This window comes from Scophthalmus maximus, chromosome 7 (genome assembly GCF_022379125.1).
Source record: "Scophthalmus maximus strain ysfricsl-2021 chromosome 7, ASM2237912v1, whole genome shotgun sequence".
Taxonomy (NCBI): Eukaryota; Metazoa; Chordata; class Actinopteri; order Pleuronectiformes; family Scophthalmidae; genus Scophthalmus; species Scophthalmus maximus.
Window position 1 is genome coordinate 20,321,091 of NC_061521.1, and position 141,832 is coordinate 20,462,922.

At 43.9% G+C, this 141,832-nt stretch overlaps 10 protein-coding genes across 16 annotated transcripts in view; 6 read left to right on the forward strand and 4 right to left on the reverse strand.

Annotated features, from left to right (window-relative positions):
- si:ch73-62b13.1 (Carbohydrate sulfotransferase 1-like) overlaps window positions 1–6,073 on the reverse strand; it is a 6,775-nt gene extending 702 nt beyond the window's left edge. Inside the window, exons 1-3 of the mRNA XM_035643606.2 lie at window positions 5,515–6,073; window positions 2,002–2,173; window positions 1–1,170 (exon numbers count right to left, since the gene is read on the reverse strand). The exon at window positions 1–1,170 is cut by the window's left edge and continues 702 nt beyond it. Coding sequence (XP_035499499.2) covers window positions 41–1,170; window positions 2,002–2,173; window positions 5,515–5,517 — 1,305 coding nt within the window. The 5' untranslated portion in view covers window positions 5,518–6,073 and the 3' untranslated portion in view covers window positions 1–40. The remainder of the gene's footprint in view (window positions 1,171–2,001; window positions 2,174–5,514) is intronic.
- A 9,471-nt stretch (window positions 6,074–15,544) lies between these two features.
- LOC118315609 lies at window positions 15,545–19,666 on the reverse strand. Its single transcript, XM_035643031.2, has 2 exons — window positions 19,534–19,666; window positions 15,545–18,655 (listed from the first exon to the last, which is right to left on the reverse strand). The coding sequence occupies exon 2, from the start codon at window positions 18,526–18,528 to the stop codon at window positions 16,888–16,890; it is 1,641 nt and encodes a 546-aa protein (XP_035498924.2). The 5' UTR covers window positions 18,529–18,655; window positions 19,534–19,666; the 3' UTR covers window positions 15,545–16,887.
- A 1,832-nt stretch (window positions 19,667–21,498) lies between these two features.
- On the forward strand, window positions 21,499–25,607 carry mterf2 (mitochondrial transcription termination factor 2). The gene is made up of 2 exons (XM_035643032.2): window positions 21,499–21,547; window positions 22,918–25,607. Exon 2 carries the CDS (start codon window positions 22,951–22,953, stop codon window positions 24,076–24,078), a length of 1,128 nt encoding a protein of 375 aa, XP_035498925.1. The 5' UTR covers window positions 21,499–21,547; window positions 22,918–22,950; the 3' UTR covers window positions 24,079–25,607.
- A 2,270-nt stretch (window positions 25,608–27,877) lies between these two features.
- Window positions 27,878–31,959, reverse strand: zgc:153031. The gene is made up of 6 exons (XM_035643404.2): window positions 31,796–31,959; window positions 31,203–31,252; window positions 30,735–30,840; window positions 29,545–29,671; window positions 28,902–29,017; window positions 27,878–28,479 (listed from the first exon to the last, which is right to left on the reverse strand). Exons 1-6 carry the CDS (start codon window positions 31,900–31,902, stop codon window positions 28,389–28,391), a joined length of 597 nt encoding a protein of 198 aa, XP_035499297.1. The 5' UTR covers window positions 31,903–31,959; the 3' UTR covers window positions 27,878–28,388.
- A 1,699-nt stretch (window positions 31,960–33,658) lies between these two features.
- On the reverse strand, window positions 33,659–43,090 carry cry1b (cryptochrome circadian regulator 1b). 2 transcript variants are annotated; one of them, XM_035642477.2, is made up of 11 exons: window positions 42,867–43,090; window positions 39,980–40,088; window positions 39,226–39,368; window positions 38,613–38,797; window positions 38,449–38,537; window positions 37,947–38,087; window positions 37,319–37,630; window positions 37,013–37,164; window positions 36,339–36,541; window positions 35,591–35,728; window positions 33,659–35,129 (listed from the first exon to the last, which is right to left on the reverse strand). In XM_035642477.2, the coding sequence occupies exons 1-11, from the start codon at window positions 42,884–42,886 to the stop codon at window positions 35,047–35,049; spliced, it is 1,575 nt and encodes a 524-aa protein (XP_035498370.2). In that variant the 5' UTR covers window positions 42,887–43,090; the 3' UTR covers window positions 33,659–35,046. The 2 variants fall into 2 exon arrangements, with proteins under 2 accessions (XP_035498370.2, XP_035498369.2); XM_035642476.2 differs by having other exon boundaries at window positions 42,189–43,090.
- A 1,059-nt stretch (window positions 43,091–44,149) lies between these two features.
- On the forward strand, window positions 44,150–108,797 carry btbd11b (BTB (POZ) domain containing 11b). 4 transcript variants are annotated; one of them, XM_047333235.1, is made up of 18 exons: window positions 44,260–44,279; window positions 84,936–85,040; window positions 87,266–87,421; window positions 94,445–94,649; window positions 97,945–98,097; window positions 98,365–98,530; window positions 99,268–99,357; window positions 100,706–100,807; window positions 102,053–102,146; window positions 102,423–102,558; window positions 103,763–103,983; window positions 104,096–104,274; window positions 105,682–105,787; window positions 106,131–106,233; window positions 106,744–106,825; window positions 106,939–107,007; window positions 107,190–107,303; window positions 107,399–108,797. In XM_047333235.1, the coding sequence occupies exons 4-18, from the start codon at window positions 94,465–94,467 to the stop codon at window positions 107,606–107,608; spliced, it is 2,010 nt and encodes a 669-aa protein (XP_047189191.1). In that variant the 5' UTR covers window positions 44,260–44,279; window positions 84,936–85,040; window positions 87,266–87,421; window positions 94,445–94,464; the 3' UTR covers window positions 107,609–108,797. The 4 variants fall into 4 exon arrangements, with proteins under 4 accessions (XP_035498368.1, XP_047189191.1, XP_035498366.1 ...); XM_035642475.2 differs by lacking the exon at window positions 84,936–85,040 and having other exon boundaries at window positions 44,150–44,279; XM_035642473.2 differs by lacking the exons at window positions 44,260–44,279; window positions 84,936–85,040 and adding an exon at window positions 48,506–49,577.
- Window positions 108,798–109,793: 996 nt separating this feature from the next.
- Window positions 109,794–117,016, forward strand: mlc1 (modulator of VRAC current 1). Of its 3 annotated transcripts, none has more exons than XM_035642479.2 (12): window positions 109,794–109,889; window positions 112,716–113,026; window positions 113,470–113,559; window positions 113,741–113,794; window positions 113,920–114,021; window positions 114,115–114,216; window positions 114,541–114,612; window positions 114,717–114,833; window positions 114,946–115,002; window positions 115,414–115,536; window positions 115,656–115,817; window positions 116,116–117,016. In XM_035642479.2, exons 2-12 carry the CDS (start codon window positions 112,784–112,786, stop codon window positions 116,191–116,193), a joined length of 1,200 nt encoding a protein of 399 aa, XP_035498372.1. In that variant the 5' UTR covers window positions 109,794–109,889; window positions 112,716–112,783; the 3' UTR covers window positions 116,194–117,016. The 3 variants fall into 3 exon arrangements, with proteins under 3 accessions (XP_035498372.1, XP_035498373.1, XP_035498371.1); XM_035642480.2 differs by lacking the exon at window positions 109,794–109,889 and adding an exon at window positions 112,058–112,388 and having other exon boundaries at window positions 116,119–117,016; XM_035642478.2 differs by lacking the exon at window positions 109,794–109,889 and adding an exon at window positions 112,059–112,388.
- Window positions 117,017–121,236: 4,220 nt separating this feature from the next.
- panx2 (pannexin 2) lies at window positions 121,237–126,470 on the forward strand. Its single transcript, XM_035643450.2, has 5 exons — window positions 121,237–121,723; window positions 122,637–123,751; window positions 123,908–124,043; window positions 124,460–124,645; window positions 124,773–126,470. The coding sequence occupies exons 1-5, from the start codon at window positions 121,495–121,497 to the stop codon at window positions 125,090–125,092; spliced, it is 1,986 nt and encodes a 661-aa protein (XP_035499343.1). The 5' UTR covers window positions 121,237–121,494; the 3' UTR covers window positions 125,093–126,470.
- A 1,200-nt stretch (window positions 126,471–127,670) lies between these two features.
- On the forward strand, window positions 127,671–135,050 carry trabd (TraB domain containing). The gene is made up of 10 exons (XM_035641770.2): window positions 127,671–127,782; window positions 128,400–128,437; window positions 128,822–128,873; window positions 129,538–129,704; window positions 130,046–130,186; window positions 130,575–130,685; window positions 130,762–130,901; window positions 131,893–132,065; window positions 132,639–132,735; window positions 132,869–135,050. The coding sequence occupies exons 1-10, from the start codon at window positions 127,701–127,703 to the stop codon at window positions 133,038–133,040; spliced, it is 1,173 nt and encodes a 390-aa protein (XP_035497663.1). The 5' UTR covers window positions 127,671–127,700; the 3' UTR covers window positions 133,041–135,050.
- A 437-nt stretch (window positions 135,051–135,487) lies between these two features.
- selenoo1 (selenoprotein O1) lies at window positions 135,488–141,260 on the forward strand. Its single transcript, XM_035641769.2, has 9 exons — window positions 135,488–136,376; window positions 136,575–136,778; window positions 136,882–137,059; window positions 137,418–137,548; window positions 137,717–137,991; window positions 138,099–138,267; window positions 138,979–139,164; window positions 139,402–139,558; window positions 139,783–141,260. Exons 1-9 carry the CDS (start codon window positions 135,823–135,825, stop codon window positions 140,011–140,013), a joined length of 2,085 nt encoding a protein of 694 aa, XP_035497662.1. The 5' UTR covers window positions 135,488–135,822; the 3' UTR covers window positions 140,014–141,260.
- Window positions 141,261–141,832: the final 572 nt, after the last annotated feature.

Here is a 141,832-nt window from a genome sequence, read left to right on the forward strand (position 1 = left end):
ATATCAGCAAAATTTCTGTAGAAACCTTGAACCAAGTCTATCAAGATGTGACTGGTTGAAAGGTCCTGTGTTCCACCAAACTATGGGACAGGTTCCGGAGCTCGGCCGCGGAGTGAACCTGCTTGTATCCGAGCAGCGCCAGAGTGTCATTACACAGATTTTGCACAGTTCTCACGATGTCGAAGCTGAGCCGGAGCCTCCAGCTCTCTGCTGTCGCCCGGGAGTCCCTGGTGGTGGAGTATCTGTAGCTCCACTCGGACAGAGACGACGCGTTACTGTTGGTGTTCTTCGCGATCCACGTCTGCACCCTGTCCTCCATCTCCAGCCCCGCGAACCTGTAGATCTCAGTGGCCTTGTCCTTTGGCTTGGACGCCAGGTCCTCATACCGCACCAGGAGGTAGCGTCCCCGTAGCCACGCCGGCCTCTGCAGGCCTGTCTCTGCGGAGGCCGCCATGTCCTTACAGGTGCTGGTGATCTGCGACAGGTCCACGTAGCGAGGTTGCCGTCCGGTTGCGTTCCATATTTTCCAAGCGCGGAACTGATCTGAGAACGCCATCATGCGCGAGGCAAGAATGGCCCTGGGGTCCCTCACCAGGTGGATGATCTTAAGGTCCAGGCGTGGATCTTCGGTGAGGGTCCGCAGGTCCCCCACTTCAGGCACCCGCACAGTCTTGATGGCTATGTGTCCTCTCGACAGACATGACACCGAAGCTGAAGTGAGGTTTAGGGAGCCGCACTTTTTAGAACACCAGCTTTCATCAGGTGGATCGGAGGCCGCCACATCCCCTCCTTCCGAGCACACGGGAGGGGAACAGAGGGCGTGGCTCGAGCTTCGGCGGAAGAAGGAGCTCGTGGTGTGGTCCTGGGGCTCTGGGCGGATGTAGTTCTCCATGAAGTGAAGGTCGCACGTGTACAGATTGAGGAGGAGGTCCCTGTAGGCTCCCAGCAGGGCCCGGCGGTCCAGGGTGCGACGCAGCCTGCTGCTGGAGTTCGTGAAGGCCTGCTGGACGTGGTAGAGCGGCTCAAACACGTAGAAGATCCCCGGGTGCTGGTTGAGGAGCTGCCCGGTGAAGGAGGAGCCGCTGCGCGTGGTGGCGAACAGCAGGATGTGCTTCCGAGGCGACTCCCCGGGTGTCCAACCGTCGTCGCACAAGCCTCTCCACCTGGAGTCTTGAAGAAAGGAAAGGAAAGTCACATATTTCTTACATTAATGATCAGGTGCTGGTTTATATCTGGAGCGAGGATCAAAATGAACTCCTTCACTAACGCCTTCATGTAAGATATTACACAATCTGTTTTATCTGTTCTCCAAGTTTTGACCTCTGACAAAAGAAGAGTTATTTCAGCTCATAAAAGTGAATGTAAGTCAGTTTCTTTTTTTTATCATGACTTCAGGAGAAAGTAAACTTCTGAATTAAGTCTATAGAATGTAAATAATTCAGAGGGTAAACATACGTGAGGTAGTCGCTCGTCTGCTGTTGGTTATCAAGGTTTTTTTTTAATGAAATGCAGGATCTCTAAATATAGTGCAAATAGCTAACGTGTAATTACTGCTGATGAGGAGTTGATTGCAAAGGGGAGGCTGCTTTTGTACACACGGGCGCGGCGCCGGCAAAGCTGCCGATGTGCTACGAGGGAGGGGATTAACGGAGATAAATTGGGGGATAATTGTAAAAACGGATCACACATATTTCATTTCTCTGTCCTTCCCACTTCTTGGGAATTCCCCTCATTTAATGATCAATCAAAACTGCCCAACTAGGGCATCAGTATTACTAATATTACCAATCAAGTGTCGAGTGTGTGTGTGTATATGCCCTCTGCCGGTGCTGAAGAATGAAATTCTGTGGCAATACAAGTGCATTTTTCATTATTCATACACATCTGTGCATTCAACATGAGCAAACGTTTATCCAGGTACGTACACATCTATACACGCTTCGTGCTTCTCTTGTTGCGAGGCAGTACAGTAGATGGGACAGTCTGGCCTTTGACGCGTACCTCTGTGATGTCTGGTCTGGCAGCGGTCCGCCCCCTGACAGGGTCCGGACAGCGAGTCCCTCAGGGTGCGGATGGCCGTGTACTGGACCCCCAGAGACGCGCACACCAGCAGCAGCACCGTCTTCCAGGAGCACTCCATCCTGCTCCCACCTCTGGCTCTACATCCTTCACGCTGACGCCGCCGGGAAGGCACAGAGACACACACGATGAGACTTTCATTTTGATTCATACAAGTGCAGTTTCCACTCATTTATACCTGCAGCCCAATACTGAGGCCCAGTGAGGAGCTCCTACTGGAGCAGTTAGGTTTTTTTTTTTGCTTAAGTCAGCTGTCAACAGCTGAAAGTAAAGTATGTGTCATTGACTTTTTCTGTCCACATCCGGCAACTATGTCCTTTAATTGGTGCTGCAGCATTTTTTCTAGTGAAGTAAAATTGTAATTTGAGTGAATAAAGGAAACTGTTCAACATTTTTCTAGGCTAAGTTGCCAATTTGCTTTGCAGCTGAGAGTTAGATGAAAACATTGATACGACTCTGATCTCAGCAAATCTGAAGCTACAGCTCAGCTTAGCATTGTCAACTAAAGGCAAGGCAGCTATGGCTCTACATCACAGAATCACAGAAAAAAGTAGTCTTGTTTTTTCGCCCATACACACAGGGGGTTGTGTATATATTTAAGCTAAAAGCAAAGCTGCACTTTCATGAGAATACAGATTCCAGTAAAAAGGTTGAAACCCCTTTGCAAGGGAGAGTGAACACCATTTGACATTTCTGCTATAAGGAGCTTAAACGCTTTGAATAAAGAGTTTAAAAGGTTCGGGATGTGTTTCCTAAAGCAGCCAGAGTATTATTCTGCAACTCGACGGACAGACCTTTAGTGGGGAAACGGCAGCAGTCATGTCCCTCTATACTGTAGCGCCACTACTCAGGATACAGTTGCGTAAGTGCATTTCATTTTTGCCTCTTTTTTTTTTTTTTTTTCTCCTTCTTCTGGGTAATTAGCCTGTAAGCCCAGCAGAGAGCGATAAATATAGCTGTCTTCACATGAAGTTTTCTTTTTGTGCACTTCTGAGTTCTTTGCCATTGGGCATGAAAGAGCAAAAAGGGAATAGGGATTTTTAAAATGGATGTAGAAAAAAAAAAAAAAAAAGAATGGTGCTGCCATCCATTTGCCCTAAATATGCGCCAAAACTGATGGCGGGTAATCACATGAGATCGCTGGGAGCCGACCGTCTCCCTGTCGCTCAGAGTGGCCGCGCCGAGGCAATCACCATCAAAACCGCAGGTAAAATACATCGCATTACTGACAAAAATAAATATTGCCTTCCTGAGTGCGTCCTCATCCCCTCGCTGTCACCGTGCCTCTCTCCAGTCTGCCTCTTGTTCATTAATGATGTTTGTGTGTCCCTGGCAGACTCATATCCTCGAGGAGAGTATCACACTGAGCTGAGATCAGCTTTTGATGTTCAATTAATCACAAAAGAGTAACAACAAAAAAATAGAGAAGACATTTACTCCATGGGTGAGGCGGGGGGAGGGGGGGGGGGGGGGGGACAGGAGTCGAGCCGACATCATGAGCAATTCTGTTTGAATTTGTGGTTGGAAACACCGATCACATAATGAACTCATGGGGGGGGGGGACACAACGAAAACTTTGCGTCTTAGACAGGTGGTTTCAGGAGGAATGACAGGAACGAGGACGCCGCACTATTTGTATGTTGGTTAGGAGCCACTTTAAAGAGCAGCTTGATTTGTTAAGTCTTTCTGTTGAAGGGCAGGAGAGACAAAAGACAAGGCAGAGAAATATACACACGAGTGACAGCAGATAATAAGAAACTTTGACCGAGCTTCTTGCCATCTCTGACACTTATGGGAGAAGGGAAAAAAATCGGTCAATTTGACCGTCCCTGCCGTCCGAGCCCTGCATGCACTGCACAGCTGGCTGACCAAGGCGCGTCCCACGATTCCTCAGCCACAGGTTTTGTTTTCCTTTTCCAGTCATGATCCGGGCTCAGCGCTCCTCTGTCTGCCATACACACACGGCTGCCCTCTTGAGAATGAGGACAGATGCTTCAATGGATTAAACCAATTTGATTTGCAAGTCCTCCTTTGTCTCGAGGCTCTTAAGTCCTCCGGCACTGGGACTCACGCCGGGGAATAATACACATCCTCTCAACAACAGCTGGAAAAGGGATGGCCTCAGCTTTTGGATCCCTCGTACTATAGCAGAACTCGGAGGGGATAAAAGCCTCAGAGGCAAGACTGAGCAAAGATCACACTGTGCGGTGCATGCTCCTCTGGAAAGGTTTGAGTTGTGAATTCAGCGAGCACAGGCATGGCAGCTGCTGAGATAAGAACGGCCATACCGGCAAAAGTATTGGAGATAATGACATTTTGCGCGTGGTGCAGGAGAGGCAATCGCCTCTGTGGAAAAGAAAGGCAACAAATGAAGTTAGAAGTTAGTGATGAGAGTGGGACTGAGGGATTTGGGATGGGAGTGACTGAGGGATGTGACAGGGCCAAGGATTTTTCTATTAAGGCCCCGCGGTGTGTTCACGGATCCTCCGAGTGCAGTTGTTTATTGGAAAAGGCCTGATGATCAATCCAGGAAAACAAAGGGTTGAGCAACGCCAGGAGTCTCGCTTCTTTGCTCTGCTCTCTGTCTCTAACCATCGTCTCCCTTTTCTCACACACACACACACACACACACACACGCACACACACACACACACACACACACACACACACACACACACACACACACACACACACACACACACAGCGAGCAGAGGAGCTGCATCTAACCCCGGGCTACAGGGGATCTCCTGTGATGGGAGAGAAGATGAATCTTGTCCTACATGATTCCTCCAGGACACACACACACACAGAGAAAAGCAAATAGGGTCAACGCTTCATCCCATCCGATCTTGTCCATTGAGAATATATTGACTCTACCTTGTTCTGACTGTTTGGCACCAATTTGGCACCAATTCAACACACACACACACACACACACACACACACACACAGTGAGTGGTGCATGCTGTTAATGTCTCAAATGAAAGTAGTAATGCAAAGTTTAGTGATGATGAAATGAATGTACATATGATAATGAGGGGTGTATGATCATGGAGAGCTGTAACTTCTCAGTGGTGATTAACAGCACACATTTTGCGCCTGAAATCATTGATCGGATACTGTCTTAGATTCCACCCCAAACCATTTCTTTATAATTTGAGGAACAACTGTTGTATGCACCACGGCGAAACGGAGTCGATGTGCAGGTAAAGTGCAGCACGGGTGGTGCGACGGGAGGGGATCAGGAAGACGCCGCAGATTCTCTCCAAGTCGCTGGAAGTCATCGGCACATGCACTGATCTTCTCCTGCTCGCATCCTCACCGGAGGGAGACCGTCGCGATGCCACCGGCAGCTCCTCCGTTAGATAACAGTTCGGCTGCGCGCTCGCTGCGCGCAAAACGCACCAACAGACGGAAAAGAAAATCTTGCCTTACCATGAACGCACTCGATCAGATAGGATCCCTCCCCAGTCCTCGGCCCTGCTGCATTTGTAAAAGTTTGTGTCTCTGTGGCGGTGAGGAGGAGGAGGACGAGGACGAGGAGGAGGAGGGATCAGCTGCTGCTGCCGCCGCCGGTACCCAACACCGGAGTGGATTCAGTCAGAGCTGGAGATGCGCCATGGATGGAGAGAGGCGAGAGGCTGAGTGAGTGAGGAGGAGGAGGAGGAGGAGACAAGTGTCAGCCCCCCGGAGACCACACAGGCTCCTGGAGCCCGGTCTCCAGATTGGATGCGAGATTGCCTCGCCACGTGCATTAGGGCTTCGATGTCGGGGGGGGGGGGGGTTGAAATAAAAGGGCAGTAAATAAACTCGAACGTACATTTGAACCCTCCTCTAACTGTGACCATCAGTTATTTCATGTGCTCGCTCGCATGACGTGAGAGGAGCAGAGGATGTCCCATGTTTCATGCTGGCAGGTTTCATCAGCCTCGGCCCGGGCATCAACAATCATCCCAGCATCCCACCATGAAGACACGGAGTGTCAGTCCTCCTCCTCCTCCTCCTCTGTCAATATCCCTGCAGGGGATCCTCAATATACCTTCAAATTACGGTGGCCCTGAGGTGCAAATCAAAAACACCGCGCCGAAAGTCTGGTAAAGTTGGAAAGATATGGACACATTCTGACTTTCCGGTTCAATAACTTGTAAACGAAACGTTCTATAAACACAGGCGTGGCCTATTTCCCAATCAGAGCTGTGTACACAATGAGCTACAGTAACATTTTCATCCAAGTGACTCGAACTCCGGGGTGGGGGGGGTAACATGTGTCTCTATGTGCCCAGGGACCGTCTGCAAAGTGCAACGCCGACAAGACAAGCTCCCAAACTAATCAATATGTTCACTGTTCTTAACTGTAGTGTTACCGAAATCACACCAGACAAAGGTGAACTTGCCATGGTCACACTACAGCTCGTGTTTTGCACAAGAAATGCTTTTAGATAATTTTGGTGAATTTCTATTTGAAATCATTTTTAATAACCTCGCTACTGTACAGTGCAGAGTCACCAAAATCACCTCACACAAAGATGAACTTCCCATGGTCACACTGCAGCTCGTATTTTGGACAAAGAGTGCTGCAGCCTGATTATGGTGACTCTGCACTGTACAGTAGTGAGGTTATTACTTTTTTTCTTTTGGCGTTGTGTTTTTTTTCGCGCTGAGTTTAGTCTTTCGGTCGTGTGTTTACTCTTCGGCGTTGTGATTCGCACTTCAGGGCCACCGTATCAAATGGAGCACTGTCCGCACACCACAACCACACGCTGGTCCCATGAGTATCACAGTGACCTCTATATGCCTCCGGTCATTCCAGTGAGGATGACTGCTATCACCACCGACTTGCGGCTGACTCTCCGGCGTGGAGGGATGGGTGCCATATCTTCTGCTCCCTCAGGGGTAACCGTGGGGTCAGATTTAGCCACTGACGGCTCCATTACTCTTGGGAATGGGAACGGAATTTATCTCCCACCCCCCTCCTCCTGTGGCAGAGTCACGCTGGCTAAAGTGTGTCTTCACTGAGATCCACAGAGAGATTGGTGAAATAATGTGACTGCAGCCTCTCAGATCCAACTCGTATGATTCCTGCTGTTGGATTGAGTTGTCAAAGCATCACAAGCCTTAACCTTCGGAGTGGGATTAGTTGTTCCAGCTTCTCCCCCTATTCTAACGTGTATTTGAACCTCTCAAGGCAGTATAGGCTATAACCGAATACACCAAAGGCAGGAAGAAATGTCTCATTAATAGGAACGGGAGGGGGCCGAGGCACATTACCCCACGAAGGTACAATGAGGTGCCAAGAACTCCCGGTGAGCGGTACAAGAGTGTCCATGTCTTTCACACCTCTTTGCGCTGATCCCTCCGTTCTGCCCGCCTATATAGCATCGATTTCCCCGGCTCTGGGGAGCCGAACGCCCCCACGCCTTCTTGAGCTTGGAAACAGGCAATAAGAAAAAGTAGACATTTTCTGTTGGCGTAAGCCGAGTCCTCCACGGGGCCTGCCTGTTCAGCTCTATACCCACACTTGTTCCATCGTCACCACGCACAAAATCAAAATGTGTGTTAGAGATTCAGAGTGCCTTTGTTTTTTCCCCCAGAACCACCAGGCTCTGAACAAATGGCTCATCGCTCTGCACTCTTTCTTCCCCATAGCACTGTGGTGCACCCCGTATCTGATCCACTCCTCTGAAACAGCCTCGTCTCCTTACACCACACCGACTGTTGTTTTTCTTCTGTACCTGGGCTTGCTTTACAACTTCTACACCTTCTACTTCCTAAAGACGCAATCCTTCAGTCAGCTCGTCACAAGGGAAAGCGCGTCTCACTAAAGTTATCTAAGGGAGGATTTTTGCCTGTGGAGGAAGCCAGTGTTTCTATATACACTGCGTCTCATTTGAGGGAGCGAGAAAAAAAGAAAAAAAAGCAGCTTCTTTTATTCAGCCCTCCCTTTGCTATAAGTGCAATAAGCAGGTGAAGAGAAAATCAAATTTCACCCACTAGTATGCCAGGAGAGACTGCTAAATTTAATTTCTCCAAGCAACCACGCCGGCACATTTTCTCTATTGCTCAACGCCGGCAACTTTCGTTAGAACTTCTCATTGTCACTCCGACGGTTATAGCACCGTTCACACTTATTAAATATTAAAGCGAGAGTTTTGACAGTTTGGGGAAATGTGCTCATTTGCTTTCTTGCACAGGGTTATGCGAGGAGATTGATAGCAATCTCGTGTCAAGCTATAGAGGAAGGAGACGGATATAGCATAGTGAAAAGACTGGAAACGGGGGAAACAGCTTCTCTGGCTCTGTCCTGAGAAGTGACAACATCTGAATGCAAAAGCAAATTTGTGTGGATTAGACTTCTTGATTCTCTAAAGTCTGTGTTTAATCATCCCAAACAACCAAATATAAGTTACCAACTGTACAGATGTTAGCTGTAAGGAAGTTAGTGACCATACGGTTGAAACCGCTGTTCTCTCAGTAATTTTTGCATAGTCCCTCTCCTCTTTCCCTCTCGACTCTTGAAACAAAAGATAATTCAGAAAACAGAAGGAAAAAAAGGAAGGGAGAAGAAAAATGAATGCAAAACAACAAACTCATCCCGTCACATTCAGATGATTAATCTCAGAAGTTTAATTTAAGTTCAGTGGACTGTGACGAAGTGGGTGAGATCTCTGTACTCGTCGAGGGACATCATATTATTTTCTACATGTGTTCATTTCGCTATAATTTAGCATTGCTAATTATAGTAACGTTGCTTCACTCACTATGCCAGGGTTTGTGTGTGTTAGCATTATGTTACAGTTCACATCAAAGCATAACCTAAGTTAAAACAAACACACAGGAGCCAGAAGTTAATTCCAGTTATCTTTATCAAGTTGCAGGTTTGAAAATTGTTTGTTTCTCGGTCCATACTTACAATTGTTTGTTCCTTTGTTCAGAGCCACCATGCAGGTGAATTGCTTGGGAGAGAGGCCCCGCCCAGAATTTCCTGGTTTTTATATGGTGTTGTCGATGTCATCGCCCACATCATGGGTTAAACCAACTGGTGGGGGGTTTCTTTTCAGTCAAAATGCTTAGTTTGATAGTTTATTGTTTGTTGGTAGAATCTGTTGAGATGTGTACATTTCAGATAGTGAGCTAGAAATGTGATGAGCTTGGGAACTGAGCTAAATGATCATTTCTATTTCCTGGTGTTACGTTCACTGTGTGTTTCATCCCTCAGTAAATACTGGTACAGGCTGAAGGAGTGGAGCTGTTGATTGAACACCCTATATATTCAGAAGCATCTTTTATTGTTGATTCTCGAGGAGAAAGAACAAGGTGAGGCCGTGCTGCTGTGCCTGTTGTTTGAGATTTCATGAGTTAATTTCGCAAGATTTATTTTCTTTGATTTTGACTAAGTTACACGGGTAATTGAGAGCACTGTAAAATAATAAACATTCACCTTGAAGAGTCAACATGTCTGCTGAGTCTGCCTCTGCCATCTGAGCCGAACTGCCTTACATCGACTCTGTACATCTTTTGCAACTAGCCTATAAGCATCAACAATGATCAACCAAAGCTGATTAAAAATCCGGCCTGAAGAAATTTAAGGCAGAATCGAAAAGGAGATCTAAACAAAAACACCCTCTGTCGCGTTCAGATGATTAAAATCAGAAGTTTAATTCATACATAAACTGCACTGTAAAAATATAATGTGTATTATGGGAGGCAATTTTATGGACTGTTTTTTTTTTTTTTTTTTTTTTACAGATTAAAGAACCACGATATGACATGTTCATTAGGAAGATTATGAGGCTCTGGTTGTTACATTTTGTTCCCTCCGAACAGAGCCAGACCTGGCGTTTCATCATGATTCCACTGTTCATGCTAAGCTAAGCTAATGGCTTATTTCCCCTTGATGTTTCCTGACTGTTAATGGGGGGGTTATGATTGAATTCAACGACGCTGACCCCAATCAGACTTAGTGTCCGAGTCGATTTGATTGCTTGTTACCCAGAAGCCCAGTGACTCCCGACCCGACTCGCCTCGATCATCTCTCTGCTGATGGATGCGTCTCACCCACGTGGCCGTTTTCTATGAGATCTCCAAATCAAAAAGAAGGAGCGGACCATTTTCATAAACCAAAGCTTTCAGCTAACATTTGCTGAGCCGCGGTGTTGTCGCCCTGCTGTGTCAATTTCGCGAGGCTTCATTTTTGTCAAATTTTTCGGCAGGAGGACAGGTTGCAAAGCGGAGGTGCTCCACTGCCGGTTGAAAAAAAAAAAAGAAAAAAAAAAGAGTAGAGATCCGTTGAGTGACACACAGGATGATGAGAGGAAGGAAGAATGTGGGACACGAAAAAAGAGGAGAGAGGGAGATTACAGCGAAGAGGAGGAGAGGAAGAGCGAGAAAGTTTACACAGCCCGTCTGTGCAGCAGAGGTGCGGCTGACTGTGCTGGCTCACGTTCATGACGCACGGCTGTCTGATTGTTTTTGAACGAGAGATCTCTTGAATATAGATGGTCTCATTTTCACTCTCCCGTCTACTGAGATCTCGCCTTTTTTTTCTTTTTGATTTCGGCTTTAATCTAACAGTATCTGCACACGAGTGAACACGTCGGCTCTGTTGTTGTGTCGGGGAACCCTGCTGTGTGCAAAAAATAGATAATCTGCTTCTGAGCAAAAACTGGTAATTATCTGTTATTTACGCGTGGGTTGCTCGGCACAATGAGATAATAAAACTTCTGCCTGGATTTAGTTTTCTCCCAGCAGCCATCGAAACTTTTGACAGAGGACTCTGTTTGCTTCTCACATACCACTAGAGCCGGTTACATGACTAAGAGCTTTCCAGTCTCGCCGGTTGATGGTAAAAATGTTCCCTCATGATGCATCACGCCAGACAACTAAAAAGGTAGATAATCTAATTTCTGCTTGTAAACATCACAAAACGAACGCAGGGGCCTTAGAACAGAATGGATGTTTGTGACGACCTTCTGCTCTGCAACAGATTCATCTCGCAGGGGAGTTGAAGTTTTACAATCTGACACGAGGGGGGGGCCTCACACCCACTAAGATCCTCGGCTCTGGACTTCAAATCGAATCTGCCGAAAGCCTGCGAGACTTCCAGAGGAAAGCCGGCTTTTATTGAGGGCGTTTGATTGGCCACAGTCTCGCTTGGATTGGCCCCTCTGAAAATAACAGACGTAAATTCCGACGTGGCTGTGATCCGACCAGACGTTCGCCACAAAGTCGGGGTATAGCGAACAGACTGCTACTGTGTATCAGAAAAAGGAAAGCCCCAAGTGGCTCGTCTCTAAGATTTCTTTTCTTTCTTTTTTTTTTTTTTTTTTGCTGTTGTCGTTTCAGACCCGGAGGCCTCCGTCTGCAACTGTTCCTCCCTGGCACCTTCACTGCGAAACCATCAGCCGTGCTCTCTGGTGCATAATTGGTGCCATTAGCACGACACGCTCAGACACCGTGGCCACACAGCGTCAGCAGCGACGTACTCTGCTCCCACTCGCTTTCCCTCTCTCTCTCTTTCAGTCCTTCCTGCTCTTTATCCCCGCCAACTGTTTCGCACTCACGGGGCTCACGGCCATCACATTTGTGGGAGTAATAGGCCTGGCAAATTACAGTAGAGCGGGGCCTCAGCCGGCCCGGCCCCGCAACCGCCGGGCGGGCACGACGCGCTGCTTCTACAGAACGCGGCCTCCTGGTCCCAGACGGAAAGAGATGTCCACGGTAGGCGGAGGAGGGGAACCATGCAGGGACATCCACTATTTGTGGGTTTTTGATTGTCGCATGGGCGAGGGAATTGTACCGTAGCGCGTGTCTGCGTGTCTGTGTGAGAGACCGGGAAAACTGGCGATAATCTTCGAATTGAAAGTCTGCTCACACGGTGTGTTCCGCAAAACAGCCCGGGTGAACCCTTGAGTCACAACTTGTCTGAGCACAATTTCCTGGCTGATTTCATTGATTATTTCCCCCAACTTAAGTTCTGCCCTGCTGCCCGCGACGACGGCACCGCTTTGCTTAAACTTTGACACACACGTGCAGCACAGACCCGAGAGTGACATGCACTTGCGGCGCCAACGCGTCCCTCCCACACACACACAGATGGTCTGAGAGACGCCTCGACAATTAAGCAGATCCATTTTAAAGCCTCTCACTGTAATAAGCCGAAACAAGCGCGCTGCCGAAGCTCGGTGTTCTCTGAGGCGCACCGATTGCTCTGCGCTCTGCTGGGCCCCCCCGGGGGCCGCCGGGGCCGTGACCGAGCCCTTTCTTAATTACACATGAGAGTAACAGCTGCTCCTCTTCCACATCTGTGTCTCCGTCAATCAAACCCGTGAAGGGGCGTCGGCTAAGTAAAGCCGACGCCCCTTCAGCGTCGGCTTTACCTCCCTTTCTTCTTTTTCACTCATCTGATTCATCTTTGCTTTGAAAGTAGAAACAAATATTTGTTAATATCCCTGATTTTGTATCAGGTTTTCAGCTACGCTCTGATATTTAGTCTGACTGCTTTCCCTCCTCCGACAGACATTGGTCACCTCATCCGTAGAGTATTCATGATCATGAATGTCAAAATAAAGTTATTTTTTAAAAAATAGCATGATCTTGTGGACAGAAGGCCTAATTTCCTCCTCTGATGTGTAGCTTTCGTGGTTAGTTAATATCTCAATTCTTCCAATATGATGCTTTTTATAAAACTGATTTTTTTTTGTCCATGTATTTTTTAACACTTTGGATGCATTTTGAATCTGAGGTTACGGAAACAATGCAGCAAGAGGGGAAATCAAGAAATAAAAAGAAATTTTAAAGAAATAATACAAAATGAACAGATAACAACATCAAAAGCTAAACAATTGGTTCAGGGCTTTTATCTTCTTTATCTCCAGTTCATCCGTTGGCTGCAGACGCCATGTCAGATATTGGCCCCAGATCAATTTTAAAAACAAAGATGGAATATGATTTAGAGATTTATACATATACCAGCCGAGCAAACATTTCCTAACGGAAGCCATATTTTTCGTCTTCGGACGAAGACTGGCGCTGTCCATAAATATTTATCAGCGCTCCAAAAGGATAAGTGTGTGGGAAGTGATAGAATCTGGCAGCTGAGAATATTGCTGAAACACAACATCTCCAGATTGTTTTACAAGATGCAAAGCTCCGAGAATCAACAGTGCTACTTAGTGGCCTCCGCATCACCAAACACCTCTTAAGATGCATTTTGTGCTCTTTTTGTTGTTGTTGTTCATTGTATGAAAATGCGGAGGACTACAAAGCATGAGAAGTAAATGATGAATACGAACTGATCTATTTCAAGCAGTAATACAGAAAATGGACACAATAGTGTTGAGTTCCCATGAGGCTGGTTCACCACATTTAAAAGCTACTGTATGTTTTCCCAGTTTGAGAGATGATATGAGTTTTCTTCATTTGGACGTGAAGCTCAGCTTGGTGATGTTGAAGCTCAAGAGCGTTAAATCGGATCCTGAGTGCAGAAAATCTTTTATTTAGTAAATAAGCAATGGAAAAAGAATCACCTCACATCCTCTCATTAATATTGCAGCAAGAGTGTAGCAGCAACAATAGAAGTAATGTGGTTTATTCAAAATAATGGACTGGTAAAGTCGTCATTTCAAACTTTTCACCAGTTTTAGTCTGCTCTTTTTTTTTTTTTTAATTCCGAGGGAAAAAACAACTCTGAATAGATAAATGAATACACATTGCTTCTTCCACACCGGTGCCATGTTACTTGTTGAATACATCTCTGAACTTCTCTGCCCCCTTTTCCACTCCCGGGTCCTCTGACAAGCTGCTTCTTGCTCATCCTTGGTCGAAGACCCACGGGTTTTCTCAGGATTTTGACTTTATTTCCTCTTTGTTTTTAATAATTGCACTTTGTTCAATGTCACCATCCAGGAGGTAAAACAACAAGCACTGAAATTATGAGTGTGTCCCGTATAAAAGTCTGGATTTAGACTAAACATCTTAGATCAAAATCATTTTATATACCCTCCCAAAGTGCATCATATGCAAGATTTATTATTCATGGTTTGATGAATAAATACCTCACGGCTTCATAATTTAAAATGTTATGTACATATATTACTGCAAACTAAATATATTGATCAGTTCAACAACCTGCAGCTATAAATGAGACAAACAGCAGCTGTGCAGCATGAGCCGCCCAAAACTCCTCCTGTGCACCTTGACGTTGATTCTACAAGTCTCTCTCTATAGGAGGGATGGAAAAACATTCTTCCCAAAGATATCAGTAGATATTTTTTTTCTGTTTTGATGTTGAGGTTGGAGAGAACACGTCGTACACGTCCGCCCAAAATCTCCCAGAGGTTTTTAAGATGGTTTTTAAAGTTGATATCTGTTGACTGGAAAGGCTGTGGTTTGTCATCCACATCATTGTCATTGTCGACTCATGCCCTGTGGTTATGGGGGGCATTGTCATCCTGATCGCAGCAGGACGGACATGTTTCATCTCAGAATTATAATTGTGCATTGATTTGCAGTGACTCTTCCCTCTGAGGAGGACAAGTGGACCCGAACCGTGCATAGCAAAAATGACCCTCACTCATATCACGTCCCCATTCATATCAAATCCCACTGGATGCCCTCAACTGTAAGGGTCAAGGATTCAGCACTGTACTGCCTGGTGTGCGCCGCATCATGCACTCACCCACTTGAGTCGCCAGAGCAGAGTGAAGGATGACTCATCCGACCGTTTCCCTGCAGCCCCTGCCACAATATCCCATCTCCGTGTGGTTGTCGACCGACCGTTCTTGCTGACACGGTCTGATCACGCCTTGCATTGACGTTCTCAGTCGACTGAGGAAGAGCTGCTCTGTTTTTCATGTGACGCTAATGCACGAGCGTCACAGTCATTAAATGTGTGCTGCGGACCACGATGTTCGACCCCATAGATCCAAATGCAGATGTCACTGTTCCTGTTGAAACACTGGCCATTGGCCTGGTCTTTGTGACTGCGGCCACTCGTACTCTCTTCTCTTAAAGTCACTCAGATCTTTTCTTTCTTGTCTGAATCAACTGGGCCTGCTCTGCGTTTTTATTCATGCAGCAGAGTACGCTTGGATGTTAACTCCGCACTTATACCATGCTTAAATTTCTCATCCGTCGGTATGTGAAAAACTGTTGTGCACTTTCTTCCTATGAGAATAGCACAAGCAGGACACATGGGTTTGTTCATGTTTGATGTGCAGTGTGGTCGGCTAGGTGGGGGAGAATCTGAGCCAGCTTTCCTCGCCCTGTTGTGACAGAAGAACGGTTTGAGTGGCCTCCCAGTTGATAACTGAACAACCTGTTCACCGCTGCAAACTGTCTCTTAACACCTTGAGTAAATGGATAACAGTGGCAAGAATGTAAGAATAAAAACGTGTCTTCTCCTGAAGACGTTCTTACGGCTGCACAAATCAAATTCAGATTACATGATAATGAGCCATTTTCCAGATTCTGGTTTAAAAATATTTATTCAGATTCGTGTGAGCTTGTTACAAAAGAGACTTGAAGCAGCGCCTCAGTCTCCCCGAGTGTGACACCAACGACACCCGGACACAGTGGTGGCTGCTCATATTTTGTGAAAACATAAGACTGCACACCCCTCACACAGTCAGCCAGTTAGCAACGCATATAATCACTTCATACACTGTATCCCATTTTGTGTTTTGCAAACACAAACTGCGATATGGGATCAATATCTTCACTCTGCGGCGGACTGCTGCTTAACTTGCTCAGTACGCAGCCACAGCAGATATTGATTTCCGTGTAGTTAATGTGTGTAGTGTTGGATGAGATAGCTTAAGGTATAGAGAGCATGCACAACAGAGATGTCAGACACTTAAACATGTGCATTTGTCGTGTGCAGTGTTTATTTGTTCAGTCTGTCTTTCATTGTCAGAATGCACATTGCATGCAGCCTTTTGGAATTATCAAAATAGAAGTGACAGCTTGAGTTCTTACCATTGATTTTCTCTTTGGCTTTTCATATATCTATATATATATCTATATATATATAGATAGATATATATATATATATATAGATATATTTTATTTTTTTTGTACATTTGGAAAATGTGGTAGCTAAAGAGCCAGATATTTCTACCAGGAAAGTGTGAAGACCAAAAAGGAGCAATTATTAAATTTGCCGTTTACAGTATCTGGTGCACAGAAACATGACACAGAAACATAAACATTCCTCTGAACAAAGTTTTCGGAGCCGTGCCAATAACATTAACATGAACCGTCTCTCTGCAGTTGCCCCTCGTTACTTCCATGTGCTGCACAGCACAATGGGATGGCAGCGGAGCTTTGGGTACTTTCTGGCAGTGTCGCTCAGCCTTATTGGCACCGAACAATCTGTTGACAGCAGAGAAACCCGACAGGTTTCTTTAGTCATCACTCACTGACACACCACAGCCATACCATCAGATAAGTCCGAGACATTGTGTACATGGCTCGCACTGAAGGACACGACATCGTCCATTTAAAAACGGAAGAGACACTTTGTGGAAGGACAGCAATGGGGAATGTGGACGACTTTCAGTCACAGGCTAAAAATGGAAAAGTGAAAGCAAAAACAACATTTTAATAGTTTCCACTCCAGCATTAGTCATTAGCACCTAAGATTAAGAGAAGGAAGGCAGCATAAGCACAAAAGTTAAAGTAGAAATACGACCATTTCATATGCGCTAACTGGGGAAAACAGTTGGACAGAGACATGATTTGTGGACATGTTTCGTGGCACAGTTAATGTCAATTGGATGTAAAACGCTGAAGCTACTTCGGGAAAAGCTGTTAAGCACCACATTCATCACTGGTTAACCCCTGGGTACAACGGGGATCCTCATTCAGGTTAATGCCCTTGTCCGCATTTAGTCGAGATGTTGCCCTTCTTTTCTTGACTGCAATCCCCGCAGCGATCGCTCCAACCACCAGCACCAGCGCCGCCACTCCTGCCCCCGCCGCATAGGCCGCAACATTGGAGGCTGCCGACGGGTCAGCTGTGGGGCTGGCGTCAAGGTTTCTGGTCCCTGGTTCAAAGGTCGCAGACTTGATTAGTGTCACGACGGTCTCCTGTTTAAGAATGCACCTGTGTGTGCTGTCCCAGTACGGCTCATCACCGTATTCATCAACCTCTGTGTCTTCCCCATTATAGTCATATTTGAAATCATCATCCTCCAGGAAGATGGGGCCCCCGGCGGCTAAGACAACACACCAGTACACCCCTGCATCTTTCATCTCCACGCTGGAGATTGTGAGCAAGGATCCGTTGTTGTACACAGTCACCCTGCCCATCGGATCCTCCAGGCCGGGAACAGTCTTGTCGTTTGAGTCATGGATAAGTTTGTATTCCCCTGACGTGTCGGTGTGGTACCACTGCACCCTGTGGGAATCATCTTGGCTCACTTTGCATTCCAGCGAGAAGTTCCCGCCTTCGAAATCAACTTTGTCTTGCATTTTCTTTTTGGGGCAAAGTACCAGCAAGTACTGCAGCTCGAGTGAAGAGGAGATGCACGAATATTCCCCGCTATGCTCATCGGTGACTGCAGAAATGATCAGCGAGAAGTCGCCTGATTCGTCACCAACCGAAATGGACACCTGACTGTTCCTCGTGCTGCTGCCATTGATCTTTCCCAGCGGTGTGTCCCATTGCTGGTTGTTACCGTCAGAGGGGCACTTCAGCACCACTCTGTCGCCTTGTGAGGCAAAAATGTCCTTGCTCTCAGTGTGGTCTGGTAAATACATGTTTTGGAAACTGAGGCAATTCTTACCTTCGACCACAAGACAGTGAAAGTGCTGACTTTTCTTCAGCACTCTGTTGTCAAGCACGAGCAGAGCCCCTCCGTCTCTGACCTCCACGACACCCTTCATCTCCTCCACCAGAGGCTCCAGTGAAACGCTGCTGTCGAGGAAGCGCGTGAGCTTATAGAACGGATACATTTCATGGTACCAGTGCACAGAGGTTCCCTCCAGACCTGAGGAAGTGCTGTTGCACCGAAGCTCAACCGCCGCAGCTCCCTCCTTCACAACGATCTCCTCCGATTCAACCTCCTCGTCGCAAACAGAGAGCTGCTGCGTGAGCTGGCTGACAAGCTTCTGGTTCTGCCAGCATTCCCGTCTGTACATCCCCGAGTCCATTCGTGTGAGATTTCTGATCTGCAGCCCGAGCAGGTGATGATGCTGGCTGAGGCGGGCACGATCCTGCAGGTCTGCAGGAGGTGTGCCGGCCGTGTTGTTGGCTGAGGAGTTTCCGAGTAGTTGGTCTCCCTCCGGAAAAGATCTGTAAACGGCAATGTAATCCACCCCGAAACAATACCCTATCTCGATCACGCTGCCCTTCGCTCTGAACACGGGCTCCGGCTCCGGCTCCTCACCGTGGGCCTGGTGGAGGAGCAGGAGGACAAGCAGAACACCAAGACACCAAAGAGAGGTCATCTTGTCTGACTGTCCATGTGTTGGTGCCACTCTGGGAAGTGTGCGTACAGTAAGCTCGTTTCCCTCTATCCACTGTTGCTTGTCACTTTAGTTCCACCTCCAGCTTGTTCCCTCCTCTTCCACAGACCTACACCAACACAGACGCAGGAACAAACATGAATGCAGATGCACAAAGACAGACACACACACACACACAGGCGTACAAAGGCCAAGTTACTCGAGCGGGAAGTAATGCATCAAAGTCATTAATTCAATTGTGCCAAGTCTGAAACAATAAAATGGAGCCAAACAGATACAAGATAAGAATAAAATAGTTATGATTTTGGTTGTACATTGACAATGTTGATGTGTAGTTGGACTGGTTTTCCCTCGGCTGTGGGTGTGGTCAGTCACCATGCGAGGACGCTTGACAGCAGTTAAAAGGAGTGTTCATGTGCACACGGGCTTTCGTGGAGATTACGTGCAAAGCAAGCATGATTGCACATTTGAAAATGCGGGCAGAAACATATTTTGTGTACCGCCGTGCTCTTATTCAATGAGCACATTAATCTGAACTGAATCTGGGAAGTGTCAGGTGAAATGTTCCTGCATTCCGGCAGCTATCATTACACTTTCTTTTGTCACTGAGGCAAAACTCCCGAGTTCACACGGTGATCTGTGTTTCTAATAGTGGCCTCATAAGGTTGCCCTTTGCATGACAACAAATCTCTGATAACCATATGTTTTGTTTTCATATCATGGTTTACTAAATTAAATGTGAACTCAGATAATAAGTTCACATAAAATATTTTCCTAATATGTCACCAGGAAAAACAATTGTACAATAATAACTGAACACAGCCGAAGGGACATTCCCGAGTTCTTGTGAATAGCACAAGATAACAGCGCTACTCTGATAACCAATATGTTTTTCTGACAAGTGTAAATGTCCAGAGTTAAACACGAACTAAATCAAACCGCACGACAAGGAACTGACAATAGGAAAAAATAAATAGATGGTTAAACCTGTTTTTATAGAATGTGAAGCAAATCAGATATGTTCCTATGATGTCAGGTCATCGCTCTGTTATTCCAGTCCGCATTATCAAGAACTACAGGCTTCTTGTGCCTTCTTTCTCTCCCTCTCTCTTTCAGTTGCTATTCAGGTTGTAAAGTCTTGTACCTCGCTCTGGTATTTAGGTGACTGATAACATTGCCTGGGGAAACCCTGTACTTAAGTCACCTTAACGGGAGAGGGGGTCACGTGGGGACGTTGGTTTTATGTGGGGGAATTACACCGTTTGTTAGACGTGAAGATCATAGCCAAGCAAGACAAAGGTCAGTAAAACTGGTGGGCTGTAGAACACTGTCCCCTATGTGAAGGAGGGAGATGGTGAGATGATGATCCTGGATAAGAAAGTGGACAAGAGTAGTCAGTCTGGTGGTTCGTCACATGATTTTGCCTTTGACTTGAACTGTTTCCAAATTTTCCTATAAATCGTTCACGTCTCGCATTTTGCCTTTGTTTATGTTGCTCTCCGACGTCTGGTCGCTCCTCCCCATTGTCTCTCTCTCACTGATGCATTTTTTCTCTGAGCACTGGTGGCGAATGAGCTGTTACCTGGTTACTGTTGCTTCTTTCATTTTTTTTTTTTGTTATGCGTAAACATAACAAGTCACAATTAATGCAATATGTGGCTATATGTCTTTATTTCAAGTTCAGGTAAGTTAGATATCCTACACCGGCTTTTGTCTTTATTGACGGTCAGTGGAGAAATAGAGAGAGATGGACGGAGAGAGGGGGGATGACATGTAGCTTGATCGGGTGAGCTGCCGCTGTGCCTGGCCTGCTACATCAGATGGACTCGACATGAACCCACAGACTCTCTTTCCATCGTGGAGGGGATCATGTTGGATCTAAGATTGAAGGATTCTCCATATTGCCAATTTCCATATGTGGAGTTGATATATACCTTTGGGTTCCATCTGTGTCCATTTTACTTTGCCAAACACAAATTTTCTCAGTGCTTTTGTTTGCATTTGAATCTCGATTCCTCCTTTCCCCCTCTAAATCCCTGCTTATGTTTTAAGTTCCTCATTCAGTTCATAAAGAAAGTGGATGAGCAAGGCAGCGTATATATGCTGATTGCATGACCTCGCTTAAACCCTTGAGGGAAATATTGAAAAGGTTGACTGCAAATAGATGGGTTAGGGTGAGTGACGCTGCTTATACTCTTCAGGCCCACATGTTGTTTCATATCCCTGCTTCCCATCTGTAAAGTAACTTGATCCCCCATGAAATAACTGGGACACGATCCGTCTGAGAGGCACAAACTGTTGATAAAATCCCTATCAGTGCACTCTGATAACCTCCTCACTCCTGTCAACATACTGGGTATTAAAAAAAGGGGGAGACGTGCCAACCTGTTTTTCTTCGAGGCGTATCATCTGTTTACTAGTACATAAACTATAATGAACCCAGCTACCCACTCAGCAGCAGCAGCAGCAGCTCCCGTGCTGCTGGGGGAACAGCTTGCGGGAGCTGGTGATCAAGCATCATGATTAAGCACCAACTGCGAGAAAACTCTCCGTGTGTTCAGTCCAATTCAGCCCTGTGCTGATTGCACTCATTGGGGCCCCCGTATGCTGCAGGGTCTGGAGCTGCACCAACTTCTGTTTGAGATACAGATTTTTGCCCCATATTTTTTTTTAATTATACCGGACATATGGGGTGCAATAAAAAGAGCAGGAGCTTTTTGAAAAGGAGGGAGGAAATTGGGGCAATGTGGGCATAAAATTAAAATAACACATCGACGTTTCTTACACTCTGCATGTTACATTTATTTTTACTTTACTCCCCGCAAAAGAAATGAATGCCTTTTCAGGTGAATTACAGTTGTTTGTGCGGGATCACTCGCCACCACTGGGTGACGCTGTGATTTAAAAAAAAAGAAAAAGGAAAAAAGACAACACTAAAAAACAGTAGAAGAAGAAATCAGTTTTCATAACAAAACGTCACATCCTCTGACCGCAGGGAAAGGTAACTCGTTTTCTCATAAATGTGTCCGCATTCTTAGAAGAAATCAGCTCATATTTTTACATATTAATTTAACGATGCGTGACTTTTTAGTTTGTTAAATCTATATGGTAAATTACACGATATCCCGTGATGCCGGCGGTGTAGCGCGGCTGCTCCTCCTGTAGTTAGCTAGCAAGCTACATGCTTAGCATGACTTTTATTTTGAAATCGTTGACCTGGTGTCTTCAGTCAAACGGGCAACCTCTGGTGAGATGTTAAGATATAAACACTGAGCAATAAAGTTGCAACCAGATATCGCCTCTGCCCTGAGTTTTTTGACTTTTTTTGAATTTGACTCCTGAGTGACAATGGATCATTGATCGTGACGAGTTGTGCTCGTGTTCTCCCACTTTCCCCTACGGAACATCTGGCAGCATCTGGGCACAGTAAACCATTATCTGATGTTTCATGCTGTTGACCTGTCACGATGAAGGCAACAACAACAACAACAGCTGGAAACTGCCTGTGTCAAAGCAGGGATATTAAATTACAGAATACATTAAATAAAACACACTTAAATTGTCAGATTGACAATTTTTGAAATGATGTGGGCAGGAGTCTAAAGGTATTCTGTTGAAAAATACATAATGCATTTTTGCCAGTGTCATTTAATCTATCTTTATAATCTATCTTTGTATCTATTTTTTCTTGGAATTTCAAACTAGTAACTTGAGCCAGACCGTTGTATCGGTTGGTATATATTACTATCAGTGTTTGTGCTTGCTGATATGATAACTTTTATTTTACAGAATATACAATGCTAAAAATATGTTTTCATTTGATGTAAAAAAAATGAATTGAAATTCAAGTTCTTTATATTTGGTTGTATTAGTGCTTTTTTTTATCTATAGTGGAATCATTGCCAGTTGTTTTTGTTTTTGTATTGGAATGGTTTTTTTTGCTCCCTAATATCGGTATCTAAGGCTAACCCTACTGACCAGGCTCCATCAGTAACACTACCCTGTTTGTTCACATTACTCTGAGGCAAACAAGTTTCACAAATATCCCCTGGCTGTGGATAATGTCGGCAACATATTTTAGTGCTGGATAAAATTAATTTGGCTAATAGAACAAAAAATATATTGTCAGTGTCCTATCTTGAGAGAAGCACATGACTGCCTGCTTGAAATTTGTCCTCACAGAGCGGCACCACATTTATAACAATTAAATGATAAAGGTTGGAATTGAGTGTTACTGTCTGCTGAAGGTGTCATATAAACTATAGCTCTTTATGCTCCTTAAGAAAGAGAAGCTTGTATTTTTGGTCAGTAGTCATGTTACCTGTCTGCTTGGTTGTCACCCACTGCCGTTCCTTCTTCTCACTCCCTCAGGTGAGTAGCAGCAGCGGCAGGACTTTGTCACCAATGTTGCACTTGATCTCGACGTCCCTGAGCCTCCGGTGCCGACATGTCGCGGCTCTACCTTTACACCTCAGGTTATGTGCGACGCTGATTTCAGGCGAAAACCAGCAGACGGTGCAGGCCCTCTACGATCTCTCTGTGGACATCCAGAAGGTCCGGAAACTTAAGGGCTGGGTCCTGCATCAGAGCACGGCCTACACTAAAGAGGTATCTTATCTGCTGAAGGACATGGGGGCCCCGGGGTCCATAATCTCCAGAATCTTAGCCGTTTATCCAGAGGCAGTCCTCTGTCATCCGGAGCAGATGCAGGCTCAGAGGGAGCTGTGGATGACTGTCTGCCCCAACCAGAAAGAGCTGGTCGGTATCATTGAGAAATTCCCCGCCTCCTTCTTCACCTCCTCCAGCCACCATGACAACCAGCGACACAACATTGCTTACTTCCAGAGTTTGAGCCTCAACAAGCGAATCATCACCAAACTCATGGCCAGTGCTCCGCGGAGTTTTAGCCAGCCAGTGGAGCGGAACGAGGTGATGGTGTGCGCCCTACGGCAGGCCTACCTGGAGCTGGGAGGGGAGGAAGCCAACGTGAAGGTCTGGCTCCAGAAGCTGCTGAGCCAGAACCCGTTTGTTCTCCTCAAGCCCCCGGAGGTGCTCAGGCGGAACCTGCTGTTCCTCAGGGACGTGGGCTTCAGCACGGCGGAGCTCCTCCACCTCGTCTCCAAGCTTAAGGGCTTTGTCGCCGAGCTGAACCCAGACAGCATGCGCCGCAGCCTGGCGTACTCCCAGGACACCATGGGATGCTCCGAGGCAGAACTGCGGGACATTATCCTCAACTGCCCCGCTCTGCTGTACTACCCTGAAGACATTCTGGCCGAGCGCTTTGAGGCGCTCCTCCGTGCTGGGATCAGCATGTCTCAAATCATGGACACTCCAACCGTCCTGGAGCTGACCACGCAAATAGTGGATTACCGCATCCAGCGACTGAGGGAGCGCGGCTACGATGTCGGGGCAGGAAGTCTAGAGGTGCTGAACGGCACTAAGAAGAACTTTGAGGTGAACTTTGGAAAACTACAGCTACGTAGAGAGAGGCCACTTTTTAACCCCGTCGCCCCTTTAAGAGGAGATGACTGACGTGGGTCGTATGGACTAATGCAAATGATTTTAAGACGGAACTGGATGTAAACAGCACTTGTGCTAATTTATCTATAATATGTCAGCATCAGATTAAAGTGTCTTAATTCTAAAAGGTGCAACCACTTCTCGCATGTCCGACATGTTTATCCTCGCAGTTAAATTTAAACAATAAACAAAAAAACACAATGATGCCATTTAACTTTGACAGTGAATTGTGACCAGAAAAAAACAGCTGACCTCAAAATGGCAAAACTAACGGGTGTAAAGAGACTGACCTCAATTCTGCTCTTTTCCGTCATGTATTCAAAACCGTGCAGCAAAGAGAATCTGTTTCCTGCTGCCAAAATTTCCAACCTTGTGGGTGGAAAATTGATCACATTGGAAAACAGCTTGAGTCATGTGGGTGTTTTTTGGGTTTTTTTTTCAAGCCCTGGTTTTCCTCTAATTAACACCGACTGCAAAAATATATCATTTGATTTTTTTCACTTGTAGTTATGACGAAAATCGGACCCTGTTGATCAGTGAGTGTGATGGTATTACACAAGAAAAGCAAAAGAGTTGTGGATGGATATGTAACGGCTTCCCGCAGCGATATCAGAAAGTGAGACGAGTGAAGTGGGCTCCTAACGTGTCACTTGTTTTTGGGGAATTCGTAGTCCCTTCGCCAAATAAAGATTTTATTGCAGCTGGTTTTAAAAGTTACCTCATAACAACAACAGCTTCACATAAAGCGCTCCACGACACAAAGTGCGTAATGAGAGACACGCTGACTTTTATGTCTATCAAATGTATTACCGAGGACAAACGAGGCGTTTAAAACCATTTTTATTTACTTCCTCTGCAGGAGTCACATTTTCACACAGTGTGCTTGGCAGCGCGACTGTTATCCTTCGGGGAGGAAATCTAAACTGTGTCTCAGATTTTTATTGATACTTTTGCAGATGGAGACACTTGATTATGAGCTATTTCACTACAGAGGTGTCTCTTCATTATCATTTCAAATGAATTCAAATGTTCCCCACAAGATGAAATAAAAAAAATAAGAATGGGGGTTAAGTTCCTTGTGGTTTAGTTGAACATATTTTAAAGCAGCTGAGCTTCAGATTAGTTATGCAAAAATTGATCTTCCATTATGTTTGGTGTTGTTAATAAGGTTTTCATGTCTCGTGTGTAATATGGATGAGTGCCGGTGTTTCTTTTAAAGTAACATGCAAAATCAATATACAATCTAACCGAGCAGTGTCTTACTATAAAAGAAAGGCAACGTAAATTGTTTCCATATCGTTTTTCGAATGCGTGTCAATATTTGGACGGCAGCGAAAGCCCTTGAACAAATGCTCAGGAGGAGTTTTCAGTGGAAGGGTTAGCCAAGACTTTGCGCCCCAAGGTTCCCCGTCGCGCTTGTAATACAGATGATGTGGGTCAGAGCAAAGAAAGAAGAGAGAACTTGTGTGTGTCCAGAGGGGAGAAGGAGGCGGATGGGCGGCGCTATATATATATATATATATATATATATATATATATATATATATATATATATATATATTAACAACTTCCACTTCCCATCTGCTGCCGCCTGCATCACTCAGCGTGGTTCGCGTAGCCATGGCAATAGCCTCTGGGCAGATGATGCGAGAAGTGAGTGCATCTGGTAATGAAGTTGAGCTCGGCACAGGTGGACACTTGGCTAGAGTTCATTTTCCAACCATTCTCTAACGTGGAGCCCCCGAGGGGCAACAACAGAACCTCAAGTACACTGCAGCTGACATACTGAGGGTTACCGATTTAACACGCACAGACACACACACCAGTGACAGTTACACCAGTGCTAAAGAAACAAATACAAGGAGTTAATCAGGATGAATGAGGGGGGATGAGGCAGATGAGACGAGGCCTCAGCTGTACATAAAATTGCAGCATCACCTCTATTTCTTACCCAGCATCCTCCTGCCGCGTCCAAAGCTGTGCTCTTGAATTGCAGAATTGAGAAGCCAGAGAGGTTAACAAGAGTGCGAGTGTAAATCTCCCTTCGTGATCTCAAACATGACACTGGATTGATATTACACGCGCTTCAACATGTCGCCCAAATGGGTCATTTCTCAACAGAAACAAATGACGTGTGCGATTAAAAGATATGATTTCCAGCTTGAAGACAGATTTTTGGGCGACCACTGCTGCCGTCAATATTTCTTATTGAAGACAGTCAGTGTAAGTTAAGATTAGGTTTAAAAGAATATTCTTCAAAACCAGCTAATGTACTGTATACTTTTATATATACATATATACTTCTTATTGCAACTTATATAGCCACCTTTGATTCGAATAGTAAATTAAACATCTCTTTAACTGTTCACCACAAAAAAAATACAATATTTAGAAATATTGATTTTTTTCCCCACAGCCATTTACTTTGTGAGTTAGCTTATAAAAACACTTTCAATGGTTATTTGACATCATTTGTCAATCTCAACTCACCTGTGACCTGATGAGAAAACACAAATATTGTGAGCTATATATATACAGTATATAGTGCTGCTGGGGGTAAAATAAATGTCACGTTGATGGACGTCGAATGCGCAGAAGGTAAATAACTTATTATATTGAACATTGCACCTGAGAGCCACAGCGCAGACTCATCCGTCACCGCTGTGCTCGTCACTCGTCGTGGAGGGTTCACTGCGGTTCATTGTGTTCATATCATATCAGCGGCTGGCAGAATCGTTCGTTTATTCATTCATGACTGATCTTACGATGCCGCTGACCATTTAAAAAACACTGTTTGTCAGTGCCCAGAATACGCCTCCGATTCAAAACTATGACAGAAATAAATAATTTTGTTTTTTTTACCAAACACATTTTGACATATCACTGAACATAAATGATGATGATGATGATGATGATGGCTCAATTTCATTTTGCAGCTTTAGTCTCAGGGTCCTTGCAATGAGCATGGTGCCTCAAACGTGCCTGAGCTCCAATTGTAAACATTGTCAACATTATTATCAGTCAGTGTTCTTCCTGCTATGATCTGCGGTGTTTCATTGCCACAGTGTTTATGCTCATTACCTGGTGAACTGGCCTCGGATAGCAGGATATTTTTCACCCCTGTGTGTGTGTGTGTGTGTGTGTGTGTGTGTGTGTGTGTGTGTGTGTGTGTGTGTGTGTGTGTGTGTGTGTGTGTGTGTGTGTGTGTGTGTGTGTGTGTGTGTGTGTGTGTGTGTGTGTGTGTGTGTGTGTGTGTGTGTGTGTGTGTTCTTAGGTTCACTCTATAAGATGTCAGAGGCTTCTTTAGTTTTATTGTTGTGATCTCTAGTCGTGTCAGTATATTCAAGGACAACATTTACAAACAACATGTTGTCAAGTCTTATGTGCAATAACTATCACACTGTATATTTCTTATGTATCTATATTACATGTTTCCCTTCTTTTTTACTGATTTTTTTTTTTTTCACTATCCCCTTTGCTCCTGTAATATGACACATTTCCCCATAGAGGGACTAATAAAGGATTATCTTGTTATCTTTAAAGGTTCTGACCTTTGTGTATGCACGTTTCTTCTTCCATACAACGTTACAGCACAGCAGTCAATGTTACGTGTGTCTTATTCAAAGTGAAACTAACAACAGGAAGCTGTTGGTTATGATGAAAAACGACCCACAGTAAACAGGTAGTTCTTTCTGTCCCTTTTTCCGCTGTAATGTCTCCATCTAGTGGCCAGAACGAACATGTACAACCAGAGGAACCAGCAAAAATCGGATTCAAAATGAAGAAAAATAAACTCACACAATGTCGGTCGTTTGGTTTCTTCATTGGTTTATTTGGTGAAAAGGAGCAGTTAAATATGTTGGGAGCATTCTTAACCTCATCAAATGAGAGGATCTATCATGTCTCAACATCTATCCACAGTATAAATGAAAAGAAATGTCATCATAGCATCAAAACAAAGAAGTGGGATGATTCACTCATAATCTCTGACATCTGATACTTGGAGCACGGTTTGTCATTGACGTCGACGTCTGACAAGCATATTTTCCATGCAGCTGCAATTTTACTGTGGAGTAGCGCTCGACAAGGTGATGGTAGATGGTGGCAGGAGATTTTTTCCTTTCTTTCTACCAGCTGTGACCAAAGCAATGGGTAAAATAATTTTAAGCCTTAAAACAAATAAATACTTGGATTGACAAATTGGGACTGCTGTTAAAGCGTCTGTGCTCACCGTGTTTCAAGTTTTTCATTGATTCAAAATAGAGTAAGGTCATATTTTCGGGGGGGGGGAGGGGATAATATGTCGATTTCCGCAGTGTTATCTAAATGGCATCACTGATCTCTTTCTTGAATACTTGGAATTTGTACTGAATGCCGTTCTCCTCTTGAATGTCACTCGGTACGTGAGGAAATCTTAAAAAGAAAGAAAGAAAAAGTGTGAGTTCATTTAAGGGCAAACAAGTTAAGTATATCATGCATGTAATCTATAAACAATTTAACACTGACAGCTTACTTCTTAAAATTCAGTGTAACAGAGGTAACAGTGCTTTTCAAAATAATGTCACAGCACTGGTGGAGGTCAGCAGATTCTTGTGGTCGGACAGAGAGAGCCATTGTTTGCTTTGTGTCAAAGCAAACACGGCTCTCATGGGAAGGTAGGAAGGATGGATGTGTTTGAATGCAACAATGTGCAAAATAAAATAAATGTGTTTTAAAAGAAAAATCCCTCCGTAAGTTCAAGCAAGCACCGTGTAATAGCAGCAGGCGCAAACTTGGGGCCACAGCTTCCAGGTCGAGACGCACTACAATGGTTAGTAGATGAAATGGACACTAACCTTTCCTGTAATTTAAACAGCCCTCTGTCGAACTCGGGGAAGAAAACGTCGCAGTCGAATTCCGCCATGATGTTGGTCAAGTAAACCAAGTCACACCAAGGGTGACCCAGTGCCTCCTGGTCAGAAAAAACAAGAAGCAACAGATATTGTGGATATTAGTTAACAGATATTAACTACAACGGAAGAAGTCTTCAAGAAACTACAAGCAAGTCCAGTTGCTCCTGATTCAGCACCTTCGTGGATACCCATGAGCTGGATAAATGAGAATCTCCATGGACTTCTGCATTGGCTTCACTTTCCAGACCCGGTGACTACGTCCATGTTTATATATTCAGTCTATGGTGTTGCCTTTAAACATATTCCAGAATAGGGGGAGTGGCTTGGTTTCTGGGTTTGGGGGTAAACTCACCTTTGACCCGTGGTCCCCAAACTGGCTAATCCAGGTTGGGGACCACGGGTCGGAGTCACCTTTGACCTCGCGGGTGTTGTGGCCGCAAGAAGGCAAGTTGTTTTAGTCTCCGGGCGAAGAGATGAAAGGAACGCCTTCAAGAAACTACAACCGAGTCCAGTCGGGTCCCCAAAAACTGGCTAATCCAGCCATTCTTTCATTCTTGCCTTCAATTAACTGCGTAGAGGATTTTACCTTGTAGACCTGCGTTCCACCAACAATCCAGATGGTCTCTATCATGTCAGCGAGCGGGGGCTCCGACGCAATGCGGACGGCACTGTCAAAGTCATCACACAAGAAGTGGGCGTGGTCGGGAACCGCGCTGTAAGACAACAGAGGAGAGGGAAAAGTTGTGTGTTTTGGAGAGAGGGAGGGAGATGTCAGGTAACAGTGGAGTCTGTGGAGCAGAGAAAGGCTTGGGGCTTCTTATCCTTAATTACGCAATTACTCAGCTGATCCTCTTCTACGCATTCAATTGGCGAAGCTCGTATCGTGCCGCTCTATCAAAGCTGCTTTAACCTGCCCACTCGCCTCCACCCCAGCGCCTCCTTGTCGTACTGCATCTGACTTTAAATCGATGTCTTGTGTCGTCAATTGATTCCTGCCCTGTTCTGCATGGGGTTTAAATTACTGCCCTTCCTGCCTCAATTTCCATGAAGGCTCACAGAAGGACATCCATGGCTTTCCACGAAAGGCAGGAAAGTCCCAGAACAGAGCCATATCGCCAAACATAACCAATTGAGATTATGGGAATGATTTAATTCTGACTAAAGTGGTCCTGACTGAAGTGTAATGGCTGAAAGTTGTGTTAACTGTTTGGAGCTTAAATGAAGTCTCTATCTCAAAGTATGCTGGCGTAGTTGAATTTCAAGTTGGCGACGTGTTCAGAAGACTTGAACATTCCTCCCGTTCATTTCATTCAGGGAAAAACTTCCAACAAAACGCTGATTATTTCGGAAAAGTACGAAATATATCGGAGAACTAGAGGCGTGCAAAGTTCTACTTGAGCAGAACCTTTTAAAGTTTGAATGGATTTCTGTGATGAAGCATGAATTAGTATGAAGAACCAAACATGGAAAACCTTGGGAGAAAGGAGGAAGAATGCAATCTGTTCGTGAAAGCGAGTTGAGAAACCATGCTGTGGGAAAAAAAACCAAAAAAACATCTTGAAGTCATCACTTTGAAAACGTCGGAGTTGAACTGTCGGGAGCTGACGTGCCTTAAAGCTGAAGAAGCAGAGTGTTGTTGAAGCGGCTGAAAGTTTTAAATGCAACACCCCCTTTTTTTGAACATCAGATAGGCCAGAGTGTATAACAAGCTCACCTGTGTGTGTGTGTGTGTGTGTGTGTGTGTGTGTGTGTGTGTGTCTGAGAGAGAGAAATTACCTCATACTGGTACTCAACACCACATGCAGGGTGTTCTCCAACGGGAACATTGTCTTCGGTTGGGAGAACCAGCACAGTTTGCCCCACACCATCAAATTCATCTTTCCTGAAATGGAAAGAACAAAAAAAAATATTTGACTCTTAACTTCAAACTTCTCGAGCTACTGCAGCTCCCACGTCTCCGATGCCGACATTTATCACAGGATTGGGTGTCAAAAAAACTCAATAGTCCTTGGGTACCAACTGAATCTGGTCAAGTTTGGGAGATAAGAATATTTTACATCATTCATGTTTCGACATATATACTTTATGCAGATATAATACAACTGAGAAACTGTTAATATGTTAAATAACCAAACTTGAACATCTCTTTCTGGACCAATGCAGAGAATTAGATGGCTGACATTTAACGTTACAGCCCTACATCGGGTAACTCTGATATGACATAATATTGATGCTGAGTATTACCTGGTCTCGACACCCTTGAGACAGTGCTCCGATAGTATTGGAATTCAGCCCTGTAAAAAGTCACAGATTTAATATTTAACCGGGCACATAACAGCCAGCTGTAGCGAAGGAACTATACTACTTATAGTTTGCATATGGAGCCAAGAATGCCTTAATTAAGGAATAAGCTTAGTTATGGATTATATAGCTATAAAAACACACAATTTTACTAAACCCAGGGTTCCACTTCACCTCATATTATCACTGGTATCTTCAGGATATAAAACATGTCACCTTGGTGACTAGTGCTGCTGCTTCTTCGACTGCAGCTAAAACTGAGTTCTGAAATCAATTCAGGTCAACCCATTACATGATTAGCAGAAAGTCAACAAGTATTGATTTCATGCCCCCTTTTTTAAAATTCAATTTTCCCCCAATTTCCTTGTCACAGTTTCATCATTGTACATCTATTCAAATGGTGTAAGTGTGCACGTTTAGTATCACGTCATAAGTGGTCTATAACGCACTATAAGGACATTTATGTTGATTGATTTCTAATTTTATTAATGTGAATCAAATACAACAACAACAAAAAGAATAGATGTGAGTCTTACGGTAAGTTCCAGGGCATTTTGCCGTCCTTCCCGATGCCCATGTCGTTGCAAGTGGCCGCGATGAGGCGGACGGGCTTCGTCTGCACTTTGTCCCGGCTCTCTTCCATCTTCTCACACGCGCGAGCGATCGACAAACAACAGACAGTCGAACAGGAACAGCAACAGGATGTGCAAATGAGAGGGATGAAACTCCACAGTCCCCGCCCACCGGCCGGCAGCAGCCAATGAGATTAGACTGGGCGTTTTGTTTTCTTCTGTTCTTTTCTTTTCTTTTCTGGTGCGTTTTAGTTCTGCTGGATTGATTTGAGGCTTCTGTCACTTCGCTGTGTGATCACGCTGCGGCGTGACTCACACAAGCACACAAGCACAGTTTACACACACACACACACACACACACACACACACACACAGTCCCTGATTAAGGACTGCTGTGCTGTATAGATATACCCCCCCCCCCCCAATAAACAAATAGACATTTAAACCTAAGGACGAATCTCAAATTCTTTCCATTAAAAAAACCCCCAGCAAAACCACCTGGACCATTTACAATGCCTAACTGATTTGTTTTTAAAAGACAACTTCTGTGTTACAGTAACAACAAATGTACATGGATTGATCGAACATAATATTTTTGGCGCAGCAAATGCAATTTGTTTTAATGCTTTTATTTGATTGTGTTTATATATTTATCTCATTTTGGTTTTGCATTGGCTTTTGTTTTTTAAGTTTGACACTTGAATATGATATAGAAATAATTGATTATTGATTATTATCAGTATTAATAAAAAAATGTTCGGACAAAAAATGTTTAGTATATTGTTAAAGGATGTGATGTACAAGCAGGCATTCATTCATTCATTGTCTACCGCTTTATCCATTTAAGGGTCACGGGGGTCGCTGGAGCCAATCCCAGCTAACATTGGGCGAGAGGCGGGGTACACCCTGGACAGGTCGCCAGCCTATCACAGGGCCACATACAGAGACGGACAACCATTCACTTTCACATTCACACCTACAGTCAATTTATAGTCTCCAATGAACCTGACCCCATTCTGCATGTCTTCAGACTGTGGGAGGAAGCCGGAGAACCCGGAGAGAATCCACGCATACAAGGGGAGAACATCCAAACTCCACACAGAAAGGCCCTGGTTGAACCGGGGTTCGAACCCAGAACCTTCTTGCTGTGAGCCGAAGGTGCTAACCACTACACCACCGTAATATCGTATTCCCTTCTTTTATTTTTCAGTGCTGGTCTTTTATGGAACTTTTATGAGATACTGAATGCCTACATGTCCCTCAGGATCAACTGAATCCCCCTCTCTCTCTAGACGTATAGGTTTGAGTCCGAGTATGACAGGTTGTATGTTATAAATCACTTGCAGCGATCTGTTTGTGTTTGTTTGGCATTAAAGCACAAACTCACTGTTATTCAAAGTAGCAGTAAAGGATCAGCGTGTGGAGAGTTGAATACGTGCTGCATTTCATTCCTGATATGGTTGGTTGCCGCTTATTAAATATTATCCAATTACAACCATTAGAATTACATAATGGAGTAATTTCCTTTTATGGTTCCCACTGCTGGCTGTTTGGAAAACGCAGATACAGGCTGGTTTTATCGTAATAGCCAGATGTTTTTCACCTTATATCAAGATAATTCCAATGTTATGAAATGTTTCACATTAGAACGTAAAACATTTCACGTCATGACAACAAAGAAAAAGTGTGTGAGACCCTGAGATACACACTTTCATTTATAAAATATGCAAAGAAACAGACTTCATCAAACCTTTTGAAATACTGAATTCCTCCATGAAGAGAATGACATATGAATTATAGTGCAAATAAAAACAAGACACAATACAGTAAGAATTTGGTCATTCTTTATACAAAAATAGCATTCAAGGTAGAACATTTGAGTTTTGGTGACACATTATTTACAATGGGAATTGTGAAATTCCAAACCTAATATACAAAAGTTGAAAATCAAAATCAAACATTATTTACAAAATATGTGATAGAACCTGACCGTCTTGCTTCCAATTTTCTTAACTGCTGTACATCTGACATCAGTATGCTAAATCTTAATATAAAAAAAATCCCATTATGTACATTCATGACAATGTGCCATAAAATTGTTGGTATGAAACATTGAGGGTCCTGTTTTCTGCATTTGTCCTGTGTATTCAATGTAAAGTATATACGTCTGTACTGTATCCCAATGTCAGTGCGCAAACAATGGGCTCAACAAACATTCTCATGATTCTCATCACTGATCATGGTTTCAGATTTCAAAATTTTTTCAAACATACTGTGGTGCAGTGGTTCTCAATCTGGCATAAAGCCACTGACTCTGATCAGTTAATCGCAAAATAATTAAGGCCCCTTTATTTAAATTTAATATATTTACAAATTTAATTATTTATTCGGGATTTTGATGATGCTGCTTGCAATTTTCTCCCCATTTTGGGGAGTTCTGATAGAAAGCCTAGTGGTTCATTCTCATCTTAAGGAAAATAGGAGAATGTTGTTGCAGGTTTTCCAGGATGAGTGGGAACCCCCCCCAAAAAAGGGAGGGGGCACGTCAGCAAAAAGTTTGAGAACCACTGCTGTAGTGGAAGACATAAGCTAACCTCACAACACCCTGATGGGAAACTTAAAAGATTCAATCTGGGTTTTTTTCTTCTTCTTTTTCTGTAAGAGGGTTTATGCGTCTCAAATATCACCAATTTCTCTCAATTCCGTCCACTGTTCCTGAGACGTGTGAAGTGTCTCTTACAGAATCTGGAGACCCAGATGTGTTGGTCCAACATGTGACGATCTTAACTGATTACAAATTGTTTGTTCACCAATTTCTCTCAATTCCGTCCACTGTTCCTGAGACGTGTGATGTGTCTCTTACAGAATCTGGAGACCCAGATGTGTTGGTCCAACATGTGACGATCTTAACTGATTACAAATTGTTTGTTCACCAATTTCTCTCAATTCCGTCCACTGTTCCTGAGACGTGTGATGTGTCTCTTACAGAATCTGGAGACCCAGATGTGTTGGTCCAACATGTGACGATCTTAACTGATTACAAATTGTTTGTCCATTAGACATACGTTTAGAGTTCGAGGGGCCATCACATTCCATCTCCTCTGGTCGTTAGTTACAGTTACCGTGTGTTAGCTGTAGAGCATTGCAGGGGAGGATGCTACCGGAGGGTACGGGCCGACAGAGGGGCCCTTTGTGTTCTGCCTCTTGTCAATTCTCTATTTGCTCTGCCTCCCGGATTTAGAGCCGCTCTTGGATGGTTCTTCTTCACGCTGCCTTTTCTGTGTCGACTGACTTCTTTCTGCATTAAAACATGAAAGGCAAACAAACGTCATTAGAGAATCTGCTTTCAACTTGCATTTAAGTTTATGAATGGAATAAAAAAAGAAACACAGATATAACTTTGTCCAACTGTGTGAAAGGAATATACTTAAGAAGCTATTATGAAGTTCTTTGAAGTGTAGCAACTTAGGGCATATTATACTTTTTAAACTAATATAGTTAATGTTTTTGGGGCAGAACAACAGTAGTTTGTTTGTGCTCTGTGATAAAGTCCAATATACAGAAACAAGTCCTGCCAGCCAGAGATATCGAATATGTTTGATTAAATGAATAAATATCAAGTTGACAAACTGCCCAAGTCTCATGGGTTTTTAATTTTGGCCAAGAGTGTGAGGTCTCTGAGTAAATTACAAGTTAATTTTGTGTCTACCAAGTAAAATGTAAATGTATTGTATTGTACGTCAACCAACTAACTTGTACCTGTCCGAGGCATTCCCTCCCGGATGGACAGCTCCTCAGAGGACTCTCCTGAACCATGACCGGTCCCCGTGTTGACTCCTGCAACGTTGCTGCCACCTGCACCATTGTTTGGATTGGCAGGTACGGTTGCCAGTAGGCCTGCAGGAGAACGGGGAAGATGTTTGAATGTTTGGCACACACCACAAACATCAGTAAACTCTTTTAGCAAAGCAAATGGATAAGAGAACGTATTACAAGTGCCACAATGCTTGTATGAGCACTTTGATAAACCCTGACAAGTTCACCAATGGCAGATGATTGGCGCCATCTGACAGTACTTACACGCCAAGGCTTAAACTCTGCAGTACCTGAATGTCTGAGAGTCTGACTTAGAGAAAATATTATGGATGTGTATCCATATTTGCTGAGAACAAAATTCCAAATTGACCCTCCAAACTCTTAAAGCTCTTTATTTTGGGGGCTTTACTTACACATCTTTACGTTTCACCCAGTGTTTTGTACTTGAGCAGTTGCTACTTAAATTTACACAACGGTAGCATTCATTTAGTAGTACTGTTTTCTAATGCACTATTGTGTGCTGCGCATTTTGCAAATCTGCTGTCCCATCACTGTGGTGTATGGGGTATGCTTAGCATTGTGGGCTTTTTTTCTTTGACAACAGTTTACATTTACTATAAATACACGCAGAATTTCCAGAAACCAAAAAAACCCACTAAAATCAACGTGGGAGTATCCGAGTCGTCCCTACCCAGTCCTCTGTAGCTGGACAGCTGATGGTATATTTGCCTCATTCGCTCGATGTTGGCGCGGCTGGCCTCCGCGTGGTTCACCATGGGCTTAGGGTATTGTACCCCTATGATGCACTTTGCCGCTTTCTGCACTTCTTCCGGGGCATTCCACGGATCGTAGATGTATTTAGCAGGGAAGCCCCTCAATATGGGCAAATAACGGCTGAAAGCAGAGAATGAAAAAAAAAATTAAGACGGATGTGGAATAAGCTGGAATAAGGTAAACAGGATTTCTGTAGCACACTACAGAAATGTGTAATAACTTTCCATTGGTGTTTATCAGTTGCTGCACGTGATTGTCAAATTTCACTTTTAGGTGAACCTCTGGGCTGTGTTGCAAATAGACCACGAGATTACAAGTAAACCTATATACATTTTTTGTTATAAATAAAACTTAACAATCTGTTGATACATTGGGAATCCTGATGCAACCCATAGATGATGCTGTCATGTTAATGTTAATGTCAACCAACACTGATGCGACCATGACAAATGATTTCCCCCAGTGATGATACAACAGAGCACAAGTAAACCATGAGATAATTTGATTGCACCATTTTTAACGTATGCTCAAAATTAAGAAAGGACACATGCTTCTAAATTCATTTGGCGCAGTTGAAAGGTAGTGACTGACCGTATGTACTCGCCGTTGGGGTCCGTGCGTCGTCCGAAACCCACAGGGCAGTAACAATGGAAAAATTGCTGGAAAAAAGAGCTGCATGAAAGCCACATCCAATTGCCAGCATTAACACTCCAGTCCGCGTCCAACAGCAACTCCTCAAAGACCTGCACGGGACAGTTGACAGCAGACAGTTGAGACAACGGATGGTAATAATGAAAATCAGAGCGAGAATCATCAGGACAGCAGAACATTGGCTTCATTCACTCAACTTTTCTTCTAATGCCCATATGTACTTAAATCTCATTTCTCAGCTCTCACCTTCATGCCTTCCTCCCATCGGATCCACAGGTCGCCCCTGGTGAGAAAGCAGGCCACGGCGTGCCTCGCCAAATGATGGATCCACCCCTCCTGCCTCAGTTGGGTCATTATGGCGTCTATCCAGGGAAAGCCCGTCTGTCCCTCCACCCACTTGGACAACGCCTCTGGGTTTCGGTCCCATGGGATCTGGACACACATGGGGTTTCCCTCCATCTTGTCGAAGCAGGGGTTGTTGGTGGCGGTCGTGTAGAAGAACTCCCTCCACAGCAGCTGCCCATACAAGGAAAGCGGCGGGGTGCTGTTCTTCTTCATCTGATAAGGGTAATGACATGACTCAATATTAATTATCATCTGCAGTATGAACTGGTTAAACTTATTCACATGTTTCTCCACTTTTACATTAAAATAAAATTTAAAAAACAGAAAAAGTTTGTGGGTTTTAAGTGATCATAACATCAAGATGTACATGACACAGACATTTAAATGTCCATACTCGAGGGTATTGCGTAGGCTTATGCATCTCAAATCACAATAAATGTCATCTGATTAAAAACAAACACAAAATGGAAAACAGCTTGTTTTCAAGAATAAATTATTCATTCAGGTTCATGTCTGTGGCCATTCATACCTTTTTGTACAGATCTGTAAGTTTGAAGTAAAAGAGCCGACAAGAGAGGCATCCAAAGCGCAGGTAGGGGCTGAGTCCCGTGGGACTGGCCATCAGGGAGGTGGCGTTCATACGTGGACGCTCAAAGTTCGCCACCCATGCCTGTAAAAAGACGGACGGTCTGCTTAAAGCATAATATCACAGAAAAATTTCGACCTGGATAAATTACAGTTGATATGGCGTATGAGTACAGTGCCTACAAACTCGGTTTGAGCACTCATAAATGTAATTGGGGTTTATTGGTTTTCTGTTCTTCGGCTGACAACAAAATGTTTTCGGACGATCCATCTTTGCTCTGCGAATGTGAGTTAATGAAATGTGCAGGCCTCTTTTTGTCCACTTTAAACAGGGGGATGTGTTTTTTTTTTTTTGACGTGACCAAATTATCTCAAGTGATGGCATGGTGGTGTTTATTTCATATTTCGTTCATATACTGTGTAGTATGATGTGGTTTTTTTTTTACCTTCCTCTCCAGATGCCGCTCTAGTCTCACGAGGGCTTCTGTTTCTCCACCCGGCCATACCGCTGTGGTTAGGCCTTCTGTCTCGAAACCTTAAAGGCAAAATACACAAGCAGTTGAAACCATCTGTGTACACCACACACACTAATTAAAGAAAAACAACTTACCTAGCTCTTCCAGCGAGGGCACCCCAAACTTGTCATCATGGTCTGCTGCAATGGGTGTGGTACATTTTCTAATGACCTCAGATGTGATGGTCTCTGTGGGCAGGTCCACAGCATCCATGCAAGTGAGGAGGACCTGGAAGCGCTTGTAGGTGAGAGGCGGCTGACCAGCATTGAGTTCTATGATCCTTTAGGAGAGAACAATGTAATAAAAAGGAAATCAATAAAAACCTACACCTACAAACACTTACTTACACACACACTTACTTACTTACACACACACACTTACTTACTTACTTACTTACTTACTTACTTACTTACTTACTTACTTACTTACTTACTTACTTACTTACTTACTTACTTACTTACTTACTTACTTACTTACTTACTTACTTACTTACTTACTTACTTACTTACTTACACACACACACACACACACACACACACACACACACACACACACACACACACACACACACACACACACACACACACACACACACACACACACACACACACACACACACACACACACACACACACACACACACACACACACACACACACACACACACAAGCGGGAGGTCACTATGGACATAGTTGTGCAGTCACTCACTTGTCCAGATCGTAGAGGGTGTGTGAAATCCGCACCATGACCTCTACCCCCGCCTCGTCGGCTAGTTTTCGGAGGGCGCCGTCACGTTCCTTGCCGAATGGCTCAGAGTCGTATTCGTAAGATAAACGTGAGACCTGCCATTCCTGAAGAAAAACGTAGAGGTGTGTAAATACGCAACTCATTGTGTTATTCTGAACAAAAATGTTTGTAGAAGACTGGACTGACAGATACAAAGATTACGGCCAGCGTGTTAATGATCAAATCTTCAGTCAAATTCAGATCTCATTAATAGCAAATGGCAAAATTAAAGGGCCCATATTATGCTCCAGGCACCTTTTCAGCCTGCCTCCACGTATATTTTGTTATCTGGGGTGTCTGCCAGCCCACGGAGAATGAAAAGAAAACAATGAGTCGTTGATTCGTGGTTTGGGTTGGCCGTGCAGACGATCTGTAAACGAGCCATTCACAGCCCGGGCGTCAAGTGACGTAAGTTGACTCCTGCTACTGGGGCAACCACGCCCCCAACCTGAACAGCACCTCCCCCCTTGAAGAGCGGAAAAACTGATCGCGTCTACGCCATAATTTTCTCCCCGCAAGCGAACGACGACCGCGGGCATGGCCAAGCAAGACTCGCGGCCGGCCGGCAACGAGCTACGCAGGCCGGCCGGGATATCGTTAACGTTCTATCGCCCAGCCCCTTGTGCTCTGTGTGTAGTTATGGAGTGCATCTTCTTATCCATCTAATCTCTTATACCTTGAAAAGACGAGGGAAGACATCTGTCGGCTGACCTCTGATGACAAACAAGCGGGAGTTGAGTTTGCGCAGGCTGGCGTCCAAGTCCTCCAAACACTGCAACAAGAACCTGGGAGCAGACAGACAGACAGAAGGGCTGATTATACTGTACATGTGAGGTAAGTCGTAGGAGAGACCATGGTTACACAAAAATGCAATCACGAGACCAGTCATAAATGTAGATGATTTGAAAGAATTTGTGAAAGCACAACACACGTGTTAAGATTCAATGGAATTGCAAATATGCATGCGTGCAATATTAGAAACGTAAAGAGTAAAGATGAAGTTGGTGAGATGCCGTGTTCATTCATCTTGGGTTATTCGATCACAAGTAGAAAGCTATAGTTACAGGTGGTAAACGGACGCAATATGATCTGATCACTCACAGCACATTTGGAGGTGGTCTGAGCCGCAGTGCTCAAGCACTCCTAAAATTAGTCAAAGCACTCCTAAAAAAGTGAGGTGTTTTTTTTAACTGATCCTGGCTCTGATCCTAGAATGGACACAAGTATTATGCAACTGAATTTACGACAGATTATACTATATATAGACAACAGAAGAAAAGGCTTGCATTAATGAAGAGAGTGCTCCACTATGAAACGGAAGATTTGAGTGTTTTACTGTGAGCAGACAGCCCTCTTCTGGTGAAGTCTTTGTAGACACTGTCTGACCTCCAGACACTTGAAACAACATTATTATCAGCAACGGGATGATGACGCCTGACACAACAGGGAATATGTACCCTCTCTCAGTGAGAGCCAGAAAAACAAACAAGACTTTTATGCACATGAGATATGCTTTTGAACTTAAACCAAAGTGTATTCTTTCTTGTAGAATCAGCACAATGTCAACAGACACATCACCTCTATTTATTTTCCTTTTAAAAAAAAATAAAAGTTGCGTATCAAGATTCTATTTAAAAAAAACATATGAAGCAGGGATTTAATCTGCCTTCTAATTCTGTAAATTGGTTCTTAAAGGTAAGATAGCATACAGTATGTATAATACTGTATGCATACATATTCATACATAATAAATTTATTATATTGTTATCCTAAAATAATAATTATTCTATTCTAATAAGAACATTTGCAGAAAAAGGAAATGTGGGGTTTGGTGCATTTTTTATGTAGTCAAAACTGTGAGGCGGGCATGATGTTATGAGAGCAACACACTGACCCAATTTCTCAGCCCTCCATTTGAGGCTGAGCAGCGAGCGGGAAAAATGACTTCACCACACTCACTGGCTGAAGCCTTTGCACAACGTTATAATTAATTAATTTCCCTTCATCCCAAAATAAATTATGGAGTGAACTCAAAGAAAATTAGCTGCACAGCTAATGATATAAAAATGGTCTACCAGGTTCTTGAAACATGTCTGTTGTTTTCTTTCTCTGAATGTCACTTATTTCTTTAACATGTATTAGTTTCATATGAGCAATGGTGTGAAGATTGAAATTCATGGGCACAGTCAAGGGGACGCTAACAAGAGCTCTGCGCATTCTTCACTATCATACAGGGCTGAAACTAGCACGGGAACACATCTGAATCCTGCACCAAACAACCGAATACAGCATCAGGCAGTAAAAAGAAACAGAAGGGACATGGAACATTTTTAACATCATGTATTTGTGTGGTGTTCTGTTCGCCCTGAGGGATATGAAAATAAATTAATTGTAACTGTCTAAAAATTAGGGGAGACAATCGATGCATAAAACTGGGTGTGTGTGTCAACACCCCCAAACTAGTTGGAATTCTATAATCTATAAATCGATCGATGACAGTTTTTGTTGTAATACAACCCAGACACCAGCGCTTGATACATATATTGGAAATTGAATGGTCATCAGAGTTGACAGTCAATGATGTGACAGTGAGCGGGTGACTGATATTGAACCATTGTGAAAAATTGAGTCGAAATTTGACATTGGAAACTGGGCAGTATAGCGATAAACAAAGTCTGAAGGTATCCGCAGACATCTAGTTGTGTTTTAATATTAATATTGCACTAATTGCCTATATAGAGAAATGATTTGCAGGCAGTAACAGGCGCCAAACTGGAGGGATCAACTGTTATTTTTGAGTTCATACAGCAGAGGACAGATCATTGAAGAACTCCTCTTCCAGAGTCTCCTTACGTCCCGACACCTCCCCGGGTCCCACCACGTACCTCCACCTGTTGATGCCCACGTTGGAGGAGCCCGCGAACCAGGGGTCCAGGATGTAGACGCAGCGCAGGGTGTCCGACGCGCGGATGGAGTCCCTCAGGGACGGGTTGTCGTGCAGCCGCAGTCCCTTCCGGAACCAGTGGACGGTGTTGACCACCATGTCGCCCTGGTATCACTGGGTCCACCCCCCCCAAAACAAATGACGCCCTCTTGCGTTGATTTCGTAGGGGAAGAAGTGGTCAAGTGATTTGGACCTGCTCAGTGGGCGCGTTGACGGGCTCCCCGACTCCGACCTTGCTCCATGAACGTGTGCACAGAGTTGGGTCCACTCGTCAGCGGCGGCTGCATGGGTTTGTAAAGCGGGTGACCACGGTGGACGCCGGAAAAAACGACCAGCACGCACACTCGACTCTTTCACAAGCAACGACGAATCGAACACATTCTATGAAATTAGAATAAATTAATCTTTAAGGCACCAACGGTGGATTTGGAGAAGGTGAAACGAACCCACGTCACACAAGCTGTTCGGTCGCAAAAGCAACAACAACAAAAAGAAACAAGCACACGCGCGCAAATAGTTCCGGGTTGTTTACACCCGTAACGTTAGTCTACAAAAAAACATTCTGCACCGACTCGACCCTTTTTAAAACAGGTGTACCAAGTCGTGTTATGATGAATACCTGCTACAGTCGTCGGCCATGCAAGATCCTTTTTCTGGGTCAACATCTCCACCCACAGGCAGAGGCAGGGAGGAATACGGTGCTCCGATTGGTCGAAATATACCATTATACAACCGGCTCGCCGTCACGTTTCCGTAATGTGCTTTTTTAAATGTATTTTTATTTTTTTAAGTCACCGCTTACACGTTGTCAACGCCTCTTATAATGACGGAGACGTCGATATGTGCCCATATTTTCTCACCATGTATTGTAAGGGTTAACTTTTCGCGAGGCAGTAATATTAAATAACACACTTAACAGCCGATTGAGTTGTGTGTTTAGGTAGTAACCCGAGAAGTACCCGGATGAGCACATGCAGTGCGGAGAGGCCTGCTCGATTTATATCAGGGAGCACACCGCTCACATAGTAACTGTGAGTTTGGTCCGACATTTCTAACCATTGCCAAAATGATCTGCGTTAAATTCTACATAAAACACGAAATAATGAAAGTAGAGTACATACTCATATGTATATATGCTATATTGATATATTAATAAAGATTTATAATACATTTCATGTTTACATTTGTAAGTTAATTTGAGTTTATATATGTATATATTTTCAACTATCTATATCTCTGTCTATCTATCTATGTACACAGGTTTAATGTTGTATCAGCTCAGCAAGGGCAACTGTGCAGGGGCCCTATACTCCCAAACCTATGTTAACTTATATTTGGGTCAACGTAATTTATTGTAGTTCACACATCTGTTAAAAAAATGCAACTGTGGAGTACAGTATCCACTATGACAGGTCCACCATCCATCCTCCACCCGTAAGACTCCAGGTTTTGTAGTGGAGCATTTGTTGCAGTGTTATTGAATTATTGAATTATTGAATTGCTTTACTTTTACACCACCGAAAAACGTCTTTTTCGCCACATTTTAAAACGTTGCCTAAAAAAAAAAATACGTTCAATTGTACGCTGAAGGACGTATTTTTCTACTGGTTAAGTTTTCCGCCAGGCAGCCGTTTAAGTTTGCCCTTTTTTTTCAAGCGTACTTCGGCCATGTACGTTTTTCGGTGGTCCCCTCTGCAACATTGCGACTGTGACTTACGCTACTTCCATTTCTCCTCCAAACTCCGTGAAATGACAACCCCGATCACCATCTCCATGAGGTGACATATTAACTACGCATACGTAACTCATACAACCCCAGTCCAAAATCACTGAACTCTCCCTTTAAGAAAAAGCGAACAAACTGTGACGAACTTGTTTCGATAGAGACCGTTTCACATTCGAATCCCTCCGCTGGAAACGAACGACGACGGGACAGGCGGAGTAACATCTCACCACGACGAGTGGTTCTTGTGCTAGCTAACGGAAGCGGACTCGAGCATCAAAACACAACTTTTCGAGACAAAGCTCGACGGTAAGACATAATTCATGTGTGTCGCTGTTTGATATTACGATCACGTGTTCAGCTGCTGCTTCAAAGAAAAGATGGTTGTAGCGTAAGCGGAGAACATGCCGCTGGAATCGGTGTGTTAAGAGCTTTGGTTTGATTATGTAGCTTGTGCTGTTAGCATGTTGTTGTTGTTAGCGGCAACTATCAAGACCGGTTGTGTCTACGCGAGATGCCGACTTAGTTGCTTGGTGTTTTAGTTCAAGATATACAATTTTTGATACAAACACAATTTTTTTTGCTCTTCTTCAGCTGCTTATTCGATGACAGTTGGTCGTATTCAGTGATTATAAAGACACCATTGGACTCGGTGCGTGTTGTTGTTAGCGAGGACTATCGCGACCATGTCGTCGACATACTGCACAGTGGACACGTGCAGTTCTCGCCGTTATGCCACATGCTGATTTAGTTTAGTGTTTTTAATTGTGCTTCATATGAAATGGTTGATCATTTTGACGTGTAGCCGAGTTTCTCCCCTTTCTGTGCATATGCTGTATGGCCACATTGCTTCATGATGAGAAAACATGTGTGGTGCCAAAGAGTGATCGTCCGCCAGAAGCTGATTTCTGTTCTTTTTGGCAGACGATACACTGTGCTTTATGGGTTGTATGGCCCATTCAAAGGTGTTTCAACAGGTTACAAAAAAACTGCATGGGTTATAATCGAAGACAGAGCAGGTGAAAGAATGCAGTTATAAGGATAATTGCAATCATTTTTTATTTTATACATAACCCATTACCATATACCATCATGTTAATTACCGTGTAGTAATGTTAGACATACAAACGCTTAAAAACAATAGGATCGTGTTCCCTGTGGGCAAACCGTGCCTGATTACGCTCTGAGCGGCGTTTCACAAAGACATACTTTTGATATTACTATGGTCATAGAGTTGTGCATATGTGCCCGTTATGACAGTTTGAGCCACATAAAAAATCAGTGTCTGGCGGACGATCGCTTTCTGGCACCACACCGGGAAGCAATTTTAAATTGTTGGAGTCCAAGAGGCAAACTAGAGCAGCATGTCAATAATATGTCCCTGCCACAGACCAGACCTCTGGAGCGACACTGCAGATATTACAGTGAGTATCGCTTTCAAATTGTTCAGAACATTGTGCCTCACAATTTCTATAGTGTCATGTCATCTACAATGAGCCGATGGGAACACGGATCAGCTTGGCTTGAAATGAGCCTGGCCAGTGAGTCAGAAACCAATTAGAACAGTAAACTGTCGAGCAGTAAAGTCTGCGTCATGATTTATCTATAATCATAAGCCCTGGCGTTGTCATGAGTGAGGTTTCTGCAGCTTTTCCTGCTCATTTTTTTTTCAGTTATGCTCTCACAATAGTTGAAGAGTTAGAGTCATTTGTGTGTATCGCAGCTGCTCGTGTCAGGATTTGTTGACCTAGTTTCACAAATATACAATTGTGATGAGTTAATTGTGCCACATTTCTGTTGTGGGTCATTGAGTTCAGAACTAATAGCTGCTCTCTCATGATGAGGCCCGAGGTCATTGAGGAATAATTCATGGGAGAAAACCAACATGTAGCTTTTCAAATGGACACTAGATGGCAGTCTCAACCAGGGAAGGTCCTGGAATAAACCCTATCGCATTTTGACATTTCTTCTTTTTTTTATTCATTTATTATTTTTAGACATAATGTTATCAGGCTTACTTCCAATAGCGCTTTTGGAATTTAAATTCATTTTTTAAGTTTGACTTTGGTTTGAGCAGTCAAAGCTTTGGGCCATTTATTCACTCATAGGACGTTGCAGCCACAGTGTCCGTCAACTTGACTAATCATACAATTAGCATTGTGCTTTGTATGATAAAGCACATGTGATGCAGTTGTCTGATCAGTTGACACTCTATTACAGCAGCCGTGTCGACTGAAGATAAATGCATGGACAAGTTTTTCCAAATCATGCTGAGATATAAGTCCTGTTCTTAAGGCTATAGGTGGATTTTCTAATTGTTCTGACGTCGCTGTGAAGTTGAGGTCTGAGTCCACGACTAACCCAAGATTTTTGGCTTGATGTTTGGTTTTCAACTTTAGCCTTTGAAGCTAAGTGCTGTCATTTGATGGTTCTTCCTTATCTCCCCCCAAAAAATTACTTCAGTTTTGTTAAACTAAAAATCCAATATTTTGATTAGTTCAATTTCCTCCTTCCTCTTTTTTCTCAGTGTGTACCCGATTATATAGTCTCCTGGTTATATGGATGTGTAAATGGATGTGTCATTTGCATAATTATGGTGAAATGTTGTGTTGTTCAGCCCAGCTTGGACAAGAGATGTGTTGAAAAGTAAGATCTGAGGCCATCATGTAATTATAAGCTTCTTTGGAAAAAGGCAGCAGGAGGAGGGTTTTAGATGTTGTATAATGTCCTACAATTTTTGTCTGGTTGAGCGGATCAAATTGCGTTTTTGCCTGAGTTGTGCTCCCCCTGACATGCTCCTCCCTCTAAATGAAGTTTGATTAAAGCAGTCCCTGAGCTGGAAGGGCTAATTTCCCCCAAACATAAACATTAAACAGTGATATTTAATCATCCTCCACGACTATAAAGGACTATAAAAAACCTTCAAGTTTAGTTTTGAATCCAGATTTTCACAGCAACGATTCTCCTAAACTCTTTGGTGCCTAACACATCCTACGCTTTTTCCCCCTTTAAGGAAAGATCAATCAATGAAGTGACTGAGATATGTTAATGTGATTACAATCTGTGAAAAGGAAAGAGGCCTGGCCTTATAAAGGTAACATTGTGGGATAAAACCAGATTATGAAGAATGCAGTTATACCTGGTGGTGGATCTGTCCCATGTGACTATGACCTTCCCTATGACCTTCAGAGTCTGACCACTATATATTTCTATATGTTAGATGCAGTAGTTATGCACATGGATAAGCACATCTCCAGTGAATGAGGTGATTGTTGCATCAAATCAAAAATACTTCTATCTTCTCACTGAGGAAGTTTTACAATGCCATGTTAACCATCATAAAGCAAATGTGCAGTTTGCTGCCACAGACCAGGAGACACGAGATCTGCTTTTTCCACAGCCTTTTTAATGCCAAGCTCACTGCTGCTTCGGACCTTGTGATTATCAACTAAACCAAAAAAACTAAACTAAAATTGAAATCTGCAGTGTGTTTCATCGTTGTCATTCGTTTAGTGTCAGTGTCACTCAGAAGAAAAAGCAATCTATAAGCTCCCTGCACCGACAAATAAACTCGAGTTTCACTGCACAACACCAGGGTTCACTGTTGCTCAAGGAGGATGAATTCACCCTGCTGTCAAAAACAGAAGGTGCAGTTTCACCGCACCTCTAATGTAAACTCAGACAGAGCAGTGAGCATCCTCCAGATTGTGAAAGAAATTATCTTTCGCAGCCACATTAGATTCATCCACTCCTGAGACATTTTGTCACACTGGAGCTGTAGTGTCAGTGTTACAGTTTGACTCCAGTTGTTTTCAATACACTTAACCACACACCTCCCTGCTGTATTTATAAGTATAATAAATATGTATGTGGATTGTTTTAACTTTACTTGTCCTTGTACTCATATTGGCTGTCAGTTAATGCTACAGATGGTTCATGCAGATTCCTCTGAGCCAGGGAGCGTATAGTGTTCAGGGGAGGAAAAAAAGCCAGCCCAGGTTAGACCCTGTTAGTCCTCACATCCAATGACCTTGGAAGTAATTCAGATCATTTCAATGAGTTCTCCTCCACAGGAGCAAAGGATACATTATGCATGCAATCTATTATTAATGGTCTTGAGTCATGTTACCATCAGACATAGGGCCCCTCTATGAAAAAGCCTGATACTCTGGACGACTTGTCCCCTAAACATGGGTTATATATAAACAGTTCCTTCTATATATTATTTGTTCCATAATTTAGTTGCAAATTCTGTCTTTAACATCTCGCTGTTGTGGCACTTTATGTTGGCCTGTTTATTCTTTTCCAAAGTTAGGAGACTTTGAGTTCTTACAAAAGTAGGTTCTGTCATTGTTCACATTGTTTACATTGCCTCTTTATTAATAAGCCTCATCATGGGCTACATCAGTGACTTGTTAGTGATCGCCCGAAGCGATCCAATTAAAACTCTTTGCCGCCTCATCCCGAGAGTCCATTGGCTGACAGCTGTTCTCGCTTTCTCCGCGGCCCCGCCCCCATCTGTCAGTTCACAGAGCGCGTCGCTGTGGACTCAGTGTAGTGACACACTCTTTAACTCCAGCCTCGGATGGACTTTATTATTTGTTTCTCCTTAAAAAACAGTTCAGTGGCTATTTTATCAGCAGAGCTCGTCCAAGAGCACGTGCGCGCGGACGACTCCACTCTTCACTGGATATCTTTTTTTTTTCCTCCACTTTTCCCACGAGCCCTGTTTTACAGTATGAAGTGCAGCCATGGCAAGGAGTAGCAAGTCAGCCGCGAGGACCCTGGAGGACTTGACGCTCGACTCGGGTTATGGTGGAGCCGCCGACTCCTTCCGATCTTCCAGTGCGTCGCTGTGCTGCTCGGATGCACATGGAGCGAGTCACTGGCATCTAACCGACTCGATGCACAGTCGACACAACAGCCTGGACACTGTGAACACGGTCCTGGTGGAAGACGCCGAGATCCTGGAGTGCACCGTGCAGTGCGCCAAACTGCCCGAGCTCGAGGATGTGCCGTGGAGCCTCGGCGAAGTGGCGAGCGCCCTGAGCAGCGGGGACGAGGAGGCGAGCCCGCCGGCCCCGCCGCAGGACGTCCTGCTCCGGCTCTCGGGGCTGGTGAGCCGCGCGCTGGTCAGGGTCGCCCGGGAGGCGCAGCGGCTGAGTTTGCGCTACGCCAAATGCACCAAATACGAGATCCAAAGTGCCATAAGGATCGCCCTGTCGTGGAGCGTGTCGATGCACTGCGTCGGCGCGGCCCTCGGCGCGCTGTCCCTGTACAACATGAGCACGGAGGAGGACAAGTTCAGCCGCGGCAAGTCGGTGCGCTGCGGACTCGTCTTCGACGTGGGCAAGTTCTTCAGGTGGATGGTCGACAGCAGGGTGGCGGCGAGGGTCCACGAGCACGCGGCGATCTACCTGGCCGCGTGCATGGAGAGCCTCTTCCGCGAGGTGCACGCGCGCGTGCTGCGCAGTGCGCTGCTGGAGCGCGACAACGGCATCCCCAAGTTCACCGTGGAGACCCTGGAGCAGGCCGTCAGCGGCGAGGCGGAGATATGGGGCTCCCTGCAGCCCTGGCAGCACCTGATCTGTGGGAAGAATGCCAACGGTGAGATTATGAATATTCAAAGTCAGTTGCGTGGGGGTGTTTCTCCACTTCACATCCTCACCACACGTCCACTGATTCACTATCCCTATGTCACTTGTAGAGTTCCCATTCCCATCACAGACTTGTGCAACAGTGAAACAAAAGCAAAGCCTTTCTTCACTGGATTTACCCCAAACCACATTCAGTTCCAATATAGGAATTCATCTTGCCCGTTAGGCTCTCGACTGCACCGTAACTGTTACAGTTATGAGTATATTGTGAGAAGTCCCTCGGATTCAGGGATGTTAAACGCTTATACCTCAATCTCTCTCTTGTGGAGGAACTGCAGACTCTATGAAAGACATCCGTGAAAGAGCGTTTTCTGCAGCTCTAATATAGTGCTTCCCTTTGAATGTACTGTAATAGAGCTGCACTCACTGCAGGCAGGGGATGACAGACCGAGTATTGACCAAAGGTGGGAGTGAGTGGTCCTCCCTTGCCTCCTGTGTCTTCAGTCCTTTTTTCATACTGCAGTTGTTATTCCCTGATATCCTTCTTATATGTGTTGGTATTGTTGATGAAGCTGGGTCTGATTTCCCCAGGCGTAATGCCTCTCTCTCTCTCTGAGAGCTTTCAGTGAAAGCGTCTCTCTCCCCCTATATCCTACGATGATGCCCCGCAGAGGTTGGTTTTATTCTTTTTCCTCCCAAAGAGGAAGGACGGCTTTCATCCTCGTGTGGGCACGTGGTGATTCTGGTGCACACAATACACTTAAGGCGCCGCGTGTTAGGAAATACTTTCTGGTGTGTGTGTGCTTTGATAGTAAGTGTAATTGTATTCTAACTTCACCGCAGCTCAACCAGCAATACATCACACAGCACACACACACACAGTGCACACACACACACAGTGCACACACACACACACACACACACACACACACACACACACACACACACACACACACACACACACACACACACACACACACACACAGAGGCTTGCCCCTGTTGTGATGGATGTTGTAAAAGTGCTGTTGTGGCTCCTCTTGCAACAGGTTTACGTAATGAAAAGGCCTTGGGGGACCTGTGTGCTATCATGCATTATGCAGAGTGATGTGAATAAAACCGAGTTATAGAGTGAGGGAGAGAAAGACAGACAGACAGACAGACAGAAAGTGATAAAGACTCACTATATCGATGAATCATCAACAGAAGAAGAGGCAGAGGAGCACTACTATTTAAACACTTTGTTTTAAAGCTACAATAAAACCTTTTGATACACATGTCAGTTTGTTGACACTGTCATATCTGTGTCCATACCATAAACTTGTATGTAAAAATTGATGACGACTTCGGGTCCCGAAAGTGAAGCTAATGCATTAAAGTGTCTGAAACCTATTCTGTCTCGAATGGCCAGCAGAGGGCGACTCCCCTGGTAGCAAAAATACATGATTTATAACGCCAGTAAACATTTTCCTGATCAGGATTTTAAGTCTTCAGGTGCAGAGTCAGAATCAGACTCACATCACTTTGTGTTCATTCATCCTCATTACATTACTGCAGGTCTTGGCACAGGGATGGTGAGACAGTCCAAAGAGGATGCAGTTCATCCTCTGAATTTACAGTATGAGCACAAACTGTAGGGTACAACATTTTTTAGTTCCGTGCCCAGTACTCAGACCACTTGGCAGGCAGTGCTGTAGAAGAGGTGTGGTGAGTCGTTCAGTGGTGCATTGGACCGGTGAATAGGATGAGATGCAAGAAAAACGTCTGGAGCATGTGGAATATTGATGTAATGCTGAAGGCTAAAAAAGTGGCTTAGGGTGCATGAAGTCCATGATTTATAGTGCTGCACTTTTTTATTCATACTTGGGTAGTATGGGAAGTAATCACTTGCATTAAAAAACACTTCAAAGTGGCTGTAATTAATGTTTTTACAATAACATTCTCAGTGCTCTCTGACCGTACACCGCCCGCAGTGCTCACTACCAAACAGTTAGCGTAAAGCTGGTCAGTTGGGTCGGGTCGGTTATTGTAGGTTTAAGTATGACAGGTTTGCTAACAGCCGAGATGTGCGTCAACATACAGGAAGTTACATATCGTGGAAGATTTTCGTCCTCCACCACATTTCATGTTGTGACACCGCAGGACCCCATACACCTCAAGATGGCCTTTATCTGCCGTGACAGATAAGGCACGGACGCATCATTTGCCGTCTTCCCGGAAAAACCAAACAGTCAGTCAATCCGAGAGGGTGGGTTGACCTTAACCCAGCCACCGCCTGCCAAATTGAACATCGCTCCATCCATTCTCTCTGTCGCACTCTGCCAAGTGGGAGTAATTGAGGTGATTTTTCCATATTATGCTAATGCTGACGACCCAGCTTCGCGAGGAGGCCTTTAGGAATATCTCTATTTCATCTCTTCCACCCAAAGCATATTTGTTTTTCTTTCTTTTGTTTTTGCACTGGCACTTATTTCATTTAAAAGTGTGAAGCTCCTATTAGGGTACCTAAAGTAATGAGCTAAGCTATCTTCCACAGAAAATGAAGCTACTTGGCTATAGTTTGACATTTTGGGTAATATGTACATTTGCTTTCTTGCCATGTCAACGAAAATAGCTGACATTCTCATGGCTGTACAGTCATTTTACAGCCTATAGCCATCACGCAGCCTTAGCCTAGCATGCTCTGTCCAAAAGCAACAAAATCCATCTACCAGCAACCATTTGATTAATCTTTACGAAAACAGTATGAAAATGCTGACTACGGACTAGATCATTTCTTGGACTGGAGCAGTAACTTCCGCACGGCGTTGAGAATCCAATTTTCAAAAATTAAAAAAATGTCAAGCTATTGATTTAAGTCTCTAGGAGTTATTAATGGTAGAAGAGCGGGGCCAACACACACAAGAGGCTGTGCCGTTTTAAGTATAACTGCTCTTGTGTATTTGTAGGAATTGGTTTATTTCTTTGTAATCCATCAGTTCAAACGAGGGGGGAAAAGCTTGTAGTTTGTTTTTTCGTGATTTTAAATGATAGTCTTCAACACAGCATCCATAGTTACCCCATGCTGAAACGCCTGTTCGTTCGCACTCACTGCAGCAAGCAGTTCTGCATTGGCACATCTAGCATACGGCCAAGCCTCCCACACAGTCACATGCTCATACAAATACATCAAGATGTCAGGGGCTCCACTCACCACCACGTCTGACTCAGTGTTATTTGCAGGTGGGTGTTAGGTTTCCCTTCTTGGGCTGTGGTATCCTGTCAGAGCAGGAAACTACTCTATATGGTGGGATATTAGCTATGGCTCCCGCTAGACTCGGCAACACAGAGATTCTTTGATTTTCCTTAATGACGCGCATGTCAAAGAAAACGTCTGGTGCAAACACGATATCCAGCGCTCGGGGACATGTACTACCCTCAGGATGAGTTTCTGATTTCTAATTTAGGTGTGAGACGACTTTCAAGTCCGAACAGAACTGGTACGGTTGAACATTTTAAGGAAACATTTCGGTGTAGATAGTATACCTCGCTATCACTGACCCATTTCATTTTTTGCCACTAGTTTGTTTGGACACGTGGCCAAACATGTATGACTTGATGCTGAAACATTTTTACTGCAGGTATAAATTTGACTTGGTTAGCAGGACCTTTTTTTCAACAAACTAATTGAAATATCCGGGTGAGCCCATTGTCATTATACGGCAGGAAAAACGGACGCTCTACCCAAGCGCTTGAATGTTCCAGAAAGGTTCCTGTTGGTGGACACACATCTGACTCAGACCTAGGCCTGTCACAATAACTTCTTTTTGTTGCACGATATATATTGTCCCCAGAATTATTGCGATAAACGATATTATTGATCCTTTGAGACCATTTTTTTGATACTGAATCATGTGAGATTGGTTGTTGCGTGTGCAAGTCCTAGACGATTTGTGTTGCTGCTGAGAGAAATGTTATCCAACATTTTAGAAAATTACTAAGAAATCCATATTTTCTGACATTTTATAGACCAAACCAGTGATTTATTAATCGTACGACGAGAACAAATGAGAGGACAGAAGCCCCGAGACTTGCTGGACTGTAGTTGACGTTCACTCTTATGTCAACAAACACGCATGTGGACACAATGGCTGTTATTGAGGTCAATAAAAATTATTGGGTTCATATTCCTGTACCGTACGATAAGTCGATAATGTAATTATCATGACAGGCCTACTCGGACCATCTCCTGCTGCGTTTTTCATATGTGAACGGCAAATAACGAAAAAAGTTGAATAAATAAGCCAGGCTTTCTTTAGGATACAATTTTGATATAATAATATCAATCACACAGGGACAAATCCATCACAGTGCTGTCAGAGATACAGACTTCCTTGTTCGCAGTCTCATATATATTCAATGCAGCCACAACTCACGTCTCTGTGGTGCAGTTGCCAGCAGCAGCATGTGAAATACAACACTGTTTAGGAGTAATTTCAGGTAATTTGAACAAGTAGGCAGGCTGCTCTTCTGGCATTGTTCTTTTTTCACTCGCACTTTTTCTTGCCTGGGAAATATTATTTGCAGTCACTGTTGCTGCTGCACACACACCTCTCTCCGAGTCCCGTCAAAAGGGGCTGGAAATGTGGAAAATCACCAACTGGAACAGGGAAATTTGGGGAAAGTGGGTACACAGATATAGTAAAATTGCGGTACTTTGGCACATCCCCTGTGAAGTGTTTAAGTGGGGGGGGGGGGGGGGGGGGGGGATTTCCTTTTAAAGCCTTACGTTCTATCAGCAGAATATGATCCGGTCGGCCCCATACATTCAGAAGTGAGACGTCACTTTTTGTACATCAAATGCTTGCATCGTGTGTGAAGCCCAGAAAAAGTAAGGGCCACTTGTTGAGGGTATGGTGTGTAACAGTGACACTACTATATCCTGTTCCTCTACTGTGTGGCTTTGTGCGGTTTGTCGCAGCGCTTCACAGGGGTGAGCGACTGCAGGATCCATTCCATTCACGTCTTTTATTTCTCACCCAGCAGTCAGCGTTGATGTGCGAGGTCGGTGCCTGGTGCACACATGCTGTGTGGGGAGAAAAGCAGGCAGACAGGAATGACTGCGGTCTGCAGCGGTACCACTCTGTACTGCTGCAGACTAGTCCCCCATTATGTCTGGGAGTAAGATATAGCGTATCTGTGCAAGGGAGACCCCTTATACAGCAACAGACACATGCGGATTCATACACACACACACACACACACACACACACACACACACACACACACACACACACACACACACACACACACACACACACACAGAATCACTCATGGCCCAGGAGCAGATCTGGATTTAATTGCGAGCTCGGGAGGGGAATGAGGAATGCTGATGTGACACGGAGGCTGGTACGACGAGGGAGCGCTCCAGCCAAGTTTACTTCAGTTGATTAAGAGGGGACAGGTGATAAAATACAGTTAATTCTCAGGACACAGTTGCCAGCGTCTATGAGAGATCTTCCTCTAACATCCCTTTTTTTTTTTTTACCCCCCTCATGCACAAGAGGCTTGTATAAAAAGTGTCAGTTGCATGGTGCCACTTATTGCTGTGTGTGTTGATACATGCAGCTGGTGGACGTATACGATCAGTATTAGTCAAGCCACTGTATGAATGTGACTGCAGCCACTGTGCATAGTAAACAGACTATAATAAGCATTCATATCCTTCTGTTCAGGATACTTTCAGTGGGTGTCCTTTCAATCCAGACTGGTAAAATGAACACATGCCTTGTATTTAACTTTAAAAGGAATAAGCGCGAATACATAATCTTGTCCAAATTGATCAATATTCATGAACAATCTCTTCAAAGCTAAACACAAAAGCAGCAATCTGATACGAGAAAATGCTGCTTCAGCTGCTGCAGCTGCTGCAATAGGACTAATTTAGTAGATTTTTCTCATTTTCATGCTTGACCTTTTTCACCAGAATTAGATTTACTCCATTATAGCCCCGGCAATGTCGACCTGGAGTGTGTGCTCTTATTGCTCAGCAACATCACTCTGCGTTATGTGTTTAGCTTCCTATTTACCATCAGTGGAGCAGCGTCAGTGTTTTTATCTCTGGGAGCTGTAGCTGCTTTATTTCTTTCTTTGGGAAGATGTTTCTTTTAAATCTTCTCGGTGATTCTTTTTCGTGACCAGTTCACCTGCACCTTTCTTATTATGTAAGCACCTTGTTCAGTAGACAGTGAGAATTTACCAGCGGTAGACCAGAATTAGTTTAAAAAATGACTCTCCACAACGGAGCCAGATCCAGCGAAGCCGCGGCTAAGAATGAATTGTTCATGATGCCGACTTTGGAAGAAAAAAACAGAGGGAGAGGAAGAGGCTCAGATGGCAAGGATCAAAACAGGAAAATTCATTAAAGAAGCAGTGGGTGACAGATGAGACCCAGAGACGAGCCATGTCTACTTCTTATTATAGGAGGAGGAAGAGTCTGAGCAAACAAGTACCAGCAAGTGCATTAGTTAGATGAAGCATCAGTATCTACCACACAGTTTTTTTTTGTATGCAGCTTTGAATCCCTGTTGTTGTAGAGAGGGAAATAATCCTGCTTAAATATCAGCCAGTCTGGCCGGAAATTATGAAGAAAATACCAGTAAACAAGCTTTTAACTCGTCTCTCTACTTTGCTGTGAGCTGAGTACCAGAGGAATTCGAAGAAAGTTTCTTATTAACGGTCTGCATTTTCACAAAATGTACTGCCTGTCACTTAAACCCATTCACACGCTGATCGCACAGCATCAGGAGCAGTCAGTGGTTGAGTGTCTTGCTCAAGGACACTTAGACACACTGGAGGAGGCAGGGATCGAACCAGGAACGTTCACATGTCTAAATGATCACTTCATCTCCGGAGCCACGCCGCCCAGTCGTGTCACCGTTAGAAAAAGCGATACGTCTGATAGAGGAAGCTGCATGTCGGGACACATCGAGACACTTCTGGATTGACAGTTGGTGAACTGCGAAACAAATTACACACACACACACACACACACACACACACACACACACATGCCATCTCATATCAGACCAGCACCAGTAACAAGCAGAACATTTGCTATTCCAGTTATAGGCCTACATCACCTCACCTCTTATTCTTTAATCACAGTAATACAGAGATGACAGCCAGAGGACCTGCCAGCAGCGACATCGCTTACAATGTAACTTCATTACTGGTGAGAAATCCATCTGCAGTGTCAGTTAGCCTCCTCTCGGTGTGCATGATAATCCTCTCTGCCAATAATACTGTAATATCAAGACATAATTTCCCCAAAGCAAACGGCAGCCCAGTACCATGCAGAGCCAGCCAAGTCAGTCAGAGGAGGAGCGCGTATTTGCCTAGAAGTCCCACTGAGTCCCGTTTGGAAAAAAAGCTCACCTTCAGCATCTCACACGAAATAATGGATTATCATACTGAGAGTAATATAAAGTGAATTCAGTTCAAAGGAACAGTTTGACATTTTGGGTAATATGCTTTTTTGGCTCCTGGCTGAGCGTTAGATGAGAAGACACCCCTCTGTTATTTGTACATTTCCTGGTTAGCTTAGCTTAGCATAAAGAGTGGAAACAGGGGGAGACAGCTGGTGGTGGCTTTGTATGTCGGTAACTAAATCTGCCTGTCAAAGTTAATAATTAACATGTGATAGTTAGTGGTTAAAGGGGGGCAACCTGTGGGGGACTATTTCATGACTTGTTGGCAACGTGAGATTTCCAAGCAACCAGCGGAGACGCCTGGACACAAACAAACTATAACACTTAACGATTAAGCTGCTTTCAGACAAGCACTGAAGTCCGGACATTTTGCTGAACTTTTTCGGAGGGGCTATGTGCGAGAATGCAAATGTCCACCAAAGTTGCTCTGGACCACCCCTCGCCTGAATGCTCCAGAAATCTTCCTGCTGTCCTGAATGCGTCTGACTCGGGCAATCTCCTGCTGCGTTCTCCATATGTGAACTGCAGACTGGAAAATCTTCCGGTCATAATTTTCCAGCGTTCATGTTCTGAAAACAGCTTAAGTGAGCCTTTGAGGAAGTGGTAGGTGGATTTGTGGATCTAAGCTAACCATGGCCTTATATTGAACAGACAGAATTATGAGTGGTATTGATATTCTCATTTAACCCTCAACAAGAAAGAAGCAGGTGCATGTTTTCTTATTGTATCCTTGGGTATCCTGAACATGCTCAGAGGATTAGTCAAGGTGAAGGAAATTTGCTCCTCCATACCCTGCGAGCAGCAGCAGTTCGTCTCTCCTGCAGTTTTTTTTGTTAATCCACGGCTGCAGTACACTAAGCCGTGGGGGTGCAAACATGTCTGGGATTTCTGAGGCGATCGTGGGGAGCCGGACTTCTATTATTTCAGTCTTCTAAACAAACCACCGAATACGTGTTTCCCACATACATGGCGAATGCAGAGCAATCAGCTGTGTAAACACATATAGTTCATGTAACACAAATAAACACACTCTTGCTTTTGACATGCCAGCTTTCTCATGGAATAAACATATAGTTTCACTGGAAGACATGATTATCCTTAAATATACGGATGTATACACTGGCGTGCGCTGGTGATCACTGCTGCAGCCCGTTGCATCATTACAGAATCTTCTACATGCCTCTTGGAGGTTTGGGATCTAAATGAAGAAACATGGAGCCTGAAAACCAGAGACAAGTTTCATTAAAACTTGTGACATCAACCTCAAAATACCCACTTTCTCCTCAGTTTGCCTCCAGCACTCGTAAATCAGTCACTGTTCATCCCTCCTCTCCCAACAGCCACCTACATGTGTTTGAACTTGTTTCCGCTCATTTGCATGCAGAGGCATCAGGAGTGAAGGTGATAGCGACAGCAACATCACTAGAGCAAGTTTTTCAGGTTGACTCGAGAGTCGTTGCAACCCTTCTTTAAGGACTGCTGCAAAGCATTTTGTCTGTTGGGGTGTCTGTAGGTAGAGGAATTGGCTTACTGACAGAACTTTAGAAAAGATCAGTAGCATATAGATTTATTAGTGAACTTATCTAATCAAAATGACAGAATTAGCTTAAAGCCCCAGTGTGTAATTTTTGTAATTTTCTGGCGGCATCTGGTGGTAAAGCCGCAAACCGCAACCAACTGAGCAACCGACAGGGACAAATTATGGTGGTGCACCGCTGATTCCATTTCAGTGTTCCAGCTGATTATACATATATGAACACATAGTTATGGACAATATATTAAATTTCTTCTAAATATTACCCACCGTAGCTTTAAGTTTAGTAAGATTGTATTATATTAAAAGTTTCTAAAATGAAATATGTTAATATAGAACAGGGGTCTCAAACTCAACTTACCTGGGGGCCGCTGGAGGTAAAGTCTGGGTCAGGCTGGGCCGCATCAAGTATTCAACAAATTGCCTGTGCTCGTCGCCAACCTTTCTCTTCACGGCAGGTTTTGGGAGAGACATGACTGGAACTGGGTGATGGCATATATTTTTCGTCCACTCGGTGTCACTCCGGAACACAGTTCAACCAAGTGACTAACGTTGATACTTCCCCTGGTACTTCCATAGATTTGAATTAAAACCTAGATGCCGGATGTCGCCCGGACAAGATGGCGGCGCCATTCAATTCTACGAAAGTTGCTCACCATAAGGTACTTCGCAGTTGGTTAGCTTGACAACCACTGTTGACAACAGCGGAAGCCATTGCGAGACAACGGAAGCTATTGCGAGACAACGGACTATGTATGGTAGCCCATAAATGATAAAAAAGTGTGGCAAGCGTGGCACGCGCACCAACTCAGCAAAAATGCTCGTTTGACAACAACGCGCGGGCCGCACTAATACTAAACTTTGATGTCAAGTAGGGGGCCACAAAATATCATCCTGCAGGCCTCAATTGGCCCACGGGCCGCGAGTTTGAAACCCCTGATATAGAAGGAATCAGACAATAACATACTCACTACATATGACTTTGATGATTTTTATTTGCATGCCTTATATGATCTCTGTGGATTTAAAAAATATTTTTAATTTTTTTTTTTGTTGGTTTTCTTGTGAAATAAAGTGAAGAGAGGCACACACTGGGGGCACAGCAGCGTTTCTAGCAGGCGGTGGATTTGCTGATGCAGTACTGATTCTGTTCCACTGGACCGGTATCCCGTTACCTCCCCTGAGAGCTCTGCACACTGACCTTCGGACTATATGTGTGCATCATTGCATACATACACACACCATCCCCTCCTTCTATTTTCCAGCGTGCGATTGCTTCAGTCAGAGCCCATGACCTGAGAGATGAAATGTGTGTATATGAATGGAAGTCCTCTACTTGTCTCCGCTCGCTCCCGCTCCGTCTGTGCCCTTCTGTCTTAATTTGCCCGCTCTTTTCTCATTCTCTCCATCTTGCCTCTTCATTTTCTTCCCCTCGGTTTCAGTCCAGTTTTCTGCCACTGCCTTGATGGAGAGTAAAGTGCCGAGTGGAGGTAACCTTGTCCCGTCCTACAAGTCTGTCTGCCAGTGCTCTAATAATTCTGTCAATCCAGACATGGAAGGCCCTGCTGGAGGGGAGGCTCGGTCCTACACGCTGCAGACAGACACACATGTCTGAACCATGACAGATCTCCTCCAGATCAAACTACAAATCTGTAGCTGCAGCTTGTTCCCACAGAGAGGGCGGGGCTGCTTGTGGCTGATGAGGGAGAAAGTGAAAGTGCCAAACAGCAAGACTCTGCTTGAGTACAATCAATATTTTCACGTCAGCCCCAAGTTTCCTGTGCCAAACCGATCTTTTCACAGAAACTCCACTTGAACAGCTGAACGTTGTCTTTCCCAATCCTTTACTCCGACTGAGTGAGTTTGCTCAACCCCCATCTGAACCAAAGGCATATGGCACAGATTACCACAGGAGAAGGTGCATGTCTATTTTGTTCATGGCATGTTTTATTACTAACATATGCCGGGTCCTGCTTTACTCTCATTTGTGGAATAACAACCACTCAGTGAGAAGACAGACGCAAATGTAACTTTCTTTAATTGAATAGAAACACCGAAACGTTTCACTGTCAGTTTTGTTATGGCAGACATTAGTATTGTACAGTGCCTTAAACCCCCCACAATAGATATTGCCTCGCAGTAATGGATCTAAGTCACATTTCTGCATGTTGTATTCACCAGTCATCAAACTTTCCTATGGAGAAATTATCTGTTGTCCCATTTAGGAAAATCTGTCAGGATGCAAGTATTTAAGTTAGATCAATAAATAATGGAGGGCTTATTCAATGACTTAAGTTGGAGTAAATCTCTGATGATAATCAAAGATAATTTCTGCCACAGTACCAAAGTGATTAAAATCCATTGCTGTATCCATGACTCAGTCTTAATGTCATTATGCTCTGACTACTCTTTTTTTGGTGTGTCTTCTTTTGTGTGTGTGGACAGAGTTGAGTGGATGACACACTGCCGATGTGTCTGTCTGTTTTGTACCTGGCATTGTATTCCATCAGCTCTGCTCCACGCAGTCTGCCTCCTGGCTGGAACTCAGTTATGTAAAAGAAAGGACGAGCATGAGGAGGATGAATTGCAGGATGCAGTTAGGAAGGGACTTAATCTCCAAACCCAATAAGAAAACATGAAACACATAATGCTCTGCATTGCAGATTGTTTGTGAATGTGAATTGAATTATTTTTGTGTGTGACACCTGTTTACTTTTTCCTCCCTGGAAATACTGAAATTCGTGTTGGTCTTGCCATGTGGTTCCTGTAGGCTCCTATTTCCTCTTCTCCTATCAAACATTCCTGGTTTTAATGATGTTATTAGTTATTAACAAATTCCCTCAACCCCTGCTGGAGGAGGAAATCGTTGATTTAAGATGCCATACTCTGGGTTTAATGTCTGAAACGGACCAAAAAGACCAGACCTCTGTCTCTTGGGCAGGAGGAGATTCATCCACCAGTTACGCTGCTGGTTAGTTCCTCCTGTCCCAGTTACCAAATATTTCTGGGAGGAGGAAACGGGGCTCCAGAGAGCAGTGCATTGAAGTGCACCAACACACAAATTCCCACCTCTGAAAATGTCAAACTGAGGCACATTCTTCAAACCAGGATATCAATTACTGATGGTCTCCGGGCGATTATGACTGATTGCAAAACCAATTTCTGCTATTGTAACCTTATGCACACCTGCAGGACTTACACAGTGAATGAAATAGAAAAATTCAACCTGTGCTGCTAACCTACAACGACCCATCATGTGTTTTGTGTTGCACCGTCTGCATTCATACACACACACACACACACACACACAGACACACTGAGAGAGAGAGAGGAGAAGCAGATGCAAGGCAGCATATCTTGAAAATAAGAGACTGCGCATTTTGTTTTGTGTGTGTCGGTTGTGTGTGTTTTTTGTGTGTGTGTGTGTGTGTGTGTGACAGATTAGAGAGGGCTGAGCCAAGATCTAAAGTGAACTATTAGGGTCGGCTCTGCTGGCAGGGGAAGCTGCATCCATCCACTTTGGTCTATTTGCTTGCCTGTCACTGGCTTGAACCAAGTAGGGTAAGCGGCACCTAAAAGCAGTGCTGCCACAGTGACTGTATGATCCAGCTCTTGAAAAGATGGATGACAGCAGCCCTCGGAGAAAAGGGGCAGGAGGTGGTGCAGCAACACACCCTAACCACTGATGGCTGAGGTGGGGCTTGATAAACATGGGGGGTTTGTAAAAAGAAGCGACAGCTGCAGACCAGTCTGCAAAAAGAGATTTTTCTTTTTCTTCAAGCTTGTAGCTGTGATAACAAAGAAAATACTTTTTCATTTTTGACATCACATGGGCTATTAAGGCCCCCACTAGTGCAGGAGAGCAACTAAAAGTTCACATATGTCCTTAAGTCCTTTAACTAAGTGCAATTGTTGTATGCATTTCCATTTAATGCTCCTTTGTTAGAAGTGTTAAGATTTAGATTCCGAATTGACAGAAAAGGATCAAGAGCACAGAGAATGCAGACCTCTACCAAAGTTGAGCAGCCCACCACCTATATGCTGTTTCACCTAAATCCCTATCTCGCAATGGTGAGGAATCTTCTTTTTTTAATTCCTAGATCCAGAACTGAGTGTCAGAACTATGCAAGTACACATTGAAATCATATCATGACCCCAATCGTAAGACTATAGCGTGGCAGATTGTCAGCAGTCAAACGTGGCTAACGTGTGTGAATTTGCACACAGTGAACTATACATAACATTACTAAGACTAAGAGTATAAGGGCCACTTTAAGGGAAACATTTTGAGAATGAAGTCATAATATTTCGAGAAAAAAGGTCATAATTTTGGCTATGTGTCGTTTTAGAGGGTGGGTATCAGACGAACCTGTCGCCTGCGTTAAAATGTGGAGCGTCTTGTTGGATTAAACTTAAGTATAGGTTTCACAAATAACAAAATACTTAATCTTTTGGCACATCAGCACCATATTATCAAAAGTATCAAGATACCTAGAGGAAATTGCCTCTTTTGAGGAGGAGGAAATGGCCGGTCATTTTTTTTGTTGAAATATTGTGACTTTGTTTCATTAAATTATAACTTTATTCTTATAATAGGGGTATAGAACTCCATCCTAACACCCTGTACCTGTGCAATAACATGTGCTTTTGCTTTGGTTGTGCGTCAACCTACTCTACATTTTTCCTGTGGCAGCACCTCCTGGTGAGCACAGCTCTTACTGCTAATCACACTACTACACAGACATTTCTGGTCCTCCCCAAAGTTTTGCCTCCTGTTGTCGTGCTCCTTTTCCTCTGACTGATGATGCCCTCCCCAACACCCCGAACTCATCTCTCTGCTGAGTGATGGTTATTAAGGCAGATTCATCCTTAAAAATGGGTTAGAGGGGCCTTAAGATGGAGACCCATGCCCTTTGCCCTCTGCCACCACCTCTGGCTGTTTGATAACGATGATGGAGGCAAAGAGAGGGGGTTCCTCGGGGCGCGCAAGTGATGTTGACCCAAGTGTAACCCCTTGTGGGGGCAAAAAAGATTATCACATTGACTTCACAGTGTGTGTGTCAGCTGCTGTGTCTGAGGGTAGCAGAGGGAGGTGTTGAGTAACAGAGGGAGCCTCAGGAAATGACTAAATTCAAACAGACAAAAGATTCAACATTTTATCCGCTCTCTTCCTCTTCTTTGCTATTTGATGTCCCATCATCCAAAGCGTGGAGCAGAAAATATAAAGCCAGCATTGATTTTCAGACCGACTTCAGATTAAATGAAGGAACAGATGAGGTCAGATTCGGTCTGATGAGTGGCTGACTGCATTCCTCATGTCACCTCTGGAAGGTCTAACTGAGACAGAGATACGGTGTATGGTCCGATGCAGACATTAGATATTTAAAATACATATCATCTGTCCTCCGTTCCTTTCTGTCACAATGTTTGCTGCACTGGGGGCTGGCTAATCCCTGCCTCACAATGAATGATATGTAGGATAGGATGATTGTTGCCCTGACAAAGACATTCTCACTGCTGCTCTAATGTCATGGTGTTGGGAGATGCTACACAGGATTCGATTTTCTACACGGACAAGGATTACCACTCGAGATTCAAAACAGATATATATGTAATTTACATATTTATTGTTGCGGGATGAGGGCTGACCCGCCCCATCCAAATTATTTCCATCACGAGGCATATTGGATTTCTGATTTGAGTGATAACAGAATAGCACGTTCCCAGTTTTTTATTTAGGGCAGACATCGTGAAGGTTAAAAGTGAATGTGTGGAAGAAGCAGATCGGGTCATTTTATGTTTTAATAGAAGTTGGGGAACCATGAGATGTGAAATTTGCCCGCGCACATTTGCATTGTCTCCCGTTTGTGATGCAGACTCAAGCGAATAAATCACGTCTGACTTATAACACGAGGCATGCCTCTCAAGGCCTTATTGCCAGTGGGAGAAAAATGAGAACATAGCGCAGAGGATTTTGATCTACAAAGGGACAGGGAACAGATAAATCATTTAGTTTCCTGCAGCTGACAAAGTAACATTGTCTGGATTTCTTTTTTCTTACCAGAAGCGTTGACGTTTGAGAAGCAGCTCAAGTAGGGGGATGTGATCAGCTTCATGATAAGTAGTTGTATTGTTGTATAGCCGAAGCCCATTCCCACCACCCATCATGGAAAAACAATTATTCTGACAACCCATTATTTCAACAATGATTTTTCATTATTTTGAGATTACTTACTATTAATGTGAGAGTTCCTCATTATGTTGAGATACTAGGTCATTATTTTCGATAAATGTTCTCATTATAATCACATACATCTTTAATCACAGAACATTTAAATCTGCTTCTATACTATATAGAAGATAGCTTGAACATTTCTTGCAAACAAATTCAGCGTCATAAAAATATCTTCTGTAAGTTAAAAAACTTTGTGATGAGGGAAAACCTATGTGTATATCCAAGGCTTGAAATTTAACAGAAGATTTATTAGATGTTTATGATAATTAGTCACAAGTTTGCATTAGTGTTTCTGTCTGATAAGACAGTTCTCTACAGTAGCAACTGTAATATTACAACAACTCATAGACATCAGGCTCCACGTACTTTCTTAGCACAACATTGTATTTGTGTGTGTGTGCGTGTTTAATGCCACACCTTTGAGGCACAACTTTTGTTTTCTCAGAGGTTTTACCATTGTTTGAATACATGAAAGTGATATGGATTTTCAAATTTCATGAGCACAAATCTCGTCTCCTCGTCTCAGGATACAGTACACTTATATAATGGATTTATGAAACTCCTTATTTTTCCTTGGAATGGCCACTGGCAGCACTTCAGTGGAATTTAAGCATCGTTAAAGAACCATTAAAAAGTGCTTTTCTTTGAAAATCCCGACCCACTTAATTTCTCTTCACATGGAAACCACACAATGTGGCCGAATCTCGTGCTCAACTTTGTTGAGCTTTCCTCGCGTAACACCGCGTGCGGAGCTGGAGCTGCTCTGACAGTAGGGAATGAAGTGTCTCGTGAGAGTGTGGTGTAATGCTTACAGTGTGTTGTACAGTAAGAGAGTTGGAGTTGAGTGGTGACAAAACAAGCACAGGCCCAAGGTCACCTCTAAACACTGGGCTGTGTTTTATAGTTTCAAATCTGTTCTCTGGAAATGTTAGCTGTGCCATGAGAGCCGTATCTGGATTTACAAACTCATTGAATGTGCTTTTGATTTTTAGTTGATGCTTCTGATGCGTTCCCAACTGTGAATAGCAGCTCTTCTCCGGGGGGCCAAACCACTGTAGTGATATCACCGTGGATGCAGTTCAAGTGGAAAGGAGTTTTCAAAAAACTCTAATGTGTTTGGTATCAGATTAGTTGATCAGGTTTTATGAAATTAACCTCTTAACTAGTCATTTCTATCCTGTACACACTCAGCTGCTCGTTCACAGTATCAATGTTGGCTGCAGGGGACAGGGTTCCTTTGTGATTGTTACTTGCTCATGTCTAAACTTGCGTGGATATCACATGTTCACTGGGAGCTTTGCTAATGACAGTTACCCCATGACATCACACCACTCAGTGCCCCACCGGACCTATTTGGACGGGACTGAATATGAACAGAGGAGCACAACCCACATGCTAGGTTTGTGGTCACATTGGTTTGGGGCTTTTTAGGCCAATGGTGTAATGAAGGAAAGATGGCAGGGGGCCACATGGAGAAAGGTCTATTATGAGAACAACGTTCCCCGATCCACGAGCACCAAGTCCCTGAGCACCCAGTGTGGTGACAACATTCACTTTGCTGATGGCAGGAAAATGTAGTTGAAAAAAGAAACAAACTTTTATTTCTGTAATTTTTATAGGATTATTGAAGAGTCATGCAGTACAGCTGAACTGTACCACACTCTACATCCTCCAAAATGATCAAACAGTCTGTCAACAGATCTCTAATAAAGCATCGTATGCATGCAGCCCTTGTTGATGAGCAGGTTTCCACATATTCACATTCTTGAATAGGGTTTTCCCCCAACTTGAAAGGAATGAAATGCACATTACCCTAGATGTTACAAGGCTACAGACCAAATACTAACAGACTGAATATGCTAACAATTAAAAAAATATATATGTTCATGTTTAAGTGAGGGATTATACCGTTTTTTGTATGGTAGACAGAAAATGAGAGGGATCTGTAATCAGAGATTGGCCACTAAACCCTGTGCTGACAACTGCGAGCTGAATTTCCTCTCTTACCTGTTGTGTTCTGGTGGTGTCAGGTTCCCCAGGGGGAAGGAGATTAATATGTCACACTGTGGCTCTGATCCTTCACCCTGTGTGCACTCATTAAAGTCTCTGCTGTGTCGCCCAGCTCTGATCCAGCTTTTGACTCAGCTGGATCAGACCACTGAAGAAAGAATACAAAAAATAAAATCTCTCTTTTTTTAGTGCAAAATAAAATATTTGCTGTTAGCTGCTACTTTAAACTCAAAATTGTCACTCACGCGGACAGTCTCTATATATTTGTGTCCCACCAGGGAGTCATTTGACTGAAGCATAAGGGAGCAGTTCTACCGTTAAAAGTAGAATCGGTGGGAGAAAAGCATTTTGTTTGGTCGGGAATCCATTGTCGCAGGAGCAGCCGGTGGGGGGAAAAAAGAAAAGGAGAGGACTTATGGGAGGCACATGCCTCTACACTGTTTGGAAGATCTATGCTTTCAGATGCCACTGCACAACATCCAGATGGCAAATGGCTCTCTGTAACTCTGCTGCAATTGGGAACTGTCAACGCCTTGAACCACTGACTCAGGCTACCAGAACACCTCTGAATACAGATATCAATCCGCAATCAATAGAGTCCAACATCCTGCAATCCGAGTGGTGTTTGATTAGCGCGTGTGAGATCAATTAAGGATCATCCTGTGAGTGTATAGCTGTGCCGGGATCTGCACAGCGATGACAGCTTGCTGGCCATGTGGCTCCCAGACTTGCACACGGACTACATGTAATAACACAAACACCGTACAGTATCAAGTGATACAGCTGCGTAATCTACCGATTCCAAAATTGCCCGAGACGTGAGTCAATACCTCATGGACACAGTCAGTAAAAAGGCCAGATAACCCCAACAGAGGTTGTATTTATAGCGGGGCAGTTTTATTGCTCTTGCTTTTTATTGTACAGTTTTTGTTTTGGTTTAACTCCCCGTAGATGTGAGTGTGACTCTGTTATATTACAGATATAAAATAGGAACAGAGTGAAAAGGAAAAGAGAGAGAGAGGATGTCAATTTTGCAATGTCACTGAAAACAATGAAAATATTCCAGTATTAATAAAGTATGTCTATACCTGCTTTTCAACATTTGAAAAACTATATAGATATGCTTATTCTCTTTCTCACCATAAATCAAATGAGAGTGTATTTAATGTTCACTTTGTGGAAAATGCTTTTCCGAATTTATATTGTTACAGGACAGGTAGAGGTAGATAATAGTTGTTACTGATGGGATGTTTTAATATGGCGGCTAGTAATTGAAGGGCATTTCATTTGAATATCAGTTTCTCCTACATATTAAAGAAGTGAAAAGATTTTTCCACACAAAGATTTATCCATTTACATTTTCCATTAATCATAACAAAACCACGAGAAACAATGATACATGTATCTGGCAAGTGGTCATGGTGTAAATGTAAATGATTATTTTCCATTAGAACCTTTAATTCTTGCCAGACGTGTTTGAAAATGAACATCACTCATTTCCAATCATGCCACATGTACAAGAAGTAGCCAGATATACCTCTTCACTACTTATGCTAATCATTTCTGATTATGCAATAATGCGGAAATATTATTTATAACAGAGAAGGTGAAACCACCTGTTTCCCTCCAACACTCGCTGAATCATCCTTCCCTCTTCCACAGCTGAGGCCTGCAGGACGTTTCCCCTTTTATGTTTGATTAAGTGCAGGAGCCTTTTTTTTTATGGCCTTGGACACCTGCAGATCAGAAACCGTACACACCTACAAAGAGAATCAGCGTGTGACCCTTTGAACTAGTTCTTCCTCCCCCTCTGGTCGTCCACCGCATTCCCTCCGCTCTATCTCCGTTATTACTTTTTATCTTTGCCAGTCTTCATATGGAAATGGGCGTCTGACAGGTGTAATGGCCGGTGTCAGATGTCGTTCTCCCTGCGGGCGAGAGTTTAGACAAACCACTCAATTAATATCACAGATGAAAAGTGGACGGGGAGAGAAAGGTCGTCCCTTTTCATTATCCCCGGCTGTTAAACCTGCATTAGCACAATTCTGTTGTCTTTTGGCACAATGGGGACATCACCATTGTGACTTCTGTAAAGGTTGGATCAATTTCCAAAATAGTGCACACTGGCTTACTCTTGTGTTCACTGGTTGGTTACATGAAATGACAGCTTTGTCCTTTGTTTTGGACGGGAGATTATTATTTATTTTTTTCCCCAAGGTCTTTTTGCAGAGAGAGAAGGAGAAAGAAGTAAAAAAAGAGAGGGAGAGGGAGGGACAGTCTGCATGCTGTAGTCATTAGTTTGTGTGGTGGGGAGCTTTATTGCTTCCCACTTGTGTTAAGTCAATCCAACAATTTACTCTGCTGCCCTCGCCCCCTTTCCCCTGTCAGTTTCATGTGCGACTGTTATGTCTATGGACGTTTCTGGTCAATCAGTACAATGTTCTGGATGGGCGAGCCAGCGGTCTGTCAGCCCTCCGGTTGAGGCCGTGGCGTTCCTGGAGCCAACGTGAGGGTGGGGGAGGAACTCTTCATCTTGGAGCCCCTCCACTGAATGGCTGCAGGCCAGTGGCTAGGACAGCCTCCAGCTATTGATGTCATCCTCGGTATCGACGCCCTTCGGATGTGTGCTCAGCCGCGGTTTGTTTGTTTCTGTACAACAACAGCATTTTTTATTTTTGAAGACATCCTTTGTTCCTTTGTCCTTACTTTAGCCGCTGGTCCCCAAACATAACCGATGTTAAACGGGTGACAAAAGCGAGATGCGCTGTAATGTGGTGGCGCTTTTAAAAACTGATTACCGGGGTTGACAACAAGGGCCTATTTCGGTGCTGTAGAGGTTGCTGACCCGGAGCTGGCGGCAAACGATTGTGTTTCACACGGTCCTGCAGGCACTTCTGTCCCTGCTCACACGCCGCCCAAAGACAGACACGCTATCACGTTTTACCACCAAAGGGCTTCAGCGACTGTGCTCCAACCTCCAGATTGTATTTTTGTCTCATCTGCATCTGGGGCACGTGTCACAAGGTCACTGCGAGAGACAGCGAAAGCCTTTTTGCAGCTGAGTGATATAGTCACATCTGGACGGGTTGTTCCTCCATAATATTTGATGACGGGGAAAGTGACTGTCAGTTGATCCTCGCGTCGTCTCAAAATCCTCTCAACTCTATTGACTGTCCATCACTGTCTCCCTGTTTTCATCGACTTTCTCTCTTGATTTTCATTTCTCACCCTTCCTGCAACCAACTCATCACTCCTTAATGTCGTTTTGTTTTTTTTCCACACTGTACGTTTGTCTTGGTAATTCCGGTCTCTCATTGATCATCAGAAAATGAATATGATAATGATGCCCTCATTTCAAAAACATTTTACCAGATGGTTGAAAAAAAACAACTTTGGTCTTACAATTATAATAACAAAAGTTGTAGAATGTCATTTGTTGGAGGTTTTAATCTAAAATGAATTTAGTGCATGCGTATGGAAATTATTGGGGTGGGAAGGAGGGTTGAATTTTACATAAAATTTATAAAAAGCAAGACCCTGCCCAGCATTTTTATAGTTTCTTTGGATGTCAGCCGCCTCCACCCCCCCTTTTGCCTATAAAATATATTTAAGGCAAGCCCTAACAAAATAAAGAATATTCTAGCCACTCAGTATTTTTTACAGACTTTGTGTGACATGTCTGCACTGAACTTTTACCTTATGCCCTTAACCCACAGCACAGCGTTAAATAAAAGAAACTGGTCTTTGTTGTGTTAAATATTTGATTTACAAAATGACAATAAATATCACAACAGGAGGAATAAATCCTGGATTAGAATGTTTGCTCTCCCGAGCAAAAAGTAACAAATACATACAGCCCCCCTTCTTTGACCCCCTCTCCTGCCCAAATAATTTTATTACAGTCCCTTACACTTTATGCTTGTGAGGTAAACCCCTGACCCTGCCAAGACGCTATGTCGTACCCGCCCAACCACAGAGGATATGACGGTATTGAAATGTAAGTAAGACTTTACACAAGTGTCAGTGTATGTACAGGATGCACAGTATATAATATTCAAGAGCACTGGAGGTCTTAATGTACTCTGGAATCATGGAGTCACTTTGATCCAACCAGTGTGAATTATTGACAACTTTAGTTTCACAGGAGAGAAAAACACCCGTAGATCTCATTTTCTGTTAGTCGCACACACGCACGCACACACGCACGTAACCCCTTAATGGATTGCGGATGCCGTCTTCTGTTGAGGCAGATTGATTACCTGTCATTCAGGAGGTTGCCATGTCTGGTGGGAAGCTGAATCCTGTTTCAGTAGCAAACACGAGATGTAGCCTGGGTGTTATTTTCTGGTCATGGGCCCAAGGTCCAATCCCTTCACTTCCCCCAGTGTTGTGGTGACTCTATCTGTGGTTTTCTTCTGTTTTTCACCTAGTGTAAATAAACGGATCACCAACCCACCATCCCCACAGGGAGGATTTGAATGGCTTGCCAGTCATTAATTGGCAAATATAAATTCCCTGCAGGGGCCGAGTGGCACCGGCGTGGCACAAGCTGCTTTCTTGACATGAGCCAACCGACTTCCTCTCCATTCACACACTCTGGTTGCCCTCTGAAGCTCATCTTTATTCCTGATGCATTCAGGAAAACCATTTGCCTGTAATTACTTTGCCAATTCATGTCACTCATACTACATATAGGCAATTAAACTAGTGCTTTAAAGATGCAACACTGCATCTCGTTAGTTTGGGGGTACAAATAAAAAAAAAACAACAGCACGGCCTCACTTCATCTGAATTAACTTTATTGATCATCGGAAGTGGACAGCAGTCGGTGAGCTATTACCCAGGCATCCGTACATATCTCCACTGCTTTTAATTCCGTTTTGAAATTTCAGAGCAGTATTTTGTTCTACTTTGTGAGCTTTGCAAGGATTCACCCTGTTTCCCTGTGTGTGTGTTTATAGGTGTGTGACTGAAGGCAGTTTTCTCATTTCACCAAAAAGCTAAACTTAATTAAACTTCATTAAAAACAAAGGAGCACAGAGTTTAAGGAACATTAGTTCTGCTTGTTTTTCTCCCTGATTAGTCAAATGGAAAACATTAAGGGACACACCCAAAAAAAGTATTTACCCTGAATAACTCCCATCAGTCATGTGAGATATAAACGAGTGGTATGAGGTACATTATGATTCCTTTGGTTTTTGGTTTCCTTTGATGTGAAAAACTTGTAACTGTACTGTAAAGTTTAGCCTTTTAATGAGCAGGAAAAATGCATTTACAAATTCTAAGTTTTAGCATTGGAATCAAAAATGGATGAGCAAGTGTGAAATTATTTAAATAAGACTTGTATTATTTATGATTTAAACAAACTTGAGCAAATCCTTTTTCTCTCTCTGCCCAAGGATTCCTTGCAGGAGCAGAGTTTGTTGAGAAACAGCAACATTTGCCATACATCTTATAAACAATGACTCTGAATCTGCCGTTTGTGTTTAAAAAAAAGTTAATACATTTGCACCATCTTCAACACAATGTGAAGGCAAAGAATATGATGTTTTAAGGTAGTTTCCATCAGCATCATGCATGTCCAATCACGCTCCTTCTTGTCTGAGATACACTGTGTGGTGTAAATCAATTATTTGCCATTTGTTCTCTTTGTAATGGTGTCTGCCTGTTTGTCCTTGTTAAATGGCAGCATCATCTGCCTCATTTGCATTGGGTTCAGAGAACTCAATGACTTAATCATAAAAAAAAACAATAGCTCTTTCTTATTTTGAATGAGTGCACAATACTAATGTTAGCTGATACTGATGCATCTAACAAAAAAAAAATGCTTGATTTAGCTTGAGCTTTTACTGGCCCTTTTTAGTATTTGCAGGATTTAAATGTCAAAGAATAAAGAATGAATCCACAAGAGGCTGTCGGGCTTCTAATCATAACACTGGTGACCCGTCCAGCGGAGAGCATCATTCATCAGATGCCTGATGTAAACATTTCAGTGTTAGATTGAGCACAGGTGCTAACAAGTGGAAGACTTCTGTTGAAGACATTATTAACCCACGGGTTTAATAACTCCAGACAGAAGCTAGGGGCAGGGCAAGAGCATCAATTGCAGCGCTGATAGTACAAGCACAAAAAAATAAATCCGTTTTCAGTCTGTGGAATGAAAAAAGGCATCATTAGCTGATGACAGCAAGGAGCAATACTTTATTTTGAATCCATCCAGCGAGCAGACTTGGGTGGCAGGAGATCCTGAACACACGAGGCAACGTTAGATACAGTAGGGGTGGGCAGGCAGTTTACAAAAACTCAATCCAAAGAGCCAAAAATTCAACGGTGCAAAGACGAGACTGGTTCAAGGTCAGCCTGAATGTTTTTTTTCGCTGCTACTAGGTTGAAGAACATTCCGACATAGTAGTAGTGGTTGAACTCTGAGCAGACATAGCCAACAAAGTGGTCCAATTATTAAAAAACTATCCTTCTAACAAATATGCCAGAAAATATAAACTGTACTACATTTTATATTTAAATACAATACTTACAGTAAGCAAGCTCCACTCAAACCAGCGTTTTCTCTACAATATCTCTAAAGATAAGTTTATCTTGCGGCCACTGCTGCCTCATACTCATCATCTGCTTTGACTCCCACTCAGTCGTTGACTTCTACTGTTGAAGTCGACTGTGCACGAAAACTGCTTTCAATCAAGCTTTCAAGCCTCGCTGCTTCACCTATGCTGCCAGCTCAGTATACCTGAGCATTTTCCTTTACGTATGCCTCATCTTCTCGATCCTTCCATCACACTGCAAGCTCATCAGCATACGCAACCTCTGACCACAACACCCAGCTCTGGGAAGCACTGACAACAAACAGATTCCCGTTTCCCCCGACCACCTTCCAGCCCCAGAAACTCGCCGCCTCTTTCCGCCTTTCATGAAAAAGTAATATCTTTCTTCCCGTGAGCAAACAAATTAATTTCCAGCTATTTTCCCCGCATTTGTAGCTGCTCAGGGTTATGCCTCTGGGTGTACAGGAAATGCAGTAGATGTAGCTGCACAAGAACAGACAGTCTATATCTACTATACCTCTGGGGTTAGCAAGTTAGGCCTCTACTGTATAGTTAGGCCATTTTGGTTTGCCTCCACATCCCAGAAGAAATAGCTACAGTTAAGTAGCTGCGGTATACATTATTCACTTTCTTTGCCAGGGTGAGAGGATTGATACAACTCTTGCACGCTAAATATGAAGCTAAGGCCAGACGCCTGTTAGCTTAGCTTGGCATAAATCCTGGAAACCATTGGAACCTGGCTCATCTGTCCAAGGGTAACAAAATCATATATTGTCTGTTTAAACTGTACAGTGTAGCCTGGTGACAAAAGGAAGTTACTGCTTGTTACTTTTGGATACAGTCAGCCTAGATGTTTCCACCCTGTGTGCTAAGCTAAGCTAAATGGCAGCTGGTGAGCGATTTATATTTATCTTACTAAGAGTGGTACATCCTGTCATTTAATTCTCGGAAAGAAACTACAAAAGTCTATTCCCTCAATATTTGTACTTTTCCTATAAAGAACCTGTGTAAACACCGTACCTACTTCACTTTTTGTACGTTGACGTTGACGGTGTTTGCGCTGCTGACATGACATGCAAACCAGCGTGGTTGCCAAACAGCACCTGTAATGCCCTCAAAGCAGAAGGTTTAAACTTAGAAAAACTGCTGCATTATATTTTATCGTCAAGATATCAGTAGTCTGTTGCTCTCAATGTAGTTTTGGTGTTTGTTTTCAAGGCAGCTCCATTAGACATGACTTCATGATGTGAAAACCTGACCAGAACCTTTTGGTTGAGTCCAGTGTTTCTCGTCTTATTTCCAATTTTACTTGAAAATCTTAAGATTTCTGGAGGTGGGCAAAGCCCCCCGATGTTTCAAGATCCTAACAACGCCTCTGCCTACCCTGACATATTTAAAGGCTGTGTCACTGTCATACATCCTTCACTTTGACATGGCTGGGGGAATGAGAGCATCGCACAAGCCTGCACGGATAACATAAAGGTGGGTAATGTGACATGGCATGCGGTGATTCATATGGACGAGCACCACACTTTGAAATCATCTTACGTGAAAGGAGTCTAAGGACGATTAGCGACCTTGTGTGCAGACACACGCAGGCTAAGCAAGGCAGAAAAACACATCCATGCTTATACAGGCAGCTCACATGCTCTGGGGCACTTTATGGCCACGGCACGCTTTACTGTCACTGTGCACAAACACACGCTAATACCAAACGTACACATGAGGGTCACTCGCATGCACAGTCAAAGAGGAGGGCATTGTTGGAGAAAATTAAAAGAAAATAAGTTGAGTCTAATGGCCGAGTGGAGGTTTAACTTTGATCTCGCCTCTGATTGGAGCTCAGTGTTTTGGAAAACTTAAGACGGCAGATTTCAGTTCAAGCCCAAGGTCCCCATACTCATACTCATACCCTCCATCAAGACCATGGCTGTAATAACCATGGCGGCAAAGTCAGCATTCTATAATTCATAGGAGTGTCTATAGTGAAAACAGAAGAGACTGCTCTTAATGGCTTAAAGGCACTAAGTAACGCAAACAGAGAAAATCATTTACGGAGCTCACTTCTTGCAAGCAAAGCAACAGCAAGACGTAACTGAAGAATAGATGGCAGTTTGAGCAGAAATCATGATCCTATTAAGATCCTTTTTTTTTATTTTATTTTTACCACAAGTCTGTTGACAGCATGATATTAAACTATGCACTCATTTTGCTGAACAAGACACAGGACTCACAAGCCTGGCACAAGGCTCATAAGTCCACGAATTGTCATGTCATTTGCCAGCTCAGTGCAATTAATAATGACTGTCTAAAAAGATTTTGTGTGCGTGCGTGCATGCGTGCGCAACAGCAGTCAACCAGTCATGCATTGAATAATGCCAATGGCATCTTTCGGCTAATCTTTACTGAAACTCTCTGTACTTGACTTGCATTAATGCCTCACTGACTTTCAGGACCAGAGACGTTGGCCTCAAGTGGAGAAATGAGGCAAGCAGAACATTTGGAAAACAAGTTAACACTACACCCATTTGGGATCAGGGACGGCCGCACTTCATGCGTAAATCCTTCATTCTCACACAGGTTTCTCAGAGGGGATCTATGATTCTGTCCAATAACAGTAACCCTGTGTTGATATACTGTTGTAAACGTGGACACACTTCACAGAACGTCACGAGAACAGCCGAGATTATTCAAAGAAAAACATCACGTGCTCCCTCTCGAAGTCTGACTATCATTCTCAATGAAAAAAATTGTCTGATAGATTAGGCTTCTTTTTTCTTTTTAAGGTCACTATTTAAGCTCTCTAGAGACGGGGTTTGGCAAGTTTCCAGCTTGGGCTGTTCAGCCAAATGCACTAAGCTTCGCCGATGAAGTGCCTCAGCCGCCCAAGCGGAAAAAACAACTTGTGCCTGCCTTGGCTGGGCTTGATGGGGCTGGGCGGGCCCGGCCTGGGTAAGGTTTGGAATCCATGGTGCCCTGGGCGGCCTGGGACTAGGCTACCATTAATTACCACTAATGAGTTGAGCATGAGTGACCTGATGATGATGGACTGCACATCCCCGCGATAAAACCCGTGGAGAGATATGGGATGCAGTGCTGCGATGGGACATGTGGGCGAATGTGGCTGCGCTGGTCAGAGGGGCGTAGCAGCTACGACACATTTTTGATGGTGAGGAGGATGAATAATCATTTATGGGAATACGAGCGTGAGCAAGATGAAAAGTGCTATTTTGCCCTGATTTATTGTGCGGGATCAAGTCGTTCGGAGGCATTAATCAGGAGACTGTTTTTCGGTTTCAGAGTGTGGGGTCAGAAATAATCTACACAGTTTGACTTGTGCACTATTTGTGTCTCTGAAAGACTTCAGTATCCATGTACTTTGCCGGTAACTTTTCAGTGAACCCCACCTCAGGAACAGAGCAGAGAGTCGTACACTGAACTTGGCAATTTCAACAATGGCTCCCTTTTTGCATTAATACTCCTGGCATGCTCTGTTTGAATCTCACAACTCTGCAGTGGAGCGGGAACAGAGTAAAAAAAAATAAGTGTGTGTGTCCACAGATGTGTCCGCCTGGTTACTCTGTGTGAGCGCAGCGCGCATACTCCAGCGGCTTGCCTGTGTGTGTTTGGATTTGAAGTGGCTGCTCCCTGCCTGCCAGCCTCCTCCGCCCTCCGTGCTTCTCACAGCAGAGCCAGTGTGCCTGGGGGTGGAGGCTGGGAAAACATGTGGGGTGGGGGGACCCAGAGGAGCTGGAGGGAGAGCCGCTCTACCTGCAGCTGACTGGAGTCAGTCAGCGCTGGGGCCGACATCCAAAATACGATACCTCCAATATTTTCTTTGGCTCGGTGTGTGTGTTTCGTTAGAGGATGTGCCGTTGGTGTGGGCTGTGACAGTTTTAACCTGCAATAACAATCCCGCTATGGGAACGTATCCTCCTCGGTGGAAAGCTTGTGTGTAGCATGCAGTTTGTTTTGCTTATTTCTGTTTATGATGCATGAGTTGGCAGAACTGACTCTGTCTCTTGAGTTGTATGGATCACAAGTGCAAATTGCTCAATTACAGTTTGACCAATGTATCAATGTAAGTTCCCCTCATTAGACTTAACAAAGAGGACATTGTTTTTTTTTCTTTGCCAGACTTACCACATTTTCTATTCTCCTCCCCGGAGGTTTGGAGCATTGTTCCGAATTGAATGATCACATTTCCGATACGAGCGCTCCTCCATTATCACAGTGACAGGGACATTTGGAGGAGGCCCCCTGAACAGTGAGGGGTCATTCCTGGAGGAGGGGGCCGGGGCGAGGGGAGAAGCAACAGGGAGCAGCACTCGGCCCCAGGCCTCATCACTCTCTGCCAAGCGTGGCCCACTTCCAGTCTCCCAGTGTCTGTGCTACGACGCAGCCGCTTTGCAAAGTCAGAATGATTGATAACGCTAGGTGAGTTAAACAAGTACGGACCAATGTGGAGCCTAATGCCTCTTAGATTGCCGGGGTAATGAGTCAACGCCCATAAAATGAAAGTTGAATTAGTCGCTTAAGCTATGCTTTGATGTAAATAATGACATTATTAAGGGAAAGAGTATTGTTTTTTTTCCCTACTTTCCAACACTCACCAGTGTGATGTTTTCCCTCATTGACTGTTACTGTATTGAATGTTTTATTTCTTAAGTGTACAAATCAATAAATATGCACACCGCATATACACCTATAGATTGAGTCAAACTTATAAGTAAATCCACATTCAGTTGAATTCACACACACGCAGACATCACTGTGTTTTTATTCTGATATGGACAGGGGCACAGGGAGAAAAGATATTTCATAGTTTTCCACTGAGAGGCGTTTTATCATGCAAGGGGCTGATAACCGAGTCTCCTGCCCACTGTGAACACAACAAACCTGCGTTTAGAAAGTAAATGAGAAACGAGACGGCGGAGCATGTGTTTGACATGATTCCGCAGTGACGCACAATACGGCAGGGGTCCAACCTGTCTGCCAGGCTGGCAGCAGTTATCAGAATTATTTCCGCCAGTTTGCAGACACGGGACTCCGGGGGAGGAGCAGGGGGAAAGTGGAGATACATTCTGTGCAGATACTCAAAGTGTAGATACTCAATATATATTGCGCGTACAGGTGCACAGTAATCTGTCTCCGTGTGTGTGTGTAATATTTGGACACAAAGAAAAAAACTAATGTAATGTTACTTGGAAGTATGAATTTACATTTAATGTCTTATGTGAGTGAATGCATCCATGTTAGTCAGACACCAACCTATGACATGCATGTATTAAATCTAAGCATTGTGAAATTGCCTCCTTCGGTGAGTAAGAGGTTGTGAGCAAAACCCTGTGATGGAAGGTATGAAATGTCAAATACACAAAAAGAGGAAAGAAAGAAATGCAATAGGCAATTCAGATTTCAATTAAAAATTATCAATTTAATATTTCAGGAAATTAACTGGGGAAAAATGTGAAATGTGATATCTGAACTAAAAAATAGAGTGGTGAATTTGTGAAGTAAACTGAAAAAACTTGATTGACATTTTATTTAGTTTATTTAGTAGTTTGGGCTTCTTTTTTTTAGCTATGTGTTAATGTTCATTTGCTGGATTTGGTCTTATTGAGATTTCTTGACAACAACAAAAAATCACCAGTGATTTATCTTTAAGTGAGTCAATAGGACAACAAGACACTACACATCCTCCAGCCTGAATTGAACAGGCTGCTCAGTGATTTATAAATCCTGGTGTCACTGCTCCGAACATCCAGGACTTTCTGAAGTACTTTGCCCCGGATACTTTGAATCATCCTCTCCTCCTCCACTCATTGCAAATGTCGTCCTCCTCTGTTACTTATGAATCTTTTGCTTTTAAAAGTGACATTGACTCAAATGAAATGTAGTCACTTAACAGTATCAATGCAAAGAGCAAGGGTGTGAATAGTCTTCTCTCTTTCTCAAAGGAGAAGGCAATGGAGACATTAATGTGTAGAGGGTTTTAATGCAGTGCAGAAATATTCATTCATACAGAAGCTACTGTAAAAAAGATGTTGATAAACTCTATCAATGCTGCACATGAGCTGTGGTTTGTTTCATTTTTGAAACACACACACACACACACACACACACACACACAGTGATGCAGACACACTTATGTATGAAGCAACATTCACGTGGGCAGATGGACTGTTGGAGGATTAACCGTCTTCTCTACTTTCTTTGCGACATTTACATTGCTGGGATTTCATGTCCGAGAGCGTTGTCTCTTAAGAGCTCCCAGTGTTTACATGCTGCTCGGTGTGATGTCACCACTTTAAAATACCCCCTTGCAGCAAATCTCCTTTTATGTCATTAGTCATATCCTTTAATTACTCCAGTGGCCCTCGGTGCTAACTGAGCCATTACTTCAGAAAGCTGCTGCATTTAGGAGGAGGATTGCTGTGTCTGTTTGTCAAGAGTTCAGAGGCTTTCCATATATTTTCAGAGTGGTAACTCGCCGCGACTCCATCCTTGATTTGTCCTGAAATGCGACAGACCACACAAACCCACTTTTCTTCTTTTTTTCTCCTCCGTCCCGCCACATATCAGATTGTATGAGATAATTGTGAAGGAAGAAAACACCGTAGCGCTGCTTTTGAAGACACGTCCCAGACGCTCGCACAGAGGTAGAGTGCAGGGTGAGCGCTGAGCAGAGAGATTATGGCTCAGTGACTTCAGATTTTTCCCTGCTGCTGTTGATTGCCAGCATTGTCTGGAAAGCGTCCTGCGGGAAGTGTGCGACTCGCGGATATTACACACAGACGTATTACCCTTGATGGAAGAAATGAGATGAAAAGAAAGAAATAATAGTGAGAGAGTTGGTACCTTCGGGTGGAATAATACAGCCCTGCAAGGGAGGCTGCTTTCCCTCTGATTGGAGACAACTGCGTAATTTTAGTTGTCACCCGTCACAAGTACTCTGTGTGTGTGTGTGTGTGTGTGTGTGTGTGTGTGTGTGTGTGTGTGTGTGTGTGTGTGTGTGTGTGTGTGTGTGTGTGTGTGTGTGTGTGTGTGTGTGTGTGTGTGTGTGTGTGTGCGCGTGTGAATGACTTGTGTAGAATGGAATTGCATGTGTGTTTTCGCTTGACTTCTTCAAATCTGCCTCATCTTTTTCAGCTTCTACTTCTCGTGTGTTGCTTTTCAGCTGACCTATCTCTCCAAGCCTCTTTCTTTCTTTCTTTCTTTCTTTCTTTCCTTTTTTTTGACAACTGAGGCTCTGTATCAGGTCTCGTTACTGAGGCAGAACAATGACACCCAAGGCCCAATCTGTGAGGAAAATTATGGTTATTTATGGTAAAATTAAGATTTTTTAAAAAGGCATACACTTCCAACCATATCTTTGACTTTGTTTATTTTATCAACCAGTTGGGGGGTTAGAGTAAAGAAATTGCGAATGCAACATTGTCATCTTTTCGCATGTAAAGTTCAAGTGAATTTGCCTAAAAAAAACAAAAAACAACAACATGGGCACATATACTGATATGTAAAGTGTCAATGAATTTATGTCTTGCAAAATATGGAAATCAACAACAATGTCCTAATTATGTTAACCAATTTTGTTTCCTACAAAATTGGCGTTGCAGTGTAGTTGTATAGAAACGTTTTTTATAGGAGACTTTCACTTTAGCTGTTGCCATTTTGTCCATTTTTAATATAAAAACATTGAACAGCACAACGTTAACGGTTGCTAAAACAGTACTTATACAAGAGAACAGCTCTGTAATTAATGGGCTGCCAGTAGAGCCTATACACACAGACAGAATGCATTGAATCAGTGAACGGCTTCTTGATTTCTTCGTGTGGTGGACTTGCTTCAAGGAATGCCAGTGATGAGGTGTGACTTCAGTCGGGAAATCTAATCTGATAAATAGATTGTACGCACCATGTACACATAACGACTGAAACCGCAACAGCGTGGAGGGCAGCAGGGTGACACGATGATTAACTGGATGGTTTGAGCTTGGAGAATCCTAACTGCAGTGTCCTTGAACGATAGACATTGTCCTGCATCTGCGTCTGACCTCTGACCTCAACGTACAGCAGGAATGTCAATAAGGGGTCTCAATGGAATCCCATAAATTTTTGCACAAACCATAATTGACTTTTTTTTCCAAAACAACAGCAGATGAGGTTCGACGTGCTTACAGAGGGATGATCCTCACCGAAGATCCGCACACAAAAAAAACAACCCTAAAGTGGCAGTCGGTACACATTTCCCTTGGTGGTTTGCTCACACGTGAGAACACATCAGGAGGCTTGTGTGTTACTTTCAGAGCAGCACAAGGCAAACTCTGGAGCTCTCTCAGAGGATCCTCGACAGACTGTACCCAGAGCGTTGCTCCCCAATAATAGGAAATATCCATTTGATATAAGCTGAACACGTTGTTCTCTCTGCAGAATGTGTCACGCTTCAAGTAGACATGAAGTTCCTCGGGCTTAAAACTTTGGTGTCTTGTGCATCCTGGCTCGTGTCTTGTGCATCCTCTGCCACTTTCCTAATTCAAACAGACATTTGCATGTTGTACATGTATTTTGCTTACAGGACTCGTAGTTGTGCGGTCTTCATTCATGCGCCTGTGGCTGGCTCAGGACGAACCCATTAGAAGACTTGTGGCTGCCTCAGACCATACTGTGGTCACCTGAGAACCCAGGCCCAGACCGTACCTCTGGAGATTTACAGTCTTGCCCAGGCAGGCACACAAACTTTGTTTCTAAAGAACACAGTTTCATATTCGCGCCTCTATTTCCACAGCTTGACACATTGAAATTATTCAGAATTAATGAAGCAGTCATTTAGAGAAGGAGAGGCATTGTAACACACGTTTCGCCGCTTTCCATCTCACTGTGTCGGCCTCCATGATCACTCACCGGTATACGGTACATATGGTAGCCATCTGGCCTGGCAGAGCAGAGCCTAGAGTGGGGAAGCACTACTGTGATGCATGTACAGTAACAACATGATTAACCCTTTAGAGCCATAATTCTGCTCTCTCGGTGTATTTGCATCAAGCTGTTTGTATTTTTCTTCCTCACCTTTTCTGCTTTTCTTGAATTTATTTCACATCAAACACAAACTCATGTCAGATCTCACGTCACATCTCATTCCTCCGAGTGCCGCTCGAGCGTAACACCTGGACTCTGCTCGTCTCCGTATCTTAGCTGCCCGTGAAACCTGAAGCCAGTGTTTCCTGCAGAACTGTGCCATCTTTAGGGAAGTGCACTACGCCGTGTGTCGCTCCAAAATAGATTTAAGTGCAGGGTATGAGCCACATCGAGGTCAGCGTCACTGCCCCACTGCTCTAGTCAACCCTGAGACCAGGAACTATGACAGTCTGCCCACTGACAGACCAGAAAAACATTCCAATTTTTGTTTATTCTTATACAACATTGGTGTCACAAAAAAGATGACACATGATTTCAGTATTCCAAAAAGGTTGTTTTCGCAGGAAAATTAAAAACTATATTCCTCAGAAATGACAATAAAGCAATAGTTTGACATTTAAGATATTTGTGTTCTTACCACTCTCATGTCTGGACTGCAAATATGAATGCGTTCTTCTAGCAGTTGGCTTAGTTTAGGACAAAGACTTTCACAGTTAGTAAAATGCAAAGTGTGAAAATGATATTTGCTTTGACATTAAGCCTTGAGCTCTGGTAAAACCGTGTTCTTTTTCCTCGTGAACACGTTATCGCTGGAATCCCTTGAGGCGATTTCTTCAAATTTGGCACAAATGTTCACTTGGACTCATGGATAAACTAACAACACACATTTCCGGCCATAACTCAAGAATTCATAAACTTATTATAACAAAATACACTCAATACATTTGACTAAATTCAAAGTTGATAGATAAGATAAGATATTCCTTTATCATTCCAACTTTGGGGATATTTGCCTTGTTACAGCGGCTAAGGGGACAGTAGAAAAGAAACATCATTAAAAAAGTAATACATAAGTAAACATGTAATATGAACAAGGAAATATAAAAAATAGAAATAATATGTACAATGTGAACAGACAGGATTGCAGATAAGATTTACATTTTACAGACAGCAAATGAGTATTTCACATCAGTGAAAGTTAAACCGGTGGGAGTTTACAGTACATATATTCTATGAGTCTGGGCAGACATGGATGTTAACTGTGTTTTTTAACTGGTTGGTGGGAAGCGCACAGCGGCAAGGCGGTAATCCTAGTTGACCGTGCACTGGCTCTTTTCAGTGCAGCTGCCTATCACAGAATTAAACTAAGGTGCATTCAGTGACATCTTAATGGCAACTGCTGCACTCGTTACTTCTTCTCCAGTGACACTGTTTTGCCCGGAGCCACCTCTCCGCTACTTTTTCTCTCCTCCCCTCCGTCACTGAAAAGCTGCCATATGGCAAACAGGACTGGTCCACTAAAAGAGAGGCAGGTGCCCAATATCAAGTCGCACCATTATCCGGCCTAGAAACACAAACCAACTGTTATAATTGTTAGGATTATGGACATGTGAATAACCCATTAGGATTATTGACTTCAATCAGTTTGTTAATCTGTACTTTAAAATGTGACATGACTTTTTTTTTAGTGCAGTGAGAGGAAGACGCACGCACGCATGCACGCACACACACACACACAGAGGGAGAGCAGCTATAGTCACTAGCTGTCTGACATGGAAGAGCTCCATCAGTTCCCCTCTCCGGGTGAACTGTGCCTTGCATTAGGACACAGAGAGCCAGTGAGTCACCTTGCCTCAGTCCATGCTGAGAGCGTTCGGCACTTCACTGTCAGTCGGTTACACCCCCTGAACCAAGGTTAAGGAGCCGGACAGTTAAAAGCTCAAGCGTAACAGTGGGGGGTTGTTGTTTTTTTCTTTCATATCTTTATTTTACCTGCACTAGATTCATTCATAACATGACACATTTTGACACGGTAGTAGGGACACAGGTGTCACTAATAACGTTAACAGTGGCTCCATAAGTGTCCCGGTTGGTTATGATAACGTGGCAGCGAGCCCATATGCACAATAACAGGACCATTATCATTTACATAAATTTTATGATATTATTAACACCTTGTGTCCTCAGTGAAAAAGGCAGGGTACTCCCCCTGTGGTGAACACATTTGTTTACCTTTTCATTATGTTTAAATATCTGCATATCTATATATATACTGTATATTTGCATGTGTATACAGACAATTGTGTCCTTTATGTTGTACCACATTATTTTTTAACTTTTAATCTGAAATTGGGTCAATTTAATTGTACGGTACAACACCTGTTTTTTACTCTGCATATGAAAATAGAAGACTCTTGACTCTTGATGATAAAAAATGAATAATAAACATTTTTTCCCATCTGTCTCAGCTGCACAGTTTCATGCCTGCTTAATATCTGTTTGTTAGCATCATATTGGTATTTTTTTACCTGTTCAGCGTAGAGAGAAAAACATTACCAACTTTTTCAAAAGTTACTGCATGTCACCACACTTGCCATAAAGTTCATGAACTTCTGTTTGTTTAATCCCTCTCCTAAATTATCAGGTCTTCATGCTGATTGATTGATATTGTGACCAGGGCGACTTCCAGTACAATATCAAATCAAGTCCAATAGGCGAATACATGAATGGAACATATTGAAGGTGTGAGGTAAGGGCCAGGTCAAAAGTGAAAGAGGCTTTTTTAAATAATCCTTTATCCAGTTATTAAAATGACGGTGTCTGCGGTGCAATATTTCGCTAAATCCCACCTGGGGGCCTTTGGTTTGTGCACATCAAAAGAGTTCGCGAATCCATGTGGTCGCGCCATGAGCGGGCCATTTACTTTGTATGTAATTGTTTCAGAAGAAAGTGCGAGCAAGCAAAGAGGCAGGGCAGCCCCCCTGTTGCTTTAAATGATTTAATGGATTTCCTGGAGTTTGCACAAATGCCTGCCAAAGAGGGCACACTGTGAGCAATAAAAGTAATAAAGGAGATGTGACGGAGTAATCCGTGCGGACGAGGTGGTCCCACAGAGACAGAAAGAACGTTTTCTTTTCTTCATAGTTGAGCTCGTTGGCTCCTCTGGAGCTTTGGCTGAAAACTGGTGGTGGTTCAGGTGCAGCATAGGTGGTGATGCATGCTGCTCTCTGTTCCAGACCCGTGCTGCTTCTCTTGTCACACCTAAATAAAGATGTAGGGGAGGATGGTGCCACAGCTGCTGCTGCTGCTCTGGTCGCAGCTGCTGTGCAAACAACTGACTTATTATCAAGAATCCTGTATCCAGATGTTTTTGCCTCAAAGTTTTCATCATTCCCGTACTGAATAGTAAACACAAAATATAGCATAAGCGTTCGTTTTAAATCTAAACTCATAATAAATTTTCATACAGGAGTACTTTCTTTTAATTACACATTTATTTATTTGAGCGCCCATACACACACACGACAATGTTTAATACTCAACAGATTACGACATAACTATTACTTCACTCATAGAAGGTGGTCTCTAATTTATTATTCCTACATATATCATAAGAACAGGCGACGACAAAGAAAGCAATGCTACGTGGTAGTATACTTTAGTGGTCTGTACAAAAAAAACATTCAAAACCAATACATCTTTACACAAAATTGAAAAGGGCTACACTCTGAATACATGAAATAATAAACCTCCAAACTACAAAGTAGGCTTTTTGTTCAGTTGTGCACAATTACACTAAGTGCTTTTACAGCATCCTCCACGGTGCCATGCAGTGGCGTAGGCAAATAATATTTTGGATGAGCCAGTACAAAAGTGGGTGGGCCATCTTTTCACACACTGTACACAACTAGACATTATATCCTATCAGCTCTCAAGGCCCTCAGTAGTGCCCATACTTCCACCAAGGCCGAACAATCCTACACATGATTGTCTAGTTCAAGAGAAAAGTCAGTGGTCTGATAACTTAAACATTATTTTGAGAATAAAACATATTTAAAAGAAACCGAAAAAAAAAATCCTATATCCGCCCCTTAACCTGCAGCCACACCAACATTTAATTATATTCTCCGCAGCACACTCCTTGTCTCTGCTTGCAGCCATCGCCAAAATTAATGGCAAACATGACAAAATGAAAAACCTTTGCACCAGATTTCAGCCATGTCGTTCATTTTTAAAGCAATAACTTTCGCTGTCACTTTGTTTGACACTATTTTTTTTATCAAACTCAAAAAATTTTTATCAACCCCTCCATTCAGCAACAAGGAAGAATACATAACCTTCCCCCAATTTTCCGTCTCATCAGAGAAAATTGCAATGAATCCTCCAATAAATAATTCCCTGCTCCCACAAGAAGAATGAAGGGTGTCACCTTTGCCGCGGACAGCATGTGCATTGAATTAAGAAAGGGGAGCCATTAACACCAAAGCTACATTTTCATAGTGATTAAGGGTGCTAAGTCGAGAGTCACTGCTTGCAAGTCTTTTCATAAGTTGCCACCCTGCAAACTCTGCAAACTAAAAAAGCAGAGGAACGAGGAGCTGTCAGCTGAGTGAAACGAAGAGCCGGCGTCTGCCTCGTCACCCCCAGAGCGGGGAAGAGTAACTTACATCCAGAGGTGTGAATAATGAAATAATATTACACATTATTACCTCTGGGAGACATCTCTGACAGGTTCTACTCAGAGGCGTGATAATTACTACCTTGAATGGCCTCCATTGTTTCTCACATGCAGATGATCAGTTACACAAGCCTTTTTCCTCGGATAATCACATCACGTCAAATATATGAAGGGAAATATCGGTACATTACTTAAGAACGGATACAATTTTGGCCAAAACAAGTTTGTTAGCCTATAACTGGATATATTAAGACTAAAAATGTCTCTCTCTCTCTCTCTCTCTCTCTCTCTTTCAGGTGTGCTAAGCCTACCTGAGGGTCTGACTCTTCACAGAGACCAGCAGCAGCAGCGAGCGGGAAAGAGCGGCGAGGGAAACGCCTATAGTCAGTCGGAGCTACGCTCTGTTGAACAGTGCCTACTGGCAACAAGAGTGGGCAGCATCTCTGAACTAAGTGAGTCATCTTGTGTGTGTTTGTGTGTATGTGTGTGTATGTGTGTGGGGGGGGGGGGGTTACTTTATTATAGACAGTGAAGGAGAGACAGGAAACTTAGTGTGAGAGTAGTGGCATGCGTCCAACCATCCGGCTATCAAACTTAGAAGTGATGGACCATCGTTGAACTGTCCCTTGATCGACCTTTATAGTCATTGTGCCCTTGAGCAAGTCAATTAACTGCCCAATTGCTCCAGTGAAGCCGTTAAGGGGTCAACACTTGAGAAAAGCCTTGAGTGGAGGCTGTACAGTACAGCAGCACATTCATGTCTATGGTTTTTTGGATTGAGACTATGGGAATAATGTCTTGGCTTAGGTGACTGTTTTTGAGTTTGGGTAATCCACCCTTGAAAAATACATTCAAAAGTCTGTGTGTGTGTGTGTGTGTGTGTGTGTGTGTGTGTGTATCAGGGTTTGATCAATGTGGAAATCTGGAAAGCTAGTAGCTGTGGATCTTAACTGAAATTGCTGACACTTGGTATTTCAAGGGCTTTGAATTTGAATTATTTCCAATGCAAAAAAATACTCAACACTCAATGTCCAGAATTTTGTTCTTGGACTGAAAACTCCTTTGAAGCAATATTGAGACCATCTGATGCAATAGAAGAAATTATTTTTGCTGTTATAGAGGATCTCGTGTAGAGGGACCCACCCAACACATGCTCCACTGGCAGCACCGATCTAGAGACGGCAACACCAGTCTGTCAGTTTGCCTGTCGATCCACCAACAGCATCTCAACAACAATTTGATTGGTTGCCATAAACTTTTGTACAGACTTTCACGGTGCCCTGTGAATAAATTCTAATGACTTTGATGATCCACAACCTTTCCCCCAGCTTGTCAGAATTCTTTCTCATCCCGTAAAATGTCATAACATCTCCTGGATTGGACTGGCGGTCACGGCCCATGGACAATAATTCCCGTTAACTTTGGTGATGGCCTGACTTTTCCTCCTGCACCACCGTGACATCAGTGACTTTTAATGAAATCCCATTGTCCAAACTGGCTGGGGATCATTGACATTCGTTCTTGTTACCCTACAATTGGATAGTAATGACTTTGGTGATCTGCTGACTTTTAATGTAGCACCACCGTGTGGCCTAAATTTCCATTTGTGAATGTTCACTGTGAATCAAGATATCAAAACCCAGCTGTGTATGTGCCTGTTTTAAATGAAGGTGACTCTCTGAGAGTGTCATTGTGAAGAATTCTAATGAACCAGAGCAATTCATTAAAAAAAATTTTTTTTGCGTTTGACAAGCCCTCCAAAAGTTAATTGAATGTCTCTCCACTCACAATATACTCATTATTCAAAAGATAATGGGCATCAGAATGCTTTTTCCGAAATACATTTTCTGCAGTACAAAGTCATAGGCTTTAGGAGTCAGCTTTATGTAAAAAAAATAATAGCTTTTCTGCATCATTCGAGAAATTACATAAGGATTATGTTTTATCCTCCTGTCCTTACTCACAAAAAATACACAAAACAAAACAAGCAAAGTTTTCCAAGTTGTCCAAGGCCCTCATTTGAGTTTCTGTCCGCAGACAAAACTTTCTGATTAACTTTCACAAAATCTGCTTTGGCAAGGGAGTTTCACAAATCACTGAATACACAACTCTCCCATTTTTTATATAATCAGTTGTAATCACAGATTCAAGATGCTCATCGGATGCGACGCACAGTTTTCTTCTCTGGCTGCATACAACTCTGCAACTCCTCCCCAAACACATCCGAGTGCTGCTGCACCCACTGACAGAAGAATAACATGCACACACACAAACAGATTATATCCTAATGTACATACGTGGCAATAATTTTGACAAAAGAAAAAAAGAAACTCTAGCCAAATAACGGGGAAATAATTGTATGTTCCGTCTCTGTCGTCATGGCATCGCTATGTCAAGACGGGCCGTAAAAAAATATTTTCTATATATCTAGTGTAAACATTTATCATCAGAATAAACAAGGAGCATGTGTGTTTTCTCGGGGGCCGAGGTGGGAGGGGTGAAGGTGCAGTGCCGAGGCGAATCGCCTGCAGTTCCCGGTCCATGTTGTATTGATGAGGCCAAGCAAGGACTCATTCTGTTATGTTGACACTGCAAACAACAGACAACGGAGCGGCTGATGGATAATAGTAGAGCTTAGGCCGGTGGTGCTGTTTATCAGCTCTGGAGAGGAATCTCTGTAAATAACTATAGGATCTGCAAACTGACACACAGCTCGATCTGGGGAAGAAGAAAATAATTAATAATTGAGAATAGCAGAACAAGCAGCAATGATTGGGCTATCAGGCTGTCACAGAGTATATTTGAAAGGGAGCGAGATGGGAAGCAAAAAAAGAATAATAAAAAAAGAAGCATCAGAGAGGTGATGCACACCCTGCGTGCGTTGTATATAAGCTACTGTACAGTATATACATTGTATTCGTCCCACCACAGTTTCATAATGATATGAACGGATTTTGCACAGCATAAAAAGAGCTCTAACTTTGTGTTTTGCGTGGTTGCGTCATTTTAGAGCTGTGTGCAGGGCTCTTCGCCCTGCGAATACACACACACACACACACACACATACATACGCACGCACACACACACACACACATTGACTGTCTGTGACATCGGCAGCACTGGGAGGAAACCAAAAGTTTCGTAGGCCAATTAAATAAATTTGTTACGTTTTAACCGGCCTTGGCAGGCAGCAGGATTAGGGGTAAACTTGGTAGAAGGAAGAAGGTAAGCAATAACTAACGTCACACTGACCTTGTCTTTTGAACTTTTACCGCCAAGATCTACTCCAGGTGAATGTCTGTGCCAAATTTAAAGACATTTCCTCAAGGCTTTGCTGAGATATCATATTCACAACAATGGTTGCGGACGGACAGACTGACTGACAGCCCCGAAAAACATAATGCCTCTGACCACGGCTGTCTCTGGCGCAGAGGCATGAAAATGACATCGCCTGCTCAAGCGCAGTAAAAAATTAGCATCCCGTGCAGGGACGGGCTTCTGCACTGGCATTTAGACTCAATTCTAGAGGTTCGCCACTGATTTGCCTCTTTGTATTTTCTCATTTTCCCCTCTGCCAAAATGCCAAATTAGCATATTTGAAATGACAGTCTTGTAAATACTGCAATCATTAGGACTGTTGGTGTGTCATCATCACTGTGTCATACCCAACAACATCCTGCTTCAAATATGTTCTGCACAGAGTTTGTTTGTATGACTGTGGAATGTTAACGAATTTTTGCTAATCTATTCTTAGAAGCGTTGATGGATGGAGAAGACAAAATACTAATGTATTCTCCACATACAGAATATGAAAACGTATACAGCCTTATACAATCAGCACGGCAAAGTGGAACAAGACACAACCACCGGCAAGTGTGGCTTTATTCTTGGTATAAGCAAAGCACGCGGAAACTCTACATGTGGGCTCTACACAAATACATCTATATGAATGAAAGGTCAAATTTTGAACAGGCTGATATGTCTGTTTGCCTCAAACAACAATCACCAGCTGCAGCTCAGAGTGTAACAGAAGTAGTTTAACATTATGGGAAATTACCTTGTTTGCCTTCTTGTCGCAAGTTAAATGACATGTTCCGTACCTACAGTTCAGAAGATGATGCTAACAAATAGTTCTCTGTACAGAAAACAAAAGCAGACTCACCCAGGCACCGGTTTTTCCACTGACAGCGTCGCTTCAGCCAAAAAAAGACCTGTGGTGCTGCAATTAATAACTTAGGTAGCATTTTATTTCCTAAATGTTTGTCTGACAGTGGACAGTTGATCTACAATTGGGGATCAGTAAAGTATTTCTGATTCTGATTCTGATTAAGAAATGATTACCGTTTTGGAGCCGGTCATTGCCATTTCAAAGGTCGAGTGGGTTTTTCATTTTCTGTTTCTGTCTCATCTGATGCTTTGTTTTCTTTTTTTTTTATTTATGTCGTGTTGGATTCAGGACTGTTTGACTTCAAACTTCATTTCGTTGTGGCAGCAATGGTAAATGGTAAATGGACTGTATTTATAAAGCACTTGTCTAGTCATATAGACCACTCAAAGCGCTTTACAGGAAAGTCACATTCACCCATTCACACACATTTGCACAAGCCTGCTACTCACTTCGCTTTTTTATCTATCATTCATACACATTCATACACTGCCAGAAGAGAGGCCAAAGGCAATTTAGGGTTAAGTGTCTTGCCTAAGGACACATCGGCATGCAGACTGGCGGTAGCTGGGATTGTACCCAAGTTTACAGATTTGTTTTTATTTTTATGTCTACAAACTGACCATGTATCTGCCAAAAGCAGCAGAATCTTATTTAGTAAATATGATTTTAGTGATTTTTGTAGGTTTTAAGTTAATTGGTATCAAGACAGACAGCAGGGATGACATGTGATTGTTCCTAGACTGTAGTTTATGATGTTTAGTCATCCTGAAAGTTAAAGTAGAGATGGGTAATGACGCGGCGAGAGCCTCTCGGTGACAGTTCCACTCATTGCATCACATTAAAAGGAATCATTTTGTTTCTCCGTCGTTGTTGCCTTTTCTCATTTTCTTTATTATTTTTTCTTTCCTTCTCATTGAGTCTTTTCCCCTTTAGCTGCTCCATAAAGATAATGTGTGTGCCCTCCATGTTATCTGATATGGTCCAAAGTAATAGCTGGAAGAAGAGTTTAGCTTAGCATCTTGCGGAGTGTGAATGGCCACAGGCGACCATTAAACGCGCCCGCATAGCAGCAAATAATTGAAACCAAGAAAATGTGATGGTGGTGACGGCAGCTGCACAGTGCAGGGATGACCCATCCATCAATACCCAAAGTAAAGCTGGTTATACTGTGTATTTATTTCCCTATAAAGGTTTGAATATAATTGCTTCATCAGAGCTGAGAGGTGCCTCCTCCTACATTTCTAAAGAGTATTTTCTCTCTCACTATTAAACATTAAACAGCCTTCACTTCACTCGCTGAAGTAATGAGCAGTTTGGTTGTTATGTGGGTGCTTCTTTGCCAGTTCCTGACCCTTATAGGTGCTACCTCCTGAAAAAAAATCCCTCCTAAATTAAAGCGGTGCCAAATGTACCCTGGAAACTGGCATGTGTGTGATGTTGCTTTGCTAAGGGGGTTTTAAAGCCTCGACAAAAAACAAAGAGCGAACCACCACCCGCCTCTGCTAACAGGTAATCGGTTTTATATCTGAGGAGCAGACTGCTTGTGTGTGTGTCCTCACCTCTCCTCTTCTTGTTTGCATAAAGAATTAATTAACCAGGATGGGGTGTATTGATTCAAGGCAATGAAAGGAATATTGACGTTTTAGCTTATCAAACTGCTCTACTTTTCTCCGTCGTCTTCTCGCGGCCGAAAACAACGAGTTAAGTCCTTTTTCCTGCGTAGACCCGCCGAAGGAGCGGCACTGCAATCTCACTTTATATGTTAAGCTTGGCTGCCGCTTCACCACTGGTGCACTCTTTCAGTGTTCGAATATAATCTTCTTCCTCAGCCCCTGCCAGCCTTGCTCTGCAAGCATAGGAAATGTCACAGGCAGGTATTATTAATAAGACATGAGAACCGTGGCTGTTGCTGACCACCTCAGCTCTCCCTTACCAAGCTTAGGGAGAGCACTGTTACCAGCTTATCTGTATTCCTGTTGCTACAACTAATTGAAAGATTGCTGGAGTTACAGCGACCAACTGCAAGACCTCTAACTATACTATATGAGGCGGTCATTCCTGTTGTGACGTTTCCTGCTCGTTGCATCAGTAGGCGAGGTTCTTCTCATATCGGCCCAGCACCGCACTGCTCACGGAGGACAGTGGAGAGATTGACTGTTTTGTTGCATGAATGCTCTCCCCTCATTCAAGCGGGCCTTTTCACACATGTCTCACATTGTCGAGGCTAAATGGAATCTTGGCAAGCACCACACAGCCCAATTCTGATGCTAAACAAACCCTTTTGTCCAAACGGGAATAACCGTTTGTTCCCACCCTGTTCTGTACAGGCAGATATACTGTACTGTACTGTACAGTGTAGCTCATTCAGACTGAGGAAGTGCCATCATGCTCTAATGCTCTTTTACTACAAATAGTGTCAAACTGACCAGAAACCATATGACACAGAGTGGAATTTATTTTGTATTTTTTTTTAAGTTGTACCCCCGCCTCGGAACTTTCATTACATTGTGTCAAGCGAAAGATATCTGTCAGCGTTCAGCGAAATGGGATTTTTCTGTAATAGCACAGGGTTGGGTTTTTTTGCGCCACACTCAATAACTAAGGTGCCAGAGTCATAATGTTTTCATGAAGTTGAAGACGTCATGAGAACAGATCAGGCCTGGTGTAAGAGAAACTTCTAATTCCTCCCATGATTTTTAATGAACTGTATTTGCTGCACTAAAAGGTGACCGGTCTTGTCCCTGAAGTATTTAAAAAAAAGAGGGGGGGGGGAGACATGTTTTTTCAAGTGTTTACTCTCTTTTAAAGACACCCGGAGAATATTCACATCTTCATAAGCAGGGTCCCCTCAAGCTTTGATTTTTCGAGCCCAACTGGATGACCCTAAAGTACAGACACATTATGCAGAGGGAGAAGTTTGGAAGTAGCTAATGTTTGTCCATAAATATTCATTCTTCACACAGTATAGTCCTGAGCATGCTTATCCTCCTGCTCTCACCCTGTTCCCTCTGTGAGCTACACAGAAAGGACTGGGATGAACCCACTCTAGTCTTTTTCCTGACAGTGGTGTGTGAGGAAACTTCTAGATTTCCCCTGACAGAGTAAGCTCTAAGGGGGCTGGAAGGAATGAGGATGATTCCCCAACGTCCTTTTTAAAAAGGCCGTGTGCTCAGAATATTCCTGTCTTCGTCTCTCCCTCGTCGCTGAGTATGCCTGCAAACGAATTCCTTTCTCACTGCTCGTGTTCCCCTTTTTTGTGATTCCCTATGTACGTATGTGTTGTTTACGCATGTTTTTTTGTATATAGGTGACCTGGTGTCCCGAGCCATGCACCACCTACAGCCACTGTACACGAAGAACCACAGCAACGGGACGCCGGTGCACCAGAAGAGCAGTGTGATTCACTGGGCGCCCGAAGCGATCTACACGCTGTGTTATTTCATGCACTGCCCCCAGATGGAGTGGGAGAACCCCAACGTGGAGCCCTCCAAGGTCACCTTACAGACCGAGAGGTGAGAAACAAACTCTAAAAACTTAAGATAAGCAACCCGACAACACGGTCCTGCAGCTGTAAATACTCACTAATGTATAAAACATGTATTCATCCGCAGTTGAAAATCATCCAGACAAATGCACCATTTGCTCACATTTGAGTAACATTTGCTAAAGGCTGTGATGATGATGATGATGATGATGCTCCATATCTGTTGTAGGTGTAAAGAAGCATCTGTTTAGTAAAAAGTTTACCTCTTCAACTTTAAAGGTCAGTGTTATTACAGTTTGTTTCTGCTTCACGCAATAAATCAGATTATACATTTTTAAGATTAAATTCAATTTAAACTAACAAACTGGTGTTATTGGGACACTAAGTAATTTATCCAGTCCTCAACATATTTGTGGCACAGCCTATAGCCGGTGGCATAGAGAAATAAAAATCTCACATATTTCACAAATAGAACAAGAAGGACGCAGACTTTTGTTCGAGAGGAAAAGTTGCAGAATCTAGATATTTTTTTGTAACTGTAAATCTTTTGTGTTTTATATGGTATGGTTTTAATTAACCCACCAGACCTCCGCACCCCGTAAAATGGGACAATAAATATATTGCACCTTTAATGATCAACGAGTTAACAATAAAGGAAAACCATGAGACCGCAATAGGGAGAGAAAAGAAAATGGAAACTCCCTTCAGTTATCCACAACTCACACTCGCTCCTGCATCTGTCTGGCTTTTCACCTCGGTGAATAACTTTATAGAAACCAGATGTTTTTCCTCTGGAAGGAAAGTACAGTTTTAAATAAGTGAATTGTCAACGTATTGGCTACTCGAGTGAGACCTCTGGGTGACCTGAGGAGCTGCAGGAAGGAGCGTGCACAGACATGTGCTCAGTCGGTATTGATAATTACTGCCACTGACGTATTGGGACAGTGGGCGGCGGCGCTAGGACTTCTTTTTGTGACTTAGGGGCTAACGACATGAGGATTAGACAATGTTTCCGTGGAATGAATTCCCTTGATCCGTCATCCAGTAGTTTTTGGACACTTCATATAAAAAGCTCAGGAAAGCACAAAACAGTCCACACAATCTTTGCAGTTCCTACTCATGAGGCTGATTTTATGAGCTATTTCTTTTTTTAAATTTCTGTCTTTTTTCACTCCTGATATTCCACTGTAGCACTCGCACCTCGAGCTGTTCAGTATTTCCTTGTCAGCCCGCGGCAGAGGTGGGGGAATAGTCCTGACAGTTGAGCCTGAGCAGTCCTCCTCTGGGGCTCCAGACTTTATCGCCTGCAGTGGAGCAAAGTTATCAGCTAATGTGTGTCCTGTGTGTCCGACTCACGTCTGCTTTAGCTCTAATCCCTGTTTGTAAAGAAAATCACATCTATGCGTGTTTGTTTTTTTATTAAACACATTACCAGAGCCAAAATCAGGGAAAGCCCAGAGACTGCAGCAACCTCCGCTTTATTGCCATTCTTGAAAGGGGTGTGCATGGAAACTGCAAGAACCTTGAACTGCTTGTGAACTGGCGTGTTTCCGTTGGGCTTGTGTGAGGAAACGTATTGCCACTTTATACGTTCCCTGCCTATTGATTAGGTGTTGTGCACTGCTTTAATGAAGTCTGTGGGACCAATAACTGCACATGGGCTCTAAGTCAAGGTTTCTTTTGAAGTGAGTAAAATAAAAAGTTTTTTTTTTTTTGAGTGGATCAAACTATTATTAAAAGATCCTCCTGTCAACGCGAAGAAGCACTGATCACTTACAAATGAACAGTGATTGACAGATGTGGGCTGAAAGGACCGACAGGGGTATTAAGACCTTTTATAAGTGATGTATTGAGCAGTAAATCCCATGGGAACCGATCAAGTTTCATCATGCGCAGCAGCATAGAGATGAACCCGCTCATACGAAACACGCCATGCTATAATCTGAATACAGTTTTTAAGAATATTTAAAAACATACATACAATGAAAGCATTATTACTTTTTTACAAATCCCATATCTATCATTTATTTTTCATGCCTGCATAATGCATAATAATCTCCTTCCTGTGTGATGATGTGTTACATTACATGTCTTAACAATGTAAAGCAATAACTTGATGACGCTATTCATTTTGCATGAAAATGATACAAAGTCCTATGAAAATCATGCTGCTTTTTTTATCCATAAGGGATAGAGAGTGCCTGTTTATTTTGCATAATGTATTTATAACAGCTCACTGTATTGTTTGAGTGAATAAAGTGCATATTTATAGCCACCGCATGCTTTCAGCACAGTAACGAAGGTCAAAATGTAACATCATGCATATGTATCTTCATGCATATGGATCACATGTGGCTGCAGTAAACACTGACGCAGGATCGGTGGAGGAGGAGAGAGGTGGACGGGAGGAAAAGTTCTGTAATTCATCCGCACTCAACGGCTATTGTATTTTATACGTTCAAATCCAGGAGCTATGCGAAAGGGATTTCCTGCTTCTGTCTGAGCCACACAGAACTGAACGTTTAAGAAAATAGCAGCACACCCTTACTTTAATAATCTTAGCAGACCGTGAGCTGCCATAAGATAAGATAGACTTTACTGTCCCAGGGGGAAATTTGTCTTGGACTCCAGTGTTTGCGTTATAAAAACAGTAAAAAAACAACAACACAGTACATACATCCAGACACAGTAAAATACAGCCATAAAAACAACAATAACGCACGTCCATTCAATTGCACATTCCCATTAGCATATAAATACTCTTTGTTGGCATGCTTTAACCACACTCTCCATCAATTATGTTTACAGAGATAGAACCATGATGTTCATAAGATAGAAAATAGATTTACAGCAGATGTATTTCGGTGCTTGACCTTGTTAATCTTATTCTGATGATGTAATTTCTTAAAAAATATACATTACAATGCATTTGTACAATACATACAAACTCTTATAATGAATTGTGCACGTGTTTATTCACGCAGAATGTTGTAGCTATGGGCATCAGCTAAATATTACAGCTTTAGGTCTGTACAATATTGCAGATGAGTTTATAAATGGTCTATAATCTATGCTATGATCTTGCTCAGTTTAGATTTCCCTCACATCAAAGTGTCTCACTGTCATATACTCGTTTTGGATCTTCATCCTCCTGTTGAAGTTCATCCTGTTCTCAAACATCTGCTACGCTTGGAAAAGATAACATATGCAAATTCTGTATTAGGTGGATTTTTTCCATAGAAGTGCCCGGGCACTGAGTGTGACTTTAGTTCAGTGTGTTCATTTGCATTGCGGTGAACATGTGCCTCTATCTCCCCCTCCAGGCCGTTTATGGTGCTGCCGCCCCTGATGGAGTGGGTGCGCGTGGCAGTGGTCCACACCGAACACAGACGCAGCTTCTCCGTGGACAGCGACGATGTTCGGCAGGCTGCCAGGCTGCTGCTGCCCGGAGTGGACTGTGAGCCGCGCCAGCTTCGGTACGGTTGCATGTGACTCGAGGCTGCACAGCTTGTGTGTGCACTCAGCCAGTTCATCTGCACATACGAAAAACCAGCAGGCTCACATGTGCAATCACACGCAAAACACCCAGCAAGGAAACATATGTGTTTCTCATCCACTCATTCTCCTTGTGTAGCGTTGAAAAATAAAGCTTGTCAGGTGTTCAGGGAAAAAATGTGGTGCATTGCAAACAGTCCAAAGCGTCAGCTCACACTGTGAATCACTTTGTGCGCTTTGCCCTTCAGAACGGATGACTGCTTCTGTGCCTCGAGGAAACTAGATGCCGCCTCTACTGAGGCAAAGTTCCTGCAGGACCTGGGCTTCCGCATGCTCAGCTGCGGACGCACCGACCTGGTGAAGCAGGCTGTCAACCTGCTCGGGCCGGATGGTATCAACAGCATGAGTGAGCAGGTTGGAGACACAGTCAACACACACAACATTAAATAATGCATCGGCAGGGAACCTTTACACTTGCACACATCAATACGGATGCAAACACACACTCGCACACAACACAGCCTGCGGGGGAAGTTTTGTTTGCTTGGCAAAACTGTGGCCCCGCCACCTGTGAGCACTGTGCCGCCTGTAAAGCAATCATACATATTAAAAACCTATTCTGACGTACGATTCTGTTCTGCGGCATGCCTGCCGAGGAGCTCTGCGTCACATCGTGACTACAACCTCCAGCGCAGTAAATCATCAGTGTGACTGAAAGGATTTTTCCTTGGGAAAATCTACACTTAGTTTTTGGGCTGATCTAAGCAGAAACTTTTTCAACACAGTGTCTAGTGCAGTGTGTTTCTGTGAGACCAGCACAGCTGGGGCCCTTCATGGCCCTGAGGAAATATTGAATTTGATGGTATCTTATAAAAATTTGATCAATAGCAGGATATTACTATCATCACACTCAAGGTGCCAGGAGTGACACTGTCAGAGATACAAATTTAGAGCTGACCAAAAAGTCCAGCCTCGCTATGTGCTACCATATTTTTAAAAAAAACTAAAGGTTCAAGTTGAACTTACGTACGAATAACTATGGCAGATGGTCAATGCGTAACATGGCGACACACAGTGTATCTTGAACTGCAACGATCCCAATTGTCATTCCCATTATCCCCACTGTTCTCTGTATCTGTGTCACTTTGTAGGGGATGACCCCGCTGATGTACGCCTGTGTCCGTGGAGACGAGGCCATGGTACAGATGCTGCTGGATGCAGGGGCTGACATCAACAGCGAGGTCGGTGATGACGTTGAACTTTCTTCTGCTATTCTTGTGCCGACACTGGGGGAGATCAAGGAGGCAGGTTTTTTCATGAGAGGTGTTGAGGGGACCTTTCCACTTCAACAGTTTTATATATGAAGGCTCTCAAAAGGACAATCTTAGAATGAGTATCTATGTAACTACTTGTGGCACTGAATCGGAGTAAACAAACATGCCGTCCCTCATCTCCCCTCCTTTCTTCTCCCCCCATGTGCCATGCGGCTAAATATGTCAGACTTAAGGATCATGAGGCACTGACTTGCCCTGCCACCTGACACACGACACAGAGGTCTGCAGCTTAGTCAATATTTTTTTTCTTTCATGGAAACAAGCACAACCAAGGTGATAACGATCGCCTGGCTTAGAGCAAACTGAATCCCTCACGGAGAATCAAGCTGGCATCCTTTGACTCTGCGCAGATGTCAGAGAGCTCCGTCAGTTAAGGCCTCATGTTCCCGCTACTTCGTTAGTCACCTCAGCAACAACATGTCCCATCAGCCATTGTGTCAGAGTCGATTTGCAGTCCGCCGCATTCATCATCCCCTGACCAAAGCACAAAGCACAGTTGACTAACACGCGAAGTCCCACTCTCAGATTCCTTTTATGCGTCTAGTTTTGATTCTGGTTTTAAAATTTGATCAGTTAAAGACATATGTTGGTTGCCTCCATATGACCTTTGTTCTCTAAATTCTCTGAAATATAGAAAATTATTGGGAACCTATTACTCCCTTGTTTCCCAGTGTTCTAGTTTTCTTTCACTGTACTAACTGTACATGTTAGTCCCTTTGCAGTAGGAGACGGTAAGTATCTTTTATGAAATTAAAACATTCAATTCTGTGCTGTATTATAAAGTGTCAGAAATAAATTGATCTGCATCCCACCCTCCCTTTTTTTCCCTAAAGCAGTCTAAGAAAAATTCTGCATTTGTCTTTCATGTGTCTGTCTCTCGTGTGCGTGTCACGCTTTCATTTGGCTCGTAGTTATTCATTTCAGCCTGACCAGAGAGAGATGAGGCTTAGAGAGGTCAGTTCAGAGACCCGTCAGACAAAGAGATCAGAGTGAAACCATTAGGACGAGGCCCAACTGGACAGATCAATCCGTGGTGTTCATTAGAAGGTGAACACGGTGACAGCATGTCTCTCCCCAGCCCCAGGGTTCCTAGTTAATTACTCTAGTTCCTCCTGTCGAGCTTCCTGTTCTCCCTGTCTCCTCCCTGCAGATGTTTGTCTTGTGCTCCATAGGCCATGTAGTCGTTTTAATGGATTCGTATCTCTCTCCCTTACCCCCCCCTTACCCAACCCACCTACCTGTGTCCCCTCCCCAGGTGCCAAACTCAGTGCACAGGCACCCCTCAGTCTTTCCCGAAACGCGGCAGGCGACGCCCCTCACTTTTGCCGTGTTGCACGGACATGTGCCTGTGGTGCAGGTAGTGACATCCTTTCTCACCTTTGACTCTCTCTCATCTTGACCTCTCATTGTGCCTCAGCTCGTGTCCGGTCGCCATTGTCATTTTTGTTGTCAAGGCTTCTTGGTGGTGATGATGATGATGATGATAATGTTCCTCTACTAATAGAACTATTGAGACTGATTGTGTGACGTACAATTTTGATATTGTTATCTTTGAAGTGGCCGTTTGCCCAGTCGATGTTTAGGTCTGTGCAAGTCAAATATAGCCTCCTTTTGTCACTGAGGACATGTTCACAAATGGATGAGACTGCATTTAGCAAGTGGAAAGAGGAAAATTAGTCGACGGACTAATTGTTATTGAACTCATTTAACTGATTTAGTTTGCCCCTCCGAACGATTTGTCCTCCGGATTGTGAATCATTTAATTCTAATGGAAAATGTTTAAACCATGTGAAACCACAACTTTATCTCAGAGGACATCAGAAAAAAGAAAGAATGAAGTGAAAAATATTAACCTCTATGAAATGATTTGCTATTAAATATGTGATAATTTCACACTCAATTTAAGTAATTTTCATACTAAAAGATGACAAGTGTTTGAGATTCAGGAGCTTGTTGAGAACATTCACTCATTTAGACAGTATACTTCCCTAGGTGGATCTGCAGTCTCATTTATCAGTGGAAAATATCGTAATGACAACTCTTAATATCAAATAGACAACAAATTACATTTAATGAATAATGGCAAAACAATAAAACAGTAAAAGAAATTTGTGAGACACTTTAGCCTTCAGCATTTACAGTACATATAAAAATATCATCAAAAATTAAAAGAATAGTTTGACAATTTGGAAAAAAAAATAGTTTTACAGGGATTTAACTATTTTTTGTTAAATTATAGCAATAGCTTCAAATTTAAAAGGCACATTCTCATCACACTCTCGGCAATAAAGCAACTTAGTGAGTTTACCAAAACATTGAACAATTCCTTTAACATTATAAAAAATAAAATTTGTATATTCGTTAAAAATTGTGTTTCACAGCACAGGCAGGGATTTAAAACTACCACTGCCAAAGTCAAATATTTCCTGTACAAATTTCTTAATTTGAAACTGTCATTAACAAAGAGAAGCTCAAATTTACTTTTAATTTGACACATTAGCCAACTGACTCTTCCCCCTCTTCTCACTGTCCTCTTCCTGTCTACCTCTCTGTCTCTCTCTCCCATCATGCCCGTCTCTGTGTCCCCACCCGACATCCGCAGCTGCTGCTGGATGCCAAAGCCAACGTGGAGGGGTCCCTGCAGGACGGGATGGAGAACTATACTGAGACCCCACTGCAGCTGGCTGCTGCTGCAGGTACAGAGACACAACGTGACTCCTCCCCCACAGTCCTCCGACTGCTAACAGCCGATACCGACACCTGACTGTCAGCAGGAGCGTTGGCTGAGTTACGACTTTAGGGGCAAAATCTGTCCTGGGAGCTCGGAAAATAAAGACGAATGGAGGCATGCGTGCAGAACAATTGATCCAACGTTTGCCTCACTCTCACCTGTGTCCGTGTCTCAGTCTGCTTTAGTCTTATAACGTGTGTGTGTGCGTGTCTACGTTTTGCCAATCATTTTCAATGCACAGGTAACTTTGAGCTGGTGAGCTTGCTGCTGGAGCGCGGGGCCGACCCCATGGTGGGAACCATGTACCGCAATGGCATCTCCACTGCACCTCAGGGAGACATGAACTCCTACAGCCTGGCAGCAGCTCATGGACACAGGTGAGTAACACACACACGCACACACATACACACACACAAACGCGTCCATGTTTAACCTTGAATACACACACACTTTTAAGTGAATGAACTGACGATACACAAGCAACCACCTGTTCGTGCTGCGTATCCAGGATATCATCTCCCAAAACAAAATTCAATTGAGCGTGTCCATGAAGTCGACACCTCAGCTGTTGAGTTGGCCTTGTGTTCAGTGCTCCACACACTCATCTGAATTGTATGGGAATTTTGACTTATTTTTTGAAATACCGTAGTGTTAGCAGTTCATATTAGAAGTATTTTGAGAAGCCCCTTTATTTGTTTAGTCATAACCATAACCTGTTTCTGTATGTAAATAGTTGTTGGTTTTTTTGGCAATTTCTACCAACTCTGGTACACAGCAGTAACATCTGTCTAAATGTATTTGGTTAAAATCAATCATCTTTATTTGGCAAATCATATGAGACAGAAGACAATGATTTAAAGAATTGACATAACCAATCCCCTAAATGGCCAAAACTAGTTTATCTTTCATCTAGCTTTCACAAAATATACCACATATATTAGTTATTTGGAATAACAAGATTGGCCTACAAGGGACACTAAACAATTGAAAAATGTATTTCTCTGCAAATGCACCATTAGATTTAAAACATTGCTTTCCTCACACAGACTCCTTCTATCCACAAGTCTCAGTAAATGCGTGAAATGGATGTAGACTATTATTTGATATCCATGTGTTCTCTCAGCATTCATGTCCACGTCAATCAAAATATATTAGATTGTTTATTCCACAAACACACAATTCTCTGGAAGGCTTTTAAAGATAAACGAGTGTCTATTTGCATAAAATGAGCAACCCCCACACGATTTCTTTTGTTTATTGACATGCATATGGGATTTTTTTATTTTATCTAGCTATACTTGTTAATTAAACCATAATTTTATGCAGGAATGAATATCAAAGCTGCAAGAATGTGATTTGGTGCCCATGGCCTATCGCGGTAATGACTGTAACTCAATTTCTGTCATATCACTTTTAAAATATTTTTTTCCTAGATTGCCTCTTACTCTATGGTGATATTGTACAGGAGACCCATAACAACACCAAACTCATAAGAAGAAGAAAAAAAGCAATCTGTAATTGTAATCTGTACAAACTGATCAAATTATATTTAATTTCTTCTTCTCTTTCCTGCACTTCTAGAAATGTGTTTCGGAAGCTCCTGTCTCACACGGAGACGGGAAAAGGGGATGTCTTGTCCCTGGAGGAGATTCTGGCAGAAGGTTCGGAACTGGAAGGTCGAAGTCCGTCTCAGATCGACCTGATCCGGACAGGGAAGGCAAAACTAAAAGCCCTGAAAGAAGCCATGTATCACAGTTCGGAGCACGGACATGTAGACATAACCATTGATATACGGAGCCTTGGTTAGTTTCTGTCAACACTCCAAAACATTATTCATGCAGAATTTATATCTTGTCCGTGCATGTCTGTGTGTGTTTCGTGTGTGTTAACCTCTCTTTAACTATTTTTCCCGAGGCGTCCCATGGACTTTGCACACTTGGATGGAGTCCCTGCGGACGTGTTTCCATCAGCACCGCCGACCTCTGATCCAGGGCCTTCTGAAAGAGTTCAGCTGCATCGAGGAAGAGGAGTACACGGAGGAGCTCATCACGCATGGCCTGCCTCTCATGTTCCAGATCCTCAGAGCCAGCAAGGTACCGCACTGTCTGTCACCTGTGTCACCTCTTTACACTTTCAAATGTGTCCATCCTGGTCATGGAGCTGTGGCATCATCCTCCTCTCTTTTTTTATGTTTGTCATTAGACAGTTAGGCCATCAGCATTGCAGAGGATGACGGTACCCCAGAGGGCCCACTCAATAACAATTACCCAAGATGATAATGATTTATGATGTGCCCCTGCTCCTCTTTGATGCGGCTCATTAGATCAGGCCTTTATTCCATTACTTTAACTCATGATCCCCTTGGTCGACGATATTAAATCTATAACGGCACCATCATTGCCCCATCTGGCATCTGGTTTGTTTTGTCTTCTTTATTCTGGCTTAGCACTGCCCTGCTGCCATGATGAGTCTTTCTGTCATTGCTGAAATAAGAAGAACCCCCCCCCTCTCTCTCTCTACACAAACACACACACACACACACACAGGCCATGCTAGCCTTCAGTGGACTGCTGCTGTATCAGTCCTTTTGTGTCTTGGCTGATGTATCGTGGGACCAGTGACCCTCATCCCTCTGAGGGCCTCAGGGACCCCTGGTCTGCCTACCAGCATGAGGACGAGAGACATCACAGTAAAGGCCAGATAGTCTGCTGTCTCAGCCCACTGCAAACTTGGTTCAGTCTCTATCTGTATCTACCTCTGTCTGTCTATCTATCTATCTCTGTGTCTCTTTACATCTATATCTATCTATCTCTTTCTTTTTTTCTATCCCTCTATAGCCCTATGACTCTATCTATCTCTGTCTGTCCATCTCTGTATCTCTATCCATCTCTATCTATCAATCTATCGGAATAGCTGTAGCTGTTTGTCATGCTTCAGTAAGAGCAGGCAGCTCTCTTACGCGTGGGGCTTGCAGTGTTGTGCTCCACTGCTGCAGCTGAATGACACTGCCCCTCCTTTCTCCTGCAGTTTTAGCAAAACACATACACACAACCACACATACACACAACCACACACACCCACACACACACACGTCTGAGTGAGAAGAGCTCACTCTTGTGTCTTTCTCTCTTTCACTCCCACACTAACTCTGCCTGTCCTCGGGCTCTCCAGCACAGAAATCTCCGAGGACCCTGGGGGTGTAAGAAATAAGTCGTCTGATATTCATCTGATCCCCCTCTTCAAAAGGTGTGAAATAGCCGTGAATACTGTACGGGGCTGAACACGTGCATGATGAAGTCAATGCTGAGCTTGATAAAAGGTTGCAGACCGCTAACCTCTCTCTCTCTCTCTCTCTCTGCGGTGATAATTGTGTTGGAGGATGTTTGCGTGGAGAGAGGAAGAGTATTACTCTTGCGTAACATGGACTCCTGAATGTTACGCTGCCCAGGCGGACCACCCCTTTTTGATGTTTTGCTTCTCTCTGTATGTGTTTTGTCCAGAATGAGGTGATCAGCCAGCAGCTGTCTGCAATTTTCACCCAGTGTTACGGGCCGTATCCCATCCCCAAACTGGCAGAGATCAAGAGGAAGCAGTCGTCACGTCTGGGTGAGCCCCGGTCTTTATCTTCTTATTTAAATCTTTACCGTATAACTGTAAAAATACAGCATTAAGCACAACTTTGATGTTGTTTTTGGAGTTTGGAGTTTTGGGCTGTTACATACTAGTGTATGTTTACAGCAATACTGTAAGTTTAAAGTGCACATATTGCCATCTAGTGTTTGGAGAGGAGAACAGAAAAATAGGAGAAAAATAAACTTACAGTTAATGTGCTAAGACTGGGTGGTAAGGCTAAGTTGTACATCCCATTTCTTTCTTGTTGTTTTCTGTTTTTTGTTTTTTTCGTAACTATCAGGGAAACATAAAGTTTTTCTGGCCGTGTGTCTTTCAGATCCTCACTTCTTGAACAATAAAGAGATGTCCGATGTGACCTTTTTGGTGGAGGGGAAGCCTTTTTATGCCCACAAAGTCCTGCTCTTCACAGCCTCCAACAGGTACTTGAACGCATCAGCTTTCAAAAATACAAAAGTTCAGGAGATAATGCTGTAAATCAGACAATGCTGAACGATCTGAATTATTGTGTCACTGTGTAAATGAAAAGATAACATGACCTTACATGCTGTCAAGATGTGTTGTTGAGATTGGATGTCAGGACTATACGTACATTCCTTCTTTATTCCCGCCCCTGGGACGTAGAAAGGACGTCCACTTCACTCCTGTGTCATGTCACATTGACAATCATTCCTGTCATAGAGTGATTGAAAAGAAAATGACACGTCACTCAAATGTATTTTTGATTTTATGTCCTCAGAGAGAACTCATTTCATCATTGCTAACCCATCACTGTGTAGTTTATTCAATGCCTGTTGTGCTCTGTTTCTATTCTATACGCTGCGTTATACTGTATTATTGATTTTTTTTTTAATCACATGATTCAAATGAATTGCCGTCCATCCAAGGCTTTTATTTCTTTCTTCTTACGTCTCTTTTTTCTTTCTCTCAAGGTTCAAAACTCTTCTAGCGAACAGACCTTGTGGTGAAAACACATGCATTGAAATCAGCAATGTTAAATATCACATTTTTCAGGTAAAAATGTCTGTTGTATCTGTTTAAATTTTGCACACACCATGGTCTCGTTCTACTTCCTTTATAAAAGCGCTCCGTATTTATCTTGTAATGTGTGTTTTTTTCCCTTTCAGCTCGTGATGCAGTATCTCTACTGTGGAGGAACAGACGCTCTGCACCTCAGAAACACTGACGTTATGGAGGTTAGACCTTTATTCTTCCGCTCCTAGAAGTTCCATTATATTCCATAAAATATGGAACGAGTTATACTACAAATAATTTTCATAATCTGAAGGTTAATTGTAGATGTTAACTTTTGTGTATTTGAATCTAATGACTGTTATCAAGTAGAAGTGATGCATTTTAAGGTTTGATTTTGTTGCAGCTTCTGTCTGCAGCCAAGTTCTTCCAGCTGGAGGCGCTACAGAGGCACTGCGAACTCATCTGCTCCAAGAACATCAACACAGAAACTTGTGTGGAGATCTACAACCACACCAAGGTGTGAACGGAAGTAGAAATTCCTAGTGATGCACAAGAAGTATGCATTTTTTAAGATGCAAAAAAACCCTAATCTTTTCTCCCTTTTCCTTCCAGTTTCTTGATGCCCCAGACCTGGCGTCCTACATAGAGGGCTACTTCCTGAAGAACATGGTGATCCTGATCGAGCTGGAGCCATTCAAGCAGCTGCTGTACGACGCACCTCCAGACAGCCCAGGCTGTGACATCCTGCAGGACCTGGAGAAAACCCTGGCCAACCGCATCCGGTCCATCCACCTGTCGTCGTCCAAGGGGTCCATCGTCTGACCACCTGACCCCGCGTGAACAACTCGAACAGAGGTTATTTTATCGGAGCGACATCGGACACTGTGTTGAGATGCAATCCGAGTGTCGGATCATTTCAAGTGAAAGAGGAAAAATAGGACTCATGGACCGGTCCAGTTAGCATCTTTGTCTCTGTGAAGCTCCTCAGTTGCTAAAATGCTTCTTGTTATCTTAGCACAGACGGTTACGAGTCTGTTCGTCTGCCTTGTCGATGTCTGTCTACTATGAATTAACATACGACTTGTCATAAGATGTCACAATTTGCCAACAACATCCCTTACTGTAACACTGTCCCTTGTCCAGCAGGAACCACTCGGCTAAATGGGTTCACCACGTGTGTTACGTGTTGATCAGATGGGACTTGGGGAAACCTCAGAGGCAGAGAATCAGACCAACTGCGGTCAGAACATGTGTCTTCAGATGGAGAACAACCTTAGCGTTAATGTGATAAGCCATCAGTGTTTCCCTCTCCAGCTGTGAGGAAGAACTGCTGCCTCATGTTGTGATTATTTGCTTAAACATCTGGACCTATAAGGAGTAATAATGTGTATATTAGTCAGGCACTAAGTATTATCTGACATGAATACTCTTTAAAGCCAAACAAGTAAAACAACTGACAAGTAACTGTAAAATGACTGATGCAAAAAAAGGGGGGGGATTTTCAACAGCTGGCTTTGGGCAACTGGTAGGGAGAAGAGGATTTTTCCTTCCTCAGCTACTGTGTAGATATTGTTCATAAAAAAACAGAGGCTATTGATAATGTAAGTTAATGTATATATATATATATATATCCACAGATGTTTTCTCATGCGTGTTACTGTCGGATATGGCTGTAAAAACAAAATGCTCATCTTTTAAATATCTGTGTTTTGATGTTGCATGTCAGAGGGATGACTGTGGTTTTAGTTTTTTTTCTTCTGTTTGAACTGTTGGAAGATAACACACCGAGGAGCTGCTTTCACACCTGGGTGAGGAGAGTTCTGTCATCAGCATGGGTCACTATAAATGTGTAGCAGTCCAGCAGTGTCGTTGTTTTGTGTGTGACAAAGCCTGTTCAGTCCTGAACTGGGGAACGCGATGCTGTCACTTGTCTTCCAGGAATGGTGCAACGACATGACCTGTATATGTGTGACTTGATATATCTTTCATCTATAAAGATTAATATAAAGAATACTGTGAATCCGCTCATGGACTCTTCTGCTGCAGTCCTGTCGCTCAGAAACACCCCGCAAGGGGGACATCTGTTATTCCATTGGATTTTAAATTCCTGTTATTAATTTTTGTTCCCCACAGCCAAGAGGTTAGATCCAGGAAATCAATGAAAGTTCCCAGCTTTTTCACAGCAAGCTCATTTAAGGAGGCCCCCAAAACTGACAAAATGTCATAACAAAACTACATCAGCTAGTGCATGTGATGTTAATTAGGACAAGCCTATTGAATTAGTGTTAGTCGGCCAATCTATCTTAGCACAAAGACTGGCAACGGCAAGAGTGGCTCAACGATAAACAATCATCTTGTTTTTTTAATCTGTCTAATACCTGAGTTTAAAAAAACCAAAAACTTTATGCCAGTCTTAGATGGAAGTAAGTTCAATACACTCAGCAGTTTTTTTAGGAGCAACTGGAAAATGCTATTTCTGAAGAAACTGCAGTTGAATATCTGGCTTCTGCACGAGTCTTAACTGAACTGAGAGTTTAATATATTTAAGAGTGAGATAAGGATGAACAACCAACAACAGGGGTTTTATAAATCTGAGACACGTGGGCCTCGATCCCCTCAGACAAAACTCACTCCACCTTAGTTCACTTGTTTGGCTCAATTCATGGATGTGATCATTATTATGTCACATGATCCCACAGACAACGAAATTACCCTATTGTTGTTTGACAACTCCAGACTCCACTAAATTATCACATGTTGAGGACTTTCTTAGTCATGTCCTTCTGATAACTAATGTAGATCGACTGTAAATAAAAAATGGACGTCTGAAAAAAGGCAGCCAATGCGCAATTGCATGAAGCCTGTATTTTCTGTAATGACCAGCAAAGGGCGACTCCCCGGTTGCCTTATATGCATTGGGGGCGTGGACACAGCGTGATTGGCAGCTGGTCCGTCCAATCGGTAAGTGGTTGCAGGTGTAGGTTTGGCGCGAAGAGGACGAGCTCTCAAAAAAACAACATGGCGCTCATCAAAATGCGAAAATCGAGGCTTCATTACAGCGACTCACAAACCGACGGGTGACTTCACGGCGAGTTGCCTCTTGGTAATGTATTGACTAATGTATTTTTTCACTTCCATTCACTGACGCTTCCCTGAATTTATTTGGAGACCTTCCTGACGCTTCCCACCACCTCCCACTGTGAAAACCTGTGGCCTACATTATTCTGTGGCGAGCGGACACAAATAATCTCATGAAAAATGTTTTTTATTTCGGAAATAAACGTTCACTTCACACACCCTCCACTTGTTTCGGCAAATGGGATTCTGGCGTCAACTCGAGTAACCCGCCCTTTGTGGACGACAACAAACAAACAAACAAACAAACAAACAAACAAGATGGCGGTCTACTGCTGAGGAAGTGCAGGCCGTCTCCAAACAAGCTCGGACCATATATACATATATATATATATATACATACATACATACATATAGTCTATTGCCTAACATATATTTGTAGATCGACTACAATTACTCAATAGGCTTGTCTTAATTAACATCACATGCACTAGCTGATGTAGTTTTATTATGACATTTTGTCAGTTTTGGGGGCCCCATATATATATATATATGCTGTTTTCCTTTTTACCTCAGAGCTCGGGTTTATCTTTCCAGTATATGGCAGGCTTCTTCCAGAACTGTACCTTCATAGATATTGACTGTCGCACCTTATCTGGTCCCTCAGATCCTCGTAAATATCTCCAGGAAAAAAACTGTTGCCACATATTTTACTCTCTTTGATTGTTTGTGCGTGGTTTTGCTGCGTGTGCGTGTGCGTGTGTGTGTGTGTGTGTGTGTGTGTGTGTGTGTGTGTGTGTGTGTGTGTGTGTGTGTGTGTGTGTGTGTGTGTGTGTGTGTGTGTGTGTGTGTGTGTGTGTGTGTGTGTGTGTGCGTGCGTGTGTGTGTGTGTGTGGTCACCCTGCACTGCTCATGCCAGTGAGATGCTGCTAATGCAGACATGCATTTCAAATAACTGTCAAGAGATTAATAATCCCATTAGACAATAAATATATATTTTTAAATTCTGTATTTTTTGCCCCAGGCTTTGTGCCAAACTGCTGCCAAACATACTGATACTCATTTTTCTCCCATGTGACGTAAATGTCAGGGGGGAGCAGGATGGGTTTATTTTGGGCCCCAATTATCTTTTTTGGGGGGTGTTTGTGAAAGGGTAAACTCTCACAATCAAATTACTGCGAGTAAACAACAATCCAGTCCAGGCAGGCTTCTTCCAGAACTGTACCTTCATAGATATTGACTGTCGCACCTTATCTGGTCCCTCAGATCCTCGTAAATATCTCCAGGAAAAAAACTGTTGCCACATATTTTACTCTCTTTGATTGTTTGTGCGTGGTTTTGCTGCGTGTGCGTGTGCGTGTGTGTGTGTGTGTGTGTGTGTGTGTGTGTGTGTGTGTGTGTGTGTGTGTGTGTGTGTGTGTGTGTGTGTGTGTGTGTGTGTGTGTGTGTGTGTGTGTGTGCGTGCGTGCGTGCGTGTGCGTGTGTGGCTCCAGAGAATTTAGAATGGCCAGGGGACGGGGTGACAGAAGTTGTTAAGGAGTTGCCATGGCTACCGCTGCCCATGAACAATGTTGAGCGGAGAATGCTCCGCTCTGTTAAAGACTGAATGGAATCCTGAGGTGCACTAACATGCACATGCTTAATACACTGACACAACAAACACACACACACTCACATGATGTCATAATCCTATTGGATTCACTTCTTAATGAGCAGTTAGATTTCTCATTTGAAGCAGAAATTATCCCTATCGTCAGATTAGCGGTGTCAGACGAGAGACCATGTGGTTTTACGCTGCGACAATGTCTCTGTTGCTTCTTTTCCGAAGCCCCCGCTGCCGGGCATCTTAATTTACTGGGCTGTGAACTGCGAGGGCAGTCATGAGGGGAGCTCCACGGGGGGACGCATTCAGCTACATGAGCACACAGCCTGCGATGGCATTTGTGTGATTTTTCCTCTTTGCGACCGCTTCGTTTCTCTTGCTATGAAGTGGGAATTTCTCAACACACAACTTCGTGTTTTGTCATGCGTACATCTCTGAACATCCATTGTTCAGTGTGCTTCCTTGTGTGTGTGTGTGTGTGTTTTGTGTGCGAGCAAATGGGCAGGGTGAAAAAGGGGGGTGTTTGCCCCACTAACTCTGCCCCCAACGCGAGCCCCTTTCGTCCTCCACTTGTTGTCATGCACAGGGGCGCTCTCTCCCCTTTGGCACAAAGTGGGGCTGGCAGCACAAGAGCCATGTGTTCAAGCGCTCCACGCTTTGAAGGGACTCAAAAAACAAAAAACTTTTTTTCAGGACCTGTTTCTAAGAAACGTTGTGTAAAGTGAGAGAGACAGAGAAAAGAGTAGGGGAGTGGGAGTGAACGTGAGGGTACGTGTGAGGGAGAGACGGGAGATGGGAAGCGCAAGGAGCTGCTGCTTACAAAAGGAAACTGTGTCTTCAATGTGGCGGTTTGATCTCCGTAGCTGAAGGATACATTTTGTCGGACAGTGTTTGGGGGAGATTCTGCGAGAGACTAGACAACGGGTGAGTGAGGACGGAGCAGAACATGTGAAAAATGAAAAGGGTGATCAGCTCTTGGCTTGAGCAGGGAAAAAAAGGAGGGTGTTGTTTCTCATGCACTTTTTTCCTTCTGAATTGTTGGAGTACTTTCTGAAAGATACATGTTGTGTACGTCGACATACCTCTTGTCGATGATACTAGTTGTGAGTAAACATGCTCAAAGTAGGTTAAAGGTCAGACAGGGCCGGAGCTCTTGAGTCACCAGCCACTCAATTATTCAAATCTCCTTTTGTAGCTCTTTTCTAATTTCTCTTTTCGCCGTTCATTTGTCTTTTCTTTTTGCTTCCCCAGGAGGCTGTAATCCTCACTGGTTCGTTTTACCATCCGAGGCAAAGTTGTCCCACCATTTCCTTTCGGAGATGCAGTGCGAGGAGCTGTCGGCCAGGGAGGAGTTCACCTACAGCCACATGCCCTTTCTGGAGCGAGGCGGCGGCTCGCTGGGACGGCGGAGCGACAGGGCAGCGGAGAGACGGACGGACAGGGGGGAGCGGGACAGCTACACGGTGGACGTGAGGGCCAGCGACCTGCAGCTGGGCCAGCCGGAGCCTCTCAAGCATCCCTGCTTCAGCTACAGGGCCTGGCTCTACAGTGTCCTCATAGGGGTGAGAGGAAAAGGAAGGAACAGAACAGGATTTACCCCCTTTTTTTCATTCCAGAACACTCACATTCAAAGGATTGGGGTAATGGTAAACTCTGATAAGAGATTATGCCAATCTTTAAAATTTGAGTGCGATGGGCGACAATAAATCTTCTTTTGTCCTTCCCCATCCGAGCAAAAAGAAACACATTCACATGCCAATGTGCCAATAAATTACATTGTCCCAAATAACCCAGGACTTTTGATTGGTACAGTTAATGGAGTTTGTCCCTGTCAGTTCAGGCTTGTCTTTGTACGTGCGTATTGTGTTAGAGCCGATTTGTGCATCAGTATGAGCCTTCCTTGTCTTGCTGCCTTCACCTGTTGAATGCATGTATGAGAAATCTGTATTTTGCATGTGCGTGCATGCTTGTGTGTGTGTGTGTGTGTGTGTGTGTGTGTCCTCAGGGCAGTCTGCTCATCACATCTGGTTTCTCTCTGTACCTGGGCAACGTGTTTCCTGTTGCCATGGACTACTTGCGCTGCGCCGCCGGCTCCGTAAGTGACCACATGTAATCCAGCAAGTCCAATTTTAGATGCCGATGTCGCCCGTCTACCTCGAACCTTGAGTGTGAATGAGTTTATGAGCATTGTTTGGATATGATAAGTCGTGTCAAAGTGCCAGACGGCGTCTGCTAAACACGCAAATGCATCTGCTCATTTTTTGTCTTCTTTCCAGGGTCTCCCCGCAGCCATAGCTAGTTTTGCCATTGCCAAGAACAGACATGTTGCTGTGAGTAAACAAGCACACAAAAGCCTCGAGAGATAATTGTTTGTTAATGAATTGTTTGAATTGAATTTTAATTTCCTTATCCATGCTAAATTCACACTATTTTCTTTTATTCATTTTTTCCCAAGGTGTCAGATTTTCAGGTGGTCTATGTCTCCACCTTTGCCGTAACGACCACCTGCCTGGTTTGGTTTGGCTGTAAACTGGTCCTGAACCCCTCTGCTGTCAACGTGAATACATCATCATAACACAAAAATCTATTTACTCTTTTTTTTGTGTCCTGTCCTGTCGTGTTTCAGTCTTCCTTTTCTGTCTGTTCTCAGATCAACTTTAACCTCATCCTGATGATTCTGCTGGAGGTGTTGATGGCCAGCACTGTCATCCTGTCCGCTCGCTCTGCAGAGGACTGCTGCTGCCACAGGAAGGTGTGTGTGTGTGTGTGTGTGTGTGTGTGTGTGTGTGTGTGTGTGTGTGTGTGTGTGTGTGTGTGTGTGTGTGTGTGTGTGTGTGTGTGTGTGTGTGTGTCTGTGTGTGTGTGTGTGTGTGTGTGCGTGCGTGCGTGCGTGTGCGTGTGTCCGTGCGTGTGCGTGTGTCCGTGCGTGTGCATGTGTCTGTGGGCGTGTGGGCGTGTGTGAGTGATTGGTTGATTGCCCTTGCTCCCCCACCTGATGCCTCTCCCCCCTCTCTCTCTCCCTTTAGCTTTCACTCTTCCATCCTAACTCCTCTCGATCTTTCCATCCATCTTCCAGTCGGTGACACATGACAGACCGGTGGCTGTAACGCCCGCGGTGTTCCCCACACGACTCCTCAAAGCATATTCTGTGAGTAGTTTTTCTGTTTCATTGCATATGATGTTATGATATGATAACGCTGTTGTGGTTTCCAATATGTCTTGTCTATCGATCAATGAAGAGTGTCTCTGTAGGTGATCGAAGTGATCGTGGGCATCTCTGCTGTGTTTGGAGGAATCATTGCCCTCAACATGGACGCTCTGTTACCGGGACCATACTTGTCTGTCACATTTTTCTGGATCCTTGTGGCTGTAAGTTTTTCTTACTAAAGCTTTTTTTTTCCTAGTGAAGAATGATAACTCAAACATCATCCATCACAGGACTTATCTCATAACTTTGTGTGTGATCTTTAATCCTTTACAGTGTTTCCCCAGTGCTATTGCAAGCCATGTCGTGTCAGAATACCCCAACAAATGTCTGGTGAGTACAAGACAATATTATAGTTGCTGGAGCACCGAACGTCATCAACAAGTCTCTGACGTCTTCCTGGTGTCAGGCTTTTAACTAAGGATCATTTTTATGGTTATGGCTTTTGCTCCCTTTGGACTTAAGATCTGTGGACATCAGAAAAGCATCTTCTTAAGTTGCATTTTCCTTAAGTGTATTACTAATTTAGGGTGCTTTTAATTTCTTATATACTTATTCTTTTGTATCTTTAGGTGCTATGTACTCAAAGTGACTTATTGAATCTCATGGGAGTTTGTAAATTTGTAATTCACACCTAAATTTCTCAGTTCAGTTCAGGCCTGCAAACATTTTCCCCCTGTTGTCTCTGTTCCTTTTTGTCACAGTTACTCTTTTTTTGTTTCGTCACTTCCTGGTTTTCTCCAGGTGGAGGTGCTGATCGCCATCAGCAGTGTGACGTCTCCCCTGCTCTTTGCAGCCTCGGGCTTCCTCTCCTCCAGTGTGATCAGCTTCATTGAAATATTTCTGCACGATGTGCCCACAGCCAAGGTGAGCTTAAGGAAGTGGAAAAAAAGCGTGCAACGTGCAGCTTTCGCCCTTATCTTGCGTTGACCTTCCGTTGCAAGAGAGCAATTAGAAATAATTTAATTTTCGTGTGCGTGGTCCAGCAATCCTACGACATCCTGCTGCTGATTCTCATGGTGCTGCTGGTGGTGCAGGCAGTTCTGACTTCAGCCACTGTGGTGCACTGTGCCTCCTACAAGAGTCAGCTCCGCATGGGGGCCACAGAGTACGAAGGCAGCGTGCACACGCTGACCCACTACTGTGAGGTAAGGCAGGTGAAAGCAGGAAATGTTCTCCTTTTCTCTCTTCGCCTGCTCCTCTTGTGTCTCTCAGTGAATGTTTTTATATGAAAACACCAGTTCCAGGTGTTTGACTCACCAGCTAGAGGCACATTAGTGTGACGACATCAAATTTAACGAGCTAGTCATACATGCAAAACGACTTTGTGCTGCCCATTCTTCACACGTCATTTATCTCAATGTCTTTTTCGCCTCCTTGTCTACACCTTCCACATTTCGTTTCTCCCTCCTTCTCCCCTCCTTTCTGTTTTTTTTGCTCCCTCAGCAGCAGGCGTCCAGTGGAGCGCAGGATTTTGACAAAGACAGAACTTGGAAGGCGGTTGTGGTCCAAATGGCCCAGTGAACGGCCCCACGGTACAATGGAAACAAACTCTATGAGCACAAGAGTACAATCCTGACACAGAGAACATTCGAAGAAGGAAGGAAAAGATGTGAACAGAGGAAAAGAAGAGAGTGAAAGAAAGATGAGGAAGAATTAAATCAGAGGAAAGTTTGACCTTTTTTTATTTGTTTTTATAAAGATTTGTGTATAGATAATACCCTGGGCCCTTTGCTCTGATGTCTGATTTCTCATTTCTAGGTTTTTATAATTATTACATAGTGAGTAGTGTCATTGTTTGGCCGGGGAACTGAAAACCTTCTCTGTTGTTTAATAAGCACAAGTACTTTTTAAAGCTGACATAATATAGGGTACAATCAACAATCATGTGTTTTTTTTCTATGTTTAGTAACGAGAAAATGTGCCTTGCACTAAGGCTCGAACAAGGTTATGTTTTCAAGTTTTATGATGTCTTAAAATATTTAACCTTGCAGCAGTCTACTGTAAAAAGCATAAACCTGAATTCAGCCTGGATTTTATGGGAAGCAGTTTCTTTTTCAGCAATCTGGTACATCCAACACACACACACACACACACACTATTCTCCGCAGGTCTTCTTTCCACAACTTATTTTAGCACTTTGCATTAGTGTAAGTTATGTTTTTGTAAAGTAGGTGGGACTCTGTGTGTCTGTATTCTAGTGTACAGCTGTGTGGCCTCAGCTGAAACAGCTCATTACGAGGTTACTGGTCCATTTTACTGCAGAAAAATAGCATTGACTCATGTAAAAGAGTCTTAACTGAAAATTCTGTCTTCTTAAGAAAGATTAAATGTTTGTCATCACGTGCAACTGTGTAATGCTTTATGCAGGTTTTTCTTGCTTTTCAATGTTGCTCCCTTGATTAAATATCTAAAGATATTGTACAGGGCTGGATGAAAGACTGAGCCAACAAATACATAAAGCGTTAATTACCTGAATCTTAAAATATCTTTCAAGGAAATGTTGTTTGGTTTCTATCCAATTTTTAGATGTCAAGCTCTCATGTATAGACTAAACATAGACTTGTGGTTATTGCATAAATCCTCATACACCCGTGCTCTCTTGTTCAGAAATGAGAATGGCGTCCTCATTACTGTCACACTTTCATTTATTTTGTTGTCGGTTTGTTTAATTCCTTCCTCTGTTGATCTGCCCTCTCTAACGAGAATCGGTTTTCCCCGTCCCTAATCTCCAAATTTGGTTTGTTCTCCAAAATGTCAAGCGCGTAGCAGTGTCCACTTTATTAGGTACAACTGTACAAGCGAATGCGCTCGTATAACAACACAGCTGTTCTGCCATGAAGTCTATAGTTGTATCACGCCTCAAAAGTTTTTATGTTTGTTCGGGGGCGCGGTTATCACAAAGTTTGACATGTTAAGTCAGTAATATGCTATGTGTTCATAATATTCTGCCCCCTTCATGTAAAATAAAATTTAAAAACGCAATTACAGTTGCAGTTTAGTCTGGTACAGCATCAGCGTAAATTATCAAACTGAGAAATACAGTTACCCATTTCCAACTATTTCAACAAAAACTTCTTATTGCATAGAAATAAGGTTAGGAGCTTGTGTAATGGATTATAGGCGGTACTGTACATCAGATGGTGCAGGTGACCCTAAAACAACTGGGTGTAACAAAAGAAGCCTGCTGGGTTTACCTTAATGCTGTTTCATTTCCTTTGCACTCATCACATCACCAGGACGAGAGAGAGAGGAAGAGAGGGAGGAGAGAGAGAGGGAGGAGAGGCGCTTCACAAACCGGCACAAACCGGCTTGAGGAGAAACTGACTTGTGGCTCAGTCCAGCAGCTGACGAACATCGGGGGCGCGCTCACAGGGAAGAAGCAACAAGAACGTGAACACCAGCAGAGAGAGAGAGAGAGAGATGATGGAGGGAGGGCACACTGCAGCTTCTCGAGACGATGCTGCAAAAACCATTGTAATCGTCTGTGCCCCCCCCCCTCCTCCACAAACGGGGCCTGTGCAAGTATCCCAATGCAATCACATGATGGCTCCTCCATTATTTGTTGTATACTAGGCCCCACTTTATTATAAAGTTGAGTTCATCTTCCTGCTGCATGAACATCTGTATGCTGCCGCTGCTGCTGTGTTGGATGAGCCAAATCAATAAATACCTTCTTTTTTTAATTATTATATAAAAATGCTAATAAATAATTGATATCCGAGATGCAGGCCACACCCAGTGAGTTTGCATGACGGGACATCTTTTATCCCAGTCACTGTTTTGCGCGTGTCCGTGCGCGTGCTCCCGTGCGCGTGCCCAGCGGACGGGCAGCCCGGACGAACCAATGGACGCGGCGGTAGAACGCCTCGTAGTTCGGTTGTTCACTGCACTGACAGGAGATTCGAACAGTGCCGGTCCTGCAGAAAGACAACTGGGCCACTGCTGTGCCCGCGGGGTGCCATTGTCCATCACGTATGCATCCCACTGTTGTGCCGCTCATTGTGTCGTGCAGGAACTCGGCGGTTTTAACCTCTCGAGGTGCATCGATGGTTTGCAACACGTGACCAAGAAGGGGCGCAACGTTCCAGCATCTCTGTGCGTGTGCGCGTCCCCTGTGAACCACACGGTCGCCACTCTGCGCACATTTACGCGACGATGGCGAGGTGACGTGACGAAGCACAGCATCTCACTGTGTCGTCTCTTCCCTTGTTTCTGAGGAAGAGGCTGCGCGGGCAGGGGAGGGGAGGAGAGGAGGGGGGGGGGGGGGGGGGGGGGGGGGGGGAGGAAGAGGAGAGGAGAGGAGAGGAGAGGAGGAAGAGGAGGGAGGGACGGAGGGGAAGGCGGAACAAACCGGTGCGCTCGGCTCGGATACATGCTGTAGCCGCTCGCCCGCACTGCAGATTAACTCTTGCCGCGCCGCGGAGATGCAGCGAGACACGGTGAGTGGGGTTCCTATTTGTTGTTGTATTTTCTTTGGCCGCAGCATGCACATCTGTCGGTGTCTTTGGCGCCAAAAAAGAAAAAGAAAAAGAGGGATGGAAGTGAGTGTGGCTTTTTCGCGTGCTTGTTGTCATTTCGTTTCAGCGTGGACAGGAAGACAGGTGATATAGGTGCTGAGCATCAGGATCTCCTCTCACCATCTAGACCTCTCTCCATCACACACACACACACACACACACACAGCAGCTTTTCTCCGGAGCTATCCGCTGCCCAGGTGCTGAAACAGCGGCTCGCCATCCGCTGCACAGCAACCTCTCCTCCAGAAGTGTTGCCCCTGCTCCCATGCGTGTCCTGGACTCGCAGACCTGTCAGCTGGAGGACACAGCAGCCAGAGGCGACAGCCCGACACAACAGCAGCTCACTATGACATAATGCTCCTGCAGTGTTCCCACAGGGACCAACTCCAAAAGTCCAAAGTGAGGAGAGCACTGAGGAGACTTCCTGCGGCAGCTTCACAAGTGCAATCAGCGGAGACGTGATTCGGTCAAATTTGTCCGAGCCGTGTGCACTTGAAAGTTCCTCCGTCTTCGGCCGTCATCTGACTCCTGCTGTACTGCACAGAGCTCTCCCCCGCTGTTGTCCCTGAGTCTGCCCTCTCCCTCTGCAGCCAGCAGCTGTGCTGGGAATAGCCGAGCGGGATTCCCTCGCTGAACACCGGTGGCACCGTCCAACTCTGAGGGACATAATCTGTCGGACTGGAGCGGTGCCAGCGGCTCGCAGACAGCAGCGTGGCCTCGAACGCTGCCTCCCCCGTCCCCTTTGAATTTCAATTCAGCAAAGTTTGTTTGGCCCTCTGATTATCCCTGAGACAGTGTTTGGGGATGTGGACAAAGTTACCTCCGCTGACACCAGGCAGTATGTGTCGAATGTCTTGTAATCCCATCAAGCACATCTTGTTTTCTTACTCAGGTTCATCGCAGACTACTGCTTGAGGTCAGAATTCACATGTAGCCTCTTGAATAATGTTCACTGATGACATTTCAAAAAGAACCCTCTCCTTGTGATCTTGGTGGCAATATAAAAGATGAAGAGATTTCACACAAACTGCCTCCCGTCCTCGTGAAACTGCAGTTTTCAAGCTCCCACTCCCTGGAATATTTAGTGTAACACAGGACCAGAGAGTGTGTGTGTGTGTGTGTGTGTGTTTGTGCGCGAATGGAATGTGAAAGGAGGGCACTGGGAGTAATGAGGAGAGAAAGAAGAAGAGGACGAGCGAGAGAGGGTGGGCGTTGTTGATGGGAAAGGGGGTGATGTATTTACACCCCTCACGTAGGACATTCACATAACCTTCACGTGAACCGAGCATGCGGCAGCCGTCGCTCATGCACACACACCCTGACACCGACACGTGTCTGGGTTCACAGAGTGAACACGCTCCTCTACAGATATAATGACCCAAAGGAGTGCGGGGAAGGGCAGGGGGGACATTTTTGGGGGGGCAGCAAACTCACTCAGTGTCCAAAATATATATAAGTTGGTCCATTATTCAAAGGCAAATAAAAGTTGTGTCAAAACCACTGAACGCATTTGGCTTTTTAATCAATTTGCATGTTAGCACACTCGCCCTTTGGTGTCCTTGCCCCATCGAAGGCACATGTCCCCCTCTCAGATGTAAGCACATTCACTCACCCTCCATCAGGGAGCGAGGATTAGTCGACCTCAGCTGCGACTGCATCGCGAAGGACGTCGGAAGGGAGCACAGGAGTGTTTCCTGAAGAAGGTGTGAGACAATATCAATTCACACTTGGGCTCATTTGAAAGAAAAAACAATTATCTATTATACACAGAGTGTGTTCCCAGCTATACTTAAAGCTATATTTAAATATAAACATGTTTTAACCTTCTAACTCTTCATCTGTTTTGCAGCAAAGGACTGGTCAGAGCTTCTTCTGACCGAAGCCGCCAAAGAAACAACTCTTCAGCCAACACTCACTCTCCAAGGACGCCTCCTAAACTCAGCTCATATCCTCATCCTGCCACGCGGAAGGTGTGGACTGTGGACTGTGGAGCTGTGGAGACGGTGCAGGACGTGTGTAGGATGCACACAGAAGAGGCAGAGTGAGAGGGGTGTTATGTCGCTTCTCCCAAAAGGGACGAGCGGTGGGAGAATCTAAAAAGACTCAAAGCTCTGACGAACGCAGGACCACACAGCATGACCCTCTTCTCACCCGCACATGGTGACAGGGGCTGAGGTCGGGCCCGTGTGCAGGTGTGTGTGCCGTCCGACCGTGTTGAGGAGTATTTGATCACAGCAGGCACTGCCCGGCCTCCCCTCCAGGCCAGAGGGGGGTTGTAGTGTGTTTCCCCGTCGCGTTTTTCCGGATGCAGAACATCCTCGATCAGAACTTAGACATGGCCACCGCTCTGCTCGCCGGCGAGAAGCTGAAGGAGCTGATCCTGCCGGGCTCCTCTCAGGATGAGAAGTGCGGCATGCTGGCCGGCCTCATGGTGCAGCTCAAGCTGGAGCTGCCCTTTGACCGCGTCGTCACTATAGGGACGGTCATCATCCCCATCCTGCTGGTCACCCTCGTCTTCACCAGGAACTTTGCAGGTGAGGCGCTCGGCCACAAGGGGGAGGATTTTAACAGCAGCACTTTGACTCACGAGAACTCACAGACGCGCCTCAATAGTCACTTTATGAAAGATACGGGTTTGTGCCGTGCAGTGCATTTGTGTCTCCAGTGATGAGCAGATAGGAGATGAGTCAGGGAGGGAAAGGGAGCGTTGGACCGGAGGAGCAGACAAAGAGAGTGACGAAGACCGACTGGAGCTACGGAGGCCTGGGTCGTTGGGAGGGGGAGGGGAAGGGTGTTTGGTTACAGGGGGGAGAGAGGAAACGATGGATGGGAGGGATGTTAGTTCACTGCTGAGTCAGACTCTCTGCAGAGCAGCATTCAACCAACTGGGACCGAGTGTTTAACTTTAGCAGCAGAGAGAGAAGTGGGCGTTTAGACAATGTCTGGGATTTTTCACTCACTAAGGGTATTTTGGGTCCCAGGCTAGTTAAGGGCAAAATATTAAAGCACAAGGACAGCACCCTCTGTGACTGTGACAGAGTATTACTGCCCGTGGTCAGCTTTTAAAAAGAAGAAAAAAGTTAGATTTATTCAGACAGAAATTAGGCCATTTTTAACATGTCAAATATCAACTGCACATTTCAAATACAAGCACTTACACAGACAACTTTGACAGGATGGAGTGTTCTCACTTCCTCTATCCGAACCGGGCAGGTGCTTCTATCGTTTAAAATAAGCTGCTGAGTGTTGTTGTCAGAGAGGCGCGGCGCTTTGTGCTGAACAGATTCTCAGAAATGAAACAAGAGATCAGAAAGATTTAAAATACTCACGAGAAAAAAAAGATGTATAATCTTTCCCTGGTTTAGATAAAACTGTTCACTTTGCTCTCATCCAGCTTGTTGAAGTAATGTTTGGACTGATGCTTTCTCTCTGCACTTCCTTCTCCAGAGGAGTCCATATACTGTTACACACCGCACAACTTCACCAGGGACCAGGCGCTGTACGCGAGAGGCTACTGCTGGACAGAGCTGTGCGACGCCGTGCCCGGCGTGGAGCCGCACCTCTGGCCGTCGCTGTTTGAACACAAGTTCCTGCCCTACGCCCTGCTGGCCTTCGCCGGAATCATGTACATCCCCGCCTTGGGCTGGGAGTTCCTCGCCTCCACGCGGCTCACCTCGGAGCTCAACTTCCTGCTTCAAGAGATCGACAACTGCTACCACCGAGCGGCCGAGGGCCGAGCCCCGAAGATCGAGAAGCAGATCCAGTCGAAGGGGCCCGGCATAACTGAGCGAGAGAGGAGGGAGATCATAGAAAACGCGGAGAAGGAGAAGAGCCCCGAGCAGAACCTGTTTGAGAAATACTTAGAGAGACGAGGCCAGAGCAACTGGCTGGCTAAGCTTTACCTGGGACGCCACCTGGCTATTATCTGCCTCAGCTCTATCCCCATTTCCTACCTGAGCGCCTACTACGCCCGCCAGAGGCAGAACGAGTTCACCTGTGCCCTGGGTGAGCCCCCGGACATTAGCAGCTATCCAGAGTTGAAGCTCAGGGTCAACTGTAAGCTACCTGCTGTGCAGCTGCAGCGCATCATGGCAGCGGTGGACATAGGCCTGCTCTGCACCATGAACCTCATCATCCTCATCAACTTGCTGCATTTGTTCGTCGTGCGCAAGTCCAACTTTGTATTCGACAAACTGCACAAAGTCGGCATCAAAACGCGGCGGCGCTGGCAGAAGTCCCAGTTCTGCGACATCAACATCTTGGCCATGTTTTGCAACGAGAACAGGGACCACATCAAGTCACTCAACCGGCTGGACTTCATCACCAACGAGAGTGACCTCATGTACGACAACGTGGTCAGGCAGCTCCTGGCCGCGCTCGCACAGTCCAACCACGACGCCACACCCACCATGAGGGACTCGGGGATACAGACGCTCGACCCCAACATGGACCCCTCTGATCTGGGAATGGGAGAGATGGCCGGGGAGCCGCTGGTCACCAAAAGGCCCCGCAAGAAGATTAAATGGATCCCAAGCTCAAATCCTCTTCCTCAGCCGTTCAAGGTAAGTCGGTTGCCCCGACAACCATTTTTATGTTGTAATTCAATTTTGGAAACATCAGAGACTGCACAACTTAAATTCTTCTTTAACTGCCGCTCTAACTGTCGTTTAAGCTGTGATATAATGATCTGATTTGTGTTTTACTGTCCTTTGCGAAAGGAACCCCTTACCATGACACGTCTGGAAAATAACGGCAAGCCTGAAAAACCCAAACAGCTCAGACGGAAGACAGTCGGCGACAACTTCATCGCACCACTCGTGGATAGCAAGAGCACACAACACCCATTAACAAAAGGTACACAGTGCTACAAGCTGTAAGTTAAGAAAATAATTCTTAGTTCAAAGCTGCTGTATTCAATGTATTATTGTACATCACCAGTGGCTCTTAAGTCTTTTCGTTATGAACCTGACGAGAATTGTTATCCAATACTGCTGTCACCCTCAGGTCTCCAGAGCTATTTAGTGTCTTTTCTATTTAGCTCATTTGATTTTGTTTTATGGCTCGCAAATTTACTGCAATGGTCCAAACTTTACTGCTTTCATCAGCATTATAGCAGGATGTTGTCAGCTCCCATAAACGTAAGAACAAAAGGAAATCAGGCAAAATAAATGCTGTGTGGACAGCTTGCTTAACTCACACAGGGCAGGGAGGAGCAACTCAGGGGGGGATCAGGGTATGAGCTGTGACATCATTCTTTTCTTTGACTTTAGATCTTAGCTTTATGGAGAAAAAGCACACTCGCAACTTCTCCCTGGACGTCCACCCCTACATGCTGACCATCCGTAAGCCCAAGGTGGAGGCGACGATCGTGGCGCCGCTGCCCTCGGCGCACAACATTGATGCGGTGTACCTCGAGGGCACGCACAGTATCGTTCACGTGTCTGGCGCGATCACAGGTCAGCCTCATCTTTACTCGTCTCTTGCTTCTTTCTACTGTGCCTTACATACGCGAACAAGCTGGGCGATAATAATACTTTTTCTCTCTCTCCTCCCTTGTCTGATTTTGCCTTCTTGTCTTTTCAGCGACTAAGGTGTGCTCCCCAGAATCGACCAACGCTACCTTTGCTACAGTGACCCTGCCCACCACGACGTACGTGAACGGTGTGAGCCCCAACCCGCCGTCCAGTGAGGATCCACTCAGTCCCAAGGCCTCTCCTACGCCACGGGAGCCCCTCATCCAGGCAGAAAACCCTGAGTCTCAGACACCGCCCCTGACCAGAGCCCCCACACACCAGCTGCTGAGTATACATCACACTCTCTTCGAGGAGGAGGAGGACGAAGAGCACCGCAGAGACAGACTCGCGGAGAGGCCGGGGGAGCTCATCGCCGCCGGGGAATGTTAAAGGTGCAGAAGAAGAGGAACACTGACTGAGATTCCTCCCTCCCCTCTCTGCACACGACCACCGTGTCACCACCTCTACTCCAATCCAGAGTCACCTTTACTCTTTGAATTAACTCACACACTCACGTGATGGGTGGATTGGGCGGACTGATGAGCAAAAAAATGGGGCCGTGACCGTGCCTGTAGTTGTAAGAAAGAGAAAGAAAACGTCTAGATGGGCCAAGGATTCACAAAGGATGAATAAGACAGAAAATCTGTGTATTTTGGTTGTGTTGACCAGAGGGTTACTGTAGGAAATGATGTCACACTCATGTCTCAGGATGACTGTGTACAGCTAGTCGCCCTCCAATGAAACCAGCAGCGATATATACAGTAATTCAACAGGGTGCTACAGTGCAGGGTCAAACAGCTATTTCAGTAAGGCGTTGAGAAAGTGTGAGCAGCAAAGAGAGATGATGAGTTAGCTTTCTTTAAAAAAAAAAAGACAAACACCTTGGAAAAATGCATATTTGCAAGGAAGACCGCATTATGGCTTCGAACTAAATGTATTTTTAACACATATGATAACGCTTAGTCCCTTTATCCTAATAACCAAGTAGAAAGGTAGCTCACGCAATCCAGTGGTTGAGATCTTGCACAATAAAATATGCAAAAGATCACAATATATTTGTGGCAATAATGTATGCGCTCAAAGCATCATATTTCACAGAAAGCTATACATATATAGACACTGTATATGACTCCTTTTTCGTGGGGTGTTTAAAATGTGACACATTTCATGGCATTATTGTTGCCATTTCACCATGGATAAGGGACGTCTATTCAAATCTTGACTGCTACATTTGGACCTCATTAAAATGTGTCTGATAGCTACAAGATATCTTTTGTGATCTAGTTTTAGAGAGAAAAAAAGGATGTTATGTGGGTGTTTTCTTCTTGAAGACTTTAATATCCCTTTCACCGTGACGACTGGAGCTGGACTCACTGAAAAACTATATGACTCCTGTGTCCTGCTGGCTTCTTGTGGGAGTGCCGTGATGTGAAACGAATGAAGTGACGAGTTTGCTGTGGAATCGTTCCTCCCTGGAGGCTTGGCATCTGCTTGTCCCACATGATCTGAATGTATTTTTTTCTCTAGTTCTCACATAGCGTCTCACATCACCAAAAAAAAAACCCACTGATGAAAGAAGTTAGGATGATAGTTTGTCTGTTATTTGTAGTAAAAACCAAGCATATAGGCCAGGTTAGTACCTTTCACAGGGAGGGGTGAGTTCTCAAGTGAGTGGACAAGGGGACAAGGAGTGCCTATCACAGCCACTCCTTATGCATTTCTTTCAGGAACTTCAATAAAAAGGAACTGTCAACACTGACTGACACGACATCTACTGTAGAAGACATGTCACAGGTTACTTTACTCATCTTCTGGGTCATTCAGTAAACACAAACTTCAATGCTTGTGCTCGGAGACACTTATATTCCCCACATCCGTATCCTGATATCCTCTGTTTTGGTGATAATCCACTTCACTGTCATCAAACAGGTTGGCTCAAAAATCCCCTTGTCAAACGACTCAAGCACATGAAATGCATTCAAAAGCACTTTATAGGACTAGTAGCACAAGTGTGTGTGAGGGCATGTTAATGTGTTGTAACACAGCTCAGATTTGTCCTCTGTAATAGCCTATTTCACATTTCACAGTCTTCACACCGGTGGAATTGTGGAAAAGAGAGTCCAGACTTTGACCATAGTGTGTAAAATTTAAATTAAAAACACTTTCTTAAAGCCCCAGTGTGTAATTTTTGTAATTTATCTGGTGGAAAAGTTGCAAACCGCAACCAACTGAGCAACCTACAGAGACACTTTATGGTGGCGCACCGTTGATTCCTGGACAGTTTTTTGCAACCGTATTCAACACCATGTAATGAACATTATGACTTACACGGAAGTCAGGTCGACCTAATGTAACTATATTTAACTCATTAAAAGCAGGGCCATTGAGAGAAAAGAGCAGCGACATCTCCGTTCACTCTAATGGACCATTTCCCCCCCCCCCATGTCGGTTCACGGAGCCTCTCAATAGTTCCCGGAAGTGAGAAGCAGCGCATTAGAGTAGCAGCAGAATTGTGTCAATGGCTAATGGATGATGATTTATAATTAATTATGATTTAAGAAAATGTATCGACTAACTACATAGAGTAAGTACATAGGCATGTCGTTCTGCTTGATTGCAAATCGATACATTCATTGACTACTAATTACCCCCCAAAAAATGCGTTTCTGTCGCTCTGAATAACGGATTCGAATTGCGCGCCAAGAACTTCCGGGAACTATCAGAAGTCTACGTGAGTCACGTGACGTGCAAACATTTTGGACTTCTGTTGTCACGACTCTCATTCAACGGCGCTGGTTCCACCTGATTTAACTATATTTAACTCATTCAAAGTTGACGAAAAAACGTCGGTTCTTTGTTGCAGGTGATCATACATATATAAACACGTAGTTATGGACAATATATACAATTTTTTTGTGAATAAGTTATTGTAATTACACACTGTAGCTTTAAAAAAAAATGTGTACGTCCCAAAGACTCCGTGACTACATGTACCAGAATGCACCGCTGCTGTCAGTCGCCCAAGCACTGCACCTTACTGGCGAGGCGCACACCGACAGACAGGGCTGGCAGCTCGCTCCGTAAGTTGAACACATTCGCTTGTTGACAATTATCTTGTACGTGAGCATAAGCGTTTAATGTGAGCATGGTCGCGTTCGTTTTTAAATTTGTTCCGTTTTAATGCGTATATTTGACTCAATTGTAACCCGGACTTGCTAGCCTGCGTTAGCTTGAGTTAGCTGTAGCCTGACCGACGAGCTCTCGTACACCTGGAAGTAGCGCTAGCTAGGTAGCATGCAGACCCGCTCCCCCCCTCACTCCTTCCTCGGGTGAGCCTCTTGTGTAGCTAAGCTTTAGTCATAACGGTGGCGTCTTTGGTTTAGTCTCTTTACGTCTGTGACACCCACCGCTTTCCCCCCAGCGACGACAGCTCCCCCGTTCGCTCGTAAAGCAACGTCAGCAGTCAGTGACGCGGTATGTACCGTAGCTGCTAGCTGTCGGTGGACGGCTGTTGTGAACTCTCTCTCTCTCTCTCTCTCTCTCTCTCTCTCTCTCTCTCTCTCTCTCTCTCTCTCTCTGTCTGTCTGTCTGTCTGTCTGTCTGTCTGTCTGTCTGTCTGTCTGTCTGTGTGTGTGTGTGTGTGTGTGTGTGTGTGTGTGTCGAACGGAGTGTTCATTGTGCTTTCTGTCACATGCAGCTTTCAGTACTTCAAACATGGACCAAGACAATTCAGAGGTTCGTAAAAGAATCGCGTGTGTGTGTGTGTGTGTGTGGGGGGGCGCACTGGGGCGCACTGGGAGGCAAACTTTAATTTGTATAGGCTAACACATTTCATATATCAGGGAAATTCATTGTGCTTTCAAGGAAGTTAAAGAAATAAAAAAGATAAGAGAACACAGCAAACAAGATGACAGAATCAAATTAAACACCACTATATTAGAAATTCAAAACGAGGTAAAAGACACCGGGCAGCTTGTGTGGAAATACACCTTTAATTGTTCTTTGTCAACCATTGCCCCGAGCAATCGGCAGCACATCTTTGTCAGACTGGCTAATCTCATGCAGTCGCGCTAACTGATCCTGTCTAAGATATTGTTTACTGTTTTGATGCTGTCACAGGATGAGTCAGTCGGCCAAGAAGAGGAACTGCCGTACCTACCTCCAGAGCTCTGTAAGCTGCCCTGCGTGTTTTTTGTATGATTGCTGTACTTCATCAGAATGGTGGTGTAATACCTTTTTTTTTTCCCTTTTTTTTTTAAAGCAACCATTAGCTGTTGTTTTGTTTCTGTGTTGCAGATTTTTTTTTACAAATAATACTTTATGTAAAAGTTTTAAACTTTGAAAGTTTGTCAGGTGGTTTTTCAACCTTGCAGTTATATATATATATATATATATATATATATATATATATATATATATATATATATATATATATATATATATGGCATGTATAGTTATTTCAAATTAAAATGATAAATCTGCATAGCAACAGTGTTAAAAGTCTTACGAAATCTATGCTTTGTACAATAAAACATTTGCTCCAAGCTTTTAAGTTATCTAAATATTGTGTACAGCTACATCTGACCAGCTTCTCCTGATGGAGACTTATGTGCTGGCAGATTTTTTTATACATTGATTACTGTAAGACACACTTTTATTTTGCCATTGTCCAGACCTACAGACTTGTCTGAAGTACAGTTAAAGCTCTTACTCAACTCTTCTCCAGCTGTCGGACTGTCAGTGTGATGCTTGTATCGCTCTGAAGAGGGCACGTATATTGCAAAAGCATCAGCTTATGCATTTATGCAAGTATTGTTTCTGTTGTTACCGTCTAGCCGACGGTGAGGCAGTGGAGCTGCTTTGGCAGTTGCGAGCTAAGCGCCGTCAGCCGTCTCCAGAGCTCCCGGAGACGGTGACCCGTCTGGCCGCCCCTGATGGCAGCCTCCTGTACCTGGTGGGAACGGCACACTTCAGTGACAGCAGTAAAAAGGACGTGGCCATGGTGAGCCGAATAAGAATTTACACAGTGCATAATGCCATTCACACCCATTTAAGATGAGATATGCTGTGAGCTGCCAGTGTGGATAATGGAGTTATTCTGTGAATGTGGAGAAGTACTAGAGAGTAGCACATTGGACTGATGATGAGTTGCCTCAGATTATGGTTGGCAGTCCCGTTTTTGCCAAGCATAATCTTGTCTTTTTTCTTCCACACTGATTGTTTTCTCTGTACCTCCTCCCTCATTGCTCAGTTTCCATTTTTCTCCCTCTTACCCTCTTACACTCTCTTAATCTGTCTCTGTCTTTATTCTTTCAAACCCACTGCTACTTCTCTGTTCCATAGACGATCCGCGCCGTGCAGCCAGACGTGGTGGTGGTGGAGCTCTGTCAGTACAGGGTGTCTATGTTGAAGATGGATGAGAACACCCTACTGAGGGAAGCCAAAGACATCAACCTGGATAAGGTTCAGCAGGCCATCAAACAGGTCAGGCATTTAGTGGAGATTCACAGTGCTAGTGGTGGTGCTGGTGTGAAAAAGAGAGAGTAGATCAGTGGAAGAGAGGAAAAAGAGGAAGGAGTTAGAACGGAAATGGTGAAACAAAGATAGTGAGAGTGTATTATATTCTGAATAATGCAGGAATGGTGAGGTCTTATCCAGTGATGGTGGCAGTCGATGTGAAAGGCAACATCCTCCTCTCCGAATGAAGAAATAAATATTACCCATGTATTTTTCAGAAGCAGGACTACGTGTCACTATGTGTTAGTCAGACTGTTCTTATTTTTCCAAAACTATGATCATGTAAGTGTCTTAAACTAAAAAAACTTTTTTTGTGTGACTGCTTATTCTTCTGCCATGTTTGTGTGTTTGACAGAATGGGCTAATGTCTGGCCTGATGCAGATTCTCCTGCTCAAAGTTTCAGCTCACATCACAGAGCAGCTGGGCATGGCTCCTGGAGGAGAGTTTCGGGAGGCCTTCAAGGAGGTAAGTCACAGACAACAAAAGTGGGAAATTGGTTGATCATTTCTTTTTAGTATTTTAAGTTTTTCCTTCCCCGCAGGCTGGACAGGTGCCCTTCTGTAAATTCCACCTCGGAGACAGGCCGATCCCCGTGACCTTCAAGAGGGCTATTGCTGCTCTCAGTCTGTGGCAGAAGGCTCGTCTGGCCTGGGGTCTTTGTTTCCTGTCAGACCCAATCAGGTATAAATTCATCCTTATCATCCTTTGTCAAGGTTGTCAAGGAAAGTCAATTTTTAGATGTTGTTTAACAGAGAACAGAGATGTACAGTACCTTGTGATTAATTCAGAATTTTACATAATTTCCCAAAATGTTGGAGGAAAACTATTTGCTAATTAGGAGGTTTAATGAACAACGTCGGTCAGTGGGAAGTGAATTTCAAATTTTTGAGGTAGCAGTAGCGAACATTATGCTTTGAGCAATTTCTGCCTTAAAAAAAATGCAGATATGTGTGAGCATATCCATGCGCTCTCTTTGGAGCTAGCAAGCTGCACCCATACATATTTTCCAGAGAACAGGCGACTCTGCCAATTGGTTAAACTGCCAGCATCAATGAGATCTGACTGGAATCTTTATACATAACGTGATTATGTGTCCATAAAAGTGCTGTCACGTTCTCTGATGTATCAAACTCTATTGCATGTGGACGGAAAATATGTTTGCCGGGAAGCTTGAAAAATAATGTTCCAGGCCATTCGCATAGCCTGAAAAAAAGTATTCTCAAGCTCACCACTCACTACAGATGTGGCCCAAATCAGAATTCTGCATTTCTAGACTGAACACAAACAACACAGATATGACAATTTCAGAGTCTCTTACAAAGTATTTCGTTAAATTTTTGTTTCATTCATTCATACTGTACATGAGGTGATGAATTCAAACAACAAATTATTTGTGGTCCTGCACATGTTATATTCATTTGCAGAGTTGACCAGTAGAATGTTTAAGAAAGTTCACGTCTTGTATAAAGTCTTTACATAGTGGATGCTTAAAAATACAGATGCTGCATGTAACATTGTAAAAAAACCAACAAAAACATGCTTATTGGGTCCTACACATTTCTACTGTTAGTTCCTTGTTCTTCATTGTGCGATGTCATAACCAACAGAAAACAACAATGATCTCATACATAACAAGATCTCATTATTATTATTGTGTGTCGTCACCGTTCAGTAAAGAGGATGTGGAGAAGTGCAAACAGAAAGACCTGCTGGAGCAGACCATGTCAGAGATGATTGGCGAGTTTCCCGCCCTCCACCAAACCATTGTGGCTGAGAGAGACATCTACCTCACGCACACTCTCCGACAGGCTACACGCTGTGTGGAGGCGCCCCCTAATGCCCAGAGTAAGTATTACACTGTTCAATAATTGAGAAATCACACCTTGAAGATTATGAAATATACAGATTTCTAGATCCCTAGTTGTGTTTTTTCTTTTCTCCATGACATATATATATGTCAATGACACGTGTCTCTTTTGATACATATAGGACTAAATATTACTCCTGCTTATACTATAACTGCTTACCTTTGCTTGATACAGTTCTTTTTTTTCCCATCAAGACATGGCGATAAACCATCTATCATCATCATCATCATCAAGTTTTGCATAATTTGTGGTTTACAGGCTACAGAGGCTGTTAGTTGGAGATGCAGAGTCTTATTTAATATGAAAAGAGAATATGTTCAACTATATTTAACATAAATATTTAAATTTTTTGCTGTAATAGCCACAGTCTAGCGTTACTTTCCCAAATGTCCGTGAATGAGTGCCTAATAGGGTTTGCAATGAAGTCACACCATTGGTCGGCTTGTCAAGTTTTGGGAGTTTTCCCCTTCCCCCATTCCTCTTGAAATTGGTGTGAACAGTTTCTTTAACTTGGCATTTGTCCCTCAAAACATTTGATACTGTTTTGCAGAAGTGCCTGCTGTGGTGGTGGGAGTTGTGGGGATGGGTCATGTTCCTGGTATAGAAAGAAACTGGGAGAAGCAGCTCAACATTAGTGAAATCATGAGGTATGTTTACCTTGTTGTTTTGAATCTATACATTATGTATATTCAGTTGTACAAATTTAATGTAATTGTGTTTGATTTGACAGTTCAAAAGCTGCTCTGTGTGTGTGTGTGTGTGTGTCTGTCTCTTCCTCAGTGTCGCGCCTCCGTCACGTTTCGGCTGGGTGTTTCGCACAGTCATAAAGGGCGTCGTGCTGGGAATGCTGGGATATGCCTGTTACCGTGCTGGAGGCACTTTAGGTAGAGCCCTACTGTCTTTGCCTGCTGTCCAATCAGTACGGGAGACTCTGCGGCCACCCACTGCTTGACCGCACTGTTTTTTCTCTGAGCCATCAGTGACACGACCTCTGATTTATGAACACAATGCATCATTCACACGTGGCCTTATAAAACGGGAGGCGATGCTGGAGGAAAGGGTTCACCAGCCCACACGATGAACTCACGAGGACCTCAGGGGTTTAGTGCCCCCCATCTCGTATTGATGTCTCTGTAGACGCAGCAGGGGCCGTACTGCCAAAGAAAACCATGACAGTACTCTTCGCTTTTTATCTTATTTGTGCAAATTCTGCATTTTGTATTGTTTACAAATGCCAATAATTCCTTTTGAATTGATCTACATTTCCCCCCACAGTTCTTCCTAATGACTTACACTCAGAGTTTTGATTTGATGAGTACCATCAGCAATATCTCAGTCACCTGCCCTGATAGGACAGAGACGCTTTCTGAGGGACAGACTTTTCTCATGCTGCCTCCTTATTCCGCTCCACTTTCTCATGCCAGACAGCCTTTTTTGGTAATTGGCACATTTCAAGCGTAGCACTTTAGAAGAGACTGGAGTCCTTTACTTTACACGTGGCCTGTGGAAGGGAAAAGAAAGTAAAATAGCAAATCAGTTAGAACTTTAACAAAGAAATTGGAGAAAATGTAATCAAGGAAAGACTTTTAAAACCTTCAATTTTTAATGGTTGCTGCATAGGGAGACTCAAGGTAAATGTCTCAATTGGAGGTGTGATCGTGATTTCCTTAATATTTGAATATTATTCCAAACTGACGTACAGGATTAGAATAAAAATGGCTCATTCCTCATGTGCATGGCCCTGCCTCCATCAACAGTCAAGTGCCTCATGTTGCAGCTGTAAGGGCTACCGGTGAACTAAAATGGAACGGCAAAAAACGAGTGTTATGCATCTTACAGTTACCGCAACCAAGCGGTTAATGCAACTTTGTTTCAGTCTGTCCTTTTTAATAACATGAGATATGGTAGACAAACCTTATGAATGCTACAACCCTAAATGCAGACATCTGACAACATATTTGTCGTCTTCATTTGACCACGACCCCCAACATTTTATAGTCCCTCATACTGTATATTCATCAGAAACCCAACAAGCTTACATGTGCCTCAGAATGAGAACTTCATCGATCCTGTGATTTTTGTATATTTGATCATACCTCCGTGTTTAGGCTCTTAACTGGTTCCGTCTGTGCATGAAAGTTTCCTACTTGACACAGAAATATGCATCAAATACAGAAAGCCTCTCGTGAGAACATCTGACATTCAGCACACCAGCTGTTTGTACTCAAATGATATATGCATTATCACTTCCTGGTCTGATTGTAAAAAGGGGTAATGGGGACCGATTGAGCGGACAATAAAAACGTCAAATTGATTATGATTTCCCATAAAAGGGAAGTTAGTTATGGACTTTTATGAAGGAAACTGATAGTTGAGGTTGGTCAGAGTTGGGAGGTAACGCCTTATGCTGCTGTCACTGCTGCCTTTGACCCTCAGATTGCCTCTTCTGCTGAGGCTTGTTATTACTGACAGTGACCTGTATCCACAGTTCGGAGTCTCTTATTGCACATGTAAAAAAAAATAGACAGATTACATCACTGGAAATTCAGAGGGACATGTCCCAGTAGGTTTAACAGTCTCTAAAGACAATTGCACATTTGCAAGGCTATATACCAACATTGATTTCCATCCATTTTCCCAATTTTGATTTAAAGTCGTTTTCTGTACAGGGCATTATTTAGATGTATTTATAAGATACAAGCAGTGTCATTTCATGTTGCAAATGTAATTAGACCACTTGTATCCACACTTATTCAGACAACGTCTTCCAACTCATAACTGATTTTTATTATCATATAAGAATAGTGAGAATGTTGAAAGAGCCTCAGCAGTATAATCCAGTCAAATTTAAACATTGTGTCTATCTCCAAATGTTAAATCCACTGACTGTACCTTTGGGAGTTGCCAAGGAAAATGTAAGAATGCTTATTTCTTTTTTGTTGTAAAAAATTCTCTCCCCACACCCCTGTGTTTTGTTGTCATTGTTACAAGCCCAACATTGAAGCCAAAATTCCCTTATGGATTATTAAGTCATTTGAAGGGAAAGATAAAGTATATTTGCCTCAAAATATTTTGTTTTCTATCTGTTGCATATTAGCAGCAAATAATTAAAACACAACAGACACGCTTTATACTGGCCATTTGCTTTAAATTATGGTATGTAGCTCAATTAGACGAATTATTATATAACTCTGTTATTGTGTGTAATTTTTGTACTTTTTCTAGCTGCATCTGGTGGAAAAATGTTGCAAACCGCAACCAACTGAGCACCCCACGGGGACACTTTATGGTGGCGCACCGCTAATTCCATTTCCAGTTTCCGGCAGCGCACACGACCTAGCAAACATGGCGACTCACACGGAGGTCGGGTCCACCTCACGTAACTATATTTAACTCATTCAAAGTTGACGGAAAAACATCGGTTCTTTGTTGCAGGTGATTATACATATATTAACACAGTCATGGACAATTTATTCAATTTCTGTGAATAAGTTCCTCTAAAAATTACACACCGTGGCTTTTATATCTAAACATTATTGTAGTTTGACTTCGATTTGATTTTCGGCCTATATAGTTCCACAATTACTCTCTGTTTCCGATCGGACAGATATTCATGTTACACCGGTCTGTCTCGCAAACATCCGGCGTGCCCTGCAGGCTTATGAAAGCGTGATTAGAGACTTTAACTTTCTAACTGCGCCACTTCACACGACCGGACTCATGGCCCCGGCTGAATGGCTCATTTAGGACGTCGGCTTGCACTGTCGCGAATTTTCGTCCCCGGTGGGTCCGTGTTCAGACGCCTCGGCTCGGTCGCGATGGAGGACATGGGTCTGGCACTGAGTCGTTCCCCGCTGGAGCGGCTCGAGTTCGACAACGTCGCCCTCAGGAGACTTCCCCTGGACCCGTCGGAGGAGCCCGGCGCGCGGCAGGTGAAGGGAGCGTGCTTCTCCCGGGTGAGGCCGCAGCCGCTGACCGGGCCTCGTTTCGTGGCCGTGTCGCACGACGCCCTGGCGCTGCTGGGGCTCAGCGGGGAGGGGGTGGCGAACGACCCGCTCGGACCCGAGTACCTGAGCGGCTCCAAGCTGATGCCCGGATCCGAGTCCGCCGCCCACTGCTACTGCGGCCACCAGTTCGGCCAGTTCGCCGGGCAGCTGGGCGACGGCGCGGCCTGCTACCTCGGGGAGGTGAAGGTGCCGCCCGGTCAGGATCCCGAACTTCTGCGGGAAAACCCGAGCGGCCGCTGGGAGATTCAGGTGAAGGGAGCCGGACTGACGCCTTATTCCAGGTACAGGTTGTGTTTGTGTCAGTTTGATTTATGTTTGCTGTGTGCTTTTGTATTAACTGTGGTTGGAAATGGGGCCGGTGGGACTCTCCTTATGTTAAAAATATTGACTTCAGAAGCCATAGAGCTCCTCTTAAGGATCAGATGGGTTTTAGATGGATACACTTTGATGTTGTGTTTGTCGTGTCCTCCCCTCCACAGACAGGCCGACGGCCGTAAAGTCCTGCGCTCCAGTATAAGAGAGTTCCTGTGCAGCGAGGCGATGTTCTTCCTGGGCGTGCCCACCACCAGAGCCGGCTCCGTAGTGACCTCTGACAGCAAGGTCATACGGGACGTGTACTACAGTGGACGCCCTCGCCACGAGAGATGCTCTGTGGTCCTCCGCATCGCTCCCACCTTCCTCAGGTGAGTCAGTGCCTCATCCGTCGAGCAAACGGATTGCCTGAGCTCAAGATGTGCATCACTCACCGGCATGTTCGTCTTCTTTGCTGTGCTCGACCTTTCGCAGGTTCGGATCCTTTGAAATCTTCAAGCAGGCGGACGAGTTCACGGGGCGCCAGGGTCCCAGCCACGGACGCGACGAGATCCGACGTCAGATGATGGATTACGTCATTGAGATGTTCTACCCCGAGATCCAGCAGAATCACCCAGATCGAGTGGAGAGGAACGTGGCGTTCTTCAGAGAGGTCAGAGCACCTGAGGGGACACACAGTCTCACATCTGTCAACATTCAATTCTCAGCCACTGAAATGACACTTTACCAACTAGTAACTACTATGTACTCCAAGGTTTACTCAAATGAGCATGACGCTGATTCAAGGCACCACAATTAGTGTTTGAAGCCAAGAACATTTTTCGATCCTCTTATCCTGTTAAGCTGCTGTAGACCGTAGTCAGTCACATTCACTGACTGCCTGTGCTGAGTCACTGTGTCCTTTACTTTAGTATCATCCATTGTCCTCTGGATGTTTTGAGTTCAGACATTTTTTTGGACGTATAGTAAAACACGCTTTTTTAACGAGATGACGTCTTCTCCGTTTGCAGGTGATGCTTCGTACGGCTCGACTCGTGGCGCAGTGGCAGTGTGTTGGTTTTTGTCATGGAGTCCTGAACACAGACAACATGAGCATCTTGGGAGTCACGCTGGACTATGGTCCGTATGGCTTTATGGACAGGTCAGACATTTGTAGGGATTGATCCAGTAGACATGCCGATTCTGTATGTGTCATTTGATATTTAAGTAAAAACAGCCTAGATAATTTTTTTGCAGCAGTTTGAAAGACCCATGTATATACATTTACATGAAGTTCAGATGATAGAATTAACTTCCCCTGATCTCTCAGGTTTGATCCAGAGTTCATTTGCAACGCCTCCGATAACTCCGGCCGTTACTCCTACCAGGCCCAGCCGGCGATCTGCAGGTGGAACCTGGTGAAGCTCGCAGAGGCTCTCGCCCCGGAGCTGCCGCCAGCCCGGGCTGAGGCCGTTATGGACGAGTACCTAGACCTGTACAATGGATTCTACTTGGAGAACATGAGGAAAAAACTGGGCTTACAGAAGGAGGAGCCTGAGGATGAAATTCTGATTACAGAGTTGCTGCAGACCATGCATGACACAGGTGATGCAGGGGTTGGAGACCATTATACTGCCTAGTGGCAGATTCTGATGAATGGAGCATTTGGATTTTGAACATTTGTCCATTTATTGTCCGTCCCTCTCCTGCAGGTGCCGACTTCACTAACACCTTCCGCAGCTTGAGTCAGATTTCCTGTCCCGCCGAGGGAGAAGGTGGAGGAGAAGAGGAGCTCGTTAAGAAAGCCACCGAGCTCCTGCTGGAACAGTGTGCCTCCTTAGAAGAGCTCAAGGCTGCCAACAAGCCTACAATGGATCCACGGTAAGTAAGAGTCTTATTTCCTGCTGTAGTCACCACAATTTTGTTGTTCTGTATTAAATCGAACTTCGATACGATTGACGAGAGAGGATGAGTCAGTGGATCCTGTTTTCACACTGACATGTCGTGACTGGTAATGTATTGGAAACAGGTGAAAGGAAAATTTGATCAGATTGAGGGGACACAAAGCAGTATTAATAGTTGTTATCCAATTGCTTTCAGAAAGCATTTTGCTCTGTCCGTTGGTAAGGCCTCTTGGAAATCGGAAATGAGACGAGAGGTCCCAGACTTACACGCATTGGAGTATTAGTGTGGCTACGCCAGGCCACAACTGTGCTAGAGAAAATACAAAATGTCATTATCTGTCAAAGTGGTCCAGCTTGGTTTACTTTATAATACAGTGTGGAAGACGTCTAATTATGTCTGGTGCAGTATTTTTGGAAGTCGTAGGTGGAAAATCTGATCACCAACAAACCAGATGTAAACACGGAATTTATAATAATCAGAAAAGCACATATCAATCTGAATTCCTGCCCTAACCTAATCTGCACACATAAACAGTCAGTGGAAGTGAACATGCCACAAAGATCATGTCCTGTTTTCTCTTTATGTCATTACCTCTTTTTCCTGTGAAAGTTTATAATAGAAAAAAACCTGGATTGACTGCACTGGCCAGTAACAATTTGAATTGTTATGATTGTCTGCTGTTGACAGTGAGCTGGCAATGCTGCTCTCCATGGCTCAGAGCAACCCAGCGCTGTTCCAGATGATCTCAGACAGGATGACAATATCGAGGCAGTTGGACAAACTCAGCAGACTGAAAGACCTGATGGAGACCGGCCAGGAGGAGCTGAAGACCAAACAGGCCGAGGAGTGGACGTGCTGGATCGCTCGCTACAGGTGAAAGAGAGAGAGGCTACTTATCTGAAGATATGAATAATAATAATGTAAAACAAGAGCAGAGGGTGAGGAACTAGATGGACCGGATGAGACGTTTGGGTGGATGGTGACGGGTGGAAGTGTGACTGATAAAGGGTGATGGGCGGAGAAACAGGGAGGAAATGGGTTGTCGAGTCTGACATTGTTCCATGACTGTAACTCTCTGACTGAATGTTTTTGTGTTATCACTGCGACCAGGAAGCGTCTGGCTCGCGAGCTGGAGGGCCAGAGTGATGTGCAGGCTGTGCAGGAGGAGAGGGTGAGGGTGATGGAAGGCACCAACCCTCGCGTGGTGCTCCGGAACTACATTGCCCAGAATGCAATCGAAGCAGCCGAGAGTGGAGACTTTTCTGAGGTCAGACACTTTGTACCTTTTGTATATTTTTGAATGTCAATTTTGCATTTTAAGTGTAAACTGCAGTACGTCTGCCCGGGTAAAATAATTTAAAACTTAACTTTTAAAGTGTTTTTGCAGCACATCAAGAGTGATTCATATTAGAATGCACTCGATTCCCTTTAGCCCTCCTAAGCTGTAAAGCGTTTTCAATTTCAGCTCTCACTTCCTCTTTGCGCCTGCAGGTCCAGCGGGTCCTCAAGGTTCTAGAGAAGCCCTTTTCTTCCCAGCCAGGTCTGGAGCTTCCTGCGCGGGTGGGCGGAGGAGGCGCCACCGGACAGGGGGAGAGGGACGAAGGGGAGGACCAACAGCAAGAGTCTGCATCTGCATCGACGTCAGCAGCCAGAGATCTTGTTCCCTACGACAGCAAGCCCCCAGCTTGGGCCACTGAAATCTGTGTCACATGATCTTCGTAGTAACTTTCCTGATTGTTAGCTTGCCTGCCTGAAATGAAAAGAGAGTTTATTGTTGCCTCTAATGTCCCTCCCCCTTTATTCCAGTCACTGTACAACTCTTGTTTCTTTGGCAGGCAGCGTCAGGAAAGTTGGCGTGAAGCACGACACACCCACAGGCCACCTAGCTGATACAAAGCAGACGGGGATGGAGTTGAGTTTAAATGGTACAAATAGATCGAATTACAAATTACAACATCATAATTACAAAATATGACGGTGCCATGTCTGATGAAAAGCTTATGACCACATGTGAATTGGTTTTAACGGTAAGTTTCCTCCGGTGGCTCGACATTTCTGACCCCAAAACAGAATGTTGTCATGTCGTCAACTATCAAGAGTGACTTAATTTGAGAAATAACATTGACATGGTTTTCTTAAGTGACCACTTTTTTTAAATACAAAAGTGCAGACAAATTAAGTTTATGAAATATATTTGGAGCCGTTTGCCTTATTATTATTGTGAAATAACTTTTCACACAAAAAAAGATCCTCAGCTTGTTCCCCTTCTGTTTTGTGATGTTAGCTGTTAATGACGACTCTGACAAAAAGTCCTACAGTGACATGTCTGACTCTGAAGAGCTGTGGGGGTGTCGCCTCGATATATACCAAATAGTATGATGTATGTTTGTGGGTGAAAGGGAATGAATGCTACTTGATCCAGTAAGCCGCACAAGATAAACGCACAATATGTTCTACAATAGAAAAACACACCTACATTATAGTAACATTTTTATCTAATGTGTTCGGTCAGCACCAAAACTACAGTTCATCTAGAGTGGAGACAAAAATGGGAACTGCACATTTGTCCGTTTTTGTTTGGCTGTGGCCATGCTACTTTATTATAGGAAGTTCTTAAAAGATAGATAATAAATTTGGATGCCATCAAGCGTGAGTTTGTATGAAGGGGGAAAAAAACAACATTCATACCCATTCATGAATTTATTTTAGTGTTGCTTCATCGTTGCACAACTAATTGTAACTTGCTCCCTTTAAAACCAGGATGAATCCGTTGGTTTGGCGAATGAATTCAGATTTTTTGTCAAAATCAAGCCATTTAAATTGGTCGTCCACTCAAACAGATGACAGAAATGGACTTAACATTTTTATTTCAGAGTTTTAATTTTGCTTGATAGATGTGAAATATACGTTTGAGCTATTCCTCAGTTAAATCCTTTAATCTCTCTTGATAATAAACAGCACTGAATAGACACCGTGTCCTCCTCCTGTGTGGCAGATGCACAACTATACCACAAGCTGTCTTTGTTATTTTAAGAACTGAACTTCACCTCCACGTTTGGCAGCTAAATGCGTCTTTTTCCGGTGGCAGCCACTGACTTGGATCTTTATCTGTAAATACTTTTGAATTGTGAATTTGACAGCTTAACGTTTTTAGCAGAACACCAAGGGTTGAGTGTTGCTGTGTAGTGTGTGTTTGTAAGTGTAATAGTTGCAAGAATTAGGGCTGCAAACTACCGATTATGTTCGTAATCGATAAATCTGTTGACTATTATCTTGATTAGTTGTATGGTCCATAAAATGGTGAAAAATGTTGATCGTGTTTCCAAACCCTGGACACGATGTTTATTTTTGTCCTCGCACCAAAGATATTTAATTCACTGTCATAAAGGAGCAAAGAAACCAGAAAATATTCACATTTAAGAAGCTGAAATCAGAGAATCTAGATCAATGGCTTATCAAAATAGTTGCCGACTAATTTACTAATCGATTAACTTTTGCAGCTCTTCTAATGATGCTGTGAAATTATATTAACATATTACAT

Coding starts and splice junctions, on each gene's coding strand:
- LOC118315609 (XM_035643031.2), bottom strand. CDS start 18,528: ATGACCTCTCTTTGGTGTCTTGGTGTTCTGCTTGTCCTCCTGCTCCTC.
- mterf2 (XM_035643032.2), top strand. CDS start 22,951: ATGTTGCACTTGATCTCGACGTCCCTGAGCCTCCGGTGCCGACATGTC.
- zgc:153031 (XM_035643404.2), bottom strand. CDS start 31,902: ATGGAAGAGAGCCGGGACAAAGTGCAGACGAAGCCCGTCCGCCTCATC. Junction 29,018..29,544: donor GTGGAACGCAGGTCTACAAG/GTAAAATCCTCT, acceptor TTTTCTGACCAG/GAGGCACTGGGTCACCCTTG. Junction 28,480..28,901: donor CTGTTTAAATTACAGGAAAG/GTTAGTGTCCAT, acceptor TTTCTTTTTAAG/ATTTCCTCACGTACCGAGTG.
- cry1b (XM_035642476.2), bottom strand. CDS start 42,346: ATGGTGGTCAACACCGTCCACTGGTTCCGGAAGGGACTGCGGCTGCAC. Junction 40,089..42,188: donor GTGGGCATCAACAGGTGGAG/GTACGTGGTGGG, acceptor GTCTGCTCCCAG/GTTCTTGTTGCAGTGTTTGG. Junction 39,369..39,979: donor TCTTCCCTCGTCTTTTCAAG/GTATAAGAGATT, acceptor GTTTTTCTTCAG/GAATGGCAGGTCTCACGTTT.
- btbd11b (XM_035642473.2), top strand. CDS start 48,722: ATGGCAAGGAGTAGCAAGTCAGCCGCGAGGACCCTGGAGGACTTGACG. Junction 98,098..98,364: donor TGTGAGCCGCGCCAGCTTCG/GTACGGTTGCAT, acceptor TTTGCCCTTCAG/AACGGATGACTGCTTCTGTG. Junction 104,275..105,681: donor AGATCCTCAGAGCCAGCAAG/GTACCGCACTGT, acceptor TGTTTTGTCCAG/AATGAGGTGATCAGCCAGCA.
- mlc1 (XM_035642479.2), top strand. CDS start 112,784: ATGCAGTGCGAGGAGCTGTCGGCCAGGGAGGAGTTCACCTACAGCCAC. Junction 113,560..113,740: donor TGCGCTGCGCCGCCGGCTCC/GTAAGTGACCAC, acceptor TCTTCTTTCCAG/GGTCTCCCCGCAGCCATAGC. Junction 114,834..114,945: donor TTTTCTGGATCCTTGTGGCT/GTAAGTTTTTCT, acceptor AATCCTTTACAG/TGTTTCCCCAGTGCTATTGC.
- panx2 (XM_035643450.2), top strand. CDS start 121,495: ATGCAGAACATCCTCGATCAGAACTTAGACATGGCCACCGCTCTGCTC. Junction 123,752..123,907: donor CTCTTCCTCAGCCGTTCAAG/GTAAGTCGGTTG, acceptor CCTTTGCGAAAG/GAACCCCTTACCATGACACG. Junction 124,044..124,459: donor ACAACACCCATTAACAAAAG/GTACACAGTGCT, acceptor CTTTGACTTTAG/ATCTTAGCTTTATGGAGAAA.
- trabd (XM_035641770.2), top strand. CDS start 127,701: ATGCACCGCTGCTGTCAGTCGCCCAAGCACTGCACCTTACTGGCGAGG. Junction 127,783..128,399: donor CAGGGCTGGCAGCTCGCTCC/GTAAGTTGAACA, acceptor TGTCACATGCAG/CTTTCAGTACTTCAAACATG. Junction 130,902..131,892: donor TTCCTGTCAGACCCAATCAG/GTATAAATTCAT, acceptor GTCACCGTTCAG/TAAAGAGGATGTGGAGAAGT.